This window comes from Mytilus californianus, unplaced genomic scaffold (genome assembly GCF_021869535.1).
Source record: "Mytilus californianus isolate M0D057914Y unplaced genomic scaffold, xbMytCali1.0.p SCAF_25, whole genome shotgun sequence".
NCBI classification, from domain to species: Eukaryota; Metazoa; Mollusca; class Bivalvia; order Mytilida; family Mytilidae; genus Mytilus; species Mytilus californianus.
In genome coordinates, this window is record NW_026262674.1 from 1453064 (window position 1) to 1597242 (window position 144179).

General features: G+C 35.2%; 3 protein-coding genes and 1 long non-coding RNA gene across 5 annotated transcripts; 1 reads left to right on the forward strand and 3 right to left on the reverse strand.

Annotated features, from left to right (window-relative positions):
• Positions 1–40435: 40435 nt before the first annotated feature.
• Positions 40436–43003, forward strand: LOC127732513 (uncharacterized). Its single transcript, XR_007996284.1, has 3 exons — positions 40436–40544; positions 41909–42018; positions 42884–43003. It is a non-coding gene; the product is annotated as an uncharacterized LOC127732513 (long non-coding RNA).
• Positions 43004–69626: 26623 nt separating this feature from the next.
• LOC127732511 (zinc finger protein 239-like) lies at positions 69627–82414 on the reverse strand. Its single transcript, XM_052241547.1, has 2 exons — positions 82390–82414; positions 69627–71298 (listed from the first exon to the last, which is right to left on the reverse strand). The coding sequence occupies exon 2, from the start codon at positions 71276–71278 to the stop codon at positions 70250–70252; it is 1029 nt and encodes a 342-aa protein (XP_052097507.1). The 5' UTR covers positions 71279–71298; positions 82390–82414; the 3' UTR covers positions 69627–70249.
• Positions 82415–88258: 5844 nt separating this feature from the next.
• Positions 88259–117923, reverse strand: LOC127732472 (zinc finger protein 836-like). The gene is made up of 5 exons (XM_052241510.1): positions 117912–117923; positions 116010–116064; positions 106769–108009; positions 91538–91666; positions 88259–88294 (listed from the first exon to the last, which is right to left on the reverse strand). Exons 1-5 carry the CDS (start codon positions 117921–117923, stop codon positions 88259–88261), a joined length of 1473 nt encoding a protein of 490 aa, XP_052097470.1.
• On the reverse strand, positions 106266–110246 carry LOC127732503 (zinc finger protein 436-like). 2 transcript variants are annotated; one of them, XM_052241540.1, is made up of 2 exons: positions 110158–110246; positions 106266–108279 (listed from the first exon to the last, which is right to left on the reverse strand). In XM_052241540.1, the coding sequence occupies exon 2, from the start codon at positions 108089–108091 to the stop codon at positions 106310–106312; it is 1782 nt and encodes a 593-aa protein (XP_052097500.1). In that variant the 5' UTR covers positions 108092–108279; positions 110158–110246; the 3' UTR covers positions 106266–106309. The 2 variants fall into 2 exon arrangements, with proteins under 2 accessions (XP_052097500.1, XP_052097499.1); XM_052241539.1 differs by lacking the exon at positions 110158–110246 and adding an exon at positions 109916–110006.
• Positions 117924–144179: the final 26256 nt, after the last annotated feature.

Here is a 144179-nt window from a genome sequence, read left to right on the forward strand (position 1 = left end):
GAAATTTGTTTTGCATGCACACGTATAAAAATTGCGGTTTTTATCCAACGCAATCATAGATTTGAACGTTGTTTTCAATTTAGACTTGTATATATATATATATATATATATATATATATATATAGATTGCCTAACAATGTAATTTTAACACACTATTTAGTATGTAAATATAAGAATGTTTAAAATATTTACAAAATGATGAAAATAAACGCAATATTTCGTTAGACTAACTAGCTTTATCAAGCGTGCATCTATCCAGGTGAAATCGGATGTAGATGATAAGAAACTTTAGCAGCTCAATGTATATGTTGCACTTGAAGTTAGCTGCCTTGAAAATAATACATAATTTGGATGAAGTTCAAGATTTTTACAAAATTGGTAGTTGAAGTTAGCAACATCCATAAAAAGGACGATGCTGTGTACTAAATTATTCTTTATCTTTCCTGTATCTTTTCTCATCTTTTTCGTTCAGACCATCAGGTTCTAAAGTGTGGAGTTGGTGGATCCAAAAATTTTCTCTTCTCCTTCTCGCCGTGGTGTCCCACTCGGTGTTGACTTCTATGATTTGGAAAGTAACATTATCAAAAGAATGTTTCGTTGAACGAAGATGTCTTGTGAGAGGACAGTTTTTGTTGGTTTTGTACCATGAACGATGGTTATTGAGCCGAATATTAAATTTGTCCATTGTTTCTCCCACATACTGAATTTCACAAGTGTCACATGTTAATATATAAATTGAGATCTCCGTTTTACAGTTGGAATTTGAGTAGATGGTATAATTTTGTTTAGTAATGGAGCTGATGAAAGAACTGCTTGTATTGGCAGCTTTACAACACAAGCAGTTCCTTCGACCACATTGTATGTAGCAACCTGGAGATGGAGTAGGCTGCTTTGCTAATACAGATGTCACTAATTTGTCACGGATGTTTTTAGGTCTTCTGAAGGCCATGACTGGTGGTGAGGAAAATACTTTTTTAAGATTTGAATCATTTTCTATAATTTTCCAATGCTTCTGAACAATGGAAGACACATTTTTAAAATCAGGATGGTAAGTGAGTACAAGGGGTGTTCTGTTAGCTGCTTTATTTTTATCTTTGTACTCTAGAAGTTCTTGGCGACTAGTTTTGTTTGCTTTTTCGAAAGCGCTATCAATGATGTTGTTATTGTATCCTCGAACAACAAGATGTTTACGTAGTTGTCCAAGTCTAGCATTTTGCGTATTTTCAGTAGAGCATATTCTCTTGATTCGCAATGCCTGGCTGAATGGGATGCCACGGGAGCAGTGTTTAGGATGGCAACTTTTAGGAGAAAGGAATTGATGTTTGTCCGTTTGTTTGGTATGAAGGTCCGTTATAATGGTTCCGTTCTTGATGTAACTCGTAGTGTCGAGGAAGTTTATTTTCTCCATAGATGATTCATATGTAAATTTTTTTGAATGGTGGAAAGAGTTACAATGTCCTAGAAATTCATTAAGTTGTTCTTGTGAATCTGTCCATTTGAAATCAATATCATCAATGAATCGGAACCATGATAAGGGCTGGTATGGAGCACTAGCCAAGAGGCGTTTTTCAAGTTGGCCCATAAATATGTTGGCATATGACGGGGCCATTTGTGTGCCCATACTAGTACCGTCTATCTGGAGATAATGTTTTTCATTGAAAGAGAAGTTGTTGTTCTCTAGCAATACTTTCAGAAGTGTAACAAGGCACTCATTGGAGGATTTTTTTCACTACGAGTGTTCCATACCTCTTCACACGCTGCTATTCCTTCGTCTTATGGAATGTTGGTATATAAAGAAGACACGTCCATGGATGCAAGTATAGTATTGCTTGGTAGAGGATTGAGGCTTTCCATTTTCTTTAGATAATCAGTCGTATCTTGAATGTAAGAGGGTAGTTCTTTCACATGAGGTCTTAGATGATGGTCTACAAATTCTGATATCTTTTCAGTTGGGTGACTATTTGCTGAAACAATTGGTCGACCTGGATTGCCCGTTTTATGTATTTTAGGCAACATATAGAATCTTCCGGCCTTTGCTTCGTTCTCAAGAGGTCGGAGATAATCAAAGGTGTCATTGTCTATATGCTTTTTGTCGAACATCTCTTGAAGGATGGTGTTGATCCTTCGAATAGTATTTAGTGTTGGATCTGTGGTTAATTGTTTATAAAAAATGGAGTTTGAAAGTTGGCGATTTCCCTCTGCTATGTAATCTGTTTTATTCATGACAACCACAGCGCCCCATTTGTCGGCAGGTTTTATTACGATATCCTCTTGATCTTTTAACGCTTTCAAAGCAATGCTTTCTGACTTGGATAAATTATAATTTCTTGTATTTGTTATACAGGACTTTATATCAGACCTCACGTAGTTAGTGGATGACTCCAAGTTATCATTTTTACTCTTAGGTGGTTTCCATGAACTTTTTTTCTTAAATTTTGGGATGGGAGTGACTTCTTCATTGGTGTCAGTATCTGAATCTGTTAATCCAGCTTCTTCAAGGTTTTTCTTGCCCCTATTGTAGACAAAATCTTTCAAGCGTAAACGTCTAGCGAATTGGTCTAAGTCCTCGTATAACTGAAAGTTATTTACATTTGATGGGATAGGACAGAAGTTTAAACCTTTACTTAAAAGAGATTCTTCAGCACGTGTAAGTTCTTTAGATGACAAATTTAAAACAATGCTTTCAGTTTTTTGTTTCCGTCTTTTGAATTTTCTTTTTCTACGGACCTTATGGTTTGTTGTATTGCTATCATTCATATCCTGATTTAAATAGACAGTGTGAATTTTATCTCTTTGAAATTTATTCCTTTGTTTTTGTTTATGTTTGGATAGTTTCAATATCTGCGAGGCGACGTTTAATTATTAGTCTAACGAAATATTGCGTTTATTTTCATCATTTTGTAAATATTTTAAACATTCTTATGTTTACATACTAAATAGTGTGTTAAAATTACATTGTTAGGCAATCTATAATTTTATTTGTGTAATTGAATTAATCTCTGTACTGATTAAATTGAAAACAACGTTCAAACCTATGATTGCGCTGGATAAAAACAGCAATTTTTATACGTGTGTATGCAAAACAAATTTCTTGTTAGAGGGGTCGAAATACAGCACAAACAACATTTTCCAAAAGACCAAAAAAGTGAAAAAGTATGTTTTAACAAAACGCATCTAACTAACAGGTCGAACAACAAATGTTCTTAAACCCTGCTGACTGCCATTGGCGATTGCCAAATAAACGGATCACCGATGTAATAAATGGATCTTAATTATTAATTTCATAGAATACAGAAAACAATAAACTTGCGGAAAAGATGGTATACCGCAAAAAAATAGGTGCAAAGGTGTTTGTACACCATATCCGAATTTCGACAATTTATGTCTCTTCAGTGATGTTAGGAATCGAAACGGTATTTGGAAAGCAATACAATTTACCTCAATTTGGGATAGACTCTTGAAATTTGAGGTGTCAAAATAGGATGAACGGATCTTATAAACCCGAAGGCAAATATAATACAAGCTCAAACGGAAAAATATAAACAAGTCTAAATTGAAAACAACGTTCAAACCTATGATTGCGTTGGATAAAAACCGCAATTTTTATACGTGTGCATGCAAAATAAATTTCTTGTTAGAGGGGTCTAAATACAGCACAAACAACATTTTCCAAAAGACCAAAAAAAGTAAAAAAGTATATTTTAACAAAACGCATTTGACTAACAGGTCGAACAACAAATGTTCTTAAACCCTGCTGACTGCCATTGGCGATTGCCAAATAAACGGATCGCCGATGTATAAATGGATCTTAATTATAAATTTAATAAAAAACAGAAAACAATAAACTTGCGGAAAAGATGGTATACCGCAAAAAAAACGTGCAAAGTTTTTGTACACCATATCCGGATTTCGACAATTTATGTCTCTTCAGAGGTATCGAAACGGTTTTTGGAAATCCATACAATTTACCTCAATTTGGGATAGACTCTTGAATTTTGAGGAGTCAAAATAGGATGAACGGATCATATAAACCCGAAGGCAAATATAATACAAGCCTAAACGAAAAACTATAAACAAGTCTAAATTGAAAACAACGTTCAAACCTATGATTGCGTTGGATAAAAACCGCAATTTTTATACGTGTGCATGAAAAACAAATTTCTTGTTAGAGGGGTCTAAATACAGCACAAACAACATTTTCCAAAAGAACAAAAAAGTGAAAAAGTATATTTTAACAAAACGCATCTGACTAACAGGGCGAACAACAAATGCTCTTTAACCCTGCTGACTGTCATTGGCGATTGCCGAATAAACAGATCACCGATGTAATAAATGGATCTTAATTATGAATTTAATACTAAACAGAAAACAGTAAACTTGCGGAAAAGATGGTATACCGCAAAAAAAGGTGCAAAGGTTTTTGTACACCATATCCGGATTTCGACAATTAATGTCTCTTCAGTGATGTTAGGAATCGAAACGGTATTTGGAAAGCCATACAATTTACATCAATTTAAGAGAGACTCTTGAATTTTGAGGAGTCAAAATAGGATGAACGGATCATATAAACCTGAAGGCAAATACAATACAAGCCCAAACGAAAAAATATATAGTCTAAATTGAAAACAACGTACAAACCTATGATTGCGTTGGATAAAAACCGCAATTTTTGTCGAGCCTGCGACTTTTGTCGCAGAAAGCTCGACATAGGGATAGTGATGCGGCGGCGGCGGCGGCGGCGGCTACGGCGGCGGCGGCGTTAGCTAACTTCTTAAAAGCTTTATATTTTAGAAGGTGGGAGGTCTGGATGCTTCATACTTTGTATATGGATGCCTCATGTTACGAAGTTTCCGTCAGTCACATGTCCAATGTCCTTGACCTCATTTTCATGGTTCCGTGACTATTTGAAAAAAAAGTTAAGATTTTTTGTAATGTTAGATTCTCTCTTATTATAAGTAATAGGATAACTATATTTGGTATGTGCGTACCTTGCAAGGTCCTCATGCCCGTCAGACAGTTTTCACTTGACCTCGACCTCATTTCATGGATCAATGAACAAGGTTAAGTTTTGGTGGTCAAGTCCATATCTCAGATACTATAAGCAATAGGTCTAGTATATTCGGTGTATGGAAGGACTGTAAGGTGTACATGTCCAACTGGCAGGTGTCATCTGACCTTGACCTCATTTTCATGGTTCAGTGGTTATAGTTAAGTTTTTTAGTTTTGGTCTTTTTTTCTAATACTATATGCAATAGTTCAACTATATTTGGTATGTGCGTACCTTGCAAGGTCCTCATGCCCGTCACACAGTTTTCACTTGACCTCGACCTCATTTCATGGATCAATGAACAAGGTTAAGTTTTGGTGGTCAAGTCCATATCTCAGATACTATAAGCAATAGGTCTAGTATATTCGGTGTATGGAAGGACTGTAAGGTGTACATGTCCAACTGGCAGGTGTCATCTGACCTTGACCTTATTTTCATGGTTCAGTGGTTATAGTTAAGTTTTTGTGTTTTGGTCTGTTTTTCTTATACTGCATGCCATAGGTCTACTATATTTGGTGTATGGAATGATTGCAAGGTGTACATGTCTAGCTGGCAGGTATCTTCTGACCTTGACCTCATTTTCATGGTTCAGTGGTCAAAGTTAAGTTTTTGAGTTTTGGTCTTTTTTTCTAATACTTTATGCAATAGGTCATCTATATTTGGTGTATGGAAATATTTTATGATGTACCTGTCAGTCTTGCAGGTTTTATTTGACCTTGACCTCATTTTCACGGTTCATTGCTCAGTGTTAAGTTTTTGTGTTTTGGTCTGTTTTTCTAATACTATAAGCAATAGGTCAACTATATTTGTTGTATGGAAGGATTGCAAGCTGTATTACATGTTTGCCTGGCATTGTTCATCTGACCTTGACCTCATTTTATTGGTTCATTGGTCAATGTTTAGTTTTCTTGGTTAAGTCTGTATCTTAGAAACTATAAACAATAGGTCAACTATATTTAGTGTATTGAATGATTGTAAGGTGTACATGTATTTCTTGTTTGGTTTATATGACCTTGACCTCATTTTCTTGGATCATGTTAAGTGTATGTGATAGTTGTAGTAAAGCTTTATATTTAGGACTATCAACATAATATCAATGATTAGTAAAGAAGGCGAGACATTTCAGCGTGTGCACTCTTGTTATACGTGTGCATGCGAAACAGATTTCTTGTTAGAGGGGTCTTAATACAGCACTAACAATATTTTCCAAAAGACCAAAAAAGTGAAAACGTATATTTTAACAAAATACATTTGATAAACAGGTCGACCAACAAATGTTCTTAAACCATGCTAACTGCCATTGGCGATTGCCAAATAAACGGATCAACGATGTAATAAATGGATCTTAATTATAAATTCAATACTAAACAGAAAACAATAAAGTTATGGAAAAGATGGTATACCGCAAAAAAGTTGCAAAGGGTTTTGTACACCATATCCGGACTTCGACAATTAATGTCTCTTTACCTCATTTTGGGATAGACTGTTGAAATTTGAAGAGTCAAAATAGGATGAACGGATCATATAAACCCGAAAGCAAATATAATACAAGCCCAAACGAAAAAATATAAACAAGTCTAAATTGAGAACAACGTTTAAACCTATGACTCCTCAAAATTCAAGAGTTTATCTTAAATTAAGGTAAATTGTATGGCTTTCCAAATACCGTTTCGATTCCTTATATCACTGAAGAGAGATTAATTGTCCAAATCTGGATATGGTGTACAAAAACCTTTGCACCTTTTGTTTGCGGTATACCATCTTTTCCGCAACTTTATTGTTTTCTGTTTTGTATTTAATTAATAATTAAGATCTATTTATTACATCGGTGATCCGTTTATTTGGCAATCGCCAATGGCAGTCAGCAGGGTTTAAGAACATTTGTTGTTCGACCTGTTAGTCAAATGCGTTTTGTTGAAATATACTTTTTCACTTTTTTGTTCTTTTGGAAAATGTTGTTTGTGCTGTATTTAGACCCCTCTAACAAGAAATTTGTGTTGCATGCACACGTATAAAAATTGCGGTTTATATCCAACGCAATAATAGGTTTGAACGTTGTTTTCAATTTAGACTTTTATATATATATATACATATATATATATATATATATATGTATAGAGAGAGAGAGAGAGAGAGAGAGAGAGAGAGAGAAAGAGAGAGACTGTAATGTAATATATCTTATCTACGTATGGTAATAATCATGTCAGTATTTTTGATACAATGATAAGCGTTGATTCTTGAATCAGAGACCATGAGCCCGTATGGTGAATGGTTGGTTTTTCATGAATCAACACTTATCCATTATATATATAACTTAACCTATCGTGTTAATATATTTTAAAATCAAAGCCTTATCGTAATTAGAAGGTATAGTAATTGAGTTAAAACAAACATGTTATCATGTTCAACGATGCATTGATAAACCTAAGAACACAATTAATTGATTAGAGAAAAACTAATATAAATCAAACCAACCAAAGAGCATATATAAAGCATATATAATAAGTATTTTACCTAAATTTTTAGCAAGAAGCCTAATGCTAGGCACATCACATTTTACTCGCATATGTCACATATGAATTTGTGAAGAAACATTTGTGAAATTGGGTTGTAAAACAGATTAAATTATACTGTATTTATAAAACAAAAAATTACAAATTGAATGTAATATTTTTTGTTTCAAATATGTAAAATAGCCAACAATAATCCAAAAATAAACGGCAAAACTCGCTATTATTAAAAAAATATCCACAATAACATACAAAATAAGAAAACAAAACATAACACCAAAGAATAGGGACAACAAAGAGAGTGATTCGAACAAAAACCGACAAGTCCCTACTTTTATTTAAAGTTTTTAAATCATTGATCTTAATCATGCCAGCCTCACGACCACCAACTAATATTATACGATTGCTTGTTATATATGAATAAAGGAACAAGTCCTGTATGTCCGATGTATCGATGTTGTTGAGTCTTTTTTTATTTCAGCGTCACTGATGAGTCTTTTGTAGACGAAACGCGCGTCTGGCGCAAATTCAAATCTTCAATCCTGGTATCTATGATGAGTGTATTTATATGTTTAATGACCAGCTTTTCATAAGTAATAAATATATCAAATTAGCTAAGACAGTATCTATAGTCCTTGCCAGGGTTTTAATGGTTCTTTTCAATTATTCATGTACAATGATACGGAGTGTGTGGGGTTGAAATGCCGGTTACATTTTTTATAGTGATATGTTAGATATATTGGTACAAAATATTTTTTATTTAATTCAGTATCAATTATCATTCTTTGATTTAGGTGGTCAGCTCACAGAAATGCTCATTCATGTTGGCATGAGCTAAGATACATATCAAATGGAGCTATGTGGTCAGTTCACTGGTCCAGCCGTTCGTGGACAGGTCATAGTTACGACGTGCAACCCAGTACCGGAAGGACAAATAGTAAAATTAACGAGTGTAAATAACAAAAAAGAACCGTTTTATCTTGCTGAAGTTGAAGTGTATGGATATAGGGACATTGTTTAATGATCAATATACAATTAATTTTGTTTTCATTTAAGATCTTCGTGATACTGAATTAGAACCATACAATTTTCACTGATGCTTGATGCATATACAGAATCTTAAAAATCAACCACAATGTAATATCATCAAACATATGTGCGATATTAAGAGAATTTAGGGTTAAGGATAGGGTTAAGGTTAGGGTTAGAATATATTATGATTATATTGTTGAAACAAATTCAATATCAAGTTGTCACGAATATATCTTTTTACTTATTCACATCATCTTGTAAGTTTTGCTACACCAATAACCAAGAACAAATCAAAATAGTATTAGTGTCAAACCAGTGCTGTTTTGGGAACATCAATTTTTTTTGTGTTCTTTAATTACGCATCAAAATGACACATCATCGTTTTTGTATGAATTGGTCACGATTAAATTCTTCGATATGGTCAACAGAACCGATCAGATTTTAAAAAAAATAACCTTTTGATTCATCTCTTTGTGATTAAATAATGATGCAGTTACAATACTAGTAGCAAAAACTATCAATTGTCAGGGTATCTATATTATAGATTTAATTCCAATGTCAATACAAATACAGTGTGGATCTCAATTTCTCGTGAAGTTGTAAATGGTGACACTACTATGATATTTTTTATAACTACTGCTGATAACATTGATCATTAATCTTAGACATATGACTAAAAAGAAATTACTGAAATTGATAAATTTAGAGAATATAATCAGTCATAATTTGAAAATTCTGAAAAAAACAACACTATGACAAGCATGGACAAAGGGTAATTTCCAAAATTATACAGTTGAATATCAACGTGTCAATATTAACCATTTGTATTGTTTTGTTCGTGGTTTACAGCGCGCTTCTAGTGAATTATTCAGTACTCAAACTGTAAGATGTTAAAATCCAAATTGGTATTAGCTTTTTCTCCACAAGGCATGCACTGAAATAAAACACATATATTATCTTTACCAATTTATCTTTTCCCAGTAGGAAATACTTGACAAATAAGCAATTATAATATAGATGAAGTAAAAATAGTTTAAATTGGTTATAAATTCGAGTTAACATAATAAAAAATGGCTACTGCTAGTGTAAAGTATTCGACCTGAAAGTTGGGGTTGAATAGAATCAATTATACCCTATGCTGTAAATGTTCTTCTTTTTCTTCTTCTTCTTCTTCTATTCCTTCTTCTTCAATTTTTAGAAAGAAAAAAAGAAAGCATCCCTCATTCATATGGTTTATTTTGTGTTGTATTTGGCTATATTATGGCCCTTTTCATTTATATAGCACGAATATGTTTAATATTGGTAAGTTTTGTATTTTCTAATACTTTGACTCTGAGAAACACTAAAGTGACATTAAATAAACGTCTGTTGCAACAGGATACAATGTATTTCCCTTTTGGAGACCAAAAACATAGATAATTGTATCCCTGCTGAGAACATTTGAAATTCAAGAAACAAAAACATGCATCGAAAATTTCAAAAAGAAGCTTGGGCTTGGCTCATTGTTGAAGGCCGTACGGTGACCTATAGTTGGTAATTTCTGTGGCAATTGGTCTATTTTTGGAGATTTGTCTCATTGGCAATCATACCACATTCTCTTTTTTATATATATGGAAAATAAAAATATCCTTCTCAATGTTATTATAAACATTCTGCCCTTGGATGAAAGTGTTAGCGTAGATTTACACACGAGAAAACAATGTCAACTGAGGCGAAGCCAAGGTTGACAATGTCTTTTCGAGATTAGTATTTTTGTTATTTTACTTTTTTTCAAGGGGTAAAAATCTGCTCTATCATTCTCTCAGATATTTGTTATTTGATTTATTATATTGGATGTCTTTTATTATTGTCTATAAAATTTCAAATTTAAAGTAATAAACTATGACGTCTTGTACATAACAACAATCTGTATCTAATAAAGTTCACATTTGATCAAGCGTCTCCGTGAAGGGTAACAGAGTTTTTACCATGGGGAAGTGTAAATTATCTCCCTCTTATTAACCAATTAGAATTTCCCATTTTGACATGAAGTATAGTAATAAAATTTATCGTGCAATAGGAATACCGATTTAGACTATTTACCAGCTTTGTAATAACATGAGCAACGCGACGGGTGTCGCGTGTTGAGCAGGATCTGCTTACCCTTCCGGGACACCTGAGATAACCCCCCAGTTTTTAGTAGGGTTCGTGTTGCTGTTGTACCCCTATTTGTGACCTTTTTAACTATTGTGCCTGTTTGTTTTGTTCACACATCGTTGTCAAGATAATGGAATTTGTTGCGACTGTCATACAAGTTGGAAGTTTAGCGCTTTAAAACCAGCTTTAATCCACCATTTTCTATATTTGAAAATGCCTGTACCAAGTCAGGAAAATGACAGTTGTTGTCCATTCATGTGATGTGTTTTATCATTTGATTAGGGACTTTCCGTTTTGAATTTTCCTCGGAGTTCAGTATTTTTGTGATTTTACTTTTTGGTAATAGATGATAAAGTAATACTAATAAAAAATGACAATAAAAACGTTACTTGTATTATATCGGTGTACAGTACCATTAAAGCGAATCTCGTCTTGAGGAGGTACAACCTTAGTCCAGGTTTTGAAAATGAAATCTAATTTACAAAGATGCCGAAATACAACATTACTTAATATATGCCCTACATTCGTCATTTACCGGTGAAAGCGACTTGTTCGTTTTGTTTCACTTCTCCCACGCCGGATTAATACTGAGTAAATGAGACTCCCAAAAACCTAATGAATAATTCATAATTTTTTAATGAAAGTTTAATAAGCTAAAAGTCAATGTCATCCCCAAGTCCTTTGACTCTAAAACATGCACACAATGATTCACAAGCTTTGCATAAAAAAGTTTCTGGGAGTATGGTAACTTGATAGATATGTAATGATTGAATAGAGCACACAATTATGTAAAACCATTATAATTCATTTATTTATGCTTGAATGGTGTTGTGCAATGTTTTAAATGAAGGCATTTCGAAACAAAAGAAAATAAATTAAATTAAAGCACAAACAAAGTAAGAGATTTTTTAACTTCTAGGTAATCGACACATTTTAATACCGATTTGACTTAAATTCTCATATTTGATTTATAACCATGTAAAACATTTATCCAAAAAAAATATAAAATAAACAATTTACAGGGCATGGGCTCGAAAATATTTAGCTTCGTTTCGTGTGTATTTTAGCTAGTACCCCTTTAAACATCGTTTATTCCACGAAGTTTTTGCTGCAATCTATATCGACGAAACACACATCATCTATAACAAAAAGCATGATACACGATTAACTTATGTGAGTCTGAAACAAACTGTATTTCGGTCCAAGTGATTAATAATTTCCAATAAACAAGGTATTAAATAAAACTGGAAATCAACATCAAGTTTAGAAAAACTGCATTTCTCCTTCCCGCTTTATTTCATGATGTTAGTTAGATTTTTTTTTTGTATTTGATGTTACTATCATTTTTTTCTTCTTAGTTGATTTTTTCATATTCAACCTAAATTTTATGATTTACAGGCATATTGTGCATTATAACTTACCTTAATAGATGAATTACGAACACTTGATAGTATGAAGAAAACTTTGTATATATATGTAAACATGAAAACTTGAGAGCTAAAATTAGTTCATGCATGCATGGACGAAGGCAACAAACGTTAACTTAGTCCATACTTGCATGGACTAACACCACAGACTTAACCAATGCATGAATGGGCTATTAAAACTATTTTTTTTTTCAATTTTTGAAGCAGCATTATTAGTCCATGCACGCATTGGCGAACCCCAATTATTTTATGCAACTTAAACATTACCGTTCTTAGTATTTCATTTGAATACATTCAAATGGTTTAAAAGCATTAGTCCATACATGCATGAACTAACCCAATTTACTTTAGCTTAGCCCATGCATGCATGAACTAACCCAATTTACTTTAGCTTAGTCCATGCATGCATGAACTAACCCAATTTACGTTAGCTTAGTCAATGCATTCATGAACTTAGGCTACTGAGTTTTCTTAGTGTAGTGACATAGTGATATTTTGTATAGGTTCAAATAAGGACACTTTTGTTTACAGTGGGTGTGTTTTTACTGGATAGTTATAATTTCTTTTTTTGTGTGTAAACATTTAAACGTAATGATTGTGATGGCTGTTTATTATAAAAAACAAAGATAACTGGTATTCAACACTTTACATATTTAACACCCTGAATTGTAATAAAACAACATGATGAGCCAGATATTTTTTTTTAATAATGACAATGTTTTTATGCGGACTATCTTACCTGGTCATATCATTCTGAATCCAAGCAGATCAGTTTTGACCCAAGGGAAGCTACCATTTTATTTTTTATGGGGGGGGGGGGGGGGATTTGAATAAAAAGCTTGACAGGAGTTTTGATTAAAAAAAGGGCAGGATGACAATTTATGTAAAAAAAAGTGAGGATAAATTAATAAAAAAATTAATACTGTCATGTACATTTATCCTTCTTTTCAAACTGAGAGTAATTAACACTAGTACTTGCATAAATACATGAAAATCATTATGTATACATTTTCTAAAGTTTGATATCTTTCTGTGCAAAATAATTTTTTATGTGAATGTTATAAGAATAAATCTAACACCATTTTCCTGACATGGATATGATACTCAAATAATAATATCGGACGATCTTGCAATAACTTGTTCAAACGACAAAGCACGTAAACTGTCATATGTTAATAGGTTATATTTCGCTTTCCGAATTACAACATTGTCATCACAGATATCATTTAGCGATGATAATTTAAAAATAGTATCAAGATGAAAGTCAAACACTTAATTTTAAACAGCGAGCTTTGTGTGAACAAAAAACATGCATCAATATACAGATGAACAACATAAAATGAACATGCATGAATAGATTATTTTAACAACTTCGAAAGGTAAAGGTTTTCATTTAAACAACTTGTAAAGTTGCCTTTTGGAACGTCCTGAAGATACCATAATAAATAATGACTGTTATATGAATACAATATTTGAATACAATTGTTGACACGTTGTCGTTATACCTTATTCAACCTTTCAACACTCTTTGAAAAGTGTCTGTTCAAATTCAGGATAATAATAGCTAATCACCAATTGGTTATATCTGATGATCATTCTAATTGATTTCTCCCAAAGAAGGCAAAATTAATATATTTACGCTATTTGAATATAAAAGAAAATAGGAGCAAGAACTACCTTACCTTTTCGGAACATGTTATTGTTATCCCTGACTGAAGATTGGATTTCGTCTTGATCAAACGTTTGTTTTCTTGTAGTGGCTGTTGACTTTTGTCTGTCGTTTAATAATGTCATTTTGATTTCATGTCCTCCTTCCACATATGATTATGTGATCCGTGGTATTCTCTTCCTTTTTTATGAATGTTTGTTTATAAATGTAGTTTGGCATTTAAGTATATTTTTGTACATTTTTTTAAAAACTGGAAGTTTATCCTGTTTTATTCTAATTCTTATTGATGAATTAAATACATTTTAAATGTTATGAATGAAATTGCTCTCTTTTCTGTATATCCTTTACGTGAAAAGGTGGCGCAAAGGAACAAACTTATACATCAATTGTCGATATACAGTTTTCTAACAATAAATGTTATGTTGAGTAAATTAGTTAAATACACGGAAGACTGTATAGCTTTCAAAATTAAACTAAATTGCACACAAGTAAAACAATGAGGCAACACCAATGCTTTGTCAATAGCGATAACATGTAAAGAGTAATGTACGACTGTGTCATTGTACAATTTATGCATCCATTTACACGTTCCTTACTAGTACTAGTTAATCGACGTAGTCAATCGTACAATGTAGCTCTTTCGAAATATAATCAGACAATTGATTTTCGGTATTATTCGTAAACGCAATGTATTTATATGTATTGAATATTAATATAGGAGAAGGATCTCTTGTGTCTCAATCCAAGAAAACTGGTCAGAGCACTTACCATACCTGTCCAAGTGATTACCTATGCAAAGCAGGAGCAGGAGTTGATGGAATTAAAGAACCTAAAAACATGTTTCATACAGACAGCGAACGCCAACCTTTCTGCTGGGTCAATCTCGACCGAGTGTACAAGGTATTGAAAGTTGTTAGCACAAATCGGATTGGTTTACTAGTATATGGTAAGGACAATATTTATGACATAAGACAGGTGTATGCATTTTAATAATCGTAAATTTTCTTAATAGCTATTGCAACTGAAAAAAAATCATAAATTGTGTGCGTCTAAAGCGCGTTTCATGATTTTTCTTCAGCAAGAACGATCAAAGCAAAAAACAAAAACAAAAAACCGAGGACGTACAGCTACTTGAATACACTAGATCTTATCACCAACATGAACCTCACGAATGTGACTTACCGAATAAGACTATTTACCGAATTTGTAATAACATAAGCAACACGACGGGTGCCACATGTGGAGCAGGATCTGCTTACCCTTCCGGATCACCTGAGATCACCCCCAGTTTTTGGTGGGGTTCGTGTTGCTTAGTCTTTAGTTTTCTATGTTGTGTCATCTGTACTATTATTTGTCTGTTTGTCTTTTGATTTTTGGCCATGGCGTTGTCAGTTTGTTTTCGATCTATGAGTTTGACTGTCCCTCTGGTAACTTTCGTCCCTCTTTTAGAAGAATAGCCGGATCCATCTTAGGTTACTTTGTCAGAGGGAGTTGTAAACTAAGATTTATTATCAAGAAAATTACAAATGTTATCTACTAGCACAGAAACACTAAATACTGAGCTAACGAAATTCTGAAGCACCAGCATTCTAACAGCAAAAAATTTAAGTCAGTTGTATTAGTTCTCGCAACTGTGTTATTTTCTCTCTCTATTTATTCATTGACAATGGCAAGGAGTGTATTATGTTGTGATGTCAATTGCATTGAGACCTTATCTATATATGTTTTATATGTGAGATATGTGGAAACAGAACAAGTACATTTTGTTTTCAATTAAGTAACATTTAACATTCTTTGTTTTAGGTGATCGACTCAGACAAATGCTTGTTCACGTCGGCGAAAGCTTAGAAACATCTCACATGGAGCTATGTGGTCAGTTCATTGGTCCATCCGTTAGTGGACAGGTCATAGTTACACAATGTAAAACATTACCGGAAGGACAAATAGTTAAATTAACGAGTGTAAATAACAAACCAGCTGCCTTTTTTCTTACTGAAGTTGAAGTGTATGGCGTTTAGCTACGTGTTTTTATAATCAACATTAAATTTAATTTATTTCAATTATATATTATCATGACATTGACTTCAAATTTACAGTGCTAACTGTATGAATAATTATACTCTGTCACGTCCCATCTATATACCAATGCTTATAGTTAGAAATAGAATTATCTAGTAAATCAAATTCGAATGGTTGTTTTCTTTCACAGTACTGATAGCTTCAAGAATACATATAGATATAAGGAGATGTAGGATATATGTTAATAAGACAGTTATCCAACGGCAAAAATAACCAAAATACTAAAGGGCAACATCGATCCTCAATAATAGGCAGGTGTCGGTACAATATGGCAAGCTCTAAATCGTAATAAAACTAAAGAACTTGTGAATGAATTCCACAAACACAATCCAAGATCTCCAATAAACCCGAAATTCTCAAAATAATGTAACACAATCAGATATGACGACCATTACTGATGTTCCTAATTTGAAATAAGCACATAGAAATGTGGCGGGGTTAAACTAGCTGTTTGTTAAGATCCCACCCACACATCATTTTTATCTCGATCAGTAAATAAACAAAACGTACATAAAATGACATACATTTACACCAGTTCTTGCACCATCTTACCTTTAAATTATAAAAATACTATTACATTCATAGATAACAAAACAGCACAAAATAAATAATTCGCTATATTTTACTTTAAAATTCCAGTTATGTTCAAATATGCTGTTTTATTTGATTCAACCGGTTATTAATTATTTCTTTGAATGAATTAGCCATTTCGTTTAACAAAAATACAAAATTCTGAAAATGCACATAGCTTTAACACGTTTTGATGGTTTTAAATGATGATGCAAAACGTAAGCTGTCGATAATGCCGGAAGCAACAAAAGGCAAAAATAGTGGAAAGCCAGTTATTTCTTGTAAGCATTCACCTTTATTTACAATATATTGAAACAACATTTCAATTACTTTAAGTCCGAAATGTAAATGGGGAAGGAAATATGGCCACTAAATGTCTTACACCATCCAATATAACCTCATTTTCAAGAGGTAATCCAAATTTTCCTAACTTTCATTCCGAACGACCCCTTTTACAGGACCTACCTAAGATACCAAAGATACCATACTTTTAATTTTGTACGCCAAACGCACGTTTCGTCTACAAAAGACTCATCAGTGACGCTTGCATAAAAATAGTTGTAAAGCATGGAGGTCTAAAAATTTCGGAAGGATTTGTTAAATAGAATTCGGATTAAACGTTTAATGATGAAATACTGGTACTGAAAAGTTATATTTATTCCATAGGTAACATCCTAACATATCAACAAAGCCCTAATTTACTTTGTTTGGTAGCTCAAAGTCAAATAATACGGTAATCAAGAGATAACATACTAAGTAATGAATAAAGATGCCCAGTCTCCTCCTTTCCCTTATCGATGGCGGATTGTGGGTTATAACAAGCAACACCCGGCATCGTAAAGGACGATTGATCAGTATATCGAAACAAATTCTACAAAAACATATTTTCAACCTTATGCATTTTATGTATACTATTAATTTTCGGCTAAGCTAGTGTAAATTCATGTATTAACCTTCATATGATAAAGGCGAATTTTTCACCACTGCCATGATACATGCGCTAGGATATCTCTGTTTTATCCGATTCTCTGTCACTGTAGTTGGCCAAAAGATATGAATATGCTGTTTATACTTTTCATGTAGACACATTAGTGCGCATAAACAGATGCCGATGTTCTTTTACGTCTCGGTAGCAAAAGAACAATGTCATTAACATTCAAATATAAAATGTATCAATCTTTATTGGTAGTCTGTGTATATATATTTGAAAAAGAACTAATCTTTTGAAGGAATGTCCTCCCCCAAGCGGCTGTGGAAAATGTACATTTTCTTGACTGGTATTATTTTGCGGATACCCGTCCGTAACATGATAAATCGGTTCAAAATGAATTCTTCATTTAATAATACCCAATGGGTCATAGCTCCACCTGTTGCATCATGCTAATTCGGTTACACTCATTTGTATTGATGGACGAAATGAATTATCGTCAAGTGAAGACTTCTTTCAAAACACCTCACGCTTAAAAAAGGGCCTGAATGAAAAATCAAAAACTGTTTTTGCATAATATAAGATGATTTGCTGATATATCTTACAGAAAATCCGTAGGTCATTACTCAATCTGTTGCAACATGCTACTTTGATGACACACCTAAGTATTGATGACTGGATTGAGTTGAACATCAAGTGGATTCATTTGTCTTCTTCTGAGTCATTTATCTTTTTTGATCATCCAATACGACACATATATCCCAATTATCCACTTATCGAGATTATTAGCGATGATTAAGCTCTTAAAATTGTGTAATGTGCCATAAACTTCGTCGTCGGATGTTTTTTTGTATGCTGCGTCTTAAAAAGTATGTGTCATGTTTGGATTTAGCAATAATGCCAGAATCATGATGACCTGACGTTTGTGTATTTTTGAGGCCGTATGTTGACCGCAAGATATACGAAGTTTCATCGTTCAAAAAGCAATAAGAGGTCGAACATGGAAAATAAAGGAAAATAATCAGACATCTGAATACTTTAAAACAAATGCAGTCATTACTTATAAATACAAAGTTTGCACATTATAAGATGTTACTTCTCAACTTACTTTCTATTGTCATGTCGTAAACAGAACTTAAGCATACAAAACAATATATATTTAATTCCGGGTAATTTCTAACATCATTCAACAGCGAGATCGGCAGGCGTTACATACTAACTAACTCAGTTAACAAAAATTTGCCAAGGTATTTTCAATTTGTTTTCGACTTATGAGTTTGAATATCTCTTTGTTATCTTTCGCCTCTCTTTTATAAACTTGTTCTTTCTTCTGATGAACTTAGGATTTTTATTACTTACTGGCCTCTTATTACTACTGATTTTTTAAATTAAGCTATTTAATGAGAAGTAATGAAATTTATAACGAGTGTTGTGTACAGCCCATGGATGGTGTAAACCTCCCAATAGAAAACGTGTATGGTGTAATGGTGTATGGCATATAGTGCAATGGTAAAAGGTGTATGGTGCTATGGTGTATATTGTAAGGGGAATGATGTAATGGTGTATGGCATATAGTGCAATGGTAGAAGGTGTATGGTGCTAAGTGTATGGTGTAAGGGAAATGGTGTAATGGTGTAACGTGCGATCGGGAATGAGAAGTAATGAACGAGTGTTGTGTACAGCCCATGGATGGTGTAAACCTCCCAATAAAAAACGTGTATGGTGTAATGGTGTATGGCATATAGTGCAATGGTAGAAGGTGTATGGTGCTATGGTGTATAGTGTAAGGGGAATGGTGTAATGGTGTATGGCATATAGTGCAATGGTAGAAGGTGTATGGTGCTATGGTGTATGGTGTAAGGGAAATGGTGTAATGGTGTAACGTGCGATCGGGAATGGTGTGAATGAATGGTGTACGACATTTAAAACTATGCAAAATATTGATAAGAACTGATTTTTAATTTTATACATTAATTTACAATATTGTGATCAAAATTCGTTTTTTAAAATAAATAGATAATTTTGTAGTCGCACGCTTTCTTTGAAATTAAGTACCTGTCTTTGTAAGAATCATGCAGGTTCCTGTTGATGGGGGATTCATGACCCCTCTTCATATGTCTTTATATTTTGTTTATGAAGAAGGTATGGTATGAAAATAAGTTTCATATATTATTATTTTCCTTTGAACCTTGGTTGCCATGGAAACCATCCTTACAAAAATTTGCCAAAATACGTACAAAAGTAGCCTTTGAAAAATGAAATATATGGGATTTTAAAGAACCATTGAAATAAAGTTAATCAATACAAACAATAAGTATATTTACAGTATTGCCAAACAAAACCCCAAACTATACAAAAACGTTAAAATTTTGAATTTACTACATAGTTTGTTTCAATAGCAACCATTTAAAAATGTGTAAAAATTCAAAAATGAAAAATTTCAAAAACTCCTAAATTTTAAATCTGTTTATCTCCCAAGACCAACAATACAATTACATGTCAGTGACAAATTTTGAAAGACAACATTCTATATATTCATAAAATAAAAAGAAAGTCGTGTGTTTTTTTTGTTCTTTAAAAAAATAATTTTAGTCAAAAATTGTCAATTTTCACCAAAATTCAGATTACTAAACAGATGAATAATCCAACATTTTGAACTTAAAAAGCTAAAATATTCCATTTGTATGTGCAATTCTGTTAATTTTAAACTAGAATATATAATAAATGAAGATATACTTGTACAAAACGAAAACTCATCACTCTGGGTATGGTGCACCCCCCCCCCCTTTTTTTTTGGAAAAAAAAATCATTTTTTTCAAAATCATAAAATTTGTTGAAAAAAATGTGGAATCTTATTGTGTTTACTTGTGAACTAAGCATTTTAAAAATTTAAGCATAACATTACTTCTATAGTTATATGTAAGATTTCTCAGAAGTTTGAAAAAAATGGTAATACGCATAACCCGTTGTCGTGCCTGGGATTGATGCTGTTAGTGAAAAAGAACAATATTGAACTCCAAAAACATTTTAGTCTGTGTATAAAAATAAGAGGATGTGCTGTAATTGCAAATGAGACAATTCTCCGCAAGAGACCACATGACATAGAAATTAACAACCACAGGTCATCGTACAGCCTTCAGCAATGAGCATAACATGATTGTCTGTAAAACAAATCTTAGTGAACAATTTAAAAAAAAAATTGCCTTATATTAAGATCTGCTAAACAAGAATGCACACCCTGAAATGTCTGGTTGGTTTTATTTATCAATGAATTACTTTTGAAACTCTGTTATATAAAGATTTTAATACAAGTATCATATTAACTTAACATTATCAATGTTCTAAGAAAATGAGGTCAGGGTAAGATGAACTATGTCAGACAGACGAAAGAGAGAGAACGGAAACAAAAAATTCAACAATTTTTCCATTTTTAAAGGGCATAACTCATTAACAGTACAAGTGACACCAATTAAATTCAAACTAGATCTGTATTTTATGGTAATAAGCATTGTGTATAAGTTTCAAAACATTTGGTTGTGGCTAACTTAAGTTAGAGAACGGAAACAAAAAAGTCAGCAATTTTTCCATTTGTAAAGGTGTATAACTTTAGAACGGACATACTTACGAACAAGGGTACAACTTAATGCCCCCTTCGCTACGGTGGGGGCATACAAATTCTACGTGTTCTATCTGAGGAAATATATACCAACAATCTATCTTAAACTGTGCAAGACTTTGTCAATGTTTATATGGTATATGATGGAAAAGGACAGCTTGTCTATCAATTTTTTTTTAAAATAACCTAACTGAATTATTATTTGTATAAGGCAAAGTTATCGCATCTTTATAGTTCTCAAAACAAATTCTCCTTGTGGGCCTTGAGGAACATTTGCTGGTCCTAACTAGTATATACCGTTCTAGAGTTATGCCTTTTTACAAATAGAAGTATTGCTGCATTTTTAGTTTCCGTTCTCTAACTTTAGTTTGTCTTTACCAAGTGTTATTTAAACTATACACAATGCTTAAAACCACCAAATACAGATCAAGTTTGAGTTTTGGTGGTGTCACTTTTACTGTTCTACAGCCATGCCTCTTTACAAAGGGAAAGAGTTGCTGAATTTTTCGTTTCTTTTTTTTTTCTTTAGTTTGCCTCAACCAAATGTTATGAAACTTTTACACAATACTAATGACCACAAAACTGAAAGTCCACATTTGGTTAGTGTCACTTTTACCGTTCTTCAGTTATGTCCGTTTATAACTTTTATGATATGCAAACGGGAGCATCATCTGTGTCCAATGGACACATTCCGCATTTATTTCAAGCTCTTTTGCATAAGTTAGATTAATTATATATTAGAATAGAAAGAACGGTTCTGTAGTTCTTCTTCAATTTCAATTTTGACACAGTTAAATCGACATAGTGACAAATAAGTGTTTGCATAAAGGTTTCGATACATGCCGAATTACATGGGAGGTAAATAGTAACAGCCATTATGTGTACATAATCTGACTCTGCGCAATAGTATACTAGTCAACAAAAGAAACGATACAAGGCAATGTATTAAATTTTCCATATATAATGAAACTGGAACACTGTACCAAACTTAATAACTGTCCCATTGGTCTAATTTTTGCAGAGTGTTATTTTCTTATCAAAACCACTGATTTAAGACAAAAGACCGATGTTTTTGTTTTGTTTTTTTTATTTTTTTTTATTTTCAAAATAGTCTTTTTTGCCAAAAAAAAATAATAATCAATATTAGAACTTAAAATTTTAAACTTAAACATGGTCTGCTTAAAATTTTGATTGCCGTCCGTCCTGGTGTCCGTCTGGTTGTCCGTGTGTCTGTCTGTCTGTCCGGTCCTTGCAGCGCTCTCACATGTACAAATCTTGTCAGATTTTTAAGAAACTAATACTTTAGGTTAATATAAGCAACATCTCATACAAGTTATATATTGGTGGCCAATCGACTTTTTTAAGAGTTATTACCCTTAAAAATATTAAATTTATGGAAAGTAGCCTCGTTAGCGCTCTCGAGGGTACAAGTTGTTTATTTTTCATTTTCAGTATATTTCTGATAGAACGGACGTAGTTTTTGAGTTCACCGTTCCATCACTTGACGTCCGTCGTCGTCCGTCCGGTGTTAACTATTTCAAACATCTCCTCTGAATCCACTGAACCAATTCCAGCCAAACTTAAGCTGAATGATCCTTAGGATATCTTGAATAAAGTTTTAAATCGTGTTTTATTTTCTATTTTGTCAAAAAACATGGCCGCCATTGCTAAAAATAGAACATAGGGGTAAAATGCAGTTTTTGGCTTATATCTCAAACACTAAAGCATTTAGAGCAAATCTGATGTAGGTAAACATGTTCATTAGGCCAAGTTCTATCAGCCCTTAAATTTTCAGATGAATCTAACAACCCATTGTTGGGTTGCTGCCACTAAATTGGTAATTATAAGGAAATTTTGCAGTTTTTGGTTATTATCTTGAATATTATTAATGACAAAGATAAACTGTAAACAGCAAAAAAGTTCAGCAAAGTAAGATATTCAAATGAGTTTAATGACCAAAATTGTCAATTGACCTCTTAAGGAGTTATTGCCCTTTAAAGAATTTTTTCACAATTTGTTCATCTAGTTTGCTTACTTTAAAAAATCTTCTCCTGAAACTGCTGAATCAATTTTAGCCAAACTTGGGAGTATTTAGTATAAATTTTGTATTTTATTTCCTTGTAATTCAAGAAACATAGCCACTATGGCTAAAATGGAACATAGGGGTAAAATGCATTTCTTTGCTTTTGAAGAAAATATGACAGATACAAAGAACATTTAAATGGAATTTTTAAGCCACTCATTGATATATATTGAAAAGCATAAATAATCATTGATGAAAGAATAAACCAAAAAATTACAGGTGATCGATTCAGGCTCTTGAGAGCCTCTTGTTCAGAGTTAAAATTTAAAGACAGTCTGAGACTAAGTTTTTTTTGACATAGACTGAAATAAAACTTGGACAGAGGCTAATTTTCAAGACCATGAAATAGCATCTAAAAATTTCAATTTCACAAAACAAGTGTATTTCATATATTTAGGGACGCAGCAATCCTTCATTCAGTCATCAGCCTTTCTGTTGTTTGGTTGGATTGTTGTCTATTTGACACATTCCCCATTTCTGAAAAAAAATCTAATACCTAAAAATGGGGAAGGAGGTACTATCATTGCCTTAACCCTTTGAAGAAATTTCATGCTTCAATGCACAAAATGTTCAGAATTTAATACCATCTTTCTTTTAATTTTTGATAAATTTTATAATTTTGAAAAAAATGACTTTTTGTTCAAAAAAAAAGGGGGGGCACCATGCCCAGAGAGAAAAGTTTCATTCTCTTCCAACATATCTCTATCAATAATATATTCTCATTTATAATTACTAAATTTGTGTCAGAATTGCATATATAAATGGAATGATTTAGCTATTTAAGTTCAAAATGTTTAATTATTCATCTGTTTGGCAATCTGAATTTTGGTGAAAATTGACAATTTTTGACTAAAATTATTTTTTTAAAGAAAAAAAAAACATACGACTTTCTTTTTATTTTATGAATATATAGAATGTTGTCTTTCAAAATTTGTCAATGAAATGTCATGGTATTGTTGGTCTTGGGATATAAACAGATTTAAAATTAAGGAGTTTTTGTAATTTTTCATTTTCGAAATTTAACACATTTTTAAATGCTTGCTATGGAAACAAACTGTTTGGTAAATTCAAAATTTTAACGTTTTTGAATAGTTTGGGGTTTTGTTTGCTAACAATGTAAAACCCTAATTGTTTTTATTGATTAACTTAATTTCCATGGGACTTTAAATTCCCCTATTTTAAATTTTCAAAAGGGTCTTTTTTCACATATTCAGGCAAAATGTTGTTTTGATGGTTACCATGGCAACGGGCAATAAACAGGTAAAATAAAGACAGAATTTTACTTATCTACCACAGTTCTTATGATATAGGGCCAAAAAAATATTTCTGTGACATGTCATGAATCACCCTCTGCACGATTTTTACAAAGACAGGTACTTAAATTGCATTATGGTGTAATGTGTAAGGTGTATGGTGCAAAGTTGTAACGTGTATGGTGTAATGGCACAGGGTGTATGGTGTAATGGTGTATGGTGAATGGTGTAATGATGTATGGTGTTAGTGGGAAGTTTACACCATCCAAGGACTGTAGGATTCTTTTGTTTTCTCGAGCAGCTATAATAGCCATTGATGTTACCTTAGTTTTCTTTATGTAGTAGCAAGCATATTTCAACTCTTATTTCAAAATACTGTTTTATCCCTTGTTTCCTTGTTCAAATAAGTGGTCGTGCTGTAACCGCATCGTGAAGGCTTTTTGTTTGTTTTACTTATATGACATATGGTCCAGATAGGCATAAGTATGGTTGAGCGAGGTGCGCAGGATAAATTAGTTTAACCCGATAGCATTGTGTGCCTGTATTATTTCTGTCTATCTGGCACACATACTGTCCAGATAGGCATAAGTATGGATGAGTGAGGTGCGCAGGATAAATTAGTTTAACCCGATAGCATTGTGTGCCTGTATCAAATATGTCTATCTGGCACACATATGGTCCAGATAGGCATACGTATGGCTGAGTGAGGTGCGCAGGATACATTAGTCTAACCCGATAGCATTGTGTGCCTGTATAATATCTGTCTATCTGGCACACATATGGTCCAGATAGGCATAAGTACATGTATGGTTGAGTGAGGTGCGCAGGATTAATTAGTTTAACCCGATAGCATTGTGTGTCTGTATTATATCTGTCTATCTGGCACACATATGTTCCAGATAGGCATAAGTATGGTTGAGTGAGGTGCGCAGGATAAATTAGTTTAACCCGATAGCATTGTGTGCCTGTATTATATCTGTCTATCTGGCACACATATGGTCCAGATAGGATTAAGTATGGTTGAGTGAGGTGCGCAGGATAAATTAGTTTAACCCGATAGCATTGTGTGCCTGTATTATATCTGTCTATCTGGCACACATATGTTCCAGATAAGCATAAGTATGGTTGAGTGAGGTGCGCAGGGTAAATTGGTTTAACCCGACAGCATTGTGCGCCTGTATTATATCTGTCTATCTTGCACACATATGGTCAAGATAGGCATAAGTATGGTTGAGTGAGATGCGCAGGATAAATTGGTTTAACCCGACAGTAGTGTGTGCCTGTATTATATCTGTCTATCTGGCACACATATGTCCCAGATAGGCATAAGTATGGTTGAGTGAGGTGCGCAGGATAAAGTGGTTTAGTCAGACAGCATTGTGTGCCTGTATTATATCTGTCTATCTGGCACACATATGGTCCAGATAGGCATAAGTATGGTTGAGTGAGGTGCGCAGGATAAATTGGTTTAACCAGACAGCATTGTGTGCCTGTATTATATCTGTCTATCTGGCACACATATGGTCCAGATAGGCATAAGTATGGTTGAGTGAGGTGCGCAGGATAAATTGGTTTAACCAGACAGCATTGTGTGCCTGTATTATATCTGTTTATCTGGCACACATATTGTCCAGATAGGCATAAGTATGGTTGAGTGAGGTGCGCAGGATAAATTAGTTTAACCCGATAGCATTGTGTGTCTGTATCATATCTGTCTATCTGGCACACATATGGTCCAGATAGGCATACGTATGGCTGAGTGAGGTGCGCAGGATACATTAGTCTAACCCGATAGCATTGTGTGCCTGTATTATATCTGTCTATGTGGCACACATATGGTCCAGATAGGCATAAGTACATGTATGGTTGAGTGAGGTGCGCAGGATAAATTAGTTTAACCCGATAGCATTGTGTGCCTGTATTATATATGCTATCTGGCACACATATGTTCCAGATAGGCATAAGTATGGTTGAGTGAGGTGCGCAGGATAAATTAGTTTAACCCGATAGCATTGTGTGCCTGTATTATATCTGTCTATCTGGCACACATATGGTCCAGATAGGCATAAGTATGGTTGAGTGAGGTGCGCAGGATAAATTGGTTTAACCAGACAGCATTGTGTGCCTGTATTATATATGTCTATCTGGCACACATATGGTCCAGATAGGCATAAGTATGGTTGAGTGAGGTGCGCAGGATAAATTGGTTTAACCAGACAGCATTGTGTGCCTGTATTATATATGTCTATCTGGCACACATATGGTCCAGATAGGCATAAGTATGGTTGAGTAAGGTGCGCAGGATAAATTGGTTTAACCAGACAGCATTGTGTGCCTGTATTATATCTGTCTATCTGGCACACATATTGTCCAGATAGGCATAAGTATGGTTGAGTGAGGTGCGCAGGATAAATTGGTTTAACCAGACAGCATTGTGTGCCTGTATTATATCTGTTTATCTGGCACACATATTGTCCAGATAGGCATAAGTATGGTTGAGTGAGGTGCGCAGGATAAATTAGTTTAACCCGATAGCATTGTGTGTCTGTATCATATCTGTCTATCTGGCACACATATTGTCCAGATAGGCATACGTATGGCTGAGTGAGGTGCGCAGGATACATTAGTCTAACCCGATAGCATTGTGTGCCTGTATTATATCTGTCTATGTGGCACACATATGGTCCAGATAGGCATAAGTACATGAATGGTTGAGTGAGGTGCGCAGGATAAATTAGTTTAACCCGATAGCATTGTGTGCCAGTATTATATATGCTATCTGGCACACATATGTTCCAGATAGGCATAAGTATGGTTGAGTGAGGTGCGCAGGATAAATTAGTTTAAACCGATAGCATTGTGTGCCTGTATTATATCTGTCTATCTGGCACACATATGGTCCAGATAGGCATAAGTATGGTTGAGTGAGGTGCGCAGGATAAATTGGTTTAACCCGACAGTAGTGTGTGCCTGTATTATATCTGTCTATCTGGCACACATATATCCCAGATAGGCATAAGTATGGTTGAGTGAGGTGCGCAGGATATAGTGATTTAGTCAGACAGCATTGTGTGCCTGTATTATATCTGTCTATCTGGCACACATATGGTCCAGATAGGCATAAGTATGGTTGAGTGAGGTGCGCAGGATAAATTGGTTTAACCAGACAGCATTGTGTGCCTGTATTATATATGTCTATCTGGCACACATATGGTCCAGATAGGCATAAGTATGGTTGAGTAAGGTGCGCAGGATAAATTAGTTTGACCCGATAGCATTGTGTGTCTGTATCATATCTGTCTATCTGGCACACATATGGTCCAGATAGGAATACGTATGGCTGAGTGAGGTGCGCAGGATACATTAGTCTAACCCGATAGCATTGTGTGCCTGTATTATATCTGTCTATGTGGCACACATATGTTCCAGATAAGCATAAGTATGGTTGAGTGAGGTGCGCAGGATAAATTGATTTAACCCGACAGTATTGTGTGCCTGTATTATATCTGTCTATCTGGCACACATGTGGTCCGGATAGGCATAAGTATGGTTGAGTGAAGTGCGCAGGATAAATTGGTTTAACCCGATAGCATTGTGTGCCTGTATTATATCTGTCTATCTGGCACACATATGGTCCAGATAGGCATAAGTATGGTTGAGTGAGGTGCGCAGGATAAATTGGTTTAATCCGATAGCATTGTGTGCCTGTATTATATCTGTCTATCTGGCACACATATGGTCCAGATAGGCATACGTACATGTATGGTTGAGTGAGGTGCGCAGGATAAATTAGTTTAACCCGATAGCATTGTGTGCCTGTATTATATCTGTCTATCTGGCACACATATGGTCCAGATAGGCATACGTACATGTATGGTTGAGTGAGGTGCGCAGGATAAATTAGTTTAACCCGATAGCATTGTGTGCCTGTATTATATCTGTCTATCTGGCACACATATGGTCCAGACAGGCATACGTATGGTTGAGTGAGGTGCGCAGGATAAATTAGTTTAACCCGATAGCATTGTGTGCCTGTATTATATCTGTCTATCTGGCACACATATGGTCCAGATAGGCATAAGTATGGTTGAATGAGGTGCGCAGGATACATTAGTTTAACCTGATAGCATTGTGTGCCTGTATTATATCTGTCTATCTGGCACACATATGGTCCAGATAGGCATAAGTATGGTTGAGTGAGGTGCGCAGGATAAATTGGTTTAACCAGACAGCATTGTGTGCCTGTATTATATCTGTCTATCTGGCACACATATGTCCCAGATAGGCATAAGTATGGTTGAGTGAGGTGCGCAGGATAAAGTGGTTTAGTCAGACAGCATTGTGTGCCTGTATTATATCTGTCTATCTGGCACACATATGGTCCAGATAGGCATAAGTATGGTTGAGTGAGGTGCGCAGGATAAATTGGTTTAACCAGACAGCATTGTGTGCCTGTATTATATATGTCTATCTGGCACACATATGGTCCAGATAGGCATAAGTATGGTTGAGTAAGGTGCGCAGGATAAATTGGTTTAACCAGACAGCATTGTGTGCCTGTATTATATCTGTCTATCTGGCACACATATGGTCCAGATAGGCATAAGTATGGTTGAGTGAGGTGCGCAGGATAAATTGGTTTAACCAGACAGCATTGTGTGTCTGTATTATATCTGTTTATCTGGCACACATATTGTCCAGATAGGCATAAGTATGGTTGAGTGAGGTGCGCAGGATAAATTAGTTTAACCCGATAGCATTGTGTGTCTGTATCATATCTGTCTATCTGGCACACATATGGTCCAGATAGGCATACGTATGGCTGAGTGAGGTGCGCAGGATACATTAGTCTAACCCGATAGCATTGTGTGCCTGTATTATATCTGTCTATGTGGCACACATATGGTCCAGATAGGCATAAGTACATGTATGGTTGAGTGAGGTGCGCAGGATAAATTAGTTTAACCCGATAGCATTGTGTGCCTGTATTATATATGCTATCTGGCACACATATGTTCCAGATAGGCATAAGTATGGTTGAGTGAGGTGCGCAGGATAAATTAGTTTAACCCGATAGCATTGTGTGCCTGTATTATATCTGTCTATCTGGCACACATATGGTCCAGATAGGCATAAGTATGGTTGAGTGAGGTGCGCAGGATAAATTGGTTTAACCCGACAGTAGTGTGTGCCTGTATTATATCTGTCTATCTGGCACACATATATCCCAGATAGGCATAAGTATGGTTGAGTGAGGTGCGCAGGATATAGTGATTTAGTCAGACAGCATTGTGTGCCTGTATTATATCTGTCTATCTGGCACACATATGGTCCAGATAGGCATAAGTATGGTTGAGTGAGGTGCGCAGGATAAATTGGTTTAACCAGACAGCATTGTGTGCCTGTATTATATATGTCTATCTGGCACACATATGGTCCAGATAGGCATAAGTATGGTTGAGTAAGGTGCGCAGGATAAATTGGTTTAACCAGACAGCATTGTGTGCCTGTATTATATCTGTCTATCTGGCACACATATGGTCCAGATAGGCATAAGTATGGTTGAGTGAGGTGCGCAGGATAAATTGGTTTAACCAGACAGCATTGTGTGCCTGTATTATATCTGTTTATCTGGCACACATATTGTCCAGATAGGCATAAGTATGGTTGAGTGAGGTGCGCAGGATAAATTAGTTTAACCCGATAGCATTGTGTGTCTATATCATATCTGTCTATCTGGCACACATATGGTCCAGATAGGCATACGTATGGCTGAGTGAGGTGCGCAGGATACATTAGTCTAACCCGATAGCATTGTGTGCCTCTATTATATCTGTCTATGTGGCACACATATGGTCCAGATAGGCATAAGTACATGAATGGTTGAGTGAGGTGCGCAGGATAAATTAGTTTAACCCGATAGCATTGTGTGCCTGTATTATATATGCTATCTGGCACACATATGTTCCAGATAGGCATAAGTATGGTTGAGTGAGGTGCGCAGGATAAATTAGTTTAACCCGATAGCATTGTGTGCCTGTATTATATCTGTCTATCTGGCACACATATGGTCCAGATAGGCATAAGTATGGTTGAGTGAGGTGCGCAGGATATAGTGATTTAGTCAGACAGCATTGTGTGCCTGTATTATATCTGTCTATCTGGCACACATATATCCCAGATAGGCATAAGTATGGTTGAGTGAGGTGCGCAGGATATAGTGATTTAGTCAGACAGCATTGTGTGCCTGTATTATATCTGTCTATCTGGCACACATATGGTCCAGATAGGCATAAGTATGGTTGAGTGAGGTGCGCAGGATAAATTGGTTTAACCAGACAGCATTGTGTGCCTGTATTATATATGTCTATCTGGCACACATATGGTCCAGATAGGCATAAGTATGGTTGAGTAAGGTGCGCAGGATAAATTGGTTTAACCAGACAGCATTGTGTGCCTGTATTATATCTGTCTATCTGGCACACATATGTTCCAGATAAGCATAAGTATGGTTGAGTGAGGTGCGCAGGATAAATTGATTTAACCCGACAGTATTGTGTGCCTGTATTATATCTGTCTATCTGGCACACATGTGGTCCGGATAGGCATAAGTATGGTTGAGTGAAGTGCGCAGGATAAATTGGTTTAACCCGATAGCATTGTGTGCCTGTATTATATCTGTCTATCTGGCACACATATGGTCCAGATAGGCATAAGTATGGTTGAGTGAGGTGCGCAGGATAAATTGGTTAAATCCGATAGCATTGTGTGCCTGTATTATATCTGTCTATCTGGCACACATATGGTCCAGATAGGCATACGTACATGTATGGTTGAGTGAGGTGCGCAGGATAAATTAGTTTAACCCGATAGCATTGTGTGCCTGTATTATATCTGTCTATCTGGCACACATATGGTCCAGATAGGTATACGTACATGTATGGTTGAGTGAGGTGCGCAGGATAAATTAGTTTAACCCGATAGCATTGTGTGCCTGTATTATATCTGTCTATCTGGCACACATATGGTCCAGACAGGCATACGTATGGTTGAGTGAGGTGCGCAGGATAAATTAGTTTAACCCGATAGCATTGTGTGCCTGTATTATATCTGTCTATCTGGCACACATATGGTCCAGATAGGCATAAGTATGGTTGAGTGAGGTGCGCAGGATAAAGTGGTTTAGTCAGACAGCATTGTGTGCCTGTATTATATCTGTCTATCTGGCACACATATGGTCCAGATAGGCATAAGTATGGTTGAGTGAGGTGCGCAGGATAAATTGGTTTAACCAGACAGCATTGTGTGCCTGTATTATATCTGTCTATCTGGCACACATATGGTCCAGATAGGCATAAGTATGGTTGAGTGAGGTGCGCAGGATAAATTGGTTTAACCAGACAGCATTGTGTGCCTGTATTATATCTGTTTATCTGGCACACATATTGTCCAGATAGGCATAAGTATGGTTGAGTGAGGTGCGCAGGATAAATTAGTTTGACCCGATAGCATTGTGTGTCTGTATCATATCTGTCTATCTGGCACACATATGGTCCAGATAGGAATACGTATGGCTGAGTGAGGTGCGCAGGATACATTAGTCTAACCCGATAGCATTGTGTGCCTGTATTATATCTGTCTATGTGGCACACATATGGTCCAGATAGGCATACGTACATGTATGGTTGAGTGAGGTGCGCAGGATAAATTAGTTTAACCCGATAGCATTGTGTGCCTGTATTATATCTGTCTATCTGGCACACATATGGTCCAGATAGGCATACGTACATGTATGGTTGAGTGAGGTGCGCAGGATAAATTAGTTTAACCCGATAGCATTGTGTGCCTGTATTATATCTGTCTATCTGGCACACATATGGTCCAGACAGGCATACGTATGGTTGAGTGAGGTGCGCAGGATAAATTAGTTTAACCCGATAGCATTGTGTGCCTGTATTATATCTGTCTATCTGGCACACATATGGTCCAGATAGGCATAAGTATGGTTGAATGAGGTGCGCAGGATACATTAGTTTAACCTGATAGCATTGTGTGCCTGTATTATATCTGTCTATCTGGCACACATATGGTCCAGATAGGCATAAGTATGGTTGAGTGAGGTGCGCAGGATAAATTGGTTTAACCAGACAGCATTGTGTGCCTGTATTATATCTGTCTATCTGGCACACATATGTCCCAGATAGGCATAAGTATGGTTGAGTGAGGTGCGCAGGATAAAGTGGTTTAGTCAGACAGCATTGTGTGCCTGTATTATATCTGTCTATCTGGCACACATATGGTCCAGATAGGCATAAGTATGGTTGAGTGAGGTGCGCAGGATAAATTGGTTTAACCAGACAGCATTGTGTGCCTGTATTATATCTGTCTATCTGGCACACATATGGTCCAGATAGGCATAAGTATGGTTGAGTGAGGTGCGCAGGATAAATTGGTTTAACCAGACAGCATTGTGTGCCTGTATTATATCTGTTTATCTGGCACACATATTGTCCAGATAGGCATAAGTATGGTTGAGTGAGGTGCGCAGGATAAATTAGTTTGACCCGATAGCATTGTGTGTCTGTATCATATCTGTCTATCTGGCACACATATGGTCCAGATAGGAATACGTATGGCTGAGTGAGGTGCGCAGGATACATTAGTCTAACCCGATAGCATTGTGTGCCTGTATTATATCTGTCTATGTGGCACACATATGGTCCAGATAGGCATACGTACATGTATGGTTGAGTGAGGTGCGCAGGATAAATTAGTTTAACCCGATAGCATTGTGTGCCTGTATTATATCTGTCTATCTGGCACACATATGGTCCAGATAGGCATACGTACATGTATGGTTGAGTGAGGTGCGCAGGATAAATTAGTTTAACCCGATAGCATTGTGTGCCTGTATTATATCTGTCTATCTGGCACACATATGGTCCAGACAGGCATACGTATGGTTGAGTGAGGTGCGCAGGATAAATTAGTTTAACCCGATAGCATTGTGTGCCTGTATTATATCTGTCTATCTGGCACACATATGGTCCAGATAGGCATAAGTATGGTTGAATGAGGTGCGCAGGATACATTAGTTTAACCTGATAGCATTGTGTGCCTGTATTATATCTGTCTATCTGGCACACATATGGTCCAGATAGGCATAAGTATGGTTGAGTGAGGTGCGCAGGATAAATTGGTTTAACCAGACAGCATTGTGTGCCTGTATTATATCTGTCTATCTGGCACACATATGTCCCAGATAGGCATAAGTATGGTTGAGTGAGGTGCGCAGGATAAAGTGGTTTAGTCAGACAGCATTGTGTGCCTGTATTATATCTGTCTATCTGGCACACATATGGTCGAGATAGGCATAAGTATGGTTGAGTGAGGTGCGCAGGATAAATTGGTTTAACCAGACAGCATTGTGTGCCTGTATTATATCTGTCTATCTGGCACACATATGGTCCAGATAGGCATAAGTATGGTTGAGTGAGGTGCGCAGGATAAATTGGTTTAACCAGACAGCATTGTGTGCCTGTATTATATCTGTTTATCTGGCACACATATTGTCCAGATAGGCATAAGTATGGTTGAGTGAGGTGCGCAGGATAAATTAGTTTGACCCGATAGCATTGTGTGTCTGTATCATATCTGTCTATCTGGCACACATATGGTCCAGATAGGAATACGTATGGCTGAGTGAGGTGCGCAGGATACATTAGTCTAACCCGATAGCATTGTGTGCCTGTATTATATCTGTCTATGTGGCACACATATGGTCCAGATAGGCATAAGTACATGTATGGTTGAGTGAGGTGCGCAGGATAAATTAGTTTAACCCGATAGCATTGTGTGCCTGTATTATATATGCTATCTGGCACACATATGTTCCAGATAGGCATAAGTATGGTTGAGTGAGGTGCGCAGGATAAATTAGTATAACCCGATAGCATTGTGTGCCTGTATTATATCTGTCTATCTGGCACACATATGGTCCAGATAGGCATAAGTATGGTTGAGTGAGGTGCGCAGGATAAATTGGTTTAACCCGACAGTAGTGTGTGCCTGTATTATATCTGTCTATCTGGCACACATATGTCCCAGATAGGCATAAGTATGGTTGAGTGAGGTGCGCAGGATATAGTGATTTAGTCAGACAGCATTGTGTGCCTGTATTATATCTGTCTATCTGGCACACATATGGTCCAGATAGGCATAAGTATGGTTGAGTGAGGTGCGCAGGATAAATTGGTTTAACCAGACAGCATTGTGTGCCTGTATTATATCTGTCTATCTGGCACACATATGGTCCAGATAGGCATAAGTATGGTTGAGTGAGGTGCGCAGGATAAATTGGTTTAATCCGATAGCATTGTGTGCCTGTATTATATCTGTCTATCTGGCACACATATGGTCCAGATAGGCATACGTACATGTATGGTTGAGTGAGGTGCGCAGGATAAATTAGTTTAACCCGATAGCATTGTGTGCCTGTATTATATCTGTCTATCTGGCACACATATGGTCCAGATAGGCATACGTACATGTATGGTTGAGTGAGGTGCGCAGGATAAATTAGTTTAACCCGATAGCATTGTGTGCCTGTATTATATCTGTCTATCTGGCACACATATGGTCCAGACAGGCATACGTATGGTTGAGTGAGGTGCGCAGGATAAATTAGTTTAACCCGATAGCATTGTGTGCCTGTATTATATCTGTCTATCTGGCACACATATGGTCCAGATAGGCATAAGTATGGTTGAATGAGGTGCGCAGGATACATTAGTTTAACCTGATAGCATTGTGTGCCTGTATTATATCTGTCTATCTGGCACACATATGTCCCAGATAGGCATAAGTATGGTTGAGTGAGGTGCGCAGGATAAATTGGTTTAACCAGACAGCATTGTGTGCCTGTATTATATCTGTCTATCTGGCACACATATGTCCCAGATAGGCATAAGTATGGTTGAGTGAGGTGCGCAGGATAAAGTGGTTTAGTCAGACAGCATTGTGTGCCTGTATTATATCTGTCTATCTGGCACACATATGGTCCAGATAGGCATAAGTATGGTTGAGTGAGGTGCGCAGGATAAATTGGTTTAACCAGACAGCATTGTGTGCCTGTATTATATCTGTCTATCTGGCACACATATGGTCCAGATAGGCATAAGTATGGTTGAGTGAGGTGCGCAGGATAAATTGGTTTAACCAGACAGCATTGTGTGCCTGTATTATATCTGTTTATCTGGCACACATATTGTCCAGATAGGCATAAGTATGGTTGAGTGAGGTGCGCAGGATAAATTAGTTTGACCCGATAGCATTGTGTGTCTGTATCATATCTGTCTATCTGGCACACATATGGTCCAGATAGGAATACGTATGGCTGAGTGAGGTGCGCAGGATACATTAGTCTAACCCGATAGCATTGTGTGCCTGTATTATATCTGTCTATGTGGCACACATATGGTCCAGATAGGCATACGTACATGTATGGTTGAGTGAGGTGCGCAGGATAAATTAGTTTAACCCGATAGCATTGTGTGCCTGTATTATATCTGTCTATCTGGCACACATATGGTCCAGATAGGCATACGTACATGTATGGTTGAGTGAGGTGCGCAGGATAAATTAGTTTAACCCGATAGCATTGTGTGCCTGTATTATATCTGTCTATCTGGCACACATATGGTCCAGACAGGCATACGTATGGTTGAGTGAGGTGCGCAGGATAAATTAGTTTAACCCGATAGCATTGTGTGCCTGTATTATATCTGTCTATCTGGCACACATATGGTCCAGATAGGCATAAGTATGGTTGAATGAGGTGCGCAGGATACATTAGTTTAACCTGATAGCATTGTGTGCCTGTATTATATCTGTCTATCTGGCACACATATGGTCCAGATAGGCATAAGTATGGTTGAGTGAGGTGCGCAGGATAAAGTGGTTTAGTCAGACAGCATTGTGTGCCTGTATTATATCTGTCTATCTGGCACACATATGGTCCAGATAGGCATAAGTATGGTTGAGTGAGGTGCGCAGGATAAATTGGTTTAACCAGACAGCATTGTGTGCCTGTATTATATCTGTCTATCTGGCACACATATGGTCCAGATAGGCATAAGTATGGTTGAGTGAGGTGCGCAGGATAAATTGGTTTAACCAGACAGCATTGTGTGCCTGTATTATATCTGTCTATCTGGCACACATATGTCCCAGATAGGCATAAGTATGGTTGAGTGAGGTGCGCAGGATAAAGTGGTTTAGTCAGACAGCATTGTGTGCCTGTATTATATCTGTCTATCTGGCACACATATGGTCCAGATAGGCATAAGTATGGTTGAGTGAGGTGCGCAGGATAAATTGGTTTAACCAGACAGCATTGTGTGCCTGTATTATATCTGTCTATCTGGCACACATATGGTCCAGATAGGCATAAGTATGGTTGAGTGAGGTGCGCAGGATAAATTGGTTTAATCAGACAGCATTGTGTGCCTGTATTATATCTGTTTATCTGGCACACATATTGTCCAGATAGGCATAAGTATGGTTGAGTGAGGTGCGCAGGATAAATTAGTTTGACCCGATAGCATTGTGTGTCTGTATCATATCTGTCTATCTGGCACACATATGGTCCAGATAGGAATACGTATGGCTGAGTGAGGTGCGCAGGATACATTAGTCTAACCCGATAGCATTGTGTGCCTGTATTATATCTGTCTATCTGGCACACATATGGTCCAGATAGGCATAAGTATGGTTGAGTGAGGTGCGCAGGATAAATTGGTTTAACCCGACAGTAGTGTGTGCCTGTATTATATCTGTCTATCTGGCACACATATGTCCCAGATAGGCATAAGTATGGTTGAGTGAGGTGCGCAGGATATAGTGATTTAGTCAGACAGCATTGTGTGCCTGTATTATATCTGTCTATCTGGCACACATATGGTCCAGATAGGCATAAGTATGGTTGAGTGAGGTGCGCAGGATAAATTGGTTTAACCAGACAGCATTGTGTGCCTGTATTATATATGTCTATCTGGCACACATATGGTCCAGATAGGCATAAGTATGGTTGAGTAAGGTGCGCAGGATAAATTGGTTTAACCAGACAGCATTGTGTGCCTGTATTATATCTGTCTATCTGGCACACATATGTTCCAGATAAGCATAAGTATGGTTGAGTGAGGTGCGCAGGATAAATTGATTTAACCCGACAGTATTGTGTGCCTGTATTATATCTGTCTATCTGGCACACATGTGGTCCGGATAGGCATAAGTATGGTTGAGTGAAGTGCGCAGGATAAATTAGTTTAACCCGATAGCATTGTGTGCCTGTATTATATCTGTCTATCTGGCACACATATGGTCCAGATAGGCATACGTACATGTATGGTTGAGTGAGGTGCGCAGGATAAATTAGTTTAACCCGATAGCATTGTGTGCCTGTATTATATCTGTCTATCTGGCACACATATGGTCCAGATAGGCATACGTACATGTATGGTTGAGTGAGGTGCGCAGGATAAATTAGTTTAACCCGATAGCATTGTGTGCCTGTATTATATATGCTATCTGGCACACATATGTTCCAGATAGGCATAAGTATGGTTGAGTGAGGTGCGCAGGATAAATTAGTTTAACCCGATAGCATTGTGTGCCTGTATTATATCTGTCTATCTGGCACACATATGGTCCAGATAGGCATAAGTATGGTTGAGTGAGGTGCGCAGGATAAATTGGTTTAACCCGACAGTAGTGTGTGCCTGTATTATATCTGTCTATGTGGCACACATATGGTCCAGATAGGCATAAGTACATGTATGGTTGAGTGAGGTGCGCAGGATAAATTAGTTTAACCCGATAGCATTGTGTGCCTGTATTATATATGCTATCTGGCACACATATGTTCCAGATAGGCATAAGTATGGTTGAGTGAGGTGCGCAGGATAAATTAGTTTAACCCGATAGCATTGTGTGCCTGTATTATATCTGTCTATCTGGCACACATATGGTCCAGATAGGCATAAGTATGGTTGAGTGAGGTGCGCAGGATAAATTGGTTTAACCCGACAGTAGTGTGTGCCTGTATTATATCTGTCTATCTGGCACACATATGTCCCAGATAGGCATAAGTATGGTTGAGTGAGGTGCGCAGGATATAGTGATTTAGTCAGACAGCATTGTGTGCCTGTATTATATCTGTCTATCTGGCACACATATGGTCCAGATAGGCATAAGTATGGTTGAGTGAGGTGCGCAGGATAAATTGGTTTAACCAGACAGCATTGTGTGCCTGTATTATATATGTCTATCTGGCACACATATGGTCCAGATAGGCATAAGTATGGTTGAGTAAGGTGCGCAGGATAAATTGGTTTAACCAGACAGCATTGTGTGCCTGTATTATATCTGTCTATCTGGCACACATATGTTCCAGATAAGCATAAGTATGGTTGAGTGAGGTGCGCAGGATAAATTGATTTAACCCGACAGTATTGTGTGCCTGTATTATATCTGTCTATCTGGCACACATGTGGTCCGGATAGGCATAAGTATGGTTGAGTGAAGTGCGCAGGATAAATTAGTTTAACCCGATAGCATTGTGTGCCTGTATTATATCTGTCTATCTGGCACACATATGGTCCAGATAGGCATACGTACATGTATGGTTGAGTGAGGTGCGCAGGATAAATTAGTTTAACCCGATAGCATTGTGTGCCTGTATTATATCTGTCTATCTGGCACACATATGGTCCAGATAGGCATACGTACATGTATGGTTGAGTGAGGTGCGCAGGATAAATTAGTTTAACCCGATAGCATTGTGTGCCTGTATTATATCTGTCTATCTGGCACACATATGGTCCAGATAGGCATACATATGGTTGAGTGAGGTGCGCAGGATAAATTAGTTTAACCCGATAGCATTGTGTGCTTGTATTATATCTGTCTATCTGGCACACATATGGTCCAGATAGGCATAAGTATGGTTGAATGAGGTGCGCAGGATACATTAGTTTAACCTGATAGCATTGTGTGCCTGTATTATATCTGTCTATCTGGCACACATATGGTCCAGATAGGCATACGTACATGTATGGTTGAGTGAGGTGCGCAGGATAAATTAGTTTAACCCGATAGCATTGTGTGCCTGTATTATATCTGTCTATCTGGCACACATATCCCAACAAACACACAACATTTTAAAAACATTTTTTAAATGTCATATGGACGTCTCTCACAAAATTTTTCAATAAGATATCATTTAAACATAAAAAAAATGTTTATTTTATTGTTTTTGAAATGTTATATTTCTAACATTTAAGTAAAATGTTTTTACAACATTAACAAAATATTATTTGCTAATATCTTTTATTCATGTTCTCAAACATTGTTCTAAAATATCCCGTAGATATTTTATAATATAAAAAAATAACATTTTCTTCAATTGGTATTTTATATTTTAACAACATTTAAAGTAAATATTTTCCAAATATTCAAAAAACATTCTGCAAAAAAATGTTTTACAGAAAATATAGTTTTGCTATTTGCATAAAATGTTTTATAACGTAAAATTAAAATGTTTTACATAAAACATCTGAAAAATATCAGCTAAATGTTTTCTATAAAATATTCTGACATACACATTACTTAATAGTCTTACTGATATTTTATTCAACATTTTACGGATATAAAAATAACATTTTATTTAAACTTTATTCAAAACCCCACAAACAACGTTTTGTGGAATTAGCTCGTTTTTTTTCAGGATAAGATGTAGTACTACATTTCATCAATATCATGACAAGCAAGATACTATGGTTGAAATCCTTAATTGATTTCTTGATGATCCTTGAAGTCAGATTTTATTCCTTCTTATATTAAAATTCAAAAGAGTCAACATTAAATTAAGCAATTATGTATTAATAAACAATCACCTTTCTTTAATGTTTATTCATTTCGTTCGTGTATATTTTAGAAATTAAGAAATGAAAACTGTAACTGTACAAAGTTCAATTTTCGTATCGTTTATATGCCTTACGGAAAACCGACCTTTTCCGGAATCGACTTTGTTTTATCACCAGAAATGATTTTGAAATTTGAATTTCGAAACGAAGACACAGGATATCAACAAAGAGAGCCAAGAAAATTGTTTGTTACGCGATATATACTCACTTGGTAAGAATGATTAATCTGTTAAGATGAAACTTGTGCATTCATTGTTTGTGTTCAATCATAATCGGAACCAAATTACATCTGTTTCTGGAGGTGTGGATCAAGGTTTTGAAAAAAGGGGGCCCCTGCCCAAGGCAAGCAAACGTTTGGAGTGATACTTGTAAATAGTCTATACATTTATCTTATAAGTAGCTCCATAAGGGGGTCGGGGCCCCTAAATCCGCCACTGTTCAAGCATCTACGTACACCAATTATGAATTTGTTCATTGATATAAAAGAATACACCTTATCGCTATTTGTCCGCCATTACTGGACATCACACAGGTTCCCGTACAATTTCGACGTCATAATACAAACTATCTGACGCCACAATGGAAAAGTGATTGTTGTATGACGTCAAAAGTTCAAGCGGGACAGATTCTCGGGTCAGGCGGGAATAGCGATAAGGTGTATTATAAGGATATGTGGCTTGTGTGTTTGATTGCCAATACACTTTATCGCTATTTGTCCGCCATTACTGGCCATGGACATCACAAAAGTTCCTGTAAAATGTTGACGTCATATTAGAAAATATTTGACACCACAATATTAATTGAAAGTAATACACCTTATCGCTATTTGTCCGCCATTACTGGACATCACACAACTGTCACAAGTTCCCTTAAAATTTTGACGTCATCATAAAAAATATCTGATGCCACAATGGAAAAGTGATTGTTGTTTGATGTCAAAAGTTCAAGCAGGATAGATTCTCAAGTTCAAGCGGGAATAGCGATAAGGTGTATTATTGTATGACGTATGCTGACGTAAAAAGTTCAAGCGGGACAGATTTCCAAATACTGAAATAGCGATAAGGTGTATGAGACAGCTATCCACCAGAATTTAAATGACTTGGATAAAAGAAATTATAGGTCACTGGAAGACTTTCAAAACTGAGAAAACCAATGCCATATAGTCCACTTTGAAGCCTTGACAAACAAATGTTAAATTTTTCTCAACACAATTGAAACAAAACAACTAACTGCCTACATTAAATACACATTATGAAAAAGAAATTTGACAGACTTAAACCAACAACAACTATTGCAATAAGCATGACTCAATACCTTGTTTCCGAGGCACACAAACAAGTTACAATAACACTAATATAAGCACCATTTGAATATGGAGATCTTTTTTTCTAGTAAAATCAGTGTATGTATGTATTTGCAAAACAGTAAATTAAATTTCCCTTAACAGCTTAATGAACATTACAAAGACTATGTAAGACTTCAGTACAAGGAAGATAATATAAACTGTTGCTTAAAGTTATATTTATTGCTTCATACACACAATGTACATACAATGTATCTTTTATTTTTTAACAGGAGCTAAAAGAAAAGCCACAAAGGACAAGTTCAATATGCATGTTTACAATTTGGAAGTGGCGCAGGTTCTTTGGAATGTCTACAACCTTTCAGGAGAATTTTTTTTTGAAGTAAGATTTTCATACAGAATTACTGTTATTCCATATTTAATTCAAATATTTAGCATAAACAATGCATTACATTCAAGATTAAGGGCATACAATACAGAAAAGATATCTGGATATTTGAATAAAAAATTAATTATTTTTTTTGTGACAAAATAGAAACAAGTTGTTTATTTAAATCAATCTTTTAGTCCAACAGTGTGCTTTCATAAACAACATATTTGCTTTCCTTTGAAGTATTTCAAATACATATAAACAACTCATTTAATGACATCTGTGTGTTTCTCGGAAGTTAAGTTATATTATTATCATCATTGCGAAAACAATGCGTAACACTACGATAAGTTATTATGTGCCTATAGTATACTTCTAGGACTGTATCATATGCCCTTAGATACAAATGACAAGTTATAAACTATGTCACTCTACAGAGTTTAACACTTAAAAAGGACAATAAGATGTTTAATGACATTATGTAGCAGGGCTTTTAAAGGCCCCTACATGATACAATGCATTTAATGAAAACTAAAAAAAAAACAAGAAAAACAACGGCCTGATTTATACAAAACAATAAAAGAAAAAAAATATGATAGACAACAATCAACGAGTATAATGACTCTTGACTGGACACATATCTAGTCTAAAGTTTTTTATGTGTTTTTTTTTTAATAACTAAATGAAGTTCAGCGTGGCATATTGCTCTCTCTTAACACGGTCAGCCATTTATCGTCCCCTTCCGACAGACTATCATTGTTATTTGTTTCAAAACTTTAAGGGGGAGGGGATGTATATCCTTCAGGCAACGTGAATCGTTCTATAATAAAGGAATGTGCAAGAAGTTTATATATGAATGTAAGATTATTTTTTTCAGAAGCATGGCACAGCAAGAAAAAGATATAAGACACTACAAGACATTCCAAGTGATTTTGAATAAGACAATTGATTGACTTTTTCAATGTATTCTTAAATAAATCAAATAGTTGATGTAAAATGGTGTTTTGTTCTCATCTCTTCAGCCAATTATCAATGATTATTGACTTAAGATGAAACCCTATTAGAAGTGTAGAGTTTTAGTTTAGAAGGAGAAATTGTATTGAAAAATCTGAATTTGGGACAGAAGTTTTAGTCAATGTAACTTGATCTTAAAAATGTGTATAATGTTTGCATAATGTCCAATGGCATATATGTCATGCATGTTCAGGTTGACATATGCATGATGTGTATAAGATACATGTAGGTAATAAAAGTTGAGAGTGAAAAACTAAACATTATACCGTTGTGGTTGGAATGTGGGCTTTCTTGCACTGTCTGTCGTCTGTCCACCTATATTTGTCGGATTTTGTCCAACAAATATTTTCATCACTGTTTTTCCCAAAACTGCTGATAAAGATGAGTTCATATTTAATGAGCTGCTTGCTAGTGATGAACTGTGATGTGTGAACATTTTTGTATCTGGCACCTGTTTCCTGTTTGCTTATACATTGTATTTCAAAATGTTGAATGTTCTCAAATTTTTCATTAATACTTTCATTAGTAATGCTGATGAACAGAATGACTTCATATTTGGTAAGTGGCTTGACCATGATGAGTTGTGTCTGCCATTTTGGATGTGTCAAAATTTTGTAGATACTTCTTGTTTTTAGAGACTTTGAATTGTGAATTTCATATGCTTAGCAAAACAACTGATTTAATCTTGTTTGTATATAGAATTTATCACTGTGTATAAATTAATTTAACTAATGATTTGTTATTTAAAAAAGCAGGAAACTCAACCAAAAGTACAGAAATTTTTATATTGATATGATCTAGATATCAACCAAAAAACATCTTCTTAAAACATTTTGAAAACATTTTTAGGCACAGTCTCACTTGCAAGAAAACATCCAAAAAACATTTTTATAACATTATTTGATGTTCATGATGTTTTTCAAACGTTCAGAAAATATTTCTGGAAAATATTTTTTAAAAGATTATCAAAATGTTTTATACGCCATTGTTTTTCACATTATCATGATATTTCTTTACAACATTTTAATTATATTATGCAAATATTTTAGAAAATATATTAGAAAACGTTTTAGCGATATATATTCTACCATACATTTAATGTTTTTCTCGCGTTTTTTTTGTGATAATTTCATGACATTAGACACAACATTTTAAAAACATTTTAAAGATGTGTTTGTGTTTGCTGGGATGGTCCAGATAGGCATAAGTATGGTTGAGTGAGGTGCGCAGCATAAATTGGTTTAACCCGATAGCATTGTGTGCCTGTATTATATCTGTCTATCTGGCACACATATGGTCCAGATAGGCATAAGTATGGTCGAGTGAGGTGCGCAGGATAAATTGGTTTAATCCGATAGCATTGTGTGCCTGTATTATATCTGTCTATCTGGCACACATATGGTCCAGATAGGTTTAAGTATGGTTGAGTGAGGTGCGCATGACAAAATATTTTAACCCGACAGCATTGTGTGCCTGTATTATATCTGTCTATCTTGCACACATATGGTCAAGATAGGCATAAGTATGGTTGAGTGAGGTGCGCAGGATAAATTGGTTTAACCCGACAGTATTGTGTGCCTGCATTATATCTGTCTATCTGGCACACATATGGTCCAGATAGGCATAAGTATGGTTGAGTGAGATGCGCAGGATAAATTGGTTTAACCAGACAGCATTGTGTGCCTGTATTATATCTGTCTATCTGGCACACATATGGTCCAGATAGGCATAAGTACGGTTGAGTGAGGTGCGCAGGATAAATTGGTTTAACCAGACATCATTGTGTGCCTGTATTATATCTGTCTATCTGGCACACATATGTTCCAGATAGGCATAAGTATGGTTGAGTGAGGTGCGCAGGATAAATTGATTTAACCCGACAGCATTGTGTGCCTGTATTATGTCTGTCTATCTGGACTATGCACTGTTTATTGTTGTTTGTTTGGTTTTTTTTTTCGTTTGTTTTTCTGAGGAGTTGGTGATTAGTGTGGACCGTCGTTCTGGTCAATACGTTTGTTCCTGTTGTCCTTTTAAGCATTATTTAGGGTTTTGTAGTTCGCTTAACATTGCCTAATCAGCTAGAAATTCAAGACATAATAGTATGCAAAACATTGAAATGATTTATGATGCTGATGATAATAGATATGTGTTTAATGTCAAGTTTAAAATATTACATCAATATAAGAACAGTAAAATTTACTAGCATGAATATACACCCTGCCGTGTACAAGACCGACACATTGACTTGCATTTTAACGTGCTAGTGCACAATGTAACAGTCTGCAGGTTGACATGTCAACCTACTTGGACATACAGTTCTGACTCAAGGCAGACCCGTGCTTGTTGTTACTCTCCGCATGCTTAGCGGAGAAAAAGTAAACACAAAATTTCTTTGAGTTTGACAAGGCTGATTTTTTTATGCAGAATAATCAAGTTTTATTTGGTAGTAAAAGGGAGGCAATAGATACAAAAGGGACTTTTAAACTCATAAGTCGAAAATAAACTGACAAAGCCATGGCTAAAAAGAAAAAAAGAAAAAACAGACAGACAACCGTACACAAAACACAACATAGAAACTAAAGATTAAGCAACACAAACCCCACCAAATACTGGGGATGATGTCAGGTGCTCCGGAAGATGAGCAGATCCTGCTCCACCTGTGGCACCCGTTCTGTTGTTAATGTTAGAACAAACCCCGTGATCAGTATTAATCATTAGGTCATATTCGGGAAAAGGAGACAGGGTTGTAGTTACGAAAATTGGAAAATATTGATTTAGCGTTGTTTGTTTAATGTCCAGTGTCTTATATTTCAAGCAAGAACAAATAAACAATGAATACAATAAACAAGTTGTTTGAAGGGATCGTTCGGGATGAAGGTAAAGGAAATGTGGACTGCCACTTGAAAACGTATTTACATTGAAATTATCGGAATTCCATTGGGGACTAACTGTGCACCACTTATTGACCTGTTTCTGTATTGTTACGAATTACAATTTATGACTAAAATCAGCAAAGACCCATCAAAACAACATCTGATATATTTAATTAAATTGTCTTTAGAAAAATCTCATTGCAAATTTATTTGATGTAACTTGTTTAAAGCCCTTTTCTGTAACGAAAAAGGAAAGTATGCTAGATACACTTACTGGAAATGTGAAGATATGACTGAAGCTTTAAATTTTCTCCTGGACAACATATATGTACGTTTCGGCGATAAAGTGTATCGACAGGTAGTAGGTATTCCAATGGGCACTTATTGCGCCCCTTTAATAGCAGATGTATTCCTATATTGATATGAATCACAGTGTATGGCCAAAATCAGTAAAGACACGTCATTGTTACATTTGGTTGACACATTCAACAATACCTACCGTTATCTTGATATTTTTTCGTTGAATAATCCAGAGTTCTCTAAATATTCTACCGAAATTTACCCAAAGGAACTTACATTAAATAAATCTAACTTAAACAGCAGTAGTCGTCCTTTTCTAGATTTAGATATTTCAATTTCTAAAGGGAAACTCCATACAAAAATTTACGACAAAAGAAACGATTTTTCATTCCCTATGGTTAATTTTCCTTTTTTAGACGGTGATGTTCCTTTGGCTCCATCATACGGTGTTTATACATCACAACTCGTTCGTTATGCCCGTGTGTGTAATGATGTCATAGATTTTAATGAACGTAATCAATGCATCACTGGTAAATTATTAAGTCAGGCATTTCGTTACCATAAATTACTAAATTTTTTACTAAATTCTTTCATAGATACAAAGATTTGATTAGTAAATTTGACTTTACCTGTAGAAAACTTATTAAAAACGGTATTTCACATCCTAAATTTTACGGTAATATTGTACTAAAAGCGCGGAAATCACTATGATCCGTGTAAACTAACGAACCCTTAAACAAACTTATTAGTAAAGGTTATTGTATCAATGTTGTAATTAGATCTTTGAATATTGTTTAAATTGGCACAAATATCGATCTTGTCATCAACAAATAAAAACATAACTAAATTTGTATTTTTTTCAAATGGTTTTCTAGGATGTATAAATACACATTCACGTTCATTTTTGTCGAGCCTTCGACTTTAGTCGAAAAAGCGAGACATAGCGATCCTACATTCCGTCGGCGTCGTCGTCGTCGTCGTCGTCGTCGTCGTTGTCGTCGGCGGCGTCCACAAATATTCACTCTGTGGTTAAAGTTTTTGAAATTTTAATAACTTTCTTAAACTATCCTGGATTTCTACCAAACTTGGACAGAAGCTTTTTTATGATCATAAGATAGTATCCAGAAGTTAATTTTGTAAAAATAAAATTCCAATTTTTCCGTATTTTACTTATAAATGGACTTAGTTTTTCTGCCGGGAAATATTACATTCACTCTGTGGTTAAAGTTTTTAAAATTTTAATAACTTTCTTAAACTATCCTGGATTTCTACCAAACTTTGATAGAAGCTTGTTTATGATCATAAGATAGTATCCAGAAGTAAATTTTGTAAAAAAAAAATCCATTTTTTCCTTATTTTACTTTTAAATGGACTTAGATTTTCTGCCAGGAAACAACACATTCACTCTGTGGTTAAAGTTTTTAAAATTTTAATAACTTTCTTATACTATTTTGGATTTGTACCAAACTTGGACAGAAGCTTGTTTATGATCAAATGCTAGTATCCAGAAGGAAATTTTGTTTTCTTCCAGTTAACATTACATTCAGTCTGCAGATAAAGTTTTTAAACATTTATTAGATTCATTAACTAATCTGGATTTTTACCAAACTTGGACAGAAGCTTCTTACAATCAAAAGATAGTATCAAGAGGAATATTTTTATTGATTTACTTCCTCATTTTTGTTGAGCCTGCGATTAACAGAAAAAGTAGGCGAGACACTGGGTTCCGCGGAACCCTTACGAATTTTCTATATATAGACTACTTTATCTGTATATAACATTATACATATTAATTAAAAGGTTAAATCCCAACTATCCTATTGCCTGTCGATACTTTTATTTGGCATGATTGCACAAGTCATGTGTTCTTTGACTGTCCATGTCGTTAAAATACTAAATCCCTAGGAGGACGTGTTTTAGTTGATTTTAGTCTCTGATGAAGGATTTTTTTATTATTAATTATTTTTGGCTTTTAACTAGCTTTCAGTAACTGCGAGTAGTCTCAAATTGTACTTTCGTGTTAATTTGACCTGTTGATACAATTTGTAATGCATTTTTGTTATTTAATGTTTACTTATTTTGTGTTATATCTCGTCTCACTATGTTAAATATATACCACCTTTGAAAAGTATTAAGTTTCACTTCTGTTCTCGTACTATGAACAACATTTTATTTATTTTGTACAAAATATTTCCGTATTCCATGTACTCCTGACAACAAAATTATTTTTATTTACCTGTGTACGCTATTTTATTTAACGGCATTTTGTCCAAGGTTATAGTTGTCTTTCTGATATTGTTTTACATCTCACCCCCTTTTTTTAATTAATTTTGTATACATTGTGTCATAGATCAAATTTATTCGTTCAGATTATGTTTACTTGTTTTTGTTAATACGTCTTTTGATTGAGTTAAGCCATTTCAATTGATATTTTATAGTGTGTCTTTCTTTGTTGTGATGTTGCACTATTATTTCAGTTTAGGGTGAAAGTTAGCGCCTGTTACAACGTTTAAATCCGCTGCATTTGTTTGCACCTGTCCTAAGTCAGGAACCTGTTGTTCAGTGGTTATCGTTTGTTGATGTGGTTCATAAGTGTCTCTCGTTTCTCGATTTTTATATAGATTAGACAGTTGGTTTTCCTGTTTGAATGGATTTACACTAGTCATTTTTGGGGCCCTTTTATAGCTTGCTGTTTGGTGTGAGCCAAGGCTAGGCATTGAAGGCCGTACTTTGACCTATAATAGTTTACTTTTACAAATTGTGACTTGGATGGAGAGTTGTCTCATTGGCACTCATACTACATCTTCTTATATCTATGTTCTTCTCGTATATTTTATGATGGTATAATACTAAACCCTTAACGGGAGGGATTTTGCTTGATTTTCATATGATGAAGGCACAATCTTCCAATCAGTTTAATTGATGTCTGGAGCTGGCATGTCAGTAACTGCTAGTAGAACTTTGTTAATTTATGTATCATGATCATTTTGCTTAGTTTCTTCTGTTACCTATTCTGACATCAGACTCGGACTTCTTTTAAACTGATTGCGTATTGCTGTGTGTTTGCTTATTCTACATTGGCTAGAGGTAAAGGGGGGGGGGGGGGGGGTTGAGATCTTACAAGCATGTTTAACACCGCCGCATTGTTGCGTCTGTCCCAAGTCATTCTTGTATGTTTTTTTAAATATTTAGTTCATTTATATTTTTCGGATTTTAGTGTGACTTCTATTTTCGCTTTACTAATACACATTTTTGTTTAGGGGCCTGCTGAATCCCGCCTCCGGGTGCGTGAATTTCTCGCTGTGTTGCAAACCCATTGGTGGCTTTGGGCTGTTTTCTGCTCTTTGGTCAGGTTGCTGTGTTTTTGACGCATCCCCGTTTCCATGGTGATCCGTTTATTTGGCATTAAGAACATCAGTTGTTCGACCTGCTAGTCAAATGCGTTTTGTTAAAATATACTTTTTCACTCATTTGGTCTTTTGGAAAATGTTGTTTGTACTGTATTTAGACCCCTCTACCAAGAAATTTGTTTTGCATGAACACGTATAAAAGTTGCGGTTTTTATCCAACGCAATCATAGTTTTGAACGTTGTTTTCAATTTATTGGAAAATAATGAAAAAAACTAAAATCTCGGGAAAATATGTAATATCTTTAAAAAAAATCAAATTAAGTGTACGACACAAAATGACTCACACATTATTCATTTTTAAACAAAACTTGCCATTGCCCATTCCGGTGTCAAATGGTTGAGTCCTATAGCTAAAGTGAAACATTACTTTGTTTTGATAACATAAAGGTTCCATCGCAGCACCGTCCATTATATCAAATGAGAGATAATAATGTAAACCACACCAATTGTCTGGAATATAGATCATATGACGTCGGCCTTTTCTGAATCTTTATAATTCTTACACGAATATATCAAAGAACCTTTGTGAGCACGCTCATATACATGTATACCCCACGCCCCACTTTGTCAATGGGCAACTCTGTGTTTTTGTTCGGTGTATTTCTATTTGTATCCATCTGATGAGGTAAGCCTTTTCAACTGATTTTGATAGTTCGTTCTTATGTTGTACTGTTACACCACTGTCCCATGTTAGGGGGAGGTTTGGGATCCCGTTAACATGTTTAACCCCACCACATTCTGTATGTATGTGCCTGTCCCAAGTCAGGAGCCTGTTATTCAGTGGTTGGCGTTTGTTGCTGTGCTACATATTTGTTTTTCGTTCATCTTTTTGTACATTATCATAAATTAGGCCGTTAGTTTTCTCGTTTGAATTGTTTTAAATTTGTCATTTCGGTTCCTTTTATAGCTGACTATGCGGTATGGGCTTTGCTCATTGTTGAAGGCCGTACGGTGATCTATAGTTGTTAAATTCTGTGTCATTTGGTCTCTTGTGAATGGTTGTCTCATTGGCAATCACACCACATCTTCTTTTTTATAAACAAAATCTCAACAGATTTGCAAGTTGAAAGACTCATAATTTTATTATATATAATGTCTGCAAAGCTTCAAATACAATACATGGTTGTCTTTACTCTATTCTAATGCCGAATTAGCCAAGGTCTCTGACAGAATGGCAGTGATCCAACTTTTCACCACAAACATCAGGGTTAATTCTCGTGAGTATGTGCTTTACTCTTTTCTAACAAGTTCTAACTTACTGTGACAAAATCAATTTTCACATTTATCACATTTTCAATTTTATCACATATATATCACATTTTAAATTTTATCACACATATCACATTTTAAATTTTATCAGATATATCACATTTTAAATTTATCATCATCATGTGACCTTTGTGATTTCTCATGTGTACTCGTAAGCTACTTTTCCACCCAAATTCTTTACCACATACATCACATTTAAAAGGTTTTTCGCCAGTGTGTGTTCTCATGTGTTGTGGTAAAACCCCGGAACTTGCAAATCCTTTACCACAAATATTACATTTATGCGGTTTTTCACCAGTGTGTATTCTCATGTGTTCCTTTAAATTATAACTCGACCTGAATCCATCACCACACACATCACAATAATGAAGTGTATCACCTGTGACTGTGTGGGTTCTCATGTGTCTCTGTAAGTCCAGACTCTTGACAAATCCTTTATTACATATCTCGCATCTATGAAGGTTTTCATCAATGTGCGTTTTCATGTGTGTTTTCATGTTTTGTTTCATACTAAATTCTTGTCCACAAATATCACATTTATAAGGTTTTTCACCAGTGTGTATTCTCATGTGTAATTTCAAAAATGATTTCCGACTACATCCTTTTCCACATATATTACATATATAAGGTTTATCCCCACTGTGTGTTTTCATGTGTATTTTTAAGTTATAACTTTTATTAAATTCTTGACCACATACACCACAAACAAAAAGTTTCACAATTTCATTAGCATGTGTTTTCATGTGTCTTTTTAGGATCCAATTCTGACTAAATCTTTTGTTACAAAACTCACAATTATGAAGTTTATCATCATGATCCTCCATGTGTATTCTCATGTGTACTTTTAAATTTGATTTTACACTAAACATTTTACCACATACATCACATTTATAAGGTTTTTCACCAGTGTGTGTTCTCATGTGATTTGGTAAATGCCCTTTACATGAGAGTCTTTTACCACATACACTACATTCAAATGGCTTCTCATCAGTGTGTGTTCTCATGTGTGCATTTAGTTCAAAACTTATACTAAATGTTTTACCACATATATAACAATTGTGCCGTTTATCATCAGTTTGTGTGTTCACGCATGTCTGAAAGTTATCACTCTGACTAAACTCGGCAAAGCCTGCATCACTTTTGGAAAAAATATTTGTCATACACTCTAAATCGTTAGAATTATTCCACTGTTTGCCACCGGCATTCCAAGCATTGTCATATCTTACAGTCGGAGATCTTATGTGTACCTGCATGAACTGACCCGTAGCTTGATCAGCAGTATTTTCGTCCGTGGCCTGGTCAGCTGCATTTTCATCCGTGGCCTGATCAGCAGTATTTTCATCCGTGGCCTGATCAGCAGTATTTTCATCCGTGGCCTGACCATATGAGTTACGAACAGAGAAAGCAGTATTTCCATCCGTGACCTGACCAAAAGAGTTAAGGACAGAAGAAGCAGCATTTTCATTGTAAAATATGTTGTCCATTTCTGTCCTTTCTTCTGCCCTTTTATTTTGTATTACTGGCCTGGAGTCAATCAAGACTGAAATCGTAAAAAGGCTGCATTAATAATAATCTTATTATGTTAAAGAGTGTAAATTAGACATGTATATAGATATATAAAGATTGGGTGTTTTAGCTGATAACATAAGTCATTAATCCTTCATAATTGGTCAGAGCAAAGAAAAAGTATTAACAGGTTAAATATAGGCATGATAGGTACATTGGTATAACTTTTTATAAGGGGTAAGAAGGATTGAAAACTCGTGGTTTATCGTTTTCTCTTACGCGGCGAGATTTCGCTACTCGCCACTACTACTTGTCACTTACGATATCGGAACAATTATTCGGTATTTTTTTTATACACATGTTAACTTCTGTAAATTTTTAATTTCAGTCAATTGCTAAAAGAGGGGCCTGATGGGTTATTTTCGTTCTTCGTGATCGGCGCATTTTCGCTATCGTGATCCGTTTTTCTACAGATTTTTTTTTTTTATATTTTCGTGATCCGTGATCATGGAAATTATTTTCTGTGAACCGTGATTGACAAAAAAAATCAACTCGTGAATCGTGATGAGACCCCCCCCCCCTCCCCCCCCCCCATCAGGCCCCTCCTAAAACAGTGAAAAAAAAAATCATTCTTGTAAATGATGACATTCTTGCTATATGCTACTTTGCTTCTTCCGAAACTATCAATTTCGGGAAATAGGCGTTCCATAGAAATTTTGTAAACAAAGTAATTGTTTTCAAAACAGTCTGAGATATTGAATTCTCTATTAATGTTCTAAATTAAAGTATAAAGTATACACAGCAATTAAATGTAAATCAATAACGTGTCAAATGAACAGAGTGAGATGAACTCATCGCATAAGTTCAGAGTATTATACAATTTCTTATAACAGTGCATATCTTTTTTATTATTCGAAGTTTATTTTTATCTTTTTTTATAATTATTTAGAAGGGCTACAGGAGACAAGTTAAAATAATTTATGAAGTGCGATTGTAGGATAAATAATATGATAATAACATTACCTGGCTTCTTACTTAAACTGTCTAGTTTCAACTTTCTTTGTCCGGCATAAATTATTTTATAGTATCGTAATAAGAGCGATAATCAAAACAAGTTGCTATATTGAAAAAGCAATCGTGAACCGCTTAGAACGTCATATATTTAAATGACTTATTTGTTGTCCACGTAACAGTTCTGATTCTCTGATTTCACACTTACATACATTTTTTATGCTGGAATTTGCAGCTGGCACTGTCACACAAAAGAGGAATATAATTCACATTTGCGTTTGTCGAATTTGGAGACGGAGAAACAGGAAACTTTATTTACATTTGCAGATGTACAAATTAGAAATATATATATAAAAAAAAAAATTGTGGACCTGTTATTCATGATATTTGTACAATGGTGAAGAAAAAAAATCTTGCAAAACACAATTTTAAAATAAACAGAAAGAACTTTAAAGTACATTTTCCTGATACATTAATTATTTACATAAAAAAAAAGATGTTATATAGATTAAGGACTTTCACTCAGTCAATACGTTATAATATGGACCTTTTAGATTATATTGACACCCGGGCTGCGTCCTCGGTCAATATAATGATCTGAATAGGTCCATATATCTATAATGTAATATTAACCTCGTCAAAAGTCAATAATTGAAAAATATTCAATTGATATTGTGAAATTTTAATTTTTTACATATGTCTAGTGCATAACTTTTGTATCATTACACTTCGGTTGATGAAACTGTGTATGGAGATGTGCTGTTTGGGGAGGGGTGGAGTGTAACTACATAAAAATAACTTAAGGAGCAAAAGTACTGCTTTACTTTCGTTTTCTGCCATGGCATTGGCATTGTCAGTCTGTTTTCGACTTACGAGCGAGTTTGAACATCCCTTTTTGTTTTCGTTCGCCTCTCTTAACATTTTAATTACAAAACTGATTGGACACAGATGATGCCCCCGCTTGCATATCATATAAAGTTATAAAGGGACATAACTGAAGAACGGTGAAAGTGACGCTACCCAAATTTGTAATTGATCTGAGTTTTGTGGCAATAAGTATTGTGTATAAGTTTCATAACATTTGGTTGAGGCAAGCTAATGTTAGAGAACGAAAAAAAAAAAACAATTTCCATTTGTAAAGGGGCATTATAACTCTAGAACAGAAAAGGTGACGCCTTTAAAATTTAAACTTTATCTGTATTTTGTGGTAATAAGCATTGCAGTCTGATTAAAACTAGCACCCACTATCCACTTGCGTTTTCTTAATTTAAAAGTGTTTCATTTTTTATGTCGGGGACTTTTAAAGCCAACAATAAGGCGTGGGTTTTTTCTCATTGTTGAAAGCCGTGCGGTTGCCTATGATTGCTACTCTAACATCCATTTCATTTGAACTTTGGTGGCTATTGTTGTCTCATTAGGAACTAGACAATTTATATAAAAAAAATCTGAAACCCTCACATGTCGCACTCTGCCTGGTTCTTACAAAGAGCTGTACTTAAATGTTTAAAAAAGAATTGGGGAAACACCTAAACAAACGGAGTAAACTTTATTATTCATTTGCTATGTCAGACTTGAGCTACTGCCCTTTTACTTGAAATTTCTGTATGGGGACAAAATACAAGAAAAATAGAAAAAAATACAGGAACGAGCACTCCGTTTTAAAAATTAAGACCATGCAGAACTAACCCGAATAATTCAGTCGTTATAATCCACTGCTCTACGTGCACGAGGATAAAAGCTTATGTGAACGGTTACTGCCAGTCACCACTTATAAAAAAAAGAAGTGCTGCATATACCTACGCGTATTATCATATACAATATCATAGGTGCCTGCAGGTCACACCATACATTATCTGTATCAAATGTGCCTGCAGTTCTCACCAAAACGTATCTGTACCATAGATGCCTGCAGATCACATCACTTAAGATCTGTAAATAGACTATCATTTGAGTATGCAGGTCACACTGCTAATTATCTGTATCATAGCCCCATAGCCTATAATATGTGCCTGTAGGTAACATCTCGATAGATCTGCACCATACGCTATTAGCAGGTCACACTTTCATTTATATATCTGTATGGTAGGTGCCTGCAGGGCACATCACTTTAGAAATTTGCACCATATACATAAAAGGAAGATGTGGTATGATTGCCAATGAGACAACTCTCCACAATAGACCCACTGACACAGAAATTAACAGCAATAGGTCCCTTTACGGCCTTCAACAATGAGCAAAGCCAATACCGTATAGTCAGTTATATTAACGGCCTAATTTAAGTACAAATATGTACATGTAACACAGCAAAAAATGACAACCCATGAATTACCGGTTCTTGACTTGGGACAGGCACACTCAAAATGTGGCGGGATTAAACTAGTTTGAAGGCGCCAACCCTCCCATAACCTATGACCGTGGTGTAACAGTATAGCATAAATACAAACTATAAAAATCAGTTGAAAAGGGCTTAACTCATCAAATTGATACAAAAATAAATACATATAACAAAACAAAAGTGGACGTGGATGGGTACTTGTACATGCGAATAACAAAAAAACAACACTAATTACAGATCTGACTATTCTCGCAGTTATAACAGGTGCCTGTAGGTTACTTCACTTATAATCTGAACCATAACCTATCATAGGAGCCTGTCATTTATCAGTACCATAGCCTATCTTAAATGCATGCAGGTCACATCATTATAAATCAAAGCATATCATGGGTGCCTACAGGTCTCACAGCTTTTTATCTGTACAATAGCCAACCATAGATGCCTGCAGGTCGCATCACCATATATCTGCACTATAGTCTATCATAGGTGCCTGCAGGTCACACTGCTATTTATCTGTACCATAGCCTATTATAGGTGCCTGCAGGTTACATCACCATAGATCAGTATCATAGCCTTTTGGTAATACAACTTTTTATTTGCATCATAGCCTATCATAGGTGCCTGCAAGTCACATTGATATTTATATGTACCATACCAGCCTTTTATATGCGCCTGAAGGTCACACCCTATATCTGCACCAAATCCTATCATGGGTGACTGCAGGTCCCACAGCATTTTATCTGTACCATTGTCTATATGTGACTGCAGGTCTAATAACGTACTTTTTATCTGTGCCATAGTCAATCATAGGTGCCTGCAGGTCACACTGAGATTTGTCTGTTTCATAGCCTATCTTATATGCATGCAGGTCACATCATTATAGATCAAAGCATATCATAGGTGCCTACGGTTCTCACAGCTTTTTGTCTGTACCATAGCCAACCATAGGTGCCTACAGGTCACATCACCATAGATCTGCACTTTAGTCTATCATAGGTGCCTGGAGGTCACACTGCTATTTATCTGTACCATAGCCTATTATAGGTGCCTGCAGGTTACATCACCATAGATCTGTATCATAGTCTATCATAGGTGCCTGTAGGTAATACAAATTTTTATTTGCATCATAGCCTATCATAGGTGCCTGTAGGTCACACTGCTATTTATATGTACCATGCTAGCCTTTTATATGCGCCTGCAGGTCATATCACCATATTTCTGCACCATATCCCATCATGAGTGACTGCAGGTCCTACAGCATTTTATCTGTACCATTGTCTATATATGTGACTGCAGGTCTTATAACGTACCTTTTATCTGTGCCATAGTCTATCATAGGTGCCTGCAGGTCACACTGATATTGTTCTGTTCTATAGTCTATCTGAGGTGCCTGCAGGTTATATCACCATAGATCATCACTAAAGTATATCATGGGTGCCTGCAGGTCACACTGCTATGTATCTGCACCATAGTCTATCATAGGTGCCTGTGGGTCATAAAACTTTTTCGATCTGCACCATAGTCTATCATAGGTGCCTGTGGGTCATAAAACTTTTCTATCTGCACCATAGTCTATCATAGGTCCCTGTAGGTCACACTGCTATTTATATGTAACATAGCCTATTATATGTGCCTGCACATCACCATATATCTGCACCAAATCCCATCATAGGTAACTGCAGGTCCCACAGCGTTTTATCTGTATATGTGACTGCAGGTCTTATAACTTTTTATCTGTGCCATAGCCTATCATAGGTGCCTGCAGGTAACACTGATATTGTTCTGTTCTATAGTCTATGTTCGGTGCCTGCAGTTCACATTACCATAGATCTGTACCATAGCCCATCATAGATGCCTGCAGGTCACACTGATATTGTTCTGTTCTATAGTCTATGTTCGGTGCCTGCAGTTCACATTACCATAGATCTGCACCATAGCCTATAATGGGTCTATCATAGGTGCTTGTAGGTCACTTCACTATAGATCTGCACCATAGCCTATAATGGGTCTATCATAGGTGCTTGTAGGTCACTTCACTATAGATCTGCACCATAGCCTATAATGGGTCTATCATAGGTGCTTGTAGGTCACTTCACTATAGATCTGCACCATAGCCTATAATGGGTCTACCATAGGTGCTTGTAGGTCACTTCACTATAGATCTGCACCATAGCCTATCATAAGTGCCTACAGGTCACGTCGCCATATGTCCGTACCTAAGCCTTTTATAGAAGCCTACAGGTCACACTGCTATTTATTCATACCATAGCCTATCATAGTGCCTGTAAGTTAAACAGCTTTTGTTATTCCTTTAAAGGTGATTGCAGGTTTATCTTAAGCGCATGCAGGTTACACAGCTTTTTGTATGTACCATTATATACAATCATAGGTGCCTGCAGTTTACACCGCTTGTTTATGTACCGTATCCTATCATAGTGCCAGCAGGTTTATTATATATGCCTGTAGTCACATCACTTTTTTGTGTTCCATATCCTATCATACTGAGATGAATGCAGGTCACACTAAAATCTATCTGTACCATCGTTGCCTCCAGGTCAGACTTTTATTCATATGTAACATTAGCCTTTTGTACCATTGCCCATCATATGAGCCTGCAGGTCACACTGATATGTATCTGTACCATAGCCCATCATATGAGCCTACAGGTCACGTCACCATGCATAGATCTGTATCATAGGTGCATGCAGGTCTTATCCTCATAGATCTTTATCAGAGCCCATCATAGGAGCCTGCAGGTCACACTGCTATGTATATGTAACATAGCATTTAATAGGTGCCTGCAGATCACACAGCTTTTTTTCTATACCATAGCCTATCATATGTGCCTGCAGGTCATACCGATATGTATCTATACTTTTGCGCATTATAGGAGCCTGCAGATCCAATCACCATATAGATCTGAATCATAGGTGCAAGAAGGTTAAATCATATAATACTATATGGATAAATACCATGGTGACTTGAAGGCACCTATGATAAGAGGGAGAAAATAGCAGGGTGACCTACAGACACCTATAGTATGATATGGAAAATAACATGGTGACCTATGGGCCCCAATGAAAGGATAAGTAAAATAACAGGGTTAATATCAGGCCCAAATAACATGATATGGATAAATACCATGGTGACCTACAGGCAGCTATAATATATTATGGTTAAATACTATGGTGACCTACGGGGACCTATGATAGGATAATATAAAAAATTACGGTGACATACAGGCACCTAAAATATGATATAGAATATAACAAGGTGACCTGCAGGCACCTATGGTATGAAATGGAAAATAACAAGGTGACCTACGGGCACCTATGAAAGGATAAATAAAATAGCAGGATTACTTACAGGCCCATATAACATGATAAGGATAAATACCATGGTGACCTACAGGCACCTATAATATATTATGGTTAAATACATATGGTGACCTACGGGCACCTATGATATGATATGGAAAATAGCAAGGTGACATACGGGCGCCGTTGAAATGATATGGCAACGATAAAAAAAACAGTGTGACATACAGACACCTAGGATATGAAATGGAAAAGAACATGGTGATCGACAGGCACCTATGAAAGGATATGTAAAATAACAGGGTGACTTACAGGCCCTCATAATATGATATGGATAAATACCATGGTGACCTACATGCACTTATGATAGGATATGTAAAATAACAGGGTGACTAACAGCCCCCTATAACATGATATGGATAAATACCATGGTGACCTTCGGGCACCTTTGATAGTATATGTAAACTAATACGGCGACCTACAGGCACCTATCTCTGATATAGAAAAAAACAAGGTGACCTACATGCATCTATAATATGATATGGTAACCAACAGGATAACGTTCAGGCGCCGTTGAAATGATATGTTTAAGATACAAAACAATCAGTGTGACATACATACACCTAGGATATGATATGGACCAGATCAATAACAGCGTGACCTACAGGTACCTTTGATAATTATGATAATATATCGTAATGACAATTGCAGTCAATTAGTTAGTGAAAATAATTATAATTTATAACATATTGACCTAACCCTGTATGCACTTATGGTACGGATATATAGCAGGATGACTTACAGGCACCTATAATGTGATATTGAAATAACGAGGGGACCTACGTGCATCTCTAATATGATATGGTAAACAACAGGGCATGACGTACAGGCACCGTTGATATTATTGGTAAAGATCAAAAGCAGTGTGACATACAGGCACCTAGGATATGATATGGTACAGATCAATAACAGGTTGGCCTATGTACAGGCAAATTAATTTGATAATTAAATAGAATATGGTAAAGATGAACAGCAATATAATCTTCAGCAACTTTGATAGGACGTGGTAGAGACTAATCTAATGATACCTTCAAGCACTTTTGATAGGATATGGTACAAATCAACAGCAAGACGAACTATGTGCACTTTTAAAAAGGATATGATACAGATCAATACCAATGTGACCTCTTGCACCTTTGATAAGATATGGTATAGATCAATAACAGGCTGAACTATAGACACCTGAGATGATAATGGTACAGATCAATAGCAGTATGACCTACAGGCACCTTTTTTAGGATATGGTACAGATCAACAACAGGTGGAACTACGTGCACCTCAGATAATTATGGTACAGATCAATAACAGGGTGAACTACAGACACCTCGGATAATTGTAGTACAGATCAATAACAGGGCGAACTACAGGCACCGCAGATGATAATGGTACAGATCAATAACAGGGTGAACTACAGGCACCGCAGATGATAATGGTACAGATCAATAACAGGGTGAACTACAGGCACCGCAGATGATAATGGTACAGATCAATACCAGGGCGAACTACAGGCACCGCAGATGATAATGGTACAGATCAATAACAGGGTGAACTACAGACACTGAAGATGATTATGGTACAGATCAATAACAGGGTGAACTACAGACACTGCAGATGATTATGGTACAGATCAATACCAGGGTGAACTACAGGCACCGCAGATGATAATGGTACAGATCAATAACAGGGTGAACTACAGGCACCGCATATGATAATGGTACAGATCAATAACAGGGTGAACTACAGGCACCGCATATGATAATGGTACAGATCAATAACAGGGTGAACTACAGGCACCGCAGATGATAATGGTACAGATCAATAACAGGGTGAACTACAGGCACCGCAGATGATAATGGTACAGATCAATACCAGGGCGAACTACAGGCACCGCAGATGATTATGGTACAGATCAATAACAGGGTGAACTACAGACACTGCAGATGATTATGGTACAGATCAATAACAGGGTGAACTACAGGAACTGCAAATGATTATGGTTTAGATCAATAACAGGGTGAACTACAGGCATTGCAGATGATTATTGTACAGATCAAAAACAGGGTGAACTACAGACACCGCAGATGATTGCGGTTCAGATTAATAACAGGGTGAACTACAGACACTGCAGATGATTATGATACAGATTAATACCAGGGTGAACTACAGGCACCGCAGATGATAATGGTACAGATCAATAACAGGGTGAACTACAGACACTGAAGATAATTATGGTACAGATCAATAACAGGGTGAACTACAGGCACCGCAGATGATTATGGTACAGATCAATAACAGGGTGAACTACAGACACTGCAGATGATTATGGTACAGATTAATACAAGGGTGAACTACAGCCACTGCAGATCATTATGGTAATTATCAATAACAGGGTGACCTACATGCACCTCAGAAAATTATGGTACAAAACTATAACCAGTAAACTGTCATTTGACGAGAAATAAGACATCTGCATTTTTAGTGCGTTTTATGCAATGAACAAAGTAATTTAGTATTTAGTGTCAACTGCAAAATGCCTAGGCCGATGTTACAAACTTAATCATGTTCCACATTTATGAAGATGCAGAGTTTGTGATGGTGTTATCTGGTTGCTGTGCCTAGGAGTAACCCTGGAGGTAAATGTTAACCCAACATGTGTTTATGTTAATGTTTAACAGTATACAGCACAGAATAGAAAAGATGTTTGGATCGGGCTATACAAGAGCCTTGATATAATGTTATTGTACAAGTACAAATGTAGCTAAAAAAATATAGATATAAGATAATAGAAAATAAGATTGGCAGAAATTCAAAACCTTATTATAATCAGTAATTATAAAAATAAAAGATCTGACACCCCAGCGTACTACTCATGCCACGAACAGTTCAATTAAAACATTGGTGGACCTCCTACGACACCCATTAGTAGTTAGATATTCAACAAATTAATTTATGTCTTGCATATACGTGTCGCTTAGACCCCTGCCATGTACTTAAAAGTAAAGTAGAAAAAATACGGAACTCCGAGGAAAATTCTAAACAGAAGGCCCTAAGCAAATGGCAAAATCAATAGCTCGAATACATCAAACGAACGAAAATCAACTATCATATTCCTGACTTGATGTTCTTATATAGAAAACGATGAATTAAACCTAGTTCTAAAGCTAGCTAAACCTATCACTTGTATGACAGTCACATACAATTCCATTATACTGACAACGATTTGTGAACAAAACAAAAAGACATAAAAGCGTCACAAATGGGGGTACATCAGTCAACATTGTGTTATTGTGTTATAATCTTTATCACTACAAAAAACAAACAAATATGTCAACAAAGAAAAACAAAAAGGCATATTGACAATGAACATTAGCAAAAAAGAAAGACAAGAATACAAAAAATTACCATAGCACAATAACACAATGACGGGATATATAAGTACCGAGTCACGTCAAATCGATATTACCAAAAATACACTAAAAAGTAAAAGTATTAATCAACAAAGACATAAAAGAGTTCTACAACACGTTATTATTAATCAGATAATAAACAATGTCAGTACCTAGAATCTATACTTCAAAACCATCGTGTATTATAAGTGAAGTTTTAAGCTTCCGATGAACTTCTTTAGAAATGGACGAGACGTTTTTGACATACCTCAAGGGCGTTCATCAACTTTCTGCTCAGACACTGGTGACTTTTAACAAAGTCTGAGTAGCATCTGTACAATTTGCTCCATGGGATGTTTTCAAAATTGCAACGAAAGAAATTTCTTGGCATGACTATCTGTCTGAATGAATATTGATGTCACCAATGAATTCCACACATCAACTCATACATGTCCCCCTTTTTAATAAAACTACTGCGGGTTAGAAAAAGATCTTCTATGTTATGTAAAACGGTCAGAAATAACATTTAATTAAATTGAAAAGTCCTTTAACACAACACCTCTCTTTGACATCACAAATTATAAAAAAAAAATGTGAAAAACACTGCAAAATGGAAACTAGACTCCACTAAAACAACATTGAAATAAGACGAGGTTCAGCTGTTGATTGATTCAGTTCACTTCGTAAATATGTCCCTGCAGATTTTGTGTCTGGATTCCAAATTTGGTTGATGTACAGTGAATAAATACCTATTTTTACGAAAATAAATAAGTACAAATTTGATTTTCTTGATTTTTAAAAGGCCAGGGGCTGGTTAATCTTAAGGGAAATTGTATGACCATCTTATAACTATCTTATGATATGTTATACAATGTAAATCAAAGCTGTTACAAGATAGTCATACCACTATGATGCTCTAATATCAGTAAAAAGTGAAAACAATTATGAAAATAATTACTATAAAAGCGAGAAAGAAGACGTAGATACTCTTTCCGAATGGATTAAGGCTGTGAGGTCGTTGATACAAATCCGAATTATGAAATTAAATGGGTCTATCAATACCCATGCTACGTCAATCTTTAGAGACCTAAATGTTGCAAAACACTTGTCCTACATCCATGACAAATATGTTGTTGTCCCCGCAGATAAAGCCCCAAAACAACATCGTTTTTGTGAGTAAATCGCATTACATAAACTGCTTGATAAATGAATTAGATATTGATAACTCACTTGGAAACTCAACATATACCCTCACGACACTTACCAAAGAGGAAATCCTTGATAATCATAGGTCTGTTCTATGTTCCTTTGGAATTTCAACCAAAGATAAAGAACTGGATCTTCCGTCACTTTATTGGATACCTAAACTACATAAGTGCCCTTACAAACAACGGTATATTGCTGGGTCTTCAAAGTGCTCCACGAAACCTCTTTCTAATTTATTAACATCTATTTTATCAGCAATCAAAGCCGGGCTTCAAAGTTATTGTGAAACTGCCTATTCTAGAGGTGGCGTGAATCAGATGTGGATACTAAAAAATTCCAAAGATCTTTTAGAGTACATACAATCTAAGACTCTCTCATCTTGCAATAGTATTAATTCATTTGACTTTTCTACACTTTACACAAGTATTCCCCACTCCAAACTAAAAGCCAAATTGAAAGAGTTGGTAATGCTTTGTTTCATAAAAAAAGAATGGCGAACGTAGATACAAGTATCTTGTCTTGAGGAGGGATACATCCTACTTTGTAAAGAATCACTCTGATTCAAACAAAAATTTTCTGAAACTGACATTATCAAGATGCTTGATTTCTTGATTGACAACATATTTATTACGTTTGAAGAACGTGTTTTTCAACAGACTGTCGGAATTCCAATGGGAACCAATTGTGCCCCTTTTCTTGCTGACTTGTTTCTTTATTATTATGAGGCTGACTTCATACAGGAACTTCTTAGAAAGAACGATAAGAAGTTAGCAATATCCTTTAACTTTACGTTCCGCTATATAGATGATGTTCTCTCACTAAATAATACAAAATTTGGTGACTATGTTGAACGAATCTATCCCATCGAACTAGAGATAAAGGATACCACAGAAACAGTTAAGTCTGCCTCATATCTTGACTTACATCTAGAAATTGACAATGAGGGTCGGTTGAAAACAAAACTTTACGACAAAAGAGATGATTTCAGCTTCCAAATTGTAAACTTTCCATTTTTATGTAGCAACATTCCAGCAGCGCCTGCATACGGAGTATATATCTCCCAATTGATACGATATTCCCGGGCTTGTATTTCCTATCATGATTTCCTTGATAGAGGGTTGCTGCTCACAAGGAAGCTATTAAATCAAGAGTTCCAAATGGGGAAGTTGAAATCATCCCTTCGTAAATTTTACGGACGCCATCACGAGTTGGTTGATCGTTATGGAATAACCGTTTCACAGATGATATCGGATATGTTCCTTATGTCGTAATTACAATACTCTTCCATTTTCACGAATGTGACCTACCGAATTAGACTATTTACCGGATTTGTAATAACATAAGCAACACGACGGGTGCCACATGTGGAGCAGGATCTGCTTACCCTTCCGGAGCACTTGAGATCACCCCCAGTTTTTGGTGGGGTTCGTGTTGCTTAGTCTTTAGTTTTCTATGTTGTGTCATGTGTACTATTATTTGTCTGTTTGTCTTTTTCATTTTTAGCGATGGCGTTGTCAGTTCATTTTCGATCTATGAGTTTGACTGTTCCTCTGGTATCTTTTGCCCCTCTTTTACAGTAACTATTCTTATTGTATACGAATATTTCATATTTTTTTCATTATAATGAACACGATGAACATGAAAATATATATGAAGAGGAGTTAAAATGTGAGTTGATCATTTGTTTAGATTTAGTTATAACTTCGCGTCCATGTATTATTATAGGTGTAACACCACCATTGATTATCCCCTTTTAGTCTTTCTTAAACTTGCACTTTTAAAAAATATGTGCAAAATTTATCTTTGTTTCAAATAAAGAATTACTTGGCATGAGTAAAGTTTTATTATGTTCAGTACTAACGAAAAAAATTCACATAACATTTCATTGCATATAAGAAAATAACCATCACTGGAAGTTAACCAATCAAATATTCTCCCTCATTTAACATATGTACCAACTTTAGCAACCATGTAACCTCAAGTTTCCGAAATATTCTATAAACCCCCCGCCCCCCCCCCCCCCCCCCCCAAATAATGGTGCTTTGAAATACCCAAGATAAGGTTTATGACCCAGAAATGTTTTACTGCAATGACAATTGGGATTAAATACCTGCAACTGCAAAATTCAAGGGAAACTTTTTTTTCGACCTATTTGTGACGTACTATGAATTGTTATCTAATTGGGAATACTTTTAATATATGGCAAATAGAGTACCCGCTAATAGAAATATCCGTGCAAATACTTTGATGAACTACTATCTAAAGAAAGAAATATTTTGCATATTTATTAAAGGGAATCATTAAAAAGAAAGAATTCTAAATTTTACGTTGCAGGAGATTCAAATTTTAAATGACGAAGTGGAGAAAAAGTAAATCTTTACTATTTAGCAGAAATAACGACAGAACAAACAGTACCAAAAAGAGAGCAAGAAAGGCTGCATGCAGAAACAAATTTTGAAGGAGAGGACAGGGCCTCGCCCCCTATGGAGCTACATATATGCTTTATGTATAGACTTTTAGCATATACCACTCCAAACAATACCTAATTTGGGCCCCCTTTTTCAAAATCCTGGATCTGCATGTTGCATGAGCAAATACAAAAAATGTGTGATGTCGTAACATTCATAAGACCACCACAAGTCATGTCGAGATGTGTCCTAAGTGAACGATAAAAGTTATGAATATCATGAATTGAGACCCTTTCTAATACATACATGTATCTTATGACATGTCCTTAAACCATCGTAAGACATGTTTCATTCATAAGATACTTTCGAAAACAATGCTTCATGTCTTGCCTTTCAATTTCCTCCTTTAATTGCAAATCCATGATAGCCTACGTGAACAGATCTACAACATTTTAAAAGTTGGAGGTATGTAAAATTAATGTGACCTGCAGTCACCTATCATTTTGCCTGCTATGACTGTAAATGGTATTTTAAATCTTTCCAATAAACAGTAATTTTAAGCGTAATACAAAGAGGATAATCAAAAGATAAAAACGGAATATCTTAAACCTTAAGTTAAAATTAAACGGCAAAAAACGCATATTATAGAGACTGTAAGAATTTATGATGTAAAGCATCGCTTTGCATATAATAACATCGTCGATTTTAATCTCAAATTTTGCCGGAATTTATATTTCTTGTAAATGACAGGCTATTCTATTGATAACCAAGAAACCTTGCACTTCAATGCAATGCATTTATTGCAAAATATTTTACCGCACATACATGCTCAATTATGTTTCCTTTAGATATTAAGATCTATCTTTTTGGTTGGGATTACATTAACTTGCGTATACACTTTTCGTAGTGCGACGGTTTTGACGTTTGGTGACTGGCAGTAACCCTTCACATAAGCTTTTATCCTCGTGCGCTCTACGATGGCTACATTAACGCGAATGGGAGAGTCGATCACGGAGAGGGACTGAATTATTCGGGTTAATGCAGAACTCGTCATACTCGTATACGAAACAATCCTGTAGATTTCGAACCTTCCATCACAAAAACTCACAGAATGCACTCATTTGCATTGGAGACCTATTAAATAATTAATAAGAAATGCTTATGCAAATATCTAGTTGTTATAAAAACCAAATCATCGTGATAATTTCATGTATGTGAACACTCCACTGAGGTGCCCGTAGACCAAGAACTTCAAGATAAGGTATAAACGATCTTTTAGATTTGAGAAAGCACAAGTATGGAATTCCCTTCCTAATGAGGCTAGAATTTAAACTTATTGATATAAATGGCATAAACATTGAAAAATAAAGAAATGAAAGACCCCCTTTACGACCCTCATATCTAGTTAGATGTCTCTGTAAACTGTCAATCTGACTAAACCAAATACCAAATATCACATATAAAGGTTAAAGTTAACTGAGTGTTTCTGATGGGTACGATTTGACAAAATAGAAAACACACTGACGTTTTCATACATCACATTATAAAGTGTATCTTCAGTATGTGTTCTTATGCGTCGGTATGAGCAGAGAATGTCTCTTGTGTGAGTTAACTTATTAGGGTCAATTTCAAATACCTTTTAGCCCTTGATTAATAACTCACACTTATGAGATTTATTATATTATAATGTTCTCGTGTGTCTGTAAGTTTCCATTATTATCAAACCCTCTACTCCATACAGCACATTTAATAGGTTTTAATTGTCTCCAGTATGTGCCTTAAATTGTCTCTTTAAAAGACATTCTACCGATCGTTCTGATACGTTAAGGGAACGACCATTTAACTTCAAGGGACCCCAGAACTCAATCCAACTTGGCAAGTCTTCCCTTTGCGATATGGGACCTAGTGGTGCAATTTCAGAGAGATCTATACACTTTCACACAAGTAATTGTCAGGAAACTACAAAAATTCTCGTTTTTGGCCCCGAATTCCTAAACTCTTGGTACCATAACCCCCAAAATCAATCCCAACCTTTCTTTTGTGGTATTGAACCGTCTTGTAAAATTTAATAGAGATCCATTCACTTAAACTAAAGTTATTGTCCTGAAACCAAATGTGTTTTCGGACAAAGCAGACGACGCAGACATCATACTAGCATTTTGAGGAACCCAAAAAAATGTTTGCGGTCGTAAAGAAAGAAAAATTCATCATTTTTTACTTGATAAAGGGGCAAAATTCTTGAATAGTAAAAGTGACACCATGATGGCATCAAAATTCAAACTTGACCTCTGTGTTTTGTTGAAACAAGTAGTTTGTATAAGTTTCATATCATTTGGTTGAGGCAAACTTATGTTAGAGAACAGAAACAAAAAAATCAGCAATTTTTCCATCTATTTTTAAAGGGGCAGAACCCTTGAACAAATGAAATGACGCCACCAAAATTCAAACTTGATCTGTGTTTAATGGTAATCAGCATTTTGAATAAGTTTCATAACATTTGGTTGAAGCAAACATATTTTTAAAAGCTAGAGAATGGAAACCAACTTTGGGACGTATGGAGGGACGTATACATGTACTGACGTACAGACGGACATGGGTAAAACTTAATGCCCCCTCCGCTAGGGTGGGGGCATGAAGGGTAAAACTTAATTCCCCTCCGCCACGATGGGGCATGACAATAAAGAATAGAGAATAATGAGGCGCTAAAATATTAAGAAAACAGAATGGTGGACAAACACAATTCAGAAAAGAGAAAAATGGCCCTTTATTAAAGAATACAGAAATGAAGGACCATCCCCCTACCAATCCAGAAATGAAGGACCATCCCCCTACCAATCCAGAAATGAAGGACCATCCCCCTACCAATACAGAAATGAAGGACCATCCCCCTACCAATCCAGAAATGAAGGACCATCCCCCTACCAATCCAGAAATGAAGGACCATCCCCTACCAATACAGAAAGGAAGGACCATCCCCCTACCAATACAGAAATGAAGGACCACCCCCCTACCAATACAGAAATGAAGGACCATCCCCCTACCAATACAGAAATGAAGGACCATCCCCTACCAATCCAGAAATGAAGGACCATCCCCCTACCAATACAGAAATGAAGGACCACCCCCCTACCAATACAGAAATGAAGGACCATCCCCCTACCAATACAGAAATGAAGGACCATCCCCCTACCAATCCAGAACACTGTAATACTATATGTTCTCATTTGTCTGTTAGTAAGTTTACATTATAACCACTACTTAATACAATACATTTATAAGTTTTTATTTAGTTATTTCCAGTATGTGTTTTAATGTGTCTTTTTAAAGCATTTCTTCTTCGCCGAGCACAGCTGGATACGACCGCAGAGTTCCAATATACATACTAATTTCCAGTATGTGTTCTCAATGTCTCATGTGTCTCTTTAAGACGTTTCTTCTACAAACAAGTCTAAACCACCTTACATCACATGTGCATGATCTATGCTGTTCGTCATAAATATGTGTCCTCTATATATAACTAAGTCACTTCTTCAAATATTTATTTGGCACAAAAAGAAAATTGATTGCATCTATGACTGTATATATTCTCGTGTGTCTATCTAAATTACAACTCTCACACAACCCTATACCCCATACATCACATTTTTAAGGTTTTCTACCAGTATAAGTTCTCATGTCTCTTTAAGTCACAACTTCCAACAAATATTTTACCACATATATAACATTTACGGAGTTTATCACACGTGTCACTGTTAACTATCACGCTTACTAAACCCTTTACAACAGTCATAAGGTTTTCTACCAGTATATGTTCTCATGTCTCTTTAAGTCACAACTTCCAACAAATATTTCACCACATATATAACATTTACGGAGTTTATCACACGTGTCACTGTAAACTATCACGCTTACTAAACCCTTTACAACAGTCATAAGGTTTTCTACCAGTATATGTTCTCATGTCTCTTTAAGTCACAACTTCCAACAAATATTTCACCACATATATAACATTTACGGAGTTTATCACACGTGTCACTGTAAACTATCACGCTTACTAAACCCTTTACAACAGTCATAAGGTTTTCTACCAGTATCTTTAAGTCATTACTTCCAACAAATATTCTACAACAAACATAACATTCACGGAGTTAATCACTTGTATGTGTTATCATGTGTCTCTGTAAACTACCAATGTGACTAAACTCTTTACTACATACATCACACTCATGAGGTTTATCACCTGTATGTGTTATCATGTGTCTCTGTAAACTACCAATGTGACTAAACCCTTTACCACATACATCACAGTCATGAGGTTTATCACCTGTATGTGTTCTCATGTGAATTTGTAAACCACAATGCTGACTAAACCCCTTACCACATTCATAACATTCATAAGGTTTATAACCTGTATGTATTCTCATGTGAATCTGTAAATTACCAAGCTGACTAAATCCTTTACCACATACATCACAGTCATAAGGTTTATCACCTGTATGTGTTCTCATGTGACTCTTTAAATTACCAATCTGAATAAACCGTTTACCACATACATCACAGCCATAGGGTTTATCACCTGTATGTGTTCTCATGTGACTCTGTAAATTACCATGCTGACTAAACCCTTTACCACATAACTCACAGTCATAAGGTTTATCTCCAGTATGTGTAATCATGTGTACCTTTAGCTCATCACTTCGAGAAAATTCACTAGCACAAACATCACATTTATAAGGTGTTTCACCAGTATGTCTTCTCATGTGTCTTTTTAGGTCATCACTTCTAGAAAATTTACTGGCACAAACGTCACATTTATGAGGTGTTTCACCAGTATGTCTTCTCATGTGTCTTTTTAGGTCATCACTTCTAGAAAATTTACTGGCACAAACGTCACATTTATGAGGTTTTTCACCAGTATGTGTTATTACATGTCTCTTTAAGTCTACACCTTGAATAAATGCTCTAGCACAAACATCACATTTATGCCGTTTTTCACTTGTATGTGTTCTCACGTGTCTCTTTAAGTGACTAATTTGACAAAATTCTCTAGCACAAACATCACATTTATGAAGTGTTTTACCAAGCTGCGTGTTTATAAGTTGTCTCTGTAAAGTACCATTGATTGTGACTAAATCCTCTCCTCCGTCATACATCTTATTGATAATGTTTATCTCCATATGTGAGTTCTTCAACGACTCTATAAGGAACAAAAAAAATAATGACATATTATATACCTTTTGATACTTTCCTACACATGACATATAAAATATCTAGTTTGACATTCTCTGCATTTATATATCTGTTTTAGGTAATTCTAATTCCATACTAGTATAAAATATATGCCTACAACATGTACAAGACGTTCTGTGCGTATACTGCCTCATTGATGTATAACTCATATCTTTTTTATTCATCAGGACAAAAATGTTGCTCAATGCATGTCAACAGTATCTACATACATACATAATACATAAACCGTTTACGCAAAGATGTGTCTCGCCTGTCTGAAGAAAAAAATCAGAAATGACGATTCTGATGAACAGCAAAACTGCAAATTAACATGGATTTGCTGGACCGTGACATAGCTATAGGGATAGGACCTTAAAATAGTTATCAAACTGAGGTGTACTGATCATTCTGATACTGATAGTAATGGACCATGAACTCAGGACAGGACCTCAAAAGAGTCAACAAACTGAGATGTACCGATACTGATAGTAATGGACCATGAACTAAGGACAGGATCTCAAAAATAATCAACAAACTGAGATGTACTGATACTGATAGCAATGGACCATGAACTAGGGACATAACCTTAAAAGGGTCAACAAACTGAGATGTACCGATACTGATAGTAATGGACCATTAACTACGGACAGGACCTCAAAAGGGTCAACAAACTGAGTTGTTACGATACTGATAGTAATTAACCATGAACTAGGGACAGGTCCTCAAAATGGTCAATAAATTGGGATGTACCGATACTGATAGTAATGGACCATGAACTAGGGACAGGTCCTCAAAATGGTCAATAAATTGGGATGTACCGATACTGATAGTAATGGACCATGAACTAGGGAAAAGAACTCAAAAGAGTCATCAAACTGAGATGTACCGATACTGGTAGTAATGGACCATCATATAGGGAGAGTTCCTCAAAATAGTCAACAAACTGAGATGTACCGATACTGATAGTAATGGACCATGGGAAGGGACAGGACCTCAAAATAGTCAACAAACTGAGATGTACTGATTCTGATAGTAATGGACCATGGAAAGGGACAGGAACTCAATATAGTCAACAATCTGAGATGTACTGATACTGATAGTAATGGACCATGAACTAGGGATAAGAACTCAAAAAAGTCAACAAACTGAGATGTACTGATTCTGATAGTAATGGACCATGAACTAGGGACATGACCTTAAAAGAGTCAACAAACTGAGATGTACTGATACCGATAGTTATATACAATGGACTAGGGACAGGACCTCAAAATAGTCAATAAACTTAGATGTACTGATACTGATAGTAATGGACCATGAACTAGGGACTGGAACTCAAAAGAGTCAACAATCTGAGATGTACTGATACTGATAGTAATGGACCATGAACTAGGGACAGGACCTCAAAATAGTCAACCAATTAAGATGTACTGATACTGATAGTAATGGACCATTAACTACGGACAGGACCTCAAAAGGGTCAACAAACTGAGTTGTAACGATACTGATAGTAATTAACCATGGACTAGGGACAGGACCTCAAAAGAGTCATCAAACTGAGATGTACCGATACTGGTAGTAATGGACCATGAACTACGGACAGGACCTCAAAATTGTCAATAAACTGGAATGTACCGATACTGATAGTAATGGACCATGAACTAGGGAAAAGACCTCAAAAGAGTCATCAAACTAAGATGTACCGATACTGATAGTAATGGACCATGAACTAGGGAAAGGATCTCAAAAGAGTCATCAAACTGAGATGTACCGATAATGATAGCAATGGACCATGAACTAGGGACAGGACCTCAAAAGAGTCAACAAACTGAGATGTACCGATACTGATAGTAATGGACCATGATATAGGGAGAGGTCCCCAAAAGAGTCAACAAACTGAGATGTACCGATTCTGATAGTAATGGACCAAGGGAAGGGACAGGATATCAAAATAGTCAACAAACTGAGATGTACTGATACCGATAGTAATAGACCATGAACTAGGAACAGGACCTCAAAAGAGTCATCAAACTGAGATGTACCGATAATGATAGCAATGGACCATGAACTAGGGACAGGACCTCAAAAGAGTCAACAAACTGAGATGTACCGATACTGATAGTAATGGACCATGATATACGGAGAGGTCCCCAAAAGAGTCAACAAACTGAGATGTACCGATTCTGATAGTAATGGACCAAGGGAAGGGACAGGATATCAAAATAGTCAACAAACTGAGATGTACTGATACCGATAGTAATAGACCATGAACTAGGAACAGGACCTCAAAAGAGTCATCAAACTGAGATGTACCGATAATGATAGCAATGGACCATGAACTAGGGACAGGACCTCAAAAGAGTCAACAAACTGAGATGTACCTATACTGAAAGTAATGATCCATGATATAGGGAGAGGGCCTCAAAATAGTTAACAAACTGAGATGTACCGATACTGGTAGTAATCAATGGTAAATAATGGACCATGAAATAGGGACAGGACCTCAAAATAGTGAACAAACTGAGATGTACCGATACTGATAGTAATGGACCATGATATAGGGAGAGGTCCCCAAAAGAGTCAACAAACTGAGATGTACCGATTCTGATAGTAATGGACCAAGGGAAGGGACAGGATATCAAAATAGTCAACAAACTGAGATGTACTGATACCGATAGTAATAGACCATGAACTAGGAACAGGACCTCAAAAGAGTCATCAAACTGAGATGTACCGATACTGGTAGTAATGGACCATGAACTACGGACAGGACCTCAAAATGGTCAATAAACTGGAATGTACCGATACTGATAGTAATGGACCATGAACTAGGGACAGGGCCTCAAAATAGTGAACAAACTGAGATGTACCGATACTGATAGTTATGGACCATGAACTATGGCAATCCTTTAAAAAGGTCAACAATCTGAGATGTACTGATACTGATAGTAATGGACCATGAACTAGGGACAGGACCTCAAAAGAGTCAACAATCTGAGATGTACTGATACTGATAGTAATGGACCATGAACTAGGGACAGGACCTCATAAGAGTCATCAAACTGAGTTGTATCGATAATGATAGTAATGGACCATGAACTAGGGACAGGACCTCAAAATAGTCAACCAACTAAGATGTACTGATACTGATAGTAATGGACCATGAACTAGGGACAGGACCTCAAAAGAGTCAACAATCTGAGATGTACTGATACTGATAGTAATGGACCATGAACTAGGGACAGGACCTCAAAATAGTCAACCAACTAAGATGTACTGATACTGATAGTAATGGACCATGAACTAGGGACAGGACCTCAAAAGAGTCAACAATCTGAGATGTACTGATACTGATAGTAATGGACCATGAACTAGGGACATGACCTCAAAATAGTCAACCAACTAAGATGTACTGATACTGATAGCAATGGACCATGAACTAGGGATAGGAACTCAAAATAGTCAACAAACTGAGATGTATTGATACTGAGAGTAATGGACCATGAACTAGGGATAGGAACTCAAAATAGTCAACAAACTGAGATGTACTGATACTGATAGTAATGGACCATGGACTAGGGACAGGACCTCAAAATAGTCAACAAACTGAGATGTACTGATACTGATAGTAAATGGACCATGAACTAGGGATAGGAACTCAAAATAGTCAACAAACTGAGATGTACCGATACTGGTAGTAATCAATAGTAAATAATGGACCATTAAATGGGGATAGGAACTCAAAATTGTCACCAAACTGAGATGTACTGATACTGATAGTAATGGACCATGAACTAGGGATAGGAACTCAAAATTGTCATCAAACTGAGATGAACCGATACTGATAGTAATCGACAATATACTAGGGACAGGATCTCAAAATAGTCAACAAACTGAGATGTACTGATACTGATAGTAATGGACCATGAACTAGGGACAGGAACTCAAAAGAGTCAACAATCTGAGATGTACTGAAACTGATAGTAATGGACCATGAACTAGGGACAGGACCTCAAAATAGTCAACAAACTGAAATGTACTGATACTGATGATGCTGATAGTAATGCAACTGGAAAATGTAATCGTCTATCACAAGTAATTACTTTTAAGCTAACTTAAGCAGAAAACTTAATATTAAAAATTGATTATAATTAAAAGATGTTGAACCATGACCTAAGGGACAGGGCCTTCAAATGGTTGTTTAACTGATATGTACTGATAGTAATGTAACTTTATATAAAATACCATTGATCATGTTGATATAGATCTACCACAATTAATTCCTATCAAACTTACATAAGCAGAAAAACTTAATTTTAAAAATTGCTTATTAATTGAAAGACACTCACTGGACAATGACCCAGGGGACAGGGCCTAAATATAGTTGTCAAACTACTATGCATGGATAGGTATACAAGTTTATAGAATATATCATTGATTTATCACAATTAGTTCCTTTCAAACTATCTTTAGCAGAAAAATCAACATTGAAGACTGCTAATAAATTCAGTTACTGGGCCATGACCTAGGACAGTGTTGAGTGATCAATTTGAAAACACATCACACAGTATAGCTGACTTATATAAACTCTGAAACCAAATTTCAGAAATCCTTGTATTGTAGTTCCTGAGAAAAATGTGACGAAAAATATTCATGGCACAGATGGACGGATGGACGGACGGATGGACAGACAGAGGTAAAACAGTATGCCCCACTTTTTATAGAGCGGGGGTATAAAAAAACAGTATATCCCAACTTTTTCAAAGCAAGGTATATTCATAATTGATTGAAAAATGCTATAGCTACTACCTATGTTTCAAACACACTTTTAAACTCATTAAAGTTTTATTACATTATGCATGTTATCAATTAAAAGGGCACTAGCTACGAGATACATAAAAAATTTAAATTATGATTTTTTTTTGTTCAATCATTAACCTGATTAATGAAAGTGAAATAGTGAAATAATAATTCGCTTTAAGCAGCCAGTATGGTTCAATTTTGTCAAAAAAGGCTAAGAAACTTCGATGATGAATTATTCACTTGCAAGTGAATAATTCGACCTCATTGAATCTGTATTCATGTGATCTTCAATTATACCCCTTAGCTAGAGATGGTTTCTGCATGATTGATGTTTGTTAGGTTATTTTAAAGAAAAGAATGTCAACATTGAAAGTGCAACAAAGCTAGGTTAATCATTTGATTGACTGATTCGATCCACAAACAATCATTCTTATACATTGTTATGCAGGTTAAATAAAAAATTAACTTATTTTTTAACCTTACATCTAAAATCAGACAGACATAGAAAAATCCATTTGCACAAGGTCCATATAATATATATTAAATAATAATAATCAATTTTATTTTATTATTGTGTCACATACTGATTGTACATTATACAACATGTACATGATGTACAATGACATAAAAAATATATACATTAAAACAATCGATACCCAGCCATTGAGTTGGCTTATGAGACACATTTTTACAAAACATTTCACATTTATATATATATATATGTACATACATGACATATAACATTTCCTAAAATTTGTTTTTGTACAATTTCAAAAAGATTTTAAATAAATATAAATTCAATTAATAAATTAAAATAATGAATAATATAAATAAAAATTATTTTTATATATTTCATTTAAATATTACATTTTACATGTTTTACATGACCTTAAAAGTCAGTCAGGGGTACTACTTGTACAAGTCATCTTTATTTATTTGAATAAGTGAAAAAAATATACTTATATTAGTTAATTATAATGTTTGAATAATCTCCCAGTAATTTTCTCAAAAATTCACTAGTATAAAGTGAATTATTTTTACAATCCCACAAAATTCTCAAGTTTTGAGATGTAAAAACATGCCTTTAATGATTTTTCCAGGTTAGCTCATAATTTTTTATTAGAGTTCAATGTTTCATCTCATTAATTCAACAAAGAAACTGATTGTGCAGATTTTAAGTATTTGTGCAAGGCCTTCAGAAATTACTCCTTGGGGGCTTGTAAATCAGTAGTGTTCTGAAGATAACAGACAAATGGGATTTTCATTGTCCATGAAATTACACTCAAATGATTGGTAAAGACATCTGCAAAGGGCAGACAATTCAAAATTCTATTAGAGCAAAGAAATCCTATGAATTCAGGAAAAGAAGATAGGATGACTTTTTCACTTATATAAGTAAAAAAATCTGAATATCTAAGGGACATAACTTTGCCATTTATTTTTTTACCTATGGCACCCATAGGTAAACAAAATAAAAATGGCTAAGTTATTTTTCTATGACGTCATATTTTGAGGGACCATGCATATTTAAAGTGACCCTTAGCAATGCTTAGTGGTGGAATGATTAAAAAAGATACTTGTATGAAACTAGATATCACTGGAATCAGAATTTTCTCTAGTTTATAATGAAATAAAAATAAAGTGTACTTTTAATATATTAAAAAAGTTCCATCCAAAGAACATGGGGAAAAAAAAATGCCAAATCTGAACATAAAAAACCTGAAATCAGGTCATGCGCTGCACAGTGCATACCCATGAAGACATGATACAGGCACATTTTACATAATCAAAACTGTATGAAATTCATAGGGTCCGAGTACACAGTTATTTCGTAGTGCATTTCTTTTAGACAATAAATGGAAATTAAAAAAATCCCACCTGCGCTTTCTCAATAATATTTTTACAGTGTGTTGTACTACTTTTGGGACAAATTATATCAAAATTATAGAAAACTTCATCGGCTCTAACTCAAAATATGGACAATTTCATGTTAAGGGGGTCTTCAAATCTTTTGACAGCTTCCGAAGTGCTAATTTTTAACATTTTTCAGCCGGACCAAATCACTACTTTACTTTAAAATTCATGACCCAAATTTTTTTACAGTGTAATTTCACCCCCCTACTTACTATTTGAGTTATAAAACATGGAGAAATAAATTTGGAAGGGGTATAAAAAAGATCGACAAGTAACACACTGTCCACACTAGGGACTATATTCGTGGACAACGAAAATCAAAGGACGATAACTGTGTACCCGGACCTAATAGGGTAGAAAAAGTTGACCAATCTTAATGAAACTTGGTATGACCAAAGCTTATTAAATTATAAGACTGCTTACAAAGTTTCATGGCAATAGGATATATATTATAGACAATATGACTAATTCTATATTCAACATTGCATGTTAAATTTAGACGTTAAAATTGAAAATTTTCAACTATCAACATTTGGGGCTTAAAAAATTAAAATATTGCAAAAAAATACTTTTGAAATGCCTTAATATATAATATATTATGTATTAAAAGCAATAGAGTACTCATTTGGTTTAACAGACTTATCATAATTATTAAAAAGTCAAATTTATATGAGCCTGTGGCTAAAAATGGAGGTTTTCCAATGAAGGGGGGCCTTACATGAAGATGTAATATTTTCCAGCAATTTTAAATTTGTAAAGCTTTTTGGTTATAAATAATCCTTACATATGTATTTAATGTACTTTAAATGGAAAGAAAACTTACAAATAACATATCACATTAGTTTAAAAGGGTCTTAGGCCAAGTAAGACAGAAAATAATTTAAGGTCAATTTAGGCCGTATCACATATTTACATTTAAAAATGCATATTGAAGCTATAGGAAATAAAATTTTGTGTCTTTTCTATCATTTCTATACTCAGGAGACATGGTACAATAAATCTGAGCACAAAAAGACTCTTGCATTCAACTTTTTTTGCAGACAGTATGGTCTGATACAAAGATTTTTCACTTTTTAGTGAAAAACATGCATGCAATTTTAGTCTCAACAGGCTTATATTTGAACCACTTGCTATCCTACAGAAGAAAGGAAAGATATTATGTGACATAAAACAGGTACAAAAGACTTTGTTAAGTGCTTTTTATACAAATTTAGTGAGGTCTTTATAATGGACTTCAACTTTTATGTTCCAAGCTCCTCACATTTAACTTGATCCAAACAGGGCGTTAGACGAGGATCATATATACAACACATTTTGCACATATTGTCCGAGATAATCTTCTTTTCTGTAGATTCAGAGTTCACAAATGAGTAATACAACTGGATTGAAGCATAGAAACACAAATATTGACACATAAAAACCTGTCAGATAGAAAGTGAGAATGCCACTTATGCATCAAAATTGAAAAAGCTATGAAATGCTTATTTTGACCATAAAATGTCAAAATTGGTCATTTTTGCAGAAATTCTATCAAATAAAAGTTTAAATCCTTTAGTTTTATGCTATTTGATAAATTGACACCATCAAATCATTCAGGGAAGTTGCCAAAGTACAGATTCTATATTTCCTGATTTCACCTCTTAGGTCCGAGTACACAGTTATTTCGTAGTGCATTTCTTTTAGACAATAAATGGAAATTAAAAAAATCCCACCTGCGCTTTCTCAATAATATTTTTACAGTGTGTTGTACTACTTTTGGGACAAATTATATCAAAATTATAGAAAACTTCATCGGCTCTAACTCAAAATATGGACAATTTCATGTTAAGGGGGTCTTCAAATCTTTTGACAGCTTCCGAAGTGCTAATTTTTAACATTTTTCAGCCGGACCAAATCACTACTTTACTTTAAAATTCATGACCCAAATTTTTTTACAGTGTAATTTCACCCCCCTATTTACTATTTGAGTTATAAAACATGGAGAAATAAATTTGGAAGGGGTATAAAAAAGATTGACAAGTAACACACTGTCCACACTAGGGACTATATTCGTGGACAACGAAAATCAAAGGACGATAACTGTGTACCCGGACCATAGGTTTTTACCTGGCCTTTCAAAAAAATCTCGTTTCAGGGCACGGTCTCCTGCTTAGAAAAGAGCTACAGTGGTATTTCAATCATTCAAACTGTTTTAATTGAAAGCTAATAAACTAATTTTTACAATCAAATACAAAAAACATGATACTTTTTCATCAATTAGGTAAATAAACAGGGGTTTCCCTCCATAGTTATTTTTAGTCAGGGAATAACCCCTAGTTTTTTTATAAGAAACTGTTTATAGCACCCTATACAAGTAAATAAAATTCACTTGTATACTATAAGTATCCTACAAATTTACTTATATAAGTATAATAATATTCCTTCTTCAAGTAAATAAAAAATATTTGTACAAGTAGTACCCCTGACTGAAAGTAGTAAAGTTAAAAGGTTACTAAAAACTATAAAAATTAGTACATTGTACATGTTGTCATGGTTGTATCTCAAACTAAAAATAACATTCGCCTCACATGTCTCATAAAAAAAAATTAACAATACTTTTGCTTAAAAAATGCTTGAATTACATGAATTACATGAATTACATGAATTACAATTCATCATTTCAACTAATTTCTGATCATTGTCTAAAATTATACTAGCAAAATTTTCAATATAATTTGAACATTCAGAAAAAATAAAATCCATCTCAAGTCATAAAGAGAACAATTATAAAAAAGTGTTTTTCAGATTCAACTCAATTGTTGGTACAAAGCACAAAGTCTGTTATGAACTGGAATTAGCAGCCTGGCATATCTTCCGGTTTCGATGGCTAGCAGTAGCGATCTCGCAAGTTACAGAGCCATAACGCGTTTGCACATATTCAATATATCTATTAAATTTATGTTTATATCGTGTAATCGAGACCGTATGTTGTTTTTGGGGTCATCTCGATAGTTAATTAGATGGTGCCTAAGACTAAAATACACACAAAACGAAGCTACATATTATCGAGCGCATGCCCTGTAAATATGTTTATTTTAGACTTTTTATAATTTGAATAAATGTTTTACATTTGTTATAAATCTAATATGAGAATTTGAGTCAAATCGGTGAACATGAATTTGACATGTAAGACACCTACATGTAGTGCCCCTTTAACAGCTCGACAAATTTCATTTAAAAAGTTTTCTATCTATAAGGGATCGAGCTACCATTTGATTTTTATGGGGGGACTAGGATGAAAAATTTTGTCCTGCATTTTTTTTTAGTTGTAATCTCTGTCCTGCCTTTTTATTTTTCACTCTATTAGGTCCTGGCTTTTTTTTTATTAGTTTATCCTAATTTTGTTTACATAAATTGTCATCCTGCCTTTTTTTTTGCCAATTTGCTCATCCTGCCTTTTTGTTTAACTCAAAACTCCTGTCCTGCCTTTTTATTTCAAATTTTATCCTAGCCCCTCTCCCATAAAAATCAAATGGTAGCTCCCTAAGTACTTGTACAGTTTAGATGAATATCATTCTCCAACTTGGTTAAATGTATAAAATATTCCGTTTGCACATGTTGCAGGGTAAAATGATTCTTTTTTAGTAATGACAATTTTCAAGACTAAATTACGTGAAAGATGACAGACTGCACCACTGTGGGCTATTCTTTGCATTTTCTTTTAAGAGGAGTGTATTTTCCCATAGAACATGTACACCGTGTATTAGGTCACCAAAGTTAATATAAATATGAATTTGATTAGATTATGTTGTATGGTATCCTCTGTTTGGTTTTTTTTTACATTCTTATTAAAGAACGAGTTTTTCAACATGTTCAAATACCGCACCAAACAACAATTATAGACTATGAATAGATTTCCATAACGGCAGTAATGCATCTTCCTTTGTCAGACTATTGGGGTGTTGGACTACTGGGCTGTCAGACCAAATGGTGTTGAAACTAATGGGGCTTTGGACTACTGGGCTGTCAGACCAATTGGTTGTTGAAACTAATGCCATTGGGGCGTTGGACTAGTAGTGGGGTGTCTGAATATTTGTGCTGTGATGAGTCAAGGTTTTTTATCATCGTTGAAGTTTCTACATCATTTGAACTTTGGTGGATAGTTTACTTGTCTCATACAAAAAAATTATGTAATTTTGCTGTCTGACATAAGACATCATATAACCTATTTACAGTCTTGATTTAGCAAATGTAAGTCTGTACAAGTGGATTCTAGCTTCTTAGTTTTCACGTTATAAACAGTATTAAGTGTACCAATACATTTTTTCACTCCGGTTTGTAAAAATAAGAAAAATCGTTAACTTACTCGGTCTAATTTACAGGGCATATTTTGGTCGAGGGAATGAGACCAACGTTATCATTCTTTGTACATGTCCATTACATAATGTGTAAGTTCCGCCTCTAGCAGGAGCACTACCGGTAGAAATTTCGTACCTTACCCGTTTCGTACCTCCGCCATTTCATACCCGAAATTACTATTTCGTACCGAAGATTCACCATTTCGTACCATATCGACCAAATGCATCTACGATTTCGTACCTCATGGACTTAAAACATGTTTACTATTTCGTATCATATATTTGTAGATGTTCTAACTAATTTTAAGACTCTGGCTGTCAGTTAATTTAAAACTATGAACTCACACCACATTAATTATGTTGATCACTAGTATGTCTCTCTCTGAGTTCGGGCTGTAAGAAAAAAGTTGAGAACTTTAAAATAAACTACATTAAGGGACCGGTCATTATTTATCTCCCAAAGGGGGGGGGGGGCAAAAAGTAGGGGGGGGGGGGGGGGGGGGTCATGAAAAAAATTGAATCTGATAGAGGGGGGTCATTCTTTTTCAGGTTAATCAAGTAGGGGGGTCATGATTTTATTGGCCATAGATTCATTAATCGCCATATACCATGATCATAGACTATACATGTATAGTTGTTTGGGCCCTTCAGAGCTAACTTGTCTCCTAGTTTGACTCTTTCACAAATATCAACATGATCAAACTGTCACTATCAGTGATCTAGCTAGAGCTAGGCACTTTACTCTTTGACTAATTTTACTGTCAAGCGACTAATGAATATTACCAAAAAATGTGCAAAATTAGTCACTTTTCTTATGTTTTTCTTGGCCATGATGTTATAGGACTAAGAAACTAGGAATAGAGACTATAAAATTCACCACAGCAAAAGAAGAGTAGACTTTGCTTTTTGAAGGTGACACCATTTTTATTTTTCAAGATGAACTCATATATTTTACAAACTGTTGTTTTATGTGTACAAAAAATATTCTATAAAGACATTTTCAAAGCATTTTCTCTTTATTTTTATTCCATATCTTAAATATACCTCATATAGATTTCCAATATAAATAAATATATGATTGATTTGTTCATTGTTGAATGAGCGACAATGTGGAAATTATAGTGAAATTTATAATACAAGAAATTATTGAAAGGCCAGGAAAAGCTTCATTTCAACATCTCTTACTTGAAAAAAGACATCCTGATAGACATTCTGTATGAATACAATAAAAAGTAATGCTCAGATATCAAACAAAGTTCAAATTTTTTACTCTTTAAAGCTGTAAATGACAAAATCATAATTGAATACTAGTAACCAACTAAACTCCAATTAGTTTTGAGTTTGACGAAATGATGCATATCATTGGATGAATACCGAGCTAATTAAAATTAAATATGCCACTTTTTAAAGTCTGATTTTATATAAAATATATTGGAAATTTTGACATTTTGAAAATACTTTTAGTCTAAGATACTGTATGCATTTAATTGTTTGGGAAAAAAAACTTTGGTGTTGGAATCTTCACTATATATGAATATTTTGTTTAACTTTATAAGATTTGCACTTCACATATATGATACCGGTATACTGTCTAATGATTTTTTTTTATATAGAACAATTCTCAGTGGCGGATCCAGAACTTTTCATAAGGGCTGACTGACCTAAGGGGGGGGGGGGGGGGGGGGGGGGGGTGGGCTCTAGTCATGCTTCAGTGATTCCCTATATAATCAACCAAATTTTTCCCACGAAAGAGGGGGGGGGGGGCGGGCCCCACAGCCCCCCTTTGGATCCGCCTATGACTCTATTACCGGTATATTAAAGGGTATTTTCAATAAAAAATACAAAATTTGTGATATGAAATAGCAATCAAAATGATGATTTAATATTATTATGGTTTTATAATAATATTTTAATATAAACTAATTGTTGATATTATAGTACATTACATTTGTATTTATGGCAAAAATTCTCGACTCTATTTCATCAAACAATGGGCATTTGGCTTGTTAAAGACTGTGGAGTTACATCAGGGTATCCTTCTATCGGATGTTGTCCTCAATGCATTCTCTGTGTATGTGTATTAAAATACCTAACTAGGAATATTAGCAACATATGATAATTGAATCATTTGAAACAGTTCAACTATAATCAGAAAAGAGAAGGGGGGTCAAAAGCTTTTATGTAGTTGAAAGAGGGGGGTTAAATTGTTTAACACATTTTGAAAGGGGGGGGGGGGGTCAATCATATTTTAACATTTCAAATTTACATTTTGCCAGCCCCCTGGAGATACATAAGGACAGATCCCTAAAAGTTCGATCCTAATCATGTATAGTGGGGGTCTGGATGGGGTTTGCAGAACAGAAAATACTGGGCAAACAGTGTAGAATAAATAGCTAAAAAAAATAAAGAAAAAATGCGCCAAAACAATTTAAGAAAAGGAAATAATTGGGTGGTAAAATATAAAGAAAAGAGAAAAATAGGCCATATGTATACCTATTACTGGACTTCCGATTGTATGTATTGTTACAATGTAATTTGTTTTCGTCCTGAACATGCGTAAACTTTTTTGCCACTGGACAACTATACAACCAATTAATCAGTCCTTGTTAAAGAAACACTCTTCATGGAATTACATGCTTAACAGATGCATGCTAAAATGCTTTTTAAATCATTTTAATTCATTTTCAGTGTATGTTCAATTGTGTATATTTGTCTTTTGATTGAGTTAAGCCATTTTAATTGATATTTTATAATGTAAAATTGAGAATGGAAATGGGGAATATGTGTCTTCCTATGTTGTGATGTTACACTATTGTTTCAGGTAAGGATGAAGGTTGGTACCTATAAAAACGTTTAAACCCGCTGCATTTCTTTACACCTGTCTTAAGCCAGGAACATGATGTTCAGTAGTTGTCTTTTGTTGATGTGGTTCATAAGTGGTTCTCGTTTCTTGTTTTTTTATACAAATTAGACCGATTGTTTTCCCGTTTGAATGGTTTTACTCTAGGCATTTTCATGACCCTTTATAGTTCGATGTCCGGTGTGAACCAAGGCTCCGTGTTGAAGTCCGTACTTTGACCTATGATGGTTTACTTTTACAAATTGTGACTTGGATGGAGAGTTGTCTCATTGGCACTCATACCACATCTTCTTATATCTGTTTTATCGCTTATGTCTATACCAGTTAATCTATATTCATATTAAGGAACCACAAGGGTTACTAGGGAAAATAAATATGATATGTCTATACCAGTTAATCTATATTCATGTTAAGGAACCACAAGGGTTACTAGGGAATATAAATATGATATGTCTATACCAGTTAATCTATATTCATGTTAAGGAACCACAAGAGTGATTAGGGAATATAAATATGATCACTGTTAGTCTTCTTCCGATCGTCAGTAAAACCATTGACAAAGTAGGATGTAAAGAGAGTACAAGGCTCTCTGCAAATTAGGGACCCTTATATTGTCTAAAATTCCGTGCATATCCAATTTACCATTGGAAGTCCAAATTTCCATTATGGACGACCCCTATTACTGGACTTTCTTGTAGTATGTGTTTTCATAATGTAATTTATTCTCGTCCTGAACATGCGTAAACTATTTGCCACTGGACAGTCAGCAACTATACAAACAAGTAAGGAAACACCCTTTATGATAGTACACCCCCTTAACATGAAATGGTAGCTCCCTTATGTAACAAAGTGGTGAGTTTTGGAAAAAATCTATGTAAATTAAGTTTTTTTTTATCCTATATAGAACTTTTGAAGTGATCCGTAAAGGGTATCTACGATTTAGACAAAAACATACGACTTTTTTTGGTTCAATTTTTAATAAAAGCAGATTTTGAAATATTTCGTTTGTCCCAAATTTGCAAAAAAATAAGCTCAAAAACATCGCCGCGGTGTATTATTTACTTGCAACATGTTTAAGGCCTCACTGTAACTTTGAGTTTAAGAACATAAATAAAAGCGCTGTTCCTTTCTTTTTTGTGTCTTTTACTGTGTCCATACTGATTGTGTGTCATGGATATCATATGATAGACAACCCATATCCTTTCATTTCTATTATGATAGCCAGTTTTCCCGCCAAATATTTGTGTCTCTCTCTAGGAACTCTGTCTTCCCCCACCAACAAATCTTGGCCACCACGATATAGCCACGAGTAACGAAAGTGGCGTTTAACTCCAAAAATCAATCAGTCAACCATGCATTCGTAATCGAAGTGCTTCTGAACCTTGATGGCAAAGATTGCCATTACAACGTAATTGGAATTTACAATGTAAACATTTTTGTATTGGAAGTTATCTTCCCCTGTTTGAAATTGTAGTTGAATCAGTTCTAGAACGGATCAATGCATAACTTATCTCGTCAAGGGTCATTATTAAACACATCAATACAACTTACGGTATCTCGTCAAGTGTCAGAATAAAACACATAAACACAACTCAAGGTACATTGTACCTAGTCAAGTATCATGATTTAACATATCAACACAACTTACGGTATCTCGTCAAGTGTCATAATCAAACATATCATCACAACTTTAAAAGGTATTTCGTCAAGTATTATGCTTAAACACATCAAGACAACTTAAGGTATTTGTATCTCGTCAAGTATCATGATTAAACACATCAACATCATTTTGTTATTTGAATATATGATTTTATTATTGATAAAACGCATGACAGCATATGGACTGGAAAGGATCCAAGTAATCGAAGAAATAACATATAATTATTCAAATTTTCATGTAACATTGACGTGTTGGTATATGACTCTATACATAACAAATTTGAAAGCATTTCCCAAATAACATATCTGTATATATAAAACGGTTAAACAACACCAGAGTGTTTCTGAAATGTAAGATTCTAAAAAAAACCAACAACAATAGAATTGAGAATGGAAATGGGGAATATGTCAAAGAGACAACCCGATCAAATAGCAGATAACAGCTACTTCATGTTAGTACATCCAATTCGAAGAGTTTCTCTAGTATGCTTTTTTTTATGTGTATGGGTTATTATTTTAAATAATGTTTAGCCCATGATTAAAACCTCACGGTATATGTTCACATGTATCTGCCAGTTTCCATTATTATAGAATCTCATACTAAATAAAACACATCCAAAAAGGCTGATAATTATTTCCAGTATATGTTCTCATGCGTAACTGTATCTCTTTTAAAATACATGTCTTCTATCACAACTTTCAGCTAATACATCATATTTATGATGTTTGTCACAAGTATGTCATGTATGTGTTCTCTGTTAGTCCCTTCTGCCAATATTTTTAGCACAACTAGAGTCCCTTACAAGCCTGTATTGCTTCAACAAAAGCCACTTTTTTTGTAAAAATCATCTGAAAGGGAGATAAGTGACCGTATAACTCTATTTCAGGGATGTTGACGTATTTGTAGATCTTATCCTAGTGATAACTTTTCCCTTTTAATAAAGTTGATATATCTATAACAGTTTTTAAGATAATAGACAAAAATGCAAAACATTCGAAAATAATTTTTTTGAAGGAGCAATAATAAGGTGTCGACTGAAAAAAAAATCGTCGGCTAAGGGCAATAATTCCTATAAGAGGTCGACTATCGATTCATTATCAAAAAAAGAACAGCATAATTCCGTTTTAAACATAGCCGCCTAAACGTGAACACATCACAGAATCTTCCAGATTTTCTGCGTACCAAGTTGATGAGTCCCACTTTGAAACGCATGTACAGTCGCAACTTCGTTTTTGTCCTTTAGCCAATAGACCACTTTCGAGTTATGTGCTTCACCGGAAAAGTTCGTCAATTATTCTTTATGACTTCATTTACTAGATAGAGGAGACCGCTTGTATTCCTGCACTATTAAAGCTCATCAAGCATCTTTGTCGCCGTCATTATGCAGGCTAATCTAGAAATAATGTTTGTTACGTAGAGCCTGTACAAAATCATAATTCCCTAATGACAGCATGCAGTTATCAATTGTAATGATTTAATTTGCAGAATAATTCGTGCAATATAGTATCATATTTTTTCACCCGCTTTGCTTAACATCGGAAGGAAGTGGCAATGCCATTAACGCATTAATGACATAGTTTTTAACGGAAATGCAACGAACTCAAAAGTGGTCTATTGAGAGGCGCATGGACAATAAGATATATAATTAATAGCACTTATGGATGAATTTAAACTTTGTAACACAATGAACAAGAGAAAAGTTCTGGATGATGAATCCCATTTCTTTTTATTATGTAAAATGAATAATGATTAAAGACTCGTCTTTCATAGGCGGATCCAGCCATTTTTAAAGGAGGGGGGGGGTTCCAACTATAGGTCCCCATTTCAAATGCATTGACCCTCTTTTTCCCCTGGATCCGCCAATGTCTTTCTTAATGATTTCAAAACTCAATATAAAATATTTCTGACAATAAAATGAATTATATTTTAAATCCAAAATCGTTTATGAGTTTTATCCCCAGTAAGTATTCCAATGTGTCTCTGTAAACTAGCATCATGACTAAACCTTTTACCGCATACATCACAGTCATCTCCAGTAAGTATTCCAATGTGTCTCTGTAAACTAGCATCATGACTAAACCTTTTACCGCATACATCACAGTCATGAGATTCATCTCCAGTATGTTTTCTCATATGTCTCTTTAAGTTACTACCTCGAGAAAATTCCATAGCAAAAAAATCACATGTATGAGATTTTTCGCCAGTATGTGATTTCATGTGCCACATAAATCACAGGTATAAGGTTGTGTTCTCATCTGTCTCTTAACATTCTGCCCAAACCCTGCATGTACAACATACATCACAGTCAAAGGGTTAATCGCCTGTATGTGTTCTCATATGTCTCTGTAAACAACTAAGATGACTAAACCCTTTGCCACATGCATCACAGTCATGAGGTTTATCAACTGTATGTGTTCTCATGTGGCTCTGTAAATTACCAAGCTGACTAAACCGTTTACCACATACACCACAGTCATGAGGTTTGTCACCGGTATGTGTCCTCATGTGACTATGTAAACTACGAAGTCGGTTGAACCGTTTTCCACATACATCACAATCTTGAGGTTTATCGCCTGTATGTATTCTCGTGTGTCTCTGTAAAGTATTTCGCTGAATAAACCCTTTACCACATACATCACACTCATGAGGTTTATCACCTGTGTGTATTTGCATATGTCTCTGTAAACTAGCAGGTTGACTAAATCCTTTACCGCATACATCACAGTCATGAGATTCGTCTCCAGTATGTATTTTCATGTGTTTCTTTAAGTAACTACCTTGAGAAAACTCCATACCGCAAACATCACATGTATGAGATTTTACGCCAGTATGTGATTTCATGTGTCTTTTTACATTACAATGAGGACCTAACCCTGTACAACATACATCACAGTCATAAGGTAAATCGCTTGTATGTGTTCTCCTATGTCTCTGTAAACTACTACGATGACTAAACTCTTTGCCACATACATCACAGTCATGAGGTTTTTCACCTGTATGTGTTCTCATGTGAATTTGTAATGTATCAAGCCGACTAAACCGTTTGCCACATGCATCGCAGTCATGATAATTTTCACCTGTATGTGTTCTCATGTGTCTCTGTAAATTACTATGATGACTAAAACATTTACCGCATACATCACAGTCATGAGATTCATCTCCAGTATGTTTTCTCATATGTCTCTTTAAGTTACTACCTCGAGAAAATTCCATAGCAAAAAAATCACATGTATGAGATTTTTCGCCAGTATGTGATTTCATGTGCCACATAAATCACAGGTATAAGGTTGTGTTCTCATCTGTCTCTTAACATTCTGCCCAAACCCTGCATGTACAACATACATCACAGTCAAAGGGTTAATCGCCTGTATGTGTTCTCATATGTCTCTGTAAACAACTAAGATGACTAAACCCTTTGCCACTAGATCACAGTCATGAGGTTTATCACCTGTATGTGTTCTCATGTGGCTCTGTAAATTACCAAGCTGACTAAACCGTTTACCACATACACCACAGTCATGAGGTTTGTCACCGGTATGTGTCCTCATGTGACTATGTAAACTACGAAGTCGGTTGAACCGTTTTCCACATACATCACAATCTTGAGGTTTATCGCCTGTATGTATTCTCGTGTGTCTCTGTAAAGTATTTCGCTGAATAAACCCTTTACCACATACATCACACTCATGAGGTTTATCACCTGTGTGTATTTGCATATGTCTCTGTAAACTAGCAGGTTGACTAAATCCTTTACCGCATACATCACAGTCATGAGATTCGTCTCCAGTATGTATTTTCATGTGTTTCTTTAAGTAACTACCTTGAGAAAACTCCATACCGCAAACATCACATGTATGAGATTTTACGCCAGTATGTGATTTCATGTGTCTTTTTACATTACAATGAGGACCTAACCCTGTACAACATACATCACAGTCATAAGGTAAATCGCTTGTATGTGTTCTCCTATGTCTCTGTAAACTACTACGATGACTAAACTCTTTGCCACATACATCACAGTCATGAGGTTTTTCACCTGTATGTGTTCTCATGTGAATTTGTAATGTATCAAGCCGACTAAACCGTTTGCCACATGCATCGCAGTCATGATAATTTTCACCTGTATGTGTTCTCATGTGTCTCTGTAAATTACTATGATGACTAAAACATTTACCGCATACATCACAGTCATGAGATTCATCTCCAGTATGTTTTCTCATATGTCTCTTTAAGTTACTACCTCGAGAAAATTCCATAGCAAAAAAATCACATGTATGAGATTTTTCGCCAGTATGTGATTTCATGTGCCACATAAATCACAGGTATAAGGTTGTGTTCTCATCTGTCTCTTAACATTCTGCCCAAACCCTGCATGTACAACATACATCACAGTCAAAGGGTTAATCGCCTGTATGTGTTCTCATATGTCTCTGTAAACAACTAAGATGACTAAACCCTTTGCCACTAGATCACAGTCATGAGGTTTATCACCTGTATGTGTTCTCATGTGGCTCTGTAAATTACCAAGCTGACTAAACCGTTTACCACATACACCACAGTCATGAGGTTTGTCACCGGTATGTGTCCTCATGTGACTATGTAAACTACGAAGTCGGTTGAACCGTTTTCCACATACATCACAATCTTGAGGTTTATCGCCTGTATGTATTCTCGTGTGTCTCTGTAAAGTATTTCGCTGAATAAACCCTTTACCACATACATCACACTCATGAGGTTTATCACCTGTGTGTATTTGCATATGTCTCTGTAAACTAGCAGGTTGACTAAATCCTTTACCGCATACATCACAGTCATGAGATTCGTCTCCAGTATGTATTTTCATGTGTTTCTTTAAGTAACTACCTTGAGAAAACTCCATACCGCAAACATCACATGTATGAGATTTTACGCCAGTATGTGATTTCATGTGTCTTTTTACATTACAATGAGGACCTAACCCTGTACAACATACATCACAGTCATAAGGTAAATCGCTTGTATGTGTTCTCCTATGTCTCTGTAAACTACTACGATGACTAAACTCTTTGCCACATACATCACAGTCATGAGGTTTTTTACCTGTATGTGTTCTCATGTGAATTTGTAATGTATCAAGCCGACTAAACCGTTTGCCACATGCATCGCAGTCATGATAATTTTCACCTGTATGTGTTCTCATGTGTCTCTGTAAATTACTATGATGACTAAAACATTTACCGCATACATCACAGTCATGAGATTCATCTCCAGTATGTTTTCTCATATGTCTCTTTAAGTTACTACCTCGAGAAAATTCCATAGCAAAAAAATCACATGTATGAGATTTTTCGCTAGTATGTGATTTCATGTGCCACATAAATCACAGGTATAAGGTTGTGTTCTCATCTGTCTCTTAACATTCTGCCCAAACCCTGCATGTACAACATACATCACAGTCAAAGGGTTAATCGCCTGTATGTGTTCTCATATGTCTCTGTAAACAACTAAGATGACTAAACCCTTTGCCACTAGATCACAGTCATGAGGTTTATCACCTGTATGTGTTCTCATGTGGCTCTGTAAATTACCAAGCTGACTAAACCGTTTACCACATACACCACAGTCATGAGGTTTGTCACCGGTATGTGTCCTCATGTGACTATGTAAACTACGAAGTCGGTTGAACCGTTTTCCACATACATCACAATCTTGAGGTTTATCGCCTGTATGTATTCTCGTGTGTCTCTGTAAAGTATTTCGCTGAATAAACCCTTTACCACATACATCACACTCATGAGGTTTATCACCTGTGTGTATTTGCATATGTCTCTGTAAACTAGCAGGTTGACTAAATCCTTTACCGCATACATCACAGTCATGAGATTCGTCTCCAGTATGTATTTTCATGTGTTTCTTTAAGTAACTACCTTGAGAAAACTCCATACCGCAAACATCACATGTATGAGATTTTACGCCAGTATGTGATTTCATGTGTCTTTTTACATTACAATGAGGACCTAACCCTGTACAACATACATCACAGTCATAAGGTAAATCGCTTGTATGTGTTCTCCTATGTCTCTGTAAACTACTACGATGACTAAACTCTTTGCCACATACATCACAGTCATGAGGTTTTTCACCTGTATGTGTTCTCATGTGAATTTGTAATGTATCAAGCCGACTAAACCGTTTGCCACATGCATCGCAGTCATGATAATTTTCACCTGTATGTGTTCTCATGTGTCTCTGTAAATTACTATGATGACTAAAACATTTACCGCATACATCACAGTCATGAGATTCATCTCCAGTATGTTTTCTCATATGTCTCTTTAAGTTACTACCTCGAGAAAATTCCATAGCAAAAAAATCACATGTATGAGATTTTTCGCCAGTATGTGATTTCATGTGCCACATAAATCACAGGTATAAGGTTGTGTTCTCATCTGTCTCTTAACATTCTGCCCAAACCCTGCATGTACAACATACATCACAGTCAAAGGGTTAATCGCCTGTATGTGTTCTCATATGTCTCTGTAAACAACTAAGATGACTAAACCCTTTGCCACTAGATCACAGTCATGAGGTTTATCACCTGTATGTGTTCTCATGTGGCTCTGTAAATTACCAAGCTGACTAAACCGTTTACCACATACACCACAGTCATGAGGTTTGTCACCGGTATGTGTCCTCATGTGACTATGTAAACTACGAAGTCGGTTGAACCGTTTTCCACATACATCACAATCTTGAGGTTTATCGCCTGTATGTATTCTCGTGTGTCTCTGTAAAGTATTTCGCTGAATAAACCCTTTACCACATACATCACACTCATGAGGTTTATCACCTGTGTGTATTTGCATATGTCTCTGTAAACTAGCAGGTTGACTAAATCCTTTACCGCATACATCACAGTCATGAGATTCGTCTCCAGTATGTATTTTCATGTGTTTCTTTAAGTAACTACCTTGAGAAAACTCCATACCGCAAACATCACATGTATGAGATTTTACGCCAGTATGTGATTTCATGTGTCTTTTTACATTACAATGAGGACCTAACCCTGTACAACATACATCACAGTCATAAGGTAAATCGCTTGTATGTGTTCTCCTATGTCTCTGTAAACTACTACGATGACTAAACTCTTTGCCACATACATCACAGTCATGAGGTTTTTCACCTGTATGTGTTCTCATGTGAATTTGTAATGTATCAAGCCGACTAAACCGTTTGCCACATGCATCGCAGTCATGATAATTTTCACCTGTATGTGTTCTCATGTGTCTCTGTAAATTACTATGATGACTAAAACATTTACCGCATACATCACAGTCATGAGGTTTATCACCTTTATGTGTTCTCATGTGAATCTGTAAATTCAAAAGCCGACTAAACCCTTTACCGCATACATCACAGTCATGAGATTCATCTCCAGTATGTTTTCGCATGTGTCTAGTTAAGTTACTATCTCGAGAAAATTCCATAGCACAAACATTACATGTATGAGATTTTTCGCCAGTACAATGTATGTGTTCTCATGTGTCTCTTTTAGTCAGTACCTTGACTATATTCTCTAGCACAATCATCACATTTAGAAAACTGTATTGCCATGCAGCCTGTGTTCTTATGCGTGTCTGTGACTTAATCGTCTACCCATACATCCTATTACAAGTAATAACGTGTATTTCCAGTTTGTGTTCTTGATACGACTCTGTATTAGGAACATAAAAACAAAATCAAGACTAAAATCTGTTTATTACTTATACGATATCTATGTTGTACCAGGAACATATATGTTAGATATACTGTTCCCAGGTTGTACACTCTTTTTTGTTGCAAAAAGAAAATAAACAATCAAACTATCTCAAAGTTCTATTTTCTATAAAAAAAAATCTATACGAGTAGGCTGAACCAATAATCTCCAGCATATTGTTTTGTTCATTGGTGTTTTAATTTGGTTAGTTCTATTCTTACATATAATTAGAAAATTGATATATGGACGAGTACGGACCATACTTAGTATTATACTGGCCCACAATTAATAATTCTTTATTGTCATATAAGTAAAACTATACTTGTGACATAAATAAAAGTAACAACAACAAAAAATAACTGAGTTGAACACTACACACACACACACACATATATAATTTCAAAATTCAAGAGTCTATCCTAAATTGAGGTAAATTATATGGCCTTCCAAATACCGTTTCGATTCCTAACATCACTGAAGAGACATTAATTGTCGAAATCCGGATATGGTGTACAAATTTTTGCACCTCATGTTTGCGCTATACCATCTTTTCCGCAAGTTTATTATTTTCTGTTTGGTAATAAATTAATAATAAGATCCATTTTTACATCTGGTGATCCGTTTATTTGGCAATCGCCAATGGCAGTCAGCAGGGTTTAAGAACATCAGTTGTTCGACCTGCTAGTCAAATGCGTTTTGTTAAAATATACTTTTTCACTTTCTTGGTCTTTTGGAAAATGTTGTTTGTGCTGTATTTAGACCCCTCTACCAAGAAATTTGTTTTGCATGCACACGTATAAAAATTGCGGTTTTTATCCAACGCAATCATAGGTTGAACGTTGTTTTCAATTTAGACTTGTTTATATTTTTTCGTTTGGGCTTGTATTATATTTGCCTTCGGGTTTATATGATCCGTTCATCCTATTTCGACTCTTTCAAAATTCAAGAGTCTATCCTAAATTGAGGTAAATTATATGGCCTTCCAAATACCGTTTCGATTCCTAACATCACTGAAGAGACATTAATTGTCGAAATCCGGATATGGTGTACACATTTTTGCACCTCATGTTTGCGCTATACCATCTTTTCCGCAAGTTTATTATTTTCTGTTTGGTAATAAATTAATAATAAGATCCATTTTTACATCTGGCGATCCGTTTATTTGGCAATCGCCAATGGCAGTCAGCAGGGTTTAAGAACATCAGTTGTTCGACCTGCTAGTCAAATGCGTTTTGTTAAAATATACTTTTTCACTTTTTTGGTCTTTTGGAAAATGTTGTTTGTGCTGTATTTAGACCCCACTACCAAGAAATTTGTTTTGCATGCACACGTATAAAAATTGCGGTTTTTATCCAACGCAATCATAGGTTTGAACGTTGTTTTCAATTTAGACTTGTTTATATTTTTTCGTTTGGGCTTGTATTATATTTGCCTTCGGGTTTATATGATCCGTTCATCCTATTTCGACTCTTTCAAAATTCAAGAGTCTATTCTAAATTGATGTAAATTATATGGCCTTCCAAATACCGTTTCGATTCCTAACATCACTGAAGAGACATTAATTGTCGAAATCCGGATATGGTGTACAAATTTTTGCACCTCATGTTTGCGCTATACCATCTTTTCCGCAAGTTTATTATTTTCTGTTTGGTAATAAATTAATAATAAGATCCATTTTTACATCTGGTGATCCGTTTATTTGGCAATCGCCAATGGCAGTCAGCAGGGTTTAAGAACATCAGTTGTTCGACCTGCTAGTCAAATGCGTTTTGTTAAAATATACTTTTTCAATTTTTTGGTCTTTTGGAAAATGTTGTTTGTGCTGTATTTAGACCCCTCTACCAAGAAATTTGTTTTGCATGCACACGTATAAAAATTGCGGTTTTTATCCAACGCAATCATAGGTTTGAACGTTGTTTTCAATTTAGACTTGTTTATATTTTTTCGTTTGGGCTTGTATTATATTTGACTTCGGGTTTATATGATCCGTTCATCCTATTTCGACTCTTTCAAAATTCAAGAGTCTATCCTAAATTGAGGTAAATTATATGGCCTTCCAAATACCGTTTCGATTCCTAACATCACTGAAGAGACATTAATTGTCGAAATCCGGATATGGTGTACAAATTTTTGCACCTCATGTTTGCGCTATACCATCTTTTCCGCAAGTTTATTATTTTCTGTTTGGTAATAAATTAATAATAAGATCCATTTTTACATCTGGTGATCCGTTTATTTGGCAATCGCCAATGGCAGTCAGCAGGGTTTAAGAACATCAGTTGTTCGACCTGCTAGTCAAATGCGTTTTGTTAAAATATACTTTTTCACTTTCTTGGTCTTTTGGAAAATGTTGTTTGTGCTGTATTTAGACCCCTCTACCAAGAAATTTGTTTTGCATGCACACGTATAAAAATTGCGGTTTTTATCCAACGCAATCATAGGTTTGAACGTTGTTTTCAATTTAGACTTGTATATATACAAGTAAAAATAACTAAGAGTCCCCTGTCTTCAGCTCTAAAGACTGTTTTATAAAGGAACCTGTTTTTTTTCACTTGGTTTATATTTGAAGGATTTAGCAGGACTACTAGCTTTTCAGTATCAGACAGATTTGGAAACATAGGATTATCTATTGCCATGTCATTAAAAAGTTTTATACGTAATACATTATTAATTTGTCAGTAGAGGAGAAAGTTATTTTCATCTTCTAAGGTTTTACAAGTAGGACGACCCCACTTTTCTTTGTTTGTTCACGAATATAGTTCCCTTTAATTAAAGTGTTTTTTTTCTTTCTTTATTTTCTTTCCCTTTCTTAAACATCTCTTAGTTTTTGTAAGGTGGAAATGAAAGAAGAGAGCTGAAATAAATTTTTAGATGTTTTATTTTAACTGATTTTGATATGGAAAGAGTGATTAGGCCAGGTGCAAAAAGGTAATATTTACAGTTTTCGGAACATCTCTTGACTTGTCCATAGGGGTATGGATGTGTATTGGCTAAATTTGTAAGATGTAAACATGCAATTTTTCTGAAACTTGGATATATTTTTGGACTTGTACTGTACATTACACACACAAAAGATTTGACAAAAAACACCGGTAATTTTTTTTTATGAGACAAAACGTTATAAGGAACTAATAGAGGAATTAATTGTGGTCTTGGGCCTATACTATAATGCAATTGCTAAACCCAGAACAAACATTTTCGTTTGGATATACTAAAGTTTATCGAAAAGCTAATAATTGTATATATTAAAGAGTCAGCTCTACTGTATTTTATTCATAAACAAGCGTCTGTCCAAATTTCATAAAATTGATGAAGGTTTGATAAAAGTTATTTATGTCTTAAAAACTTCAACTACAGACTGACTCTAAATGATGACGCCGCCGACACCAAGACCGGAATCTATAGGATCAGTATGGCTCGCTTTTGTGACAAAAATGTAGCAAGCTCGACAAAAATTAATATAATGAATATTATTTGAATCATGTGACAAAGGAGGCTTCTGGGTGCTGGATGGGTCCCTAATCATCTAATGTTACGGGTCATGATTTATTTGTAAAATCATTTAAAAATAACAGTTAAGTCGTGAAGACGTCAATGTGGGAACATCACATTCACGTTTAATAATTGTTTTTAAATTCAAACCCAATGAATAACAATGCAAATGGACAATTCAGCATTACATAATGAGGTATTCCTTCATTGGAGGAAGATTCGGTTTACAGTAACGGTAACAATTATGATTCCTACCTGCCTAATACATCTATCTCTATGTGTCTGTATGTTCTATATTCACAACCAATAATTAAAATGTTTTAATACATTGAAAACAGATAATACTCAATGATATGACAAATTTGTAGCAATACTCAAATCGAAATGACATTTCATAGCCTTTAGCCATAATTGACAGTCATGCTTAATTAATTAAAAGATAATCATAATTTCTCAAATAATTTTATTCACACATTGTCGCAATGATACATCACCCGAAGGAACAAAACAACAATAGATAAACATATAACATATCTTTGAAGCTTCTTTATATTTCACATCTAATGGAGCTACCATTTGATTTTATAGTACGGGTGTGTGTGTGCTAGGATGCTTCCGCGCTTCATACAAAATGTTCTTCGGTCAATGCTTTTACATCCCAATGAATTTACAAAAGAAGCATTCAATTCTTAACTCAATTCACGTGAAATTCACATGACAAAGGCTATACCACGCATGACCGATGATGATGTTAATTTGGGAATATTACATTTAGGAGGACATGCTTGTTTGATAATAATATGAACCCTGCTGTCTACAAGACCGACACGACTATCGGATCTTTCATGTGCTAGATCACACCAGATGCGGATCCAGAATTTTGAAAAAGGAAGAGAACACACATTAGGGGACGTTATGTGCTTCATTAGGGGTCCGGGCCCCTGCCCCCTCTGCACACAATACCATGTAGGAATATCTGTTACCATAGTTTGATATCGTATTCTTTCCTCCCAGTGCCAAATATAATTATATACATGAATATATTCAAAACAATACTACAACTAGAAGCGAATGTATCCTGTTTTTTAAACACTAGACGGAGAACAAAATAACAGGTTCAAGTGTTTGGTTAGATTAAGCCGGAGATTGGGCCCTGGATATCCGCACTCGAAATCATGCACTCGAATTATGGATGTCTTGAATTATTCAAAGTGGTCCTCATTATGAACTCCGCGATTCAAAGTTAACATCAGAAGTCTTTAGCCTAAAAAGAGGAGATGTGATATGATTGTCAATGAGACAACTATACACATAGTTATCAGGCACATGAAGTGGATGTTAGCAAATATAGGCCACCTTATGGCCTTCAACAATGAGAAAAATAACCGTTCAGTATAAACGGCGATAAAAGGCCACTAAATGACAAATGTGAAACAATTCGAACTAGAAAAAGAATGGCCGAATTCATAATGACTTACGAAAACAAATATGACGGACATGAACCAACGACAACCACAGAACTACGGGCTCCCGACTTAAAGCCTTTTGTACGCTTCCGAATGAAAAACGTATCATTTTAAGTTAAAATTGTACAATTTCATCCGAGTAACTTGTAACGTTCATCTTTTGGAGAATTCAAATTATCCGTTGCCGATGGGGAATATGACATTTGAATAAAACATTAACGGTACCAATTTACTTTGCCAAAACTATACATGTACTGTGTGTATATAGTATTATTTGAAGCCAAAATTCTTGATAAACCAAAACTTATGAAAAAGCTAGTCAACCAAAAATTTCATAAAAATATAGCCAATATCTAGATTTCGCAATTTCGCAACTTGTTACAGGGTACACCAATGACATTAATGAGGGGGTTTTTTTTATCGCTTATTCATAGCACACTCCGTTCAGTGCAATACGAGAACTATCTCTTCGTTTTAGAAATACATACCAGTACCAGAAGATAACTCATATTTCACTTTGAGTGAAGGAATTGTTGTAACCATGGTAACGATGCATACTAGTTTGGCAATGTATTTAATGCATGTTTCGGCTATTCCATGTCATGATGATATTTATTTGGTTAAATTGTATGGAACGCCAAAACTGGGCATATTAAGACAGTTTTAACATTCCATATAATTGTTATTAAATTATTTGTATGTATTATAGGTGACCTCCAGTAACTGCTTATGGTATTTGATAGACGGACCTAATCACGGTTTTTAACCTTGCCCACTGATCCATGAAATGGTCTGGTGAATCCAGTCTGACAGATATTTAGTCTAAGAGCTTGCAAGGAACACTTTACTGCATTTGTTTACCTCCACTATTGTATTTGTATTTATATTGTATGTTTCTCTGTAAACTTCATGTACAAGAATTACGGACATTTCAAGGCGAGATAACTCTTGTTACTTTTTTATTCTGGTTTTCATCTTGTTCTCATCGTCTGGTGACCAGTATATAAGAATAGATAACTCCCCTAAACGAACATCCCGCCAATAGACAGGGCCGTAACTAGCCTCTAATAAAAGTGAGGCAAAATATATATTTGCCGAGCGGAGCGAGTCGAAAAACATTTTCGGCGAGGGGTCTGGCCGCTCAATGCCCCCAGAAGATCTAGAAAAAATGACGCAAAATCGTGCATTCTGAGCGTTTCTCGAACCCTTTTTTAATCTAAAACGCAAGTTTTTGTTTGAATTATTTTTTCGACAATATTCTAGTCTCAAAGCAAAATATATATAGATTCAATGTAAGACTCTTTAGTTTTTAGGGACGACATCAAAAGACCGATATGTAGGATAAAGCAAAAATCGTAATTCATATAGTCAAGTGTGTGGCTACTGTGTTTTTTTTTTAATTGAGTTTTGGCTTGCAGAAAAACGTATTATAGCTGTTAATTTATGTTGTTTTTTTTTTTCAAAATAAGTTAAGAAAGGGCTATGTATCATTGATATAACTATGTGAATTCAGTTTTTATAACACATATAGTTCCTAACTGGAATAAAAGGGTACACTCAGGGCAGACTCAGGGTAGACTCAGGAAAACTGTTCTTACAGACCGCATTGCTACATTTTTGTGCTGTTTTAATATGTATACCGGCTGATTAATTTCGGATCTCTCTGTTCTGGTCTTGTTTTGTGTTTAGACTTTGATGTAATATTTTTGTGACTTTAAAATTTATTCACAGTACAATACTCTAAGTGCCGCTTAAGTCGACACTAGGGGCTGTCTTGACCTTGTTGTATGGTATGAATGATTCGTTCATTGTTAAATACCCTCCAGCGATTGTCAAGATAGAGAACAGGAATAAAAGCCCTGTTCATTGATAATTTGCATTTTTTGTATGTATTGTGTGGGACTTTGTCCCATGCAAATTTACTTCATATCCCTTTATTTTTTATTTTAGGGCCTGAACACTTAATGCAAGTTTAGCTCTCCACTGTAAAAGGTCATATGGCAATACATTATTTTCTTTTTAAATGATTTGATTCCGGGAGATTGGGTTGTCTCACTTTAACTTAACCCATGTCAGCTTTTTAGTTTTATTTACAAAAAAGAGAGCCAGTTTTGTATTCTTTAATATAAAGTTTAATTTTCCATGAAAAAAACGACAAATTTTTCTATGTCCGGTAGCATCATATCTTCTCAACACATTTTCTCGAACATTATTATTAAATATCTGGACATCGGTGGGCATGTAGCATTGCCAAAACCACACATGACCGTTTACTAGTCATCGTAGATCCTTCCCAAGTCTACGCAAAGCAGAGAATTAACGTTCACAACAAGGAATATTAGACAACTGAAGCCATAGTCTTAAGATCGATCGATTGAGATCGATAGGGCGAGAGCTACTTGGATTTCAAATATATTCACAATTTAGAGTAGTTTTTAAAATTAGACAAAAGGTCCTTAAATATAATAAAACTTAAGTTTTAAAAAAAAATATTTATTTACAAATGAAATTCAACACTAGGAGAAAAGTCATAAAGAAGGGCAATCAATGAACAAAAGACAACTCTGTGAACAGATAACAACACATAACGACAAACAATAGGCTATCAGTACTGAAAACTAAAAATAAACGAGAAGCGTGCATGGATCCCGAAAAAAACAGGGGCGACGTCAGAGGGTGAACAGAAATTGCTTCTTGCAAGACACTCGCCATGAAAACAATTTTATATGAAGACAGGTTTTTGTTTTAACTTACTTTTTTTTTAATTTCAAACATGAGGCATTTGCCTCATTTGCCTCAATGTAGTTACGGCCCTGATGTCAGTAACTGCTAGTAGTCTGTTGTTATTTATGTATTATTGTCATTTTGTTTATTTTCTTTTGTTTCATATTCTGACATCGGACTCGGACTTCTCTTAAACTGAGTTTTACTGTGCGTATTGTTGTGCGTTTGTTTTTCTACATTGGCTAGAGGTATAGGGTGAGGGTTGAGATCTCAAAAAACATGTTTAACCCCGCCGCAATTTTGCGCCTGTCCTAAGTCAGGAGCCTCTGGCCTTTAATAGTCTGGTTTGATTTTTAATTTTAGTTTCTTGTGTATAATTCGGAGTTTAGTATGACGTCCATTATCACTGAACTAGTATGCATATTTGTTTAGGGGCCAGCTGAAGGACGCCTCCGGGTGCGGGAGTTTCTCGCTACATTGAAGACCCATTGGTGGCATTCGGCTGTTGTCTGCTCTATGGTCGGGTTGTTATCGCTTGGTAATATATCAAGAACCGATTCTGTTAACATTTTGGATATTGTTTCTAAAACTGTTCGTAAAAACCGTTCTCATGGGCGCAGAAAAAATCGTAATCAAAGAAAATTTCGGACCAACCATACATATATTTCGGACCTAATTTCTATTTCAAAAAACAACGGCAGACATTTTCTGTTAACCAAGCTCTGTTCTTTACCTATAAATAAATTAAATAAAATTTTAGAGGATTGCAACACAATTTCATATTGCAGTCCTAAGTATGAAATCGTTCAAATTATAATGGCATATTGTTATTCTAAACTGTTTCCCAAAATTGATCGCCCTGAGGATCGTAAAACACAAATATTAAAATAAAAAGTATGTCAATAAAGGTTTTGATTTTGTAAATATTGCCGGTATTTTTAACGACCATTCTGTTATATTTGTTTGCAGTATGATATGCCAAACTTGCTTGGAAATGATTATAATACTAATAGTATTGTTTTTACTTTCCGATTTGCATATGAAACACATACCTTTCGAAATATAAATGATTTTTTTTGTCATTTAAAAAAAGGCTCCCTTTATTACGGGAGTTGCGTCAGTCAATATTTTTCAAAATTTTGGGTTTGAAATTAAATTGCTCCTTCTGTGTAGAACAAATAGCTGTCAGTAATGATTTTTCTGATAAAGTTATCATACAATTAACTACGAATCAATGTTTTAGGACAATGTATTGTCATAGGTAAATTTTGTCGTATATATATTTTGACGGAACATTACATGCACTTTTCCATGGAATATGTCATATGTTGTATGCAATTCACTGTACATGCTGTAACAGTTCCAGAATATTATGCATCATTGGTAATATTCTTTCATGTACTGTTGTGACGCCATTTTGTTTCTTGCGAGGCTTTCGGTTTACTTTTCAGTTAGCAGGTACGTATAAGAAAAAATCAATTATAATGCTTTGGACATGTGCCGACATCGTAACCTAAAGCCCCGGTCACAACAGATCGTACGATTTTTTGTCGTGGAAGATCTATAAAATAGTTGTCGTGGCACTGTCGTGCAAAATGTCAAAAAAAATATTTCGAGTGGTCACATCAGCTACGACATGTCCACGATTGTTCCACGATATCATAGGTACACGACAGATAAAAAAATGTTATTGTACTGTCGTGGGTTTGTCGCAAGTCGGTCGTGCGACAGTCGTACTACAATCATGAGTTGTTTATGGCTATTTTTCAGGTTTTCATGTCATGGGATGCGCGTGTCACTGTCGTGTCACTGTCTTGCAACTGTCGTACGACTGTATTACAACTGTCGCACAATAGTCGTGGGTCACTCGCACGTTTGACTCCGGGACTACTAGTATATATATAGAAGACCCGATTAATTGTGTGTCATTTGCCATTTGCTTTCAATATAGTTCAGTGTCATTATAAGTTCGGTCCAAGTAAACGACGTTTTTCGTATTAGTTTATATTATAATTGTTCAGCGAATTTAAACCAGGATGCCCCCGAAGAGGAAATTTAACAAAAGGACGGTGGTATCAGTAAACGTGGGTGATGTTGACAAGACGAAGGACCCCTTACCACAAGCTTAAACGATTCGGAAACTGGAGACGACCCTGCTGATAATGTCGTCACTTTGACGAGGGAATCTACGGACATTCTCGCCGAATTGTATTTTTCTAAATAAAACGAAAATTTGTTGCACGACGAACGTACCACTGTCGTACGACATACAGTCAATGTTGCCAGTGCGAGCATCGTACGAAATTTGGTAATGGTGAGACAATCGTGCGACTGTATCACGAGTGTCTTGCGACAGTCGTGAGATTGTCGTATGACAATCGTACGATTGTTTTTATTTAAATGGTTTATTTTGTTACCCACGACAATGTGTTTATCGCACGACTGTGGTAAGACAATCTCACGACAGCAACAAGACAGTGACACAACAAAAAATCGTAGAGCAAAAAAGGTGCATGTTCAATTTTCGTCCCACGACAAACAACAGCGCCATGATGCTGAAATATCGTGCGACTGTCGTGCAACTGTCGTAAGACGATCACAGATGACCCGCGATTTGACCAAATTTCATGTCGTGGCGCTGCATAGATGTGTCGTGGGTTCGTTCTGACCAGGGCTTTAACTGAAACTCTGGCAGTTTCAACAAATGTGGCAATTTTCCTTGCAGTGATGCCCAAGTATATATCATATTCCGTTTTGGAGTGATACAAGTTGTCTCGCTTCAAAGATATATATTTGTGTTCATCTTTTAAACAACATTGACATGTCTGTTGTTTATTTATTCTACATTTCTGCTTTTACACACCTCTTTAACACCTAATATGTAAACTCATCCACTTCGCTTCTCATTGGCTGGCTCAGTTATTTGGAAGTATATCAAAACTTATTAGCCGACCGTGCGAAGGCTCAGCGTGTATAAACAGTCAAGGTCGTTAAAAACTTCCATCATCATACAATTTGTAAGGGGGTTGTAGCGAGTCAAGGTCGTTAAAAACCCCATACGTTAAATGTATCACTTTTGGATACAATACGGCATATTTTGTTTATGATGAACAAAAAAGAAAAAGAAAAATGCTACACAGAGAAACAAGTGATCAGTATGCTGGAATCCCTTATTGACAACATATATTTGTTTAATTTGGAGGTAGAGTTTTTCTGAAAAAAACATGTCGGCATTCCTATGGGAACGAACTGTGCGTCTCTCCTTGACGACCTCTTCTTTATTTTGTCGATAGATACCGCAAATTCTATATTCAGTGTAGATTTTTATTTTGCTGTGCATGTCCTGATGTTTTGTCAAAGATGGATACGGTTTAACACTAGTAATTTTTGGGGCCCTTTATAGCTTGTTGTTCGGTGTGAGCCAAGGCTCCGTGTTAAAGGCCGTACCTTGACCTTTACTGGTTTTACTTTTATAAATTGTTATTTGGATGGAGAGTTGTCTCATTGGCACTCATACCACATCTTCCTATATCTATATACATTATACTTTTACACAGACAAAAAATTCAAAGCTTGCCATGATTGCTCTGTGCTTCAAGCTTACCATGACGTGTAGAATGGGAAAGATGGTTTTAGTACAACAAAATTCCGTCTGAATTTTAGCTAGAGAATATCACTGAAAGAAATGCAACCGAACATTAAGATGAAAATAAGTATATTTGTTCCAGATAAGAAACCGTACTACCCGTATCAATCTGCATGTATTCGTTTCTGGATGAGCAGAAGACACGGGGGTGACTTGGTACTCCGTACAAACAAAGACCGCCTCAAATTAAAAGATCTACCCAAAAATGACAATCTGGAACAAAGGCCATAATGCATATACATAACAGTTCGTTTTAGGACGCAAATTAGAAGAACAAGAATTCTAAATTAAATAACAATATTTTTCAAACGTTTATTAATAACGTAAGTCAATACAAAAAGTTTATTTGTTTCGAGTTTCTCGAGTTTCGAGTAATTTGGCCTTCTCAGCATTATGTTTTGTAACGTGTGAAGCATAAGAAATTGAAAGGCTAAATGTTAGACCACATATCTCACACAAAAATGGTTTTTCACCATTATGTGTTCTTTTATGCACTTTTAAATTTGATGTCCGAATAAAATCTTTATCACACATATCACATTTATACGGTCCTTCACCATGTTCATCACGTCTTAAATGTCTGCGTTTATGTCTTTGCAGATCGTTGTTACAAGTAAAACCTCTACCACAAATATCACATGCAAACGGTTTCTCGCCAGTATGAGTTCTCATGTGTACTCGTAAGCCTTCCTTCCTAGTGAAAGCTTTACCACATTCCTCGCATTGATTAGGTTTATCACCAGTATGTGTTCTCATGTGTGATTGAAAGTGTTCCTTCCTACAGAAAGCTTTACCACATACCTCACATTTATGAGGTTTATCACCCGTATGTGTTCTAATGTGTCTCTTTAAGTCAGAACGCAGACTAAATTCCCTTTCACATACATCACATTTACATATTTTACTCGGGTTTTCACCTGTATGCGTTTTCCTGTGTTTCTGCATGTGAGAACGCTCACTAAATGTCTTATCACATATATCACATGTGAATGGTTTATCACCAGTATGTGTTCTCATATGATTCCGTAAGTGATGACCCTGTCTAAAAGTATTATCACATAAATCACATTTGTATGGTTTAGCACCAGTATGTGTTCTCATGTGCATTTCTAGGTGTTGCTTCCTACTAAAATCTACTTCACAGACTCCACATTTGTAAGGTTTATAGCCTTCATGTTTTATAATACGAGTCTTTAAGACCCCAGTCTGACGAAATCCTTTATTACATAAGTTACATGCCTTTCCTTTGATCTGTTTACCACATGCACTAGTTTTGCACTCTTTACCACAAACATTATCCTGGCATTCATTACCACAAACATTACCCTGGCATTCATTACCACAAACATTACCCTGGCATTCATTACCACAAACATTACCCTTACATTCTTTACCACAAACATTACACTGGTACTCTTTTCCACATTCAGTACCAGTATCAAACTTCCCCCTAGTCTGATATGCCTTATCCATCAGTTGGTCTGTACAAGTCTGATATGCCTTATCCATAAGTTGGTCTGTACAAGTCTGATATGCCTTATCCATCAGTTGGTCTGACTCTGTACTGGTCTGATCAAGACGAATGAATGTCAGTTTATCTTTCTTTTCGGTATCAGAAACCATATTTGTTTCAGTCTTGTCCTGTCCGCAGTGTAACGTAGCTAACTCGTCTGTAGGTTGTTCAGAGGAGATTTCGGTATCAGAAACCATATTTGTTCCTGTCTTGTCCTGTCCACCGTAGAACGTCTTTAAGATGTCTGAAGGTTGTTCAGTGGAGATTTCAGTATCAGAAATCATATTTGTTTCTGTCTTGTCCTGTTCAACGAGGAACATCTCTAAATTGTCGGTTGGTTGTTCAGGGGAGATTTCGGTTTCAGAAACCATATTTGTTTCAGTCTTGTCCTGTCCGCCGTTGAACATCTCTAAATTGTCTGTTGGTTGTTCAGGGGAGATTTCGGTATCAGAAACCATATGTGTTTCTGTCTTGTCCTGTCCACCGTGTAACATCCCTAAATTGTTTGTAGGTTGTTCAGGGGAGATAACTGTTAAAATCTCTTTATTTTCCGTTTCTGAAAATGTATCTGTTCCTGTCCTCTCCTGTCCACCATGGCCATCGTGTAACATTTCTTAACTGTCTCTTAGGTTTTTCAGGGGAGACCACTGTTAAAATATCTGTATTGTCTAGTGTGGTTAGAATAATAGAGATTGTAGTGGTGCCTGCTATATTTCCATGATCATGATGATTAAACCTTTTAATTATGCTATGCGCCTTCTTGTCCACTCTTTTAAAAAATGTAATTCGGCCAGATGATCTAAAAATGATAAAATTTAATTATTGCTCAATGAATAAAACGAGCTACATATTAATCAAAGAATGCTTTATAAATCCTCAGGAGCACCGGAAATCATCCCCAGTTTTTGGGTGGGTTCGTGTTGTTGTACCCCTATTTGTGACACCTTTCAAGCATCGATGTCAATATAATGGAATTTGATGCGACTGTCGTACAAGAGAGAGGTTTAGCGCTATAAAACTAGATTCAATCCAATATTTTCAACATTTGAAAATCCGGTACCAAGTCAGGAATAGAACATGTTGTCAATTCGTTTGATGTGTTTTATCATTTGATTTTGGCATGTGATTAGTGTCTAGTCTGGTTAGAATATGCAGACCATGCAGACTGAGAGTTCAGTTTTTTTGGTGATTTTACTTTTTTTATCAACAATGTGAACTCTTATTATCTAAGGAAGAAGGGGGTTATGTTTTAATCCTAAAAAAATATATCCTGAAACCTAATTTCAGAAAGAAAAAAACAAAAAGACTGTGAGAGTCACAGCATACCAGGTTTTCCTGCAGAGGTGGAACTATGAACACTTGAGCTGCAAGTATGGACAAAATACGCAAGCTTAATTAAACAGCTCTGAATTTGGAGTGTGGTTGAATATTTGAAACAGCATCGGTCTGTGACACAAAATAAATGTGGTAAAGAACTAAAAAAATTGCGATTGGACAGATAATTATTACATGTATAATGGTCCAATATTCAAAATCTAAGTCCATTGTTAGAATAAGAATACAAGAGAATCCCTTCAATAGACAAGAGTTATACTTGTTTATGAATTTGAGTTATTTCCCTTTGAACAGTAATGATGAAGAAATAATTAATAAGTATTTCATAAAAAGTTGAATTCTTTGGAAAGTTCAACAACTCAACAAGAAAAGCAAAATCGGGAAAATTGAACTTGATCTTCATTTATTCAAAGAAAACATCTAAATTTGAAAAAAAAACAATGTCAAAGAGATTTCATATTGATCAATGGACCCACCTGCCTGCCTTACATACCCAATTCAATAAACAATTGTCTTTTGAAAATCCAGTTGACAATACTGTGGCCTTGCAAGTGAAAAAAAAATATATCCAGATTAGTCCCATACCAAAGTGTTTAATTTAGAAAAAAAAATAATTTGATTGATAGCGTCGAAAAAAAAATATATACCTTTAATTAATACAATACACCCGTTTAATTATACAGGTAAAACATTTGAGAGACACCTTTAAATTCCACGTGCGAATATTTTATGCACTTTAATTTTGTTTATTTTAAATAGTCATTGTACATAGAGTTTATAGTGATGTTATCAATATTAAATATGCTTTCCATACATTTTCCAATTTAACAAAGACATTAAAATGACTGTGAATTTGGTTTATAATACACAATCTTCAGAGTTCTTGAAATCTTTCTTTCCCTGGTGGTCCTGGAAGAAAATCTGCTGGTCCTCACCATTAATTCTATTGAAAAATACTAAAATTGTGTCAGTCCTATGCAAAATTTTGATGGTAAAATCCTGAGGACCACCACTTTTCGCGAACTCTGAATATTAATATTATTCGCGGTTCAGCGAATATTCAAATTGATATATCAAAATGCAACAAATATAAAACTTACCTTTTGTTAGACTAGTAAAGGTAAACGCAATTATATAAGTTCATTTGACTTTCGTGCTTATCAAAACAAACTTCGAAGGGAGATAATAAAGATATACCTATGGAACGCATGATTACAAAACATTGGAATGCAATATAAAGAATTTTATGAACATTTTTTAAAAGTTCTTCATTCGTACCTCAAATTAACCGGATTCAAAAAGAACCCTTTAAATACAAATATATATATAAAACAACAAATACCGTTGGTTTAACGGGACCCAGTAGGCCTAGCTACGCTCTAATATTTAGGCAGTCAGTGGGCCCCCACTTATGTAAATTTCTGGATCCGCCATTGGGATCATGTAGATATCTGAAAACATAAAAAAATATTATTTTAATTGAAGACAATTAAACAAATAAACAGAATAAACGTGTTTACATATAGATTCTACCACTGCATCGAGTGTGATACGATATTTATCCACTCGAGACAGTTAAATTTTCAAATTTAAAACGCGAGGCTCGCCGAGCGTTTTAAATATTTAAAATTTAACTGTCGAGAGTGGATAAATATCGTATTACACGAGATTTGGTGGTGGAATCTGTTTCTCTAATGATTTTCAAACAATATGCATGCAAACTCATTCCGTCTTTTCGAATGATCTGCAAAAAGATGTGTTCTTTCTATGTGACGTCATCAGGCATGGTCGCCTTTTTTCATGCCGTCACAATAGGAAATTCAGAGGAAAGCAAGAAAATTCGACGTCATAATCGGATTTTAACCAATGAAGAACTGAGATCACTCGAACCACACGTTGATTAAATTTTTTTTATATAATGGGTGCAGAAAGGGATAAATTGACGAAGAATTAGAGAAAAATATTTACACACATATTAAATCGTAGATATAAGACTAGTGATGCCGATATCGCTGATCTGTTTTTTCGGCAATTTGTATGTATTTTACTTTTGTCGTACAGCCCTTGCGTTTCATACATTTATATAAATAGACACGACACAATCCAGGTAACACGCATATTTATTTAGTATTATTGCTATAATTTTAGCCTAGGTGTCTATATTACATTGATTTAAATAATACCTTTAAGATAACATTATTGACTTACAAGTTACTAGATGTACAGATAAATTATCCCTCAAAATAAGCAATTTTTCGAACGAGTCCACAACTTTGAGATGGGTCTAAATCACTCACCTGCTGATACGGCACCTGCTGATTTTGCACCATTAACCTGCCAATTTTGCCCCTATGTAGAACAATTAAAGTTGCTTCCCTTTGTACATTAACCGATTTTAAATTGAAAATTAATGTCATGTTACTTTATTAATTAAGTTAAGATAAATAACAGCTAGAAATTAATTATGTAAAATCGCAGGAAATTATAATTTAAATGGTTTGTATAATTTTGAATACACTGTTGAACATTTTGCCCTTTTTTATAGTTAACAATAAGAATATATCAACGATTTGTAAAGTCGTACTATACAAATCCTTGAATACATATATTAATTTGGAAAACAATAATTTATTAATCTTGCAAAGTTAAAAAAAAATATAGTGAAATAAAATTATTTAAACTTATACATGTAGCAGGAAAATAACTTGTATGACTGTTAGGTTATTTTTTTTTCTTAAAATATTATTGTTTGGACACCTCTAATAGAAGTTAAGCATACAATTGATATAATTTCACAATGATTTTATGATTAATGCAAAACGATATTTTTCAGTAATTTACCAGGGGTAAAAAGGGGGAGGTAGTCATTCTGAAATTTGACTACGTTTATGATGATCATGATTATCATGATAAATGTAGGGTATCCTTATACTATCAATGTAATCATGGTGTAAATGTATTTTATAATTTGTATAAATACATACAATTTTATTACTTATTTTAATCACATATATTTTGATAGAGATACCTACGGAAGCGTATATCGGTCAAGCGTTATTAGTATTTTCGATGTAAATTTGTGTTATTTTACGATAAATAATGCCTTAAAAGGTGAAAATATAGGAATATTATATAACAAATATGTCGTTATTAATTATAGTGTTGCTTTAGTTTTCTTTTGGTGTTACTTTATAATATTAAACAAATTTAATTAAACTGTTGATATTATTATAATTGTAAACTTGTGTTATTTTATGAGAATTAATGCTTAATAAGATGATAATATTGCACTATTATAAAACGATTATGCCATTATTATTTATAATGTTGCTTTAGTTTTCATTGGGTATTACTTATAATATTAAAAACAATTTAATCGGGGGCGTAGCTACCTTGTTAATGAAGTGGAATCACAAACTGAAGAGCGAGGGATATAAGGCCCCCAGTTGGTCCAGGGCCGTTGAAAGTCCTGGTAGGGGGCCGGGGACGAAGTCACCCGGAAGCTCCGCATATATAGCGTTTCAAAACAATCACAACCGTATTAAAATTTGTAGTTTTGTTGTGGTTTTTTGGTCAGTTATTTGTTTAACTTCGACATATACGAGTCGAATGAAGACTAAAATTGTTATGTGCGTTTTTTGTTCGTGAGAGCTTTTAAAATCACGGAGATTTGTTCCATATATTAGTATTTGTATTGAGGAAAGTAGATATAAAATTAAGGAGATGTGGTATGATTGACAATGAGACAACTCTCCAGAAGAGACCAAATGACACAGAAATTATTAACTATATGTCATCGTATAGGGCCTTCAACAATAAGTACAACCCATACATAACAAAGTGGCATCAGTTGTTTTCCATTCGTTAGATGTGTTTGAGCATTTAATTTTACCATTTTATAAAGGACTTTCCGTTCTGAATTTCCCATTGAGTTCGGAATTTTTGTTATTTTACTTTTTCAGTTGGAAGATAAGAAGTAGGAAGGGAACTGACAGGTAAAAATTCATGAAGCTTGCTACTTAATATTAGATTTCTGCCGGAAATAGTTTCTGAGAAAATGCCATCAAAACTTCCATATGTACGAAAATAAAAAGAGTTGGGGAAACAGGAAGTAGGAAACTGAGTAGTATTTTGCTGTGATGAATAGTTACTGAGAAAAATGTTGTTACGGACGGACGCACGGACAGATACACATGCAGTTACCCGTATTGTTGGACAAGGAATGGGAGGATAAAAAAAGTCATTCACAATAAGTGCATTATGTTGGAACCAAACCAGCCGTTTTTACAGGTGGTGGCCACAGATTGCACGATTCTATGGTGCCTTTAGGAAGGGGTCATATCGGCAGGTGATGTTATAAGTAATGAAAGGGTCACTAGAGACACTTTCTATTGTGTCTATAGGAAGGGGTCGTATCAGCAGGTGATGTTTTAAGTAAAGAAAGGGTCAATAGAGATAATTTCTATAGTGCCTATAGGAAGTGGTCATATCAGCAGGTGATGTTAAAAGTAAAGAAAGGGTCAATGGAGACACTTTCTATTGTGCCTATAGGAAGGGATCATATCAGCAGGTGATGTGATAAGTAAAGAAAGGGCCAATAGAGACACTTTCTATTGTGCCTATAGGAAGGGGTCATATCGGCAGGTTATGTTTTAATTAAAGAAATAGTCAATAGAGACAATTTCTATGATGCCTATAGGAAGGGGTCATATCAGCAGGGGATGTTATAAGTAAAGAAAGGATCAATGGAGACACTTTCTATTGTGCCTATAGGAAGGGGTCATATCAGCAGGTGATGTTATAAGTAAAGAAAGGGTCAATAGAGACACTTTCTATGGTGCCTTGAGAAAGGGGTCATATCAGCAGGTGATTTTATAAGTAACGAAAGGGTCTATAGAGACACTTTCTATGGTGCCTTTAGGAAGGAGTCATATCAGCAGGTGATGTTTTAAGTAAAGAAATGGTCAATAGAGACACTTTCTATTGTGCCAATAAGAAGGGGTCATATCAGCAGGTGATGTTTTAAGTAAAGAAATGGTCAATAGAGACACTTTCTACTGCCCTATAAGAAGGGGTCATATCAGCAGGTGATGTTTTAAGTAAAGAATTAGTCAATAGAGACATTTTCTATGATGCCTATATGAAGTGGTCATATCAGCAGGTGATGTTATAAGTAAAGAAAGGGTCAATAGAGACACTTTCTTTTGTGCCTATAGGAAGGGGTCATATCAGCAGGTGGTGTTATAAGTAAAGACAGGGTCAATAGAGACACTTTCTATTGTGCCTATAGGAAGGGGTCATATCAGCAGGTGATGTTATAAGTAAAGAGAGGGTCAATTGAGACACTTTCTATTGTGCCTATAGGAAAGGGTCATATCAGCAGGTGATGTTATAAGTAAAGAAAGGGTCTATAGAGACACTTTCTATGGTGCCTTTAGGAAGGGGTCATATCGGCAGGTGATGTTATGAGTAAGGAAGGGGTCAATAGAGACACTTTCTATTGTGTCTATAGGAAGGGGTCATATCAGCAGGTGATGTTATAAGTAAAGAAAGGGTCTATAGATGATGGTGCAAAATCAGCAGGTGCCGTATCAGCAGGTGAGTGATTTAGACCTTACTGACAACTTTTGCAACTAATGGTATCAAAGGCCGATAACCACAAATTAATACCTATGGAACGTCTGAGAAATTAATCAGGTGACAGTTAATTCTTTGCAGTGGCGGATTTCACTCAAAGTAAATTTATATGTTATAAAAAATGTGGACAATTTCTTGCAAAAATGATATATTTTCCTATCAAAGCGAGGCCTTTACGCACCCTCTCTGAATCCGTAGTTGGAAGAGTACATCTGTACCACAGCTAGGCAGAAACAATTACGTCAATTATTAAGTGCCTGCATGTGATTTGTACTTTTTAATAAAATAAACAACATTATTTTGTTTGAAATTGAATAAATATATAGCAAAAATTATTCAGTAAGAATGATTTCCAAAAAACACGAGAGGATAATTGTTGTCTTTTTAAAAGTCTTATTTATATTTATATATACATGTATTCACTTAAAGATTTTCATTGGTTTACTTTTCTTAAACAAATCGATCATCACATGAGTGGGAGAAGTTAAGAATCCTGAAAGTTTGCATCTATTGTTAAATAAACACAACTTATAAACCTAATAAAAGCTGCATTATAGATATTTATATATAAAATAACAATTATTTTTTTACAGTTCTAAGCTTAGTGTTTCAGACAATTCATTTAGAGCATTGTGGATTATTTTTATAATTGGTAAATAAATTACAGCAAATTTCAAATTTGTTGGCAAATGTCCAAAGAAAGTTCGAGACGATGGTTTACACCCATTTCATTATTGTGTTCATTTGTGTCTTACACTTTCGTCCCAACGTTTAATTTCCTTCTATCATATTAATTTTTTTTCATTTATACTGAGACTACTATAACAATAGTAGTCTCAGATTTATAGTTCAGTTCAGTTTAGTATAAATAAGGCCTTTCGTTTCTCATTGTATCATGTTGTGTTTAATAGTTCATTTATTCACAGTTTTGATAAGAGTTACATGTATATAACGTACGATTAGCAACAACAGTTCAAATAACAGTGAAATACTGAACAATGATCCCTTAATACAAAAAGCGAGTGGTCAGTGCCCCTACCCTTTTATTTGCTAATATACTCTATATCGTGTCGTAGATTTATCTATAAGTCAAATATACATATATATATATATATATATACTATCGATGACAACAATTCGAGCAGTAATCAGAAAGACGAAAAGTAATTTATGCATGGTACATTTATTTAGATAGTGGTACATTTTGATAGAGGTGGATTTGGGGCGAGGGACAAGGGGTCCGGGCTCCCTTATCATTTATGGAGCTGTGAACATATGTGGTCAATACATTGATTGACTTTTTTAAAGTATCACTCTAAACGTTGGTTTGCCTGGGGCCCTTTTCAGAATCCTGTATCCGTACTAGATTTATTATATATAACCAACGTGCATCACAATCAGGCCTAACGAAATAAATTTCCCTATTCACCGAAACACATTTCCCCTTTAGTTCCCTGTTGTAGATCAAGCAACCGAGCCTCTTGTTTTATATTGTAAAAAAATCCTTTCGTTTTGTGTCTTTATTTTTCATTTCGTTTCGTCATATTTCGATTTGACAAATTTTGTTTTGTTTTGTTTTGTTTTTTGTTTTGTTTCGTTTATTTATTTTTTTCTTTTCGTTCCGTTCCGTTTTTATTCCGTTTCACACTTGATAGGGACCCACAAAATTATTCGAATGAGAGTCTAGATTGGGTTAAAGGAATTGAGAAAAATGAGCAAAATGTGCAGAATAAACATGATAACGGACAAACAATGAATAGAAATGATAGTAGAGAAATATAGGCACAAATAGTAAACAATAGTATATAGAATAATGGGCAAAATAAATAACGAACAGACCGAGCGTAATGCAGTATGGGCAATATCAATTAAGAATTGAAATCAATGCTTTTTAAAGTAAATTTAATTGGGTGTAAAAGCGTTGACCGAAGTACATTTTGTATGAAGCGCACGGTCAACGCGTTTACAATCCTATAAAATTACTAATTTTAGCAAGTCTTTGACCTAATTGGTCATCCACAATTTTAGTAAGTCTTTCATGTAGAGTTGCATTAAGCCTTTTGCAAGACAATCAAAGACTCTGATCTGTAGTTTATGGAACCATTGTTTCCTTAGATTTCTGCAATGGGACTTCACATGATCTCTTCGTGTTTTTGGAGTATTTTTCGGTTTCCAGGTAAGCGATGAAAAATTTATAGAAAAAAAGATATCATAGCCAAAAAGATACATTTTCAATTGGACATAAAATGGAAATTGTAATAATTCATCTTTGAATAGCTGATTTTGCAGTTTTTGAACTTGTTCTCATCATTAATTATTTTCTTTTGGTTGGACTCCAAGCAGCTGACAGAAATGAAAATGGAAGACGTCTGTACAGAAACAAATGAAATATCGTGCAACGGAACATCAGCTACCTCTGTGATTGTCTCCGCTGATCGTACTTCCGGTCATGCGTGCAACGGAACATCAACTACTTCTGTTATTGTCTCTCTTGATCTGACTTCCGGTCCATTAATGGAGGATCGCTTAGTTAGATGTCATGACATAGGAATTAGTTATATATGTAAAGTGTGCGGTAATGAGTGGAGTTGCAAGGCAGATCTAGAGGAACATATAATAACTCATACTGGAAACCAAGCTTTCAAATGTAAAAAGTGTAAAAAAGAGTTTCGTGCATATAGTGTGTTACAGATGCATTTAAAGACACACGCTAGGTGTTATATATGTGATAAATGCGGTATAGGTTTTCGTTAGGATGATGACTTAAAGACACACTTGAAAAGTCACTCTGAAGATAAACCTAATGTTTTTACATGTGATGTATGTGATAGAGGGTTTAGTCAGTATAGGTATCTACAGACCCATATGAGAACACATACTGGAGAAAAACCTTATGTATGTGATGTATGTGGTAGAAGATTTGCTTGTAGCAATTACAAGCAAAATTATATGAGAACACATACTGGTGAAAAACCTTATGTATGTGATGTATGTGGAAAAAGTTGTAGCCAGCTTAGTAGTATACAGAGACACATGAGAACACATACAGGTGATAAATCTTATAAATGTGGGGTGTGTGATAAAGGGTTCACTAACAAATGCTGCTTGAAGATCCACACAACAACACACACTGGTGAAAGACCTTTCAACTGTGAAATATGTGGTAATGGGTTTATTCGGGACTGTGACTTACAGAAACACATAGGAATACATACAGGTGATAAACCGTATACATGTGATGTATGTGGTAAAGAGTTTTCTACCAGGTTGTACTTGAAGAACCACACAACGACCCACACTGGTGAAAGACCTTTCAAATGTGATATATGTGGTAATGGGTACAGACAAAGTTGCGACTTAATGAGACACACGAGAATCCATACTGGTCACGACGTTAAACAGTATAAATGTGATTTATGTCAGAAAAGGTTTAGTAAGAATCAGCACTTAACAACTCACATGAGAACACATACTGGTGATAAACCGTATAAATGTGATGTATGTTGGAGAGGGTTTACTACCAGTTCGTGCTTGAAGAGACACATAACAACACACACTGGTGAAAGACCTGTCAACCGTGATATATGTGGTAAAGGTTTCATTCAGAATTGTGACCTACAGAAACACATGAGAATACATACTGGTGATAAACCTCATAAATGTGATGTATGTGGTAAAAGATTTAGTCAAAGAGGTAACTTACAAACACACATGAGATTACATACTGGTGATAAACCTTTTAAATGTGATTATTATTATACATGTTATAAATGTTTGACAGAATACAAATTTACAGACACACATAAAAAAAAAACTGTGACATTTATGATAATTATTAAACAATATAAATGTGATGCATGAAGACTAGGATCAGAATTCGGCTTTGCAGACACGCACTGACAATAAACTAATGTATAGCATGTATAGTTTGATGTGTAGTTGATTACTTAAGTAGAAATACTTTCAGAGACACAAGATAACACGTACTTGTGATAACCTTTTACGTGTTTTACAAATCTTATAAAAGTGGTTCTTTAATGGCCATAAGTAGCAGTTGGATTTTAAAAACTTCCATGTATACTTCAGCCATGATGATACACCATGTGTACACTTCAGACATACACCATGTGTACACAATAATGTGTTTAGCTATAGGCATTATATAAGCAATATATTGACACATGTGTTCATCACATTTGTGTTCCTACGCTCTAACATGTGCCCAATGGATTAGAGGCGGATCCAGTGGTTGGAGAGGGGGAGGGGTTCCAGAGGTTTGAACCGCCCTTTTTGATGAACTAATCTTTTAAAAAGTTCCTTCATAATAATATTCCAAATGGAAACAATATAATATAATATAGCTTTATAAAGTCACCAACTTCTGTCGAAAGTTTATGCAACAATGCTGTAGAGGATGAATTACACTTCCTATTAAAATGTCCATCTCATGATGGGAAGCGTTACCATTTCTTAACTAAAATAAAATCCAAATATAAAAATTCTAATAATATGAATGATAAAAACCAATTCATCTGGTTATTGATGAATGAGGATAGGTACGTCATTGAGATCCTTCAACAGCTGCTTAGGCCAGGGTTTTTATACGCCCGTTTACGGGACGTATTATGGTATACCGTTGTCCGTCGTCAACATGTCGGACATTAACTCAAAAAAGCTTTAACCAATATGCATGAAACTTTGGTGAATTGTTTATATCTATTGACGTAAGCTCCTTTTCGTTTTTTATAAATTTCAGATTTACCGTTTTCGAGTTATGGGGTTTTACTCATTAAAAAAAAGGGGGATTTTTCAGTTTTCCGACAATAACTCAAGAATGCTTTCACCAACTTGCAAGAAATTTTGGTAAATTGTTTATATCTATTGACATGAGCTCCCTTTTGGATTTTTATAAAATTTAGATTTAAAGTTTCCGAGTTACAGGAATTTATTCATAAAAAGGGGGATTTCTCATGACACTTTGGTGAATTATTTATAGCTATTGATGTAATCTCCCTATTGATTTTCACTAATTTCAAATATGACATTGAGAAGAAATTGAACTTTATTTGTTTATAGTCTGACATCAGATTTACTAAGTGTTGCGCAACAGCACAGTGTATTGCAGAACAGCAAGAAATCTTTAATTGAATATAAATTCAATTCATATAACCAATTTAAAGTTCTTTGACTACATTTATTCAGAAACCTATAATATGTCAAATATTTAATTACAATCCAAATTTAGACCTGTATCAAGCTTGAATATTGTGTCTATTTTTGCCCCAACTGTTCAGGGTTGGACCTCTGCGGGCGTATCCAGCTGCGCTCAGCGAAGAGTTTATTTTTTTAATTTGTTGGTTTACGGATCCGCCGACCCTATTTTGCAGAATAAAAATAAAATTGACATTTCATGCTTTTTTATTCCCCCGACCCTAACTAATACCTTATCATTGAAATATAAATAAAATATTTTTTTTATGAAATGTAATGCACCCGAAACACTAACAGAATTGATAACAAATTGTGTTGCGAGAAAATAAAAATTCAAAAATAATCCGTATGTTTACGTATCTAAAAAAAGACAAATCAATCATAACCGACCTTAAAATGTTGTTTGCGCAAATAATTTTGCGAAATGAAACCTGTGTTTAAAACCCATTACAAACTTTTCGTTTCCTTTTTTTCATAATTACCTAAGATGTATCATCTCATAGATGAAATGGACCTGTCCAAACGTGGAAGATGCCAATTAAAAGTAATAGATATTCACAAACAATTTGGAACTTTCTTGTTTAAATTCATAGATAATAAAAAAAAATCGTCCCTTTGAATATCAAAAACGCTAATGCACGAAAACTCGTGAATCCGATATCTTCGTCTTTCCAGTGAACGAGTCTATTACGTTTTCCACAAGAATTGTAAAGCTTATTTTCGTAAGATGTGTTTGCAATTTTTATTTATTAGTTCTCGTGCTTGATTATGAAGATCGTTATTTACGAAGTTTCCTGAAAGCTAGTGATAAAAAGCAACGCGGATCTGTTTTTTTCTTTTCTTTGTTCGTTGACATTACCCCCCTTTTTTGCCGAAATTGTATGATGATGGAATGCATTTTATGTTTATAACAGCTGAGGAGTAATATTTAATGGATTAGAATTTAAGAAATGATGACAAAATAGCATACTAAAAATATTGTTAGTAAGGTAAAATATATATATTTTTTTTTTAAATATTTTTCTGTCTTGAAAGATATTTTTTTTCTTTTTTTTTCCGACCGAACGACCCGACCCGACTTTGTTATGTTTAAAATCCGTAAACCAACAAATAAAAAAAAACTGGCCTTGCAGAACTATTTAAAACAAAACAAGAACTGATTAATAATATTCAATAACACAATAATGACAATAACATTATTCAGAACACATGTATTCATGACTAATTTGGTCTAGGTTGCAGTGTGTGTTACTCAAGTTACAAAATTTTGACAATTATATTATTTTACTACATTCAATATGTATTTAACCTCATTTTATAACAATAATACTAATAATTAATAACCAATTATTTTGCTATTTTATTTAGTTCAAATATTAGGTTGTATTGTATACTTTGTTTTGTAATTACAATGATTGTTCTGCTCGTAATGGACGCCGTGATTTAGCATAATAAAATATCTTGTATCTTGTAGCATTTGCATTGCAATAATTCTTATATGATTTGCATATTAGATAATACGTTGATATGATTGGTCAAGAAGACTTCCGGTAGTTGTTCTTGACGTTGTTTATATTTTATAACAATAATACTAATAATTAATAACCAATTATTTTGCTATTTTATTTAGTTCAAATATTAGGTTGTATTGTATACTTTGTTTTGTAATTACAATGATTGTTCTGCTCGTAATGGACGCCGTGATTTAGCATAATAAAATATCTTGTATCTTGTAGCATTTGCATTGCAATAATTCTTATATGATTTGCATATTAGGTAATACGTTGATATGATTGGTCAAGAAGACTTCCGGTAGTTGTTCTTGACGTTGTTTATATTTCGATAGGTTGATCGAACTTCGTTTTGTAACCAATGTAAACAAGATGTCGGCGATAATAACACAATCCGGCTCGACGTTAAAAAGAATTATTTTCACTTCGCGTTAATCGTTTTACTAAATGATAAACACAAAACATTCATTTGAATGATAATAAGCTTTTTTGTAGTTTATTTTTTATCAGATAGCAAATTTCTTGGAGTACATATTTTTGCTTGAACTAACAAATATATTCATGCGCCAGGCCAATTCAATGACACAAATATACAATTTACATGTGATAGAGGTTACGAGTGCGGAAAAATAAAATCCTTGTCTCCAATTTTAAAGAATTATAAGGATTTAACGCATTTTTAAAGGAATTTATTGGTGTATAAACTGGACCAAGTCACTCACAAACATATCATAAAAGTTCTTCGGACTTCTATTTGTTTGTGAGTGAATTGGTCGACTTTATACACCAATAAATTCCTTTAAAAAGGCGTTTAATCCTATATTGAATTGTAATTATTATAGGATTAAACGCCTTTTTAAAGGAATTTATTGGTGTATAAAGTCGACCAATTCACTCACAAACAAATAAAAGTCCGAAGGAGTTTTATGATATGTTTGTGAGTGACTTGGTCCAGTTTATACACCAATAAATTCCTTTAAAAATGCGTTAAATCCTTATAATTCTTTAAAATTGGACACAAGGATTTTATGTTTCCGCACTCGTAACCTCTATCACATGTAAATTGTATATTTGTGTCATTGAATTGGCCTGGCGCATGAATATATTTGTTGGTTAAAGCAAACATATGTACACCATGAAATTTGCTATCTGATAAAAAATAAACTACAAAAACGCTTATTATCATTCAAATGAATGTTTTGTGTTTATCATTTAGTAAAACGATTAACGCGAAGTGAAAATAATTCTTTTTACGTCGAGCCGGATTGTGTTATTATCACCGCCATCTTGTTTACATTGGTTACAAAAAGAAGTTCGGTCAACGTCGTCTATCGAAAAATAAACAACGTCAAGAACAACTACCGGAAGTCTTCTTGACCAATCATATCAACGTATTCCCTAATATGCAAATCATATAAGAATTATATATATATATATAATCAAGTTTGGCCATACAGTTACGGTACTATGGTTACATTCACGAAGAACGGTACAATGGTTACATTCACGAAGAACTTAAAGACATACAGTTTCACACGAATTGAAAGAATCTTACTGAATATAAACAAAAAGAAAAAGTACAAATACAAAAGCAAAAGACTGGCTTTGCTATTGTGACTTTTTTGGTTATCAATATTATTTATAAATATTAGTTGTTCAGCATTACAAATTAGGACCCGGATGATCCGATATTTGTTTTTTTGGTTCGTATTTTTTTCTTTTTTTTTTGCATATATATATATATATATGGAATAGGATTCCAGTTACAGTTACTTCAGTACTGACATGATTTATAACAAACTTTTCTAAAATTGTCCGTTTATAAATTTTTAAATTATAAAATAAACTAAGGTTTCAACTCCCTCAGGCAAAGTTGACCTTAAATGAATTTGGCTATATTGTTTTATGTATTTTTGTCATATAGCTCTTCAACTGTTTCGGTACTTATACATTCCTCGGATTTCAAATGTTTGGCATTGAGCGTTCCTGATGAAGGTAAATGCAGAAAAGCGCTTCGGACGCATGAAATTATTAAACGTGTTGTTTTCAATTTTTTACATCACTCGGTCGATACCTCTGCTGGTGGACTATCAGTCCCTGAGGGTATCATCAGCTCAGTAGTCAGAACTTCATTACTGAAATGATTTATAACAAACTTTTCTAAAATTGTCCATTTATAAATTTTGAAATTATAAAATAAACTAAGGTTTCAACTCCCTCAGGCAAAGTTGACCTTAAATGAATTTGGCTATTTGTTTTAGGTATTTTTGTCATATAGCTCTTCAACTGGTTCGGTACTTATACATCCCTCGGATTTCAAATGTTTGGCATTGAGCGGTCCTGATGAAGATAAATGCAGAAAAGCGCTTCGGACGCATGGAATTATTAAACGTGTTGTTTTCAATTATTTACATCACTGGGTCGATACCTCTGCTGGTGGACTATCAGTCTCCGAGGGTATCATCAGCTCAGGAGTCAGTACTTCGGTACTGAAATGATTTATAACAAACTTTTCTAAAATTGTCCATTTATAAATTTTGAAATTATAAAATAAACTAAGGTTTCAACTCCCTCAGGCAAAGTTGACCTTAAATGAATTTGTCTTTTTTTTTGTTTTAGGTATTTTTGTCATATAGCTCTTCAACTGTTTCGGTACTTATACATCCCTCGGATTTCAAATGTTTGGCATTGAGCGTTCCTGATGAAGGTAAATGCAGAAAAGCGCTTCGGACGCATGAAATTATTAAACGTGTTGTTTTCAATTTTTTACATCACTGGTCGATACTCTGCTGGTGGACTATCAGTCCCTGAGGGTATCATCAGCTCAGTAGTCAGTACTTCGGTACTGACATAATTTTTAAAAAACTTTTCTAAAATTGTCCGTTTATAAATTTTGAAATTATAAAATAAACTAAGGTTTCAACTCCCTCAGGCAAAGTTGACCTTAAATGAATTTAGCTATATTGTTTTATGTATTTTTGTCATATAGCTCTTCAACTGTTTCGGTACTTATACATCCCTCGGATTTCAAATGTTTGGCATTGAGCGTTCCTGATGAAGGTAAATGCAGAAAAGCGCTTCGGACGCATGAAATTATTAAACGTGTTGTTTTCAATTTTTTACATCACTCGGTCGATACCTCTGCTGGTGGACTATCAGTCCCTGAGGGTATCATCAGCTCAGTAGTCAGAACTTCATTACTGAAATGATTTATAACAAACTTTTCTAAAATTGTCCATTTATAAATTTTGAAATTATAAAATAAACTAAGGTTTCAACTCCCTCAGGCAAAGTTGACCTTAAATGAATTTGGCTATTTGTTTTAGGTATTTTTGTCATATAGCTCTTCAACTGGTTCGGTACTTATACATCCCTCGGATTTCAAATGTTTGGCATTGAGCGGTCCTGATGAAGATAAATGCAGAAAAGCGCTTCGGACGCATGGAATTATTAAACGTGTTGTTTTCAATTATTTACATCACTGGGTCGATACCTCTGCTGGTGGACTATCAGTCCCCGAGGGTATCATCAGCTCAGGAGTCAGTACTTCGGTACTGAAATGATTTATAACAAACTTTTCTAAAATTGTCCATTTATAAATTTTGAAATTAAAAAAATAAACTAAGGTTTCAACTCCCTCAGGCAAAGTTGACCTTAAATGAATTTGTCTTTTTTTTTGTTTTAGGTATTTTTGTCATATAGCTCTTCAACTGTTTCGGTACTTATACATCCCTCGGATTTCAAATGTTTGGCATTGAGCGTTCCTGATGAAGGTAAATGCAGAAAAGCGCTTCGGACGCATGAAATTATTAAACGTGTTGTTTTCAATTTTTTACATCAGTGGTCGATACTCTGCTGGTGGACTATCAGTCCCTGAGGGTATCATCAGCTCAGTAGTCAGTACTTCGGTACTGACATGATTTATAACAAACTTTTCTAAAATTGTCCATTTATAAATTTTGAAATTATAAAATAAACTAAGGTTTCAACTCCCTCAGGCAAAGTTGACCTTAAATGAATTTGGCTATTTGTTTTAGGTATTTTTGTCATATAGCTCTTCAACTGGTTCGGTACTTATACATCCCTCGTTTTTCAAATGTTTGGCATTGAGCGGTCCTGATGAAGATAAATGCAGAAAAGCGCTTCGGACGCATGGAATTATTAAACGTGTTGTTTTCAATTATTTACATCACTGGGTCGATACCTCTGCTGGTGGACTATCAGTCCCCGAGGGTATCATCAGCTCAGGAGTCAGTACTTCGGTACTGAAATGATTTATAACAAACTTTTCTAAAATTGTCCATTTATAAATTTTGAAATTATAAAATAAACTAAGGTTTCAACTCCCTCAGGCAAAGTTGACCTTAAATGAATTTGTCTTTTTTTTTGTTTTAGGTATTTTTGTCATATAGCTCTTCAACTGTTTCGGTACTTATACATCCCTCGGATTTCAAATGTTTGGCATTGAGCGTTCCTGATGAAGGTAAATGCAGAAAAGCGCTTCGGACGCATGAAATTATTAAACGTGTTGTTTTCAATTTTTTACATCACTGGTCGATACTCTGCTGGTGGACTATCAGTCCCTGAGGGTATCATCAGCTCAGTAGTCAGTACTTCGGTACTGACATGATTTATAACAAACTTTTCTAAAATTGTCCGTTTATAAATTTTGAAATTATAAAATAAACTAAGGTTTCAACTCCCTCAGGCAAAGTTGACCTTAAATGAATTTAGCTATATTGTTTTATGTATTTTTGTCATATAGCTCTTCAACTGTTTCGGTACTTATACATCCCTCGGATTTCAAATGTTTGGCATTGAGCGTTCCTGATGAAGGTAAATGCAGAAAAGCGCTTCGGACGCATGAAATTATTAAACGTGTTGTTTTCAATTTTTTACATCACTTGGTCGATACCTCTGCTGGTGGACTATCAGTCCCTGAGGGTATCATCAGCTCAGTAGTCAGAACTTCATTACTGAAATGATTTATAACAAACTTTTCTAAAATTGTCCATTTATAAATTTTGAAATTATAAAATAAACTAAGGTTTCAACTCCCTCAGGCAAAGTTGACCTTAAATGAATTTGGCTATTTGTTTTAGGTATTTTTGTCATATAGCTCTTCAACTGGTTCGGTACTTATACATCCCTCGGATTTCAAATGTTTGGCATTGAGCGGTCCTGATGAAGATAAATGCAGAAAAGCGCTTCGGACGCATGGAATTATTAAACGTGTTGTTTTCAATTATTTACATCACTGGGTCGATACCTCTGCTGGTGGACTATCAGTCCCCGAGGGTATCATCAGCTCAGGAGTCAGTACTTCGGTACTGAAATGATTTATAACAAACTTTTCTAAAATTGTCCATTTATAAATTTTGAAATTATAAAATAAACTAAGGTTTCAACTCCCTCAGGCAAAGTTGACCTTAAATGAATTTGTCTTTTTTTTGTTTTAGGTATTTTTGTCATATAGCTCTTCAACTGTTTCGGTACTTATACATCCCTCGGATTTCAAATGTTTGGCATTGAGCGGTCCTGATGAAGATAAATGCAGAAAAGCGCTTCGGACGCATGGAATTATTAAACGTGTTGTTTTCAATTATTTACATCACTGGGTCGATACCTCTGCTGGTGGACTATCAGTCCCTGAGGGTATCATCAGCTCAGTAGTCAGAACTTCATTACTGAAATGATTTTTAACAAACTTTTCTAAAATTGTCCATTTATAAATTTTGAAATTATAAAATAAACTTGGGTTTCAACTCCCTCAGGCAAAGTTGACCTTAAATGAATTTGGCTATTTGTTTTAGGTATTTTTGTCATATAGCTCTTCAACTGGTTCGGTACCTATACATCCCTCGGATTTCAAATGTTTGGCATTGAGCGTTCCTGATGAAGGTAAATGCAGAAAAGCGCTTCGGACGCATGAAATTATTAAACGTGTTGTTTTCAATTTTTTACATCACTCGGTCGATACCTCTGCTGGTGGACTATCAGTCCCTGAGGGTATCATCAGCTCAGTAGTCAGAACTTCATTACTGAAATGATTTATAACAAACTTTTCTAAAATTGTCCATTTATAAATTTTGAAATTATAAAATAAACTAAGGTTTCAACTCCCTCAGGCAAAGTTGACCTTAAATGAATTTGGCTATTTGTTTTAGGTATTTTTGTCATATAGCTCTTCAACTGGTTCGGTACTTATACATCCCTCGGATTTCAAATGTTTGGCATTGAGCGGTCCTGATGAAGATAAATGCAGAAAAGCGCTTCGGACGCATGGAATTATTAAACGTGTTGTTTTCAATTATTTACATCACTGGGTCGATACCTCTGCTGGTGGACTATCAGTCCCCGAGGGTATCATCAGCTCAGGAGTCAGTACTTCGGTACTGAAATGATTTATAACAAACTTTTCTAAAATTGTCCATTTATAAATTTTGAAATTATAAAATAAACTAAGGTTTCAACTCCCTCAGGCAAAGTTGACCTTAAATGAATTTGTCTTTTTTTTTTGTTTTAGGTATTTTTGTCATATAGCTCTTCAACTGTTTCGGTACTTATACATCCCTCGGATTTCAAATGTTTGGCATTGAGCGTTCCTGATGAAGGTAAATGCAGAAAAGCGCTTCGGACGCATGAAATTATTAAACGTGTTGTTTTCAATTTTTTACATCACTGGTCGATACTCTGCTGGTGGACTATCAGTCCCTGAGGGTATCATCAGCTCAGTAGTCAGTACTTCATTACTGAAATGATTTATAACAAACTTTTCTAAAATTGTCCATTTATAAATTTTGAAATTATAAAATAAACTAAGGTTTCAACTCCCTCAGGCAAAGTTGACCTTAAATGAATTTGGCTATTTGTTTTAGGTATTTTTGTCATATAGCTCTTCAACTGGTTCGGTACTTATACATCCCTCGGATTTCAAATGTTTGGCATTGAGCGGTCCTGATGAAGATAAATGCAGAAAAGCGCTTCGGACGCATGGAATTATTAAACGTGTTGTTTTCAATTATTTACATCACTGGGTCGATACCTCTGCTGGTGGACTATCAGTCCCCGAGGGTATCATCAGCTCAGGAGTCAGTACTTCGGTACTGAAATGATTTATAACAAACTTTTCTAAAATTGTCCATTTATAAATTTTGAAATTATAAAATAAACTAAGGTTTCAACTCCCTCAGGCAAAGTTGACCTTAAATGAATTTAGCTATATTGTTTTATGTATTTTTGTCATATAGCTCTTCAACTGTTTCGGTACTTATACATCCCTCGGATTTCAAATGTTTGGCATTGAGCGTTCCTGATGAAGGTAAATGCAGAAAAGCGCTTCGGACGCATGAAATTATTAAACGTGTTGTTTTCAATTTTTTACATCACTCGATCGATACCTCTGCTGGTGGACTATCAGTCCCTGAGGGTATCATCAGCTCAGTAGTCAGAACTTCATTACTGAAATGATTTATAACAAACTTTTCTAAAATTGTCCATTTATAAATTTTGAAATTATAAAATAAACTAAGGTTTCAACTCCCTCAGGCAAAGTTGACCTTAAATGAATTTGGCTATTTGTTTTAGGTATTTTTGTCATATAGCTCTTCAACTGGTTCGGTACTTATACATCCCTCGGATTTCAAATGTTTGGCATTGAGCGGTCCTGATGAAGATAAATGCAGAAAAGCGCTTCGGACGCATGGAATTATTAAACGTGTTGTTTACAATTATTTGGCCACAGACCACAATTAATTCCCTTATTAGTTCTTTATAACGTTTTGTCTCATTAAAAAAATTGCACCTTGCATTTTTGTCAAATCTTTTGTGTGTGTAATGTATAGTACTAGTCCAAAAATATATCAAAAATTCAGAAAGATTGAACCAATGACTCTTACAAATTTAGCCACTACACAGCCATACCCCTATCGACAAGTCAAGAGATGTTCCGAAAACTGTAAATATTACCTTTTTGCACTTGGCCTAATCACTCTTTCCATATCAAAATCAGTTTAAATACAACATCCAAAAATTTATTTTACCTCTCTTCTTTCACTTCCACGCCATAAAAACTAAGAAATCAATGAGAAAGGCAAAGAAAAAAAATTAAGAAAAAATACACTTTAATTAAAGGGAACTATATTCGTGAACAACGAAAAGTGGGGTCATTAATTGTGGTCTTGGGCCTATTAGACCCTTTTTTTCAATATAATACCCCAAAAAATGGCACGCATTAAGCTTATTCTATATCGAACTAACATACCATATATCAAATCAATCCGACAAGTTTTATGGCAGTTCTGATAGTTTTAATAACACTACCCTCATGTTGATAATTCTAGTTGTTTTCTGGCATGAAACTTTCAAAACATGTAACTACTAGGAAAAGTAAAAGTTTAATAACTTTCTTGTTAAACATGATATCTTAAAAAAGTAAAATGTCTATAGTAGCTAAATGGTTAAATTTCTAGAATCTGAAAGAAAATTTATCAAAATTTATGTTTTTTAAATTGAAATTATTTTTTTTCTAAAATTCTTGTAAATTTAGTGAATATACCAACACTGAACATAAATAAAATTCCATTAAAATATTTAAAAAGAAAATTAACTTTCAAAACTTATCTTAAAAAATTGCTTATCTTATCTGTAATAAGTAAAATATAACATAAACACTTATCAGACAAATTTCACAGGTACTTGGCCTGTTTACCTGAGGTACCAATATTCATGTGTAACATCAGGTCAGATTACATGTAATGAAAATTTCAAACTAGTGTAATTTCTTTATTCCTTGAAATATTACTCTGAAATAAACTTTTTAGTGAAGTTTTCTGTTATGTTTATTTTTATAGATAAATAGATTTTAATTTTATAACAGATTTCTGTAAGAAAAATAGTTATTAAAAAATATATTGCATTTTGATAAAAAAAATTATAAAAAAATTAATAAAAAAAATAAATAGGCTTCTTTGTTAAATTAATCTCTCAATAAATGATAAAGTAACATTTTTCAATAGATTTGGATGAAACAATCTTAATCTGGACCCCTAATAATAAATTAATTGGCTTAGTTGGATACTGCTAAGAAAACTCTGTTAATTCAGAGTTGCCTCTGAAGGTGGTCTCTTGAAATCTACACCACAGACTGCATCAAAGGAAAAAATGTACATCAAAGCAGATATCATACAATGCTTGATTATAAATATAAGGATGTCCAAAGTTTATGCTATCAGTCCAAGTTGGGATATTAAGGATCCAGTTAAATTTTCAAAATGTTTACTAAAGGCTATACCAAGAACAGGTCAAAGAAAGACAACTCTCCAAGAAATCCTGGATGGTTCCAAGCTGGAAAACCCAGTGGTAGAAGCCGAAGCCAGACATCAATACCGATCCCTCAATCAGGTAGTGCACGTACTTCCCATGTGCGGCAAACTTTTCAATCTTCTGACTGCAAAATAGAGACGACTGATAACATCTGTACTCTTCGCTCGCAAGCTGACCTGAAAAGAGAAGAAAATAAAGCATTACATTTTGGTATGAGGTGGATAGACAGTCAACTGACACTCAGCTTGTACAACACTACTTATGATAAACACCAAGTGGACTCACCATCCTGTCCTAAATTTAATGTTGACTATCATGAACAGAAAAAGTGGGGAACTTGCTGGCAGTATACCCTGAAATGCATAACCTGTGGTTTTATTGGAGACAGAATAAAGATGTACAAAGAAATAGCTAATGGCAAACCAGGACCCAACCCAGGACAACCAAATGTAGCCCTTGCATCTGCTTTGCAGGACTGCCCAATTGGAAATACAACAGTGCAGCAACTCCTTGCAGGAATGGACACACCACCACCATGTCGAAGCAGTATGCAACGCACATCCAGTAGAGTAGCAGCTGAAATGGTCAAACTGAACAAAACAGACATGGCACAGAAACTGGAACTAGTAAAAGAAGACAACAGAAAGCGAGGTGTCCCAGAAGATGAAATTAACATAACTGTGGATGCTCGATACAACAGCAACACAATTGTTAGTAAAAAGAAACCCGGTCAGAATGCCACTCAAGCATTTGCCCTTGCAATAGAAACAATGACAGATAAAAAGTATATAGTAGCTGCAGTTGCGCAGAATAAGATGTGTTGGAAAGGGGCTTGGCTTAGAGGAAAAGGCTTTCCAATAGAATGTCCTGGCCATGAAGAATGTACAGCAAATTTATACAGAGCTGCTGCCCTGTCAGAGTACGAGCTGGGAAAAGAGATAGGAAATCAGCTAGGACTCCAGAAATGTCTTGTACGGTATGTGACCACAGATGGAGATGGACGTTCAGCTAGAGGTATTGAAGACGCCCTTACAGCTCTCGAACCAATGTGGAAAGTGGAAAGACTGGCAGATCATGTACATTTGGGACAGTCTCAATTCAGGGCCTCTTTGCGAGCTCAATACAGTGCCGGAATGTTCCATGGAAAAACAAAAGAGGAAAATAAACAACTGAGGACGGTGTTTAGCAAAGATCTAAAGTGCAGATGCTCCATGATATTAAAGAAACTGATGGAGAAATATGACAAAAACATTGATGAAATAAGCAAAGACTTACCAAAAGTGCTCGAGGCAACTCTTCGCTGCTATGATAGTGACTGCACCCTGTGTCCGGAATATTCCATTGTCTGCAAAGGTGATGCTGCACTTAACTGGTGGAGTCGTTCATCGTACTTGTCCACATACCAGATCACTGCCCTGCAAATGGATAAAACAGATAAATTTTTACTTCAAGAAATCCTGAAAATGAAATTAACTTCAGCAGCTATTGAAAGTATGAAACTTTATGACAATACAAACAAAAATGAAGGAGTACATAGAGCACTGAGTCTTAATTTGCCCAAGAATGTAATTTACTCCAAAAATATGGAAGGACGACTTGCTTCAGGAGTACATAGAAATAACAACATGCCGGGAACCTCGACACAACTGAAATGTACAAATCTAGGGGTAGACCTTTCAGAACGTAGTAAACTTCACCTTAAGAAAATGGACACTGACTTTCAATACAACCAAGATTACATACTAAGACAAGCAGTTCAAGAAAGGAGATTAAAGCAGAATGCAGAAAAGCTTGCAGAGCACAAGACATGGAGGGAAATGAACAAAAAGCATGACTATTACTGCAAAGGTCAACTAGATCCACAGCCTGCCTTACAGTTCCAGGACCATGACAGCTACTGCAAACCAAAGCTTCCAAGACCTGCTGCAGACTGACATACCAGAGCCACCAGCAAACAAAACCATAAAAGGTCCTTTTCAGGACCACCCAAATATCAAAAAAAGAATCTAAAGTTGTTGTACATTAGCTTCCAATTTTTTTTCCCTTTTTTTCTCCCATTCTGATAAAAATATAAAATTTTGGCCTGCCCCAGAAAAAAAAAGAAGTAAAATGAAAATAAAAAAGTACCCGATAATTATTTTACCCAAATTATTGTTGTCCATTTTTAACTCCACTCTGCAGGGAGGGAGGGGATCTGGGTGGCCTAAGCAGGAACCGGTTGAAACGCATGACTGCCGGCTGTTGTTGAAACCATGAGGTTCCAACGACAGATGTTCGGCAGTAATGCATTTCGAATTGTGGCACAGGTGCGAAACATCATCAGTTTTATCAATAAAAATATTCTGATGATGCACCATGTAGGCAAGCCTGTGCACATGCATTTGTCTCCACCCCCTGGCATCTGGAAATTTACAATTAATAACTCCATATTTGCCATTAGGTGTACATAAACCTGTCCAAATTTGACACTGCCCATTATAGCCAGGTGCAGAGCTATCTCTTAATTTTTGACTATATTTTAGATAAAATGCATCCATTTTGAAGATGTGATGTTTTGTAAGACAATAGAGTAGTAATATATTCTAAAATATAAAAAGGGTCCAACATTATTGACAGAAAGGGCTGAAACTGGGGTCAAAGGGCTTTCAGTGCATCAAAATGGCCAAAAATGCCTAAAATTGCATATTATAACCGGTTTAAAGATTAATATTGAATAAAATTACAATAAACCAATAATATTTATCATTTCAAGTGACTTTCTGCCAAAAAAGTTGGTCCTTTCTTTATTTTCAAGAATTTGGGTATCAGCCTCTTAGGCCACAGACCACAATTAATTCCTCTATTAGTTCTTTATAACGTTTTGTCTCATTAAAAAAATTGCACCTTGCATTTTTGTCAAATCTTTTGTGTGTGTAATGTATAGTACTAGTCCAAAAATATATCCAAAATTCAGAAAGATTGAACCAATGACTCTTACAAATTTAGCCACTACACAGCCATACTCCTATCGACAAGTCAAGAGATGTTCCGAAAACTGTAAATATTACCTTTTTGCACTTGGCCTAATCACTCTTTCCATATCAAAATCAGTTTAAATACAACATCCAAAAATTTATTTTACCTCTCTTCTTTCACTTCCACCCCATAAAAACTAAGAAATCAATGAGAAAGGCAAAGAAAAAAAATTAAGAAAAAATACACTTTAATTAAAGGGAACTATATTCGTGAACAACGAAAAGTGGGGTCATTAATTGTGGTCTTGGGCCATTTACATCACTGGGTCGATACCTCTGCTGGTAGACTATCAGTCCCCGAGGGTATCATCAGCTCAGGAGTCAGTACTTCGGTACTGAAATGATTTATAACAAACTTTTCTAAAATTGTCCGTTTATAAATTTTGAAATTATAAAATAAACTAAGGTTTCAACTCCCTCAGGCAAAGTTGACCTTAAATGAATTTGTCTTTTTTTTTGTTTTAGGTATTTTTGTCATATAGCTCTTCAACTGTTTCGGTACTTATACATCCCTCGGATTTCAAATGTTTGGCATTGAGCGTTCCTGATCAAGGTAAATGCAGAAAAGCGCTTCGGACGCATGAAATTATTAAACGTGTTGTTTTCAATTTTTTACATCACTGGTCGATACTCTGCTGGTGGACTATCAGTCCCTGAGGGTATCATCAGCTCAGTAGTCAGTACTTCGGTACTGACATGATTTATAACAAACTTTTCTAAAATTGTCCGTTTATAAATTTTGAAATTATAAAATGAACTAAGGTTTCAGCTATATCAGGCAAAGTTGACCTTAAATGAATTTGGCTATATTGTTTAATGTATTTTTGTCATATAGCACTTCAACTGTTTCGGTACTCATACATCCCTCGGATTTCAAATGTTTGGCATTGAGCGTTCCTAATGAAGGTAAATCCAGAAAAGCGCTTCGGACGCATGGAATTATTAAACGTGTTGTTTTCAATTTTTTACATCACTGGGTCGATACCTCTGCTGGTGGACTATCAGTCCCCGAGGGTATCATCAGCTCAGGAGTCAGTACTTCGGTACTGAAATGATTTATAACAAACTTTTCTAAAATTGTCCGTTTATAAATTTTGAAATTATAAAATAAACTAAGGTTTCAACTCCCTCAGGCAAAGTTGACCTTAAATGAATTTGTCTTTTTTTTTTGTTTTAGGTATTTTTGTCATATAGCTCTTCAACTGTTTCGGTACTTATACATCCCTCGGATTTCAAATGTTTGGCATTGAGCGTTCCTGATGAAGGTAAATGCAGAAAAGCGCTTCGGACGCATGAAATTATTAAACGTGTTGTTTTCAATTTTTTACATCACTGGTCGATACTCTGCTGGTGGACTATCAGTCCCTGAGGGTATCATCAGCTCAGTAGTCAGTACTTCGGTACTGACATGATTTATAACAAACTTTTCTAAAATTGTCCGTTTATAAATTTTGAAATTATAAAATGAACTAAGGTTTCAGCTCCATCAGGCAAAGTTGACCTTAAATGAATTTGGCTATATTGTTTAATGTATTTTTGTCATATAGCTCTTCAACTGTTTCGGTACTTATACATCCCTCGGATTTCAAATGTTTGGCATTCAGTGTTCCTGATGAAGGTAAATCCAGAAAAGCGCTTCGGACGCATGAAATTATTAAACGTGTTGTTTTCAATTTTTTACATCACTCGGTCGATACCTCTGCTGGTGGACTATCAGTCCCTGAGGGTATCATCAGCTCAGTAGTCAGAACTTCATTACTGAAATGATTTATAACAAACTTTTCTAAAATTGTCCATTTATAAATTTTGAAATTATAAAATAAACTTAGGTTTCAACTCCCTCAGGCAAAGTTGACCTTAAATGAATTTGGCTATTTGTTTTAGGTATTTTTGTCATATAGCTCTTCAACTGGTTCGGTACCTATACATCCCTCGGATTTCAAATGTTTGGCATTGAGCGTTCCTGATGAAGGTAAATGCAGAAAAGCGCTTCGGACGCATGGAATTATTAAACGTGTTGTTTTCAATTTTTTACATCACTGGGTCGATACCTCTGCTGGTGGACTATCAGTCCCCGAGGGTATCATCAGCTCAGGAGTCAGTACTTCGGTACTGAAATGATTTATAACAAACTTTTCTAAAATTGTCCGTTTATAAATTTTGAAATTATAAAATAAACTAAGGTTTCAACTCCCTCAGGCAAAGTTGACCTTAAATGAATTTGTCTTTTTTTTTGTTTTAGGTATTTTTGTCATCTAGCTCTTCAACTGTTTCGGTACTTATACATCCCTCGGATTTCAAATGTTTGGCATTGAGCGTTCCTGATGAAGGTAAATGCAGAAAAGCGCTTCGGACGCATGAAATTATTAAACGTGTTGTTTTCAATTTTTTACATCACTGGTCGATACTCTGCTGGTGGACTATCAGTCCCTGAGGGTATCATCAGCTCAGTAGTCAGTACTTCGGTACTGACATGATTTATAACAAACTTTTCTAAAATTGTCCGTTTATAAATTTTGAAATTATAAAATGAACTAAGGTTTCAGCTATATCAGGCAAAGTTGACCTTAAATGAATTTGGCTATATTGTTTAATGTATTTTTGTCATATAGCTCTTCAACTGTTTCGGTACTTATACATCCCTCGGATTTCAAATGTTTGGCATTGAGCGTTCCTGATGAAGGTAAATGCAGAAAGTCGCTTCGGACGCATGAAATTATTAAACGTGTTGTTTTAAATTTTTACATCACTCGGTCGATACCTCTGCTGGTGGACTATCAGTCCCTGAGGGTATCATCAGCTCAGTAGTCAGAACTTCATTACTGAAATGATTTATAACAAACTTTTCTAAAATTGTCCATTTATAAATTTTGAAATTATAAAATAAACTTAGGTTTCAACTCCCTCAGGCAAAGTTGACCTTAAATGAATTTGTCTTTTTTTTTGTTTTAGGTATTTTTGTCATATAGCTCTTCAACTGTTTCGGTACTTATACATCCCTCGGATTTCAAATGTTTGGCATTGAGCGTTCCTGATGAAGGTAAATGCAGAAAAGCGCTTCGGACGCATGAAATTATTAAACGTGTTGTTTTCAATTTTTTACATCACTGGTCGATACTCTGCTGGTGGACTATCAGTCCCTGAGGGTATCATCAGCTCAGTAGTCAGTACTTCGGTACTGACATGATTTATAACAAACTTTTCTAAAATTGTCCGTTTATAAATTTTGAAATTATAAAATGAACTAAGGTTTCAGCTCCATCAGGCAAAGTTGACCTTAAATGAATTTGGCTATATTGTTTAATGTATTTTTGTCATATAGCTCTTCAACTGTTTCGGTACTTATACATCCCTCGGATTTCAAATGTTTGGCATTGAGCGTTCCTGATGAAGGTAAATCCAGAAAAGCGCTTCGGACGCATGAAATTATTAAACGTGTTGTTTTCAATTTTTTACATCACTCGGTCGATACCTCTGCTGGTGGACTATCAGTCCCTGAGGGTATCATCAGCTCAGTAGTCAGAACTTCATTACTGAAATGATTTATAACAAACTTTTCTAAAATTGTCCATTTATAAATTTTGAAATTATAAAATAAACTTAGGTTTCAACTCCCTCAGGCAAAGTTGACCTTAAATGAATTTGGCTATTTGTTTTAGGTATTTTTGTCATATAGCTCTTCAACTGGTTCGGTACCTATACATCCCTCGGATTTCAAATGTTTGGCATTGAGCGTTCCTGATGAAGGTAAATGCAGAAAAGCGCTTCGGACGCATGGAATTATTAAACGTGTTGTTTTCAATTTTTTACATCACTGGGTCGATACCTCTGCTGGTGGACTATCAGTCCCCGAGGGTATCATCAGCTCAGGAGTCAGTACTTCGGTACTGAAATGATTTATAACAAACTTTTCTAAAATTGTCCGTTTATAAATTTTGAAATTATAAAATAAACTAAGGTTTCAACTCCCTCAGGCAAAGTTGACCTTAAATGAATTTGTCTTTTTTTTTGTTTTAGGTATTTTTGTCATATAGCTCTTCAACTGTTTCGGTACTTATACATCCCTCGGATTTCAAATGTTTGGCATTGAGCGTTCCTGATGAAGGTAAATGCAGAAAAGCGCTTCGGACGCATGAAATTATTAAACGTGTTGTTTTCAATTTTTTACATCACTGGTCGATACTCTGCTGGTGGACTATCAGTCCCTGAGGGTATCATCAGCTCAGTAGTCAGTACTTCGGTACTGACATGATTTATAACAAACTTTTCTAAAATTGTCCGTTTATAAATTTATAAATTATAAAATGAACTAAGGTTTCAGCTCCATCAGGCAAAGTTGACCTTAAATGAATTTGGCTATATTGTTTAATGTATTTTTGTCATATAGTTCTTCAACTGTTTCGGTACTTATACATCCCTCGGATTTCAAATGTTTGGCATTGAGCGTTCCTGATGAAGGTAAATGCAGAAAAGCGCTTCGGACGCATGAAATTATTAAACGTGTTGTTTTCAATTTTTTACATCACTGGTCGATACTCTGCTGGTGGACTATCAGTCCCTGAGGGTATCATCAGCTCAGTAGTCAGTACTTCGGTACTGACATGATTTATAGCAAACTTTTCTAAAATTGTCCGTTTATAAATTTTGAAATTATAAAATGAACTAAGGTTTCAGCTCCATCAGGCAAAGTTGACCTTAAATGAATTTGGCTATATTGTTTAATGTATTTTTGTCATATAGCTCTTCAACTGTTTCGGTACTTATACATCCCTCGGATTTCAAATGTTTGGCATTGAGCGTTCCTGATGAAGGTAAATCCAGAAAAGCGCTTCGGACGCATGAAATTATTAAACGTGTTGTTTTCAATTTTTTACATCACTCGGTCGATACCTCTGCTGGTGGACTATCAGTCCCTGAGGGTATCATCAGCTCAGTAGTCAGAACTTCATTACTGAAATGATTTATAACAAACTTTTCTAAAATTGTCCATTTATAAATTTTGAAATTATAAAATAAACTTAGGTTTCAACTCCCTCAGGCAAAGTTGACCTTAAATGAATTTGGCTATTTGTTTTAGGTATTTTTGTCATATAGCTCTTCAACTGGTTCGGTACCTATACATCCCTCGGATTTCAAATGTTTGGCATTGAGCGTTCCTGATGAAGGTAAATGCAGAAAAGCGCTTCGGACGCATGGAATTATTAAACGTGTTGTTTTCAATTTTTTACATCACTGGGTCGATACCTCTGCTGGTGGACTATCAGTCCCCGAGGGTATCATCAGCTCAGGAGTCAGTACTTCGGTACTGAAATGATTTATAACAAACTTTTCTAAAATTGTCCGTTTATAAATTTTGAAATTATAAAATAAACTAAGGTTTCAACTCCCTCAGGCAAAGTTGACCTTAAATGAATTTGTCTTTTTTTTTGTTTTAGGTATTTTTGTCATATAGCTCTTCAACTGTTTCGGTACTTATACATCCCTCGGATTTCAAATGTTTGGCATTGAGCGTTCCTGATGAAGGTAAATGCAGAAAAGCGCTTCGGACGCATGAAATTATTAAACGTGTTGTTTTCAATTTTTTACATCACTGGTCGATACTCTGCTGGTGGACTATCAGTCCCTGAGGGTATCATCAGCTCAGTAGTCAGTACTTCGGTACTGACATGATTTATAACAAACTTTTCTAAAATTGTCCGTTTATAAATTTTGAAATTATAAAATGAACTAAGGTTTCAGCTCCATCAGGCAAAGTTGACCTTAAATGAATTTGGCTATATTGTTTAATGTATTTTTGTCATATAGCTCTTCAACTGTTTCGGTACTTATACATCCCTCGGATTTCAAATGTTTGGCATTGAGCGTTCCTGATGAAGGTAAATCCAGAAAAGCGCTTCGGACGCATGAAATTATTAAACGTGTTGTTTTCAATTTTTTACATCACTCGGTCGATACCTCTGCTGGTGGACTATCAGTCCCTGAGGGTATCATCAGCTCAGTAGTCAGAACTTCATTACTGAAATGATTTATAACAAACTTTTCTAAAATTGTCCATTTATAAATTTTGAAATTATAAAATAAACTTAGGTTTCAACTCCCTCAGGCAAAGTTGACCTTAAATGAATTTGGCTATTTGTTTTAGGTATTTTTGTCATATAGCTCTTCAACTGGTTCGGTACCTATACATCCCTCGGATTTCAAATGTTTGGCATTGAGCGTTCCTGATGAAGGTAAATGCAGAAAAGCGCTTCGGACGCATGGAATTATTAAACGTGTTGTTTTCAATTTTTTACATCACTGGGTCGATACCTCTGCTGGTGGACTATCAGTCCCCGAGGGTATCATCAGCTCAGGAGTCAGTACTTCGGTACTGAAATGATTTATAACAAACTTTTCTAAAATTGTCCATTTATAAATTTTGAAATTATAAAATAAACTAAGGTTTCAACTCCCTCAGGCAAAGTTGACCTTCAATGAATTTGTCTTTTTTGTTTGTTTTAGGTATTTTTGTCATATAGCTCTTCAACTGTTTCGGTACTTATACATCCCTCGGATTTCAAATGTTTGGCATTGAGCGTTCCTGATGAAGGTAAATCCAGAAAAGCGCTTCGGACGCATGAAATTATCAAACGTGTTGTTTTCAATTTTTTACATCACTGGGTCGATACCTCTGCTGGTGGACTATCAGTCCCTGAGGGTATCATCAGCTCAGTTATAGTCAGTACTTCGGTACTGACATAATTTATAACAAACTTTTCTAAAATTGTCCGTTTATAAATTTTGAAATTATAAAATAAACTAAGGTTTCAACTCCCTCAGGCAAAGTTGACCTTAAATGAATTTGGCTATATTGTTTTATGTATTTTTGTCATATAGCTCTTCAACTGTTTCGGTACTTATACATCCCTCGGATTTCAAATGTTTGGCATTGAGCGTTCCTGATGAAGGTAAATCCAGAAAAGCGCTTCGGACGCATGAAATTATCAGACGTGTTGTTTTCAATTTTTTACATCACTGGGTCGATACCTCTGCTGGTGGACTATCAGTCCCTGAGGGTATCATCAGCTCAGTAGTCAGAACTTCATTACTGAAATGATTTATAACAAACTTTTCTAAAATTGTCCATTTATAAATTTTGAAATTATAAAATAAACTAAGGTTTCAACTCCCTCAGGCAAAGTTGACCTTAAATGAATTTGGCTATTTGTTTTAGGTATTTTTGTCATATAGCTCTTCAACTGGTTCGGTACCTATACATCCCTCGGATTTCAAATGTTTGGCACTGAGCGTTCCTGATGAAGGTAAATGCAGAAAAGCGCTTCGGACGCATGGAATTATTAAACGTGTTGTTTTCAATTTTTTACATCACTGGGTCGATACCTCTGCTGGTGGACTATCAGTCCCCGAGGGTATCATCAGCTCAGGAGTCAGTACTTCGGTACTGAAATGATTTATAACAAACTTTTCTAAAATTGTCCGTTTAAAATTTTGAAATTATAAAATAAACTAAGGTTTCAACTCCCTCAGGCAAAGTTGACCTTAAATGAATTTGTCTTTTTTTTTGTTTTAGGTATTTTTGTCATATAGCTCTTCAACTGTTTCGGTACTTATACATCCCTCGGATTTCAAATGTTTGGCATTGAGCGTTTCTGATGAAGGTAAATGCAGAAAAGCGCTTCGGACGCATGAAATTATTAAACGTGTTGTTTTCAATTTTTTACATCACTGGTCGATACTCTGCTGGTGGACTATCAGTCCCTGAGGGTATCATCAGCTCAGTAGTCAGTACTTCGGTACTGACATGATTTATAACAAACTTTTCTAAAATTGTCCGTTTATAAATTTTGAAATTATAAAATGAACTAAGGTTTCAGCTCCATCAGGCAAAGTTGACCTTAAATGAATTTGGCTATATTGTTTAATGTATTTTTGTCATATAGCTCTTCAACTGTTTCGGTACTTATACATCCCTCGGATTTCAAATGTTTGGCATTGAGCGTTCCTGATGAAGGTAAATCCAGAAAAGCGCTTCGGACGCATGAAATTATTAAACGTGTTGTTTTCAATTTTTTACATCACTCGGTCGATACCTCTGCTGGTGGACTATCAGTCCCTGAGGGTATCATCAGCTCAGTAGTCAGAACTTCATTACTGAAATGATTTATAACAAACTTTTCTAAAATTGTCCATTTATAAATTTTGAAATTATAAAATAAACTTAGGTTTCAACTCCCTCAGGAAAAGTTGACCTTAAATGAATTTGGCTATTTGTTTTAGGTATTTTTGTCATATAGCTCTTCAACTGTTTCGGTACCTATACATCCCTCGGATTTCAAATGTTTGGCATTGAGCGTTCCTGATGAAGGTAAATGCAGAAAAGCGCTTCGGACGCATGGAATTATTAAACGTGTTGTTTTCAATTTTTTACATCACTGGGTCGATACCTCTGCTGGTGGACTATCAGTCCCCGAGGGTATCATCAGCTCAGGAGTCAGTACTTCGGTACTGAAATGATTTATAACAAACTTTTCTAAAATTGTCCATTTATAAATTTTGAAATTATAAAATAAACTAAGGTTTCAACTCCCTCAGGCAAAGTTGACCTTAAATGAATTTGTCTTTTTTTTTTGTTTTAGGTATTTTTGTCATATAGCTCTTCAACTGTTTCGGTACTTATACATCCCTCGGATTTCAAATGTTTGGCATTGAGCGTTCCTGATGAAGGTAAATCCAGAAAAGCGCTTCGGACGCATGAAATTATTAAACGTGTTGTTTTCAATTTTTTACATCACTGGTCGATACTCTGCTGGTGGACTATCAGTCCCTGAGGGTATCATCAGCTCAGTAGTCAGTACTTCGGTACTGACATGATTTATAACAAACTTTTCTAAAATTGTCTGTTTATAAATTTTGAAATTATAAAATAAACTAAGGTTTCAACTCCCTCAGGCAAAGTTGACCTTAAATGAATTTGGCTATATTGTTTTATATATTTTTGTCATATAGCTCTTCAACTGTTTCGGTACTTATACATCCCTCGGATTTCAAATGTTTGGCATTGAGCGTTCCTGATGAAGGTAAATGCAAAAAAGCGCTTCGGACGCATGAAATTATTAAACGTGTTGTTTTCAATTTTTTACTTCACTGGGTCGATACCTCTGCTGGTGGACTATCAGTCCCCGAGGGTATCATCAGCTTATTAGTCAGTACTTCGGTACTGACATGATTTATAACAAACTTTTCTAAAATTGTCCGTTTATAAATTTTGAAATTATAAAATAAACTAAGGTTTCAACTCCCTCAGGCAAAGTTGACCTTAAATGAATTTGGCTATATTGTTTTAGGTATTTTTGTTATATTGCTCTACAACTGTTTCGGTACTTTCCAAATAATACCAATAAATAAGTTTATGTTCCTGTAGTTAAACTTATTATTTAGAAAGCTGTGAAAATTGCAAAATTTGGTTGAACAGATAGGGACTTTTAATTGGTGGTCTGACACCTTTAAGTTTCCGGAAACGTAGTATTGGAACTTTGAAAAATTAGCGGAAACTATGCAATACGCTCTTGTAAACCCCATAGTGTTATTTGTTTTTACCTGAGACCATCATGTATGGCTTTAGGTCATGGGATGACATTTTAATTAGAGCCTTGCTACAAATATGTCATGTTAGTTGAGTATTATATTTGTCTGTTTTTGCAATTTCCATATATATATTGACGGTGAATATGAAACTTCAAGACACAAAAAGATAGATACACGGACAGCAGGTATGAATCATAATTGTGACTGTTAAACGAATCTTCCTCCTATGAAGGAGAACACACACTACAGACACACGGAGATAGATATATTAGGCAGGAAGGTGTCATTATTTTAACTGTAAAACGAATCTTCCTCCTATGAAGGAGAACACACACTACAGACACACGGAGATAGATATATTAGGCAGGAAGGTGTCATTATTTTAACTGTAAAACGAATCTTCCTCCTATGAAGGAGAACACACACTACAGACACACGGAGATAGATATATTAGGCAGGAAGGTGTCATTATTTTAACTGTAAAACGAATCTTCCTCCTATGAAGGAGAACACACACTACAGACACACGGAGATAGATATATTAGGCAGGAAGGTGTCATTATTTTAACTGTAAAACGAATCTTCCTCCTATGAAGGAGAACACACACTACAGACACACGGAGATAGATATATTAGGCAGGAAGGTGTCATTATTTTAACTGTAAAACGAATCTTCCTCCTATGAAGGAGAACACACACTACAGACACACGGAGATAGATATATTAGGCAGGAAGGTGTCATTATTTTAACTGTAAAACGAATCTTCCTCCTATGAAGGAGAACACACACTACAGACACACGGAGATAGATATATTAGGCAGGAAGGTGTCATTATTTTAACTGTAAAACGAATCTTCCTCCTATGAAGGAGAACACACACTACAGACACACGGAGATAGATATATTAGGCAGGAAGGTGTCATTATTTTAACTGTAAAACGAATCTTCCCCCAATGAAGGAGTACCTCATAATACTACACTATTGACATTTTATATTGTTTGGCTTGGAATTAAATGATAAAGCGTGGATGTGTTGGATCTTCGTTAATTGCACGAATAGTTCCTGCATAGTCAGAATTAC

Coding starts and splice junctions, on each gene's coding strand:
- LOC127732503 (XM_052241540.1), bottom strand. CDS start 108,091: ATGTTACACGATGGCCATGGTGGACAGGAGAGGACAGGAACAGATACA.
- LOC127732472 (XM_052241510.1), bottom strand. Junction 108,010..116,009: donor AACAAAACAAAACAAAATTT/GTCAAATCGAAA, acceptor AGATTTTAACAG/TTATCTCCCCTGAACAACCT. Junction 91,667..106,768: donor ATAAACCTCATAAATGTGAG/GTATGTGGTAAA, acceptor GCTAGTTTACAG/AGACATATGCAAATACACAC.
- LOC127732511 (XM_052241547.1), bottom strand. CDS start 71,278: ATGGAGATAAACATTATCAATAAGATGTATGACGGAGGAGAGGATTTA.